A 144,179-nucleotide genomic window follows, 5' to 3' on the forward strand; every position below is an offset into this window, starting at 1 on the left:
CTATTTTCGTTCTATCGAAATCAACAGTAACAAGTGTTGAATCATACATATTAAATACATGTTCAATCCGACGTATACTGTTGAGCTTATACTTTTCAGAGAACACGGAGACTATGATTCCTTGAAAAGCGAACAGAATTAACTTCCTTGTCCCAGCGGAGAGACGATATGTGAGATCTGTGTTGAATGTTTTGTTCAAATAAAGAGTAAGTAGTGTGTCCTTTAGATTATTTGTTTGAATAGTACATGCATTTTTAGTTATGGTTAAATACTAAAAGGCTTGTGTAAGCTATTTGTATTATAAATTAACATATATATATATATATATATATATAAATATATATATATATATATATATATATATATATATATATATATATATATATATATATATATATATATATATATATATATATATATATATATTGATTCATATGATCTAACCCATTGGCATAATACCATATATATTTTTTCTTTGTCAAAATTAATTTAGTACGAGATAGCTATAAAGGCTCGATCTTCAACAGCACCAAAAGTAGGTGTGGGATGCGAAACAATCTTTTAAAAACTTTATTTTCGTCCCAGCTTGGAATGCGGGTACCGATGCGCTGTTATCTCTGAAAACACCAACGTGTATTTTACTTAACCCGCAAAAAGACGTCAGCGCCGTTGGGCAAAAGAAGACTTACACAGATCGTAACTCTTTTGACCGTTTAAAATATACACGTGAAACTTAGTACACTTTGCAAGAGACAATGCGCACACATTACTAAATGTTTTGGCCCTTTTCTTCTTAAAAAAGAAAGAAAGTTGCGTTTGTTGTTTAATTCCTCAATATACTTTTCTGAACAAGTATTTGTATGTTGTTTTTGGATGCTAAAATTTAAGGCTCTTATCTGAAGAAAAAAGTTCTAAGCGTGAGACAATCCTGATATGTAAAGTTGATTTTCTTTGATATCATCAGTAGTAGCAGTTCATCTAGCTTAAGTATTCAAATTACACTTTACCCATTATCTTTCTGAACTCAATATATGAAATTCTGTGTTTTGCTAGGTAAACACAAATGTGACATTTCAATGGACGGACGTCTTAACGTTCCTACGTTCAGATGCTGATTCTGCCACCATAATCTAATTAAACATATCGTATTACTCTAATGTTTATGCTATGGTTTTGGAACAAATTGACGGCAGGTTGTAGAAACAATAGGAATTTGTTACTCATGACAGGCACTTTTTCTAAGACGTACATAACTTTAAGAAAAATGATTTCCATACACCTACCATACATTCAAATATTAAACACAGTAAAACTGAGACGGGAGGATTCTGCTATGAGTTGTGCATATTAAAGTGTGTTTCTGTGGCAGAAACATGTTATAATTTCTTCAACACAGAACATTTTTTATAAAGCGCATGTAAAAGTTTTTGAATGTACGTCCTAGCATTTTGTCGTCCATTTTAAACCACTCTCTCTGTTACTTGAAAAAGGGGTTAAACCGTTATGCGACAGTGGAGGACATTACAGGCAAGAAGATGCCAGCGATGAAATTATTTGAAATGTCCATTCGCTTCCTACGTGACCATCTAGTTAATGCACTTAAGAAGCAAGTGGATGGAATCAAGGAATTCGACATTTTGTACGTGATCACAGTTCCTGCAATTTGGAATGACGGTGCAAAACAGTTCATGCGAGAAGCGGCTGTAAAGGTAAGCTTGATTCTTTTGTTTCGCGCATTTGTTTTAGTTATATGTGTGACAGTTAAATTTGTTGTCAATTGACATTATGCAGTATTTAGGCCCCGAGAAGGCAGTAGACCCAACGGTAAAACAAACTGACATTCGCGCCCCTGTAGTACGGGGCGTTGGTCGAAATCCCTGCTTCAGGCAGCAACGATTTTGTGAAGAAAACAAAACAGCAAAATATGTCATTGTATGTGGTGGTCACAGCGAGTCTATCGGAACCACCCTATAGACATGATCCTTGGTTGGTATAACATTCATTAGAGCATTGCTGATTCTTTTTAATGAACTTCAGGCTGGTCTGGACAGTGAACGAATCAAGCTTGCACTTGAACCAGAGGCGGCTTCAGCAGATCAACACGAGCCTCGAGACAGATCTGAGCAAGACTGGCAGTCAGTACATGGTCGTAGACCTTGGAGGTAAGCATGCCCATAATATCTAGGGCTTAATACTGTTCTTTTTACATTTTCTGATTTTGTTTTATGCTGTTCTGGTATAATTGTCTGTCTCGAAACAGAATTGGGACACATATTACATTATAATCTAAATATGTCTTTTGATTTGTCAACAATGATAGCGCTCTTAAAATACGCTTTCTAAATTCAGGCTAAACAGCAGACTTTTTCTGTTCATGAAAAGAACGTTGATGGCACTTTCAAAGAAATACACAAAGCAAGCGGTGGACCATGGGGTGGTACCTGTGTTGATCACAATTTCATCAGCTGGTTGACCAAAGTATTCGGAGAGACTACGATGTCAAGGTTCAGAGAGGAAGAAATGGAAGACTACTTTGGTTTGTTGCGTGAGTTTGAGACGAAAAAGCGCATGATTACCCCATATTCTAAAGGACGTGTGACATTTCGCCTGCCAATAGCAATTAGAACCATTCACGACACGGCAGAGCACCAATCTATCGATCAAAAGCTTGAGCGGATGAAAATTACTAATGGTATTGCTTTTCAAGGAGACAAATTGAGAGTTTCAGCAGATACAGTTCGGTCTTGGTTTTCGGATTCCATCGATCAAACAACACATCATATGATTTCAATTCTGTCTGATGCAATAATGAAGAAGGTTTTTACTATTTTGTTGGTAGGAGGCTAAGGGGATTGCAAGCTTGTACATGATTCAGTTACCAAGAAGATAAGAAACAAGAATATCATCATACCCCAAGAGGCTGGACTAGCGGTCTTAAAAGGAGCTGTCCGCTTTGGACACATGCCAGGTCTCGTTACATCTAGAATAGTTAAATTCACATATGGCTTCGCAGCCAAGGTCAATTTTGATAAGAACATACACCCCATTCAAAAAAAGATAACAGGCAGTTATGGTGAAGAAAAGGTTGCCGATGCGTTTTGCAAAGTTGTCTGTGTGGACACAGAGGTGCATATTGGAATACCGATCAAAGTCCCTATGAAATTTTACCTTAGCGCACGCGCTGGAGTGTTTTGAGAATTTATACATCGCCAATGCCAAAACCCGTATTCGTTACTGATGACAAATGCAAAATGTTAGGAGAAGTTGCATTAGGAAATGCTGAAGTTAATTCAAAAGACGAAAATGAAATTGAAATCAATTTCCTATTCGGCGAGACGGAATTGAAAGTCAGAGTGAAAATGCTGAACGATTGCTCCGAAATAAAGAAAGTTATTGATTGTTTGGCTGCATAATTAGCAAAACAACCGAGCGACAAAGTAAAAGGCAACATTGTTATGATCGGGACGTATGTCGCATTCAGAACAATCTTTAAATTGCTGTGTGGAATAGTAACATATTATTGAAAAGTTCATGAAAAAAACATATCTGGGTGGCATATTCGGTGGCATTCTCCGCGAAGAGAAGAATCCGCTTATATCGAGAGAGACAAAACTGAGACGATGTCCATTTCAACTAAGCATATTGAAGGCGATAAACGGACAACAACAATAACAGCAACTACATCAGCAAGATATAAGTCATAGTTACGTCCACGTACGGTGCGGCCTTAAACCGTCAACTTAGGTTTTGTAACGGAACGATCTCAAAAGCGACGGAATATAAGCAAAATAAGGGACAAATCAATAAGCATTTCGACAAAGGTATATCATAACGTACGCATAAAGATTATCTTGTAGCTCAACTGAAAAAGAAAGTACATATAATTAACCTATCACATATTATCACATGATATCCGAAAAATATTGACTTTACTTGTAATTAATTCATTTGATTGTATTTGCTCTTAAATGTAAGTTTTAATCTTTCGGAATAAAATACACTCAGGCAATTTAAAATAATTATTAAACATCACTGGGGTCAATAAAAACACCATTTTGGCCAAAATCAGTCTGTCGTGGACGATCCTATTGAGTTAAGTATCTTTGATGAGGCATTTTGTTTTCAAGAATTACTGTGCATAATATTTTATCAACACCAGCCTCGAAACCAACCTGAGCATGACTATGGTCGTTGAGGTAAGCATGCAATATATATACATGGCGAAGTCTTTATGTAATTTTAGTTGTTCTTTGAAGCTTTTGAATGTCATCAACACCCCAAGTAGGACAAGTCTTGTGAAATCGCAAATTTGCCAAAATACTTGTTTCATCGTAGAAAAAGACTAAAACTTTATTGTTATTTACACCAGTCTGCAAATACACCGCATTTCACAATCGAGCTGGAATGAACAGCCCTGAGTTAGTCTATTATGATACGAGAAGGATATGAGTATGTAGTTTTAGGAAGGATATCAATATGTTATTAAGAAGAAAATCGACGATACATTGAAAGAAATATACAAAAGCAACGGTGGCCCATGTGGTGCATGTGTTGACAAAGCTTTTACCAGCTGATTCACTAAAACATTTGGGGGTCAACAATGTATAGATGTAGAGAGGAACAAATGTAAAACAACTATTGTCTTCTTCGTGAGTTTGAGAAAAGCGGCCGAACTCTTACACAAACAAAAGATGGACTTGTATCATTTCATCTTTAACACTACACAGAGTTCACGATGAGACTGACAGCTTAATACTGATCGATCGAAAGTTTTGCCCAGAATGAAAAAAATCAGGTGATATTTCTTTGCAAAATGATAAAATGAGATAATCATGTGCGATTTTAAGGTATTTGTTTATGGAATTTATTGAGATAACAACACAGCATATGCTCAAACTGTCAATGATGAATACTTCTATCATTTTGTCGGAAGGACGTTTTGGTGTATGTAGACTTGTACATAATAAAATATACAAAGAAATAAAAAAAATAACCACAGGAATACAACATACCACAAGAAGAAGTCTAGTGGTGCCTAAAGGCGCAGTCAGATTTTGTCTCATCCCCGGGCACTTTACATCCAGAAAAGTAATATTTCGAAAGTAAAACGATCAAAGATGGTTGTTAGATTAGCCCTGCCCATGTCATGGTTTACTGAGTAATTTGAATAATGAAAACAGTAACCGAAAAATTATATTCTTATAGAAAACGGATAAAACTGCTCGTTCATTACGCTGCATTTAAGGGTCTTGCCTGGTGCAACATATTTTTTATTTACACTAAGTGATTATATAACATAAATTTTATTGTATTTTAATAGTTATGCATGATCCATTGATTATGTAAATGTCATGGAATATTTTCCCTAATAAAATGCTTTCATATTGTTACTCATATTTTCATATTATTACAAAACTTTCAAACACACGAAGAAAGGTTTATGATGTAACTATAAGAGTGCCCCTTTAAACAAAAGATGGTTTAATCAGTTTGTTAACCTACTTTAGATTGATATATAAGAGTAAAAATTAAATTATTTATAATAACGTCAATGCATGCGTGGTTAACGATAAGGCGTTATACTAGGTCAATATCATTTGGACTTACAAACTGTGACATTAGTGGCACAAGATTGAAGAGCATTATGAAAATATTGGCGATTGTTTTGTTCGTATTTGTCGTTCAGGTTTTCCGGACAGAGGCGGTACATCCAAGTATGATCTTGTTTATAAACGTTGTAGTATTTATAGAAACAACCTCACTTTTCCGTTCTAGTAAAATCATTTATCAAAAATCAAATATCAGACCATCCTGGCTCAAGGTGTTTTGAAATATATTTGTTTTAAATCATGACTGAATTAGCCATATTATGTTCAGCAAGAACGATATATGTGGGTTCAATACCGTCAGTACGTTTGCACTGCGTTAATTTTACATTAATGAATTAAAATTGATTTCATACAAGCCTAAAGACACTATGAGTTTCCACAACAAACACAATTTACACATTATAAATCATTATTCTTATTACCGTTCCTGTTGTAGACTGTACGCTCACCGTGGTGCCTGGACCGTGCTTGGCGTACTTCCCACGGTACTACTACAACATGTTCACCGATCTGTGTCAGAAGTTCATCTACGGTGGTTGCCAAGGCAACGCAAACAACTTCCACACCTTGGAAGAGTGCGAGCACTTATGTAGTGTACAGATTTAATGCAATAAACGTATTATGATGAACGTAACATTTCTTACATTAAACATTAGTGTCATGAATTGATATTTGCATTAGAAATATCGCGAAAACCTACTTGTACGTGTACTTCTACTTCAACTCTTCGTAAAGATTTCAGTTAATTTTCGAAAATCTTTTGCTAAAGTCTCTAAGTGTATATCTTTTGGGCCGAAAAGTTACAAACTGGCATTCGTATAAGAGAGGTTGCGACTACCTGAACGTGCACCTCTCTATATAGGCTTCAGTTCATTAAAAAAGGCTTGCGAAGATATCTTTGTGCGTCACTTATGGCGCTGTTTTGTAGGTTAAAACTGAGATGTCTTTATTTGCATATTATTATCATTCGTAAGAGACTTCTCCAACACTTTGAAGTTGCCAATATCAAGGTCACACGTAAAACAAAGGTTTGAGAGTCCCGACATGAAATGTTATAGCAACAAGTGTGAGAGCGTGAATATTTGGAAAGGAAGATAAATGGTAAATCAGTTAGTGGAATATTTAGATTTAATCCGGTTAAAAAAGTATAATTCGGAATCAATCGAGTCATTTTGTCTTTTTTTCTAATGCGGATCATGTATAGGTAGGCATAAATCAAACAATACGTGACACATTCGTATGCAATTTATCATATGCATAGGTCGGGTCAGCAACTACTTAATATATATGTTAAGTATTACCCATGACGCATTGGTAAAATATTGTACTTCCGACGTTAACAATGTCGAATGTGGGGCTCTCTGATTTAGTCGTAAACAGCAGTACAAATCTTTATGCCAACAACTACTATAATAAGCTCAGTAGCAATAAGTTTAAACATAATCCGCTTTAATGGCACTGGGTAAACGCCAAAGACATAGAACATGAAAACAACAAATCACATGCAAGAAACATGGAAAAACAGCAAATAACTGCACAAACAGCACAGTGCATACATATTATAAAAAAACTAGGTATGTTCATCAAGGATTGTTAGGTACCGCCTTGGAACGGTCAGTAAAATGTTAATTTACTGGGGGTTAAACCAGTTTAAGGTGAAACCTCACTCTTATCCAAACAATCCTGAATAATATAAGATCGATAAGAAAAACGACATAGGCCGTAATGAGCGATTAAAGGATAACTATTTGAAAGTTAAGTTTCTGTTGATCAACATAAAGCAGTAAGTTTACAATCGCTTAAAAACTGCAGAAATGTTCCAACCTTTCGAGTAAATGACACCCACAAGGTGGACTAGAAGATATGGGCCGTTTGATGGATAATAATACTTGTATTCCGATTAGCCTCCCACCTGCATTATAGCTGCACGATATAAGATACGGGTATGGAACTATAGGCTCGTACATGATGAAAGATAATGATATATATAAAAGGCGGTGTTAAGCTAATGCCATTTATAGGTTAAACCCATTTGACATGTAAAATTTGTCAACAGAATGACGAGGAAAGTGTTATATGAAGAAGTAATGCATGTGGAAATATATAGACATCTACGCTAATTCCTCCACATGGTAGTCGTGACCTTCGAAAACGTGTATTGCCCCACGTATCTGGTCCGTTAGAAACGTGATCAAACACGTACATAACATTTTTGTTGTTTCCTTTTTTGGTAGATTCTGTGAAACGTTCCGAAGGGCAAATGATAACAAATAGTCCGTGACGATTTGATGAAACTCATTTCCAAGATCTTGCACATCCACTGGAAGATACTTTGCCTCTTCTTCCTCAAAGTGTCCCGCTTGTGTTGTAGCCAATGCTGTCTCGTAGTTCGTTTTGTCAGTTTCAGTTGACATGTTTCGTGCACCAGGGTGCAAGGAAGCGGGCCTCGTCATTTATGTGGTATGGGACGATAAACGGCGCGCTCTCCTTGATGGCGGCGTGGAAGAGGCTTTCCAAGAGTGTTGGCATCACGCGGATGAAGAGGGAGTGTGTTCCTGCGCTCTGACCAAAACATTTGAGCTACAAGTGAAAAAAATAATCTCACGTTCAGAAAGTAAGAAAAACATAAGTAAAACTATTCTTTGCAAAATACTTTGCAGAACGTGTTCGTCAATAAGTTTAACACACCACAAAAGCAATGCCATTCTGAACCGAAGAGACAGTTAAAGAGTTTCGTTTGTAATCGCGCGATTCTTGCGGGCGCAATTAAATCCTACTATTTGAGTAGCCGGTTAAATTAAAATCAAAGTTAACTGTATGGATACTTAATGAGAAAACGAGCCCATCTCTTCAGTAAAAAGCTCCACGTCATACCTTAAAGAATACGCCAAATTTCTGACGGTGGCAGTCGGTGCTTCTTTGATGTGGAAACTCAATTGGCAGCTATGTTGCACTTGATTCGAAATTCACTTGATAGTGTTTCGAGGAGCAAAAGTCACGGTCATCCAATGTTTTAAAACCTTGAAAGTTTATTTGCAAATAGTACGCGTTATATATATATATTGTACAATCTACTTAACTAAGAAAGCAATTGATTTTATTGTCTATGATGATGATTGTGTCTAACGATTTTGTCTAACGGGATTTAAGGCGGCTTCAATCCAGTGTCAATTAAGCAACACGAGTATCAAGTCAGACCTTGGCAAGACTGGCATTTCGTACATGATGGTAGACCTTGTAGGCAAGCTTTTCTTTGACAACTTTATTAGCCTTGCTTTCGCATATCGTAAATACGTATGCTTTTTAAATATCATTTTATATTTATATATCCGTTGTTGTGATTTTTACACCGTCGTTTGTCCTTTTGAAAATTGAACTATTCATATATTGAGGTTTGCTTTGTTGGAATTTTGACTCGACATAATGCGATGTACGAGTGTGACGTAACGAGCGAAATGTATTGATACTTACATAACGTAGCTTCATGTGTGTTGATATTGTATGTAAAACTGTAAATAAAGGAAACGAAACTACATGACGTGTTTAACCGTGATCACCCCAAACATGCTCTATTTACTATAAATCGCGTGTGTGCATCTTCGTTTTGTCCATGCCGACAGCGGACATTTCTGTTCATGAGAAAATACTGATGCAACTCTTAAAGAAGTACCCTTAACAAGCATTGGTTATTTTGGTAGATGGAGGTGCGGGCTCGCATTCGGTTGAAGCATTGATTGTGTGTTGATTGTGGTAGTCTTAGCTTTGATGAGTGGAAGATCTATAATATCCATAACGTTGCGAGTCAAAGTGAGGCATGATGTTACTGAATATGATATGTTCCAACACCTTTTAGGAGAATTAGATATGGGTCTGTAGTTGGATGGTGAGGAACGATTTCCCTTTCTAAAGACAGGTGAGACAAGGGCAGTTTTACTTTATAGTAGGATCTTATCTTGGTCCAGAGAACTAGTTTTGCTAGGCTTTGATACAACTATTTTGAGGCAAAATTTTGAAGTCAAGTGGGTATTTTGTCCGGGTCTGTAGCCTTGTGTAGTCTGAGGTTTGACAGAAGCTACTGAACGCCGCCCTTAATTGTGACATGTATAGGGTTTAGATTTGATATGCGGGTTGTTGTTTTTTGGTGGAAGAGTAGGACGTTGACCATGTATTTTTTGGTGAAGAAAAATGTGAACAATTCATTCGGAAGTTCAGCTTTTAGTTTACCATCGCTGTAAACCAACCCATCCGTCTTAAGTGAAGACACAGCAATGTTGTCTTTTTTCTAAGATTTGATACAGTTCCAGAATACTTTTGGGTTCTGGTTGTCTGGCTGGGGCATGTCTGATGTGGGCATCGTGGACGGACCTGCATAGGCACTGGGCGTTCCTTTTAATGTTATTATATTTGGACCAGTTAGATGGGGAATTAGCATTCTGATCACGCCGGAACCATCGTCGTGTTAGTCTGGTGTTTCGCCCTATATCCCGATCAATCCATGGCTGATTTTGGGGGCTTTGGCGATGTGGGAAATCACCTGTTATGCTCTATTTGGCATCAGTCCTTGAATAAAGACCAGATGTAGTTAATGTCTAAGGAGTGGTTGATTTTTTCTAGTATGGTATCTTTTTTTTTAATCCCCACATGTGCAGGGCCTCGCCGGTTTAAGACGTATGGCATACATGTTGATGTCAAAAGGTCGCTTATTTCTGGGGTGGAGGTAAATATCAAGTATAATGTCGCATCTAGTTGGGAAGTGAACAATTGGTGTGAGGCTTAGTTCAGGTTCTAGAAGACGAAATTGTTCATTTATCGCCTTTCTATATTGATGTCCATTGGTAGAAGATATTGACCAATCGATATCTGGCAGATTGAAATCACACTCAATCCAGATAGTAGCGTTGTTAAATGTGTTGTTAATGTGTAAGATGGCTTGGAATAGAGGCACACAACAAAGGTCAGACTCCACGCACTTCAACCAGCCCAACTTCGTTCATATCCGTATAATGACATCAATCTCGCAATTCCTTCCATTTTTGTACGGTCGAAAGGTTCATTGCAGCATCCTCTTTTCTGTTGACTTTAAAATATAGTTTGACACAGAGGTAACTGCTCTCCCTTATATTTCAGTATCATCTTTAATATCTTTTCAATAAACATGTCAGTCTCTCTACATTATAATATACATTCCAGAGACTTGTATAAAACAAAACCCTAAAATTCAATGAGATAACTACTGGTCAATGTACGGTATATTTTGTTTTTGTATGTGAAACAGTGAACTATATCTATGCACTTAAACTAATTGTTAGGCTTTTTTTATAACTAAATCAGTTCAAAATCAGGTTGTTGATTTTTGTTTTCTTTTGTTTTGTATTTTCAATTTAAGCCACAAACTGTTCCACAACATGCACGCCTTTTTTACAATGTACCGGACGAAAGTATAAATTTTTAGGCTATTAATTTATAACTTAATCTGTTCAAAATGTTCTTGTTGTGTTTTGTTGATTTTTTTTTATTTTCAATTTCAGCTAAATACTGTTCCACAACAAGCACGCATTTTTTCACAATGTACCGGACGAAAGTATGAATTGCTGTGCATGTTCGAGGCGTATCCCTTCAGAATATGATCAAGACTTCTTCTAACGATGGAATATAACCTAAGCATTTCATCATCTCTTAAATATTCTTGTTATGAGACAACATGATAGTTGCTACTATATCACATTGTCAACCGCCCCTCTTCTGACGCAAAGTTGGACAAAAACTATGTAAAAGTGGTTGCATAAGAATAAATATGTTATAAATAGTCGGACTTGCCGCTCATACTCAAGCGTTTAATCTTCGTTTAGCTTAACTGATATGAAGGAACAAGAGAGGTTTATGTTCCCTTTTCAATATGTTGTGATGTTACCCTGACGTTATTTGTAAACAACATTTAGATATGACTTTTGAACAGTTTTTGGTTTGATTTATCCTTTTTGTATTGTATTTGTTATTCAAGCTTTAGCACAATAAATATGGTAAATATGTATTCATGCAGAATCGGTATAAAAGAATATATCGGCTTAAGCGTGTAGAGGTGATTTAACCGTTTCAAAGAATATTTAAAACCTAAGACAACCGTATCACCCGTGGGGTATTTTCAGAAAGAAAGGAAGCTAAAAGGGCGAAGAAATGTACCTTCACCAGTGGGTGAGGTATAAATAGGAAAGAATGTAAAGGAATTAGTTAAAGCATATCAATCCTGTTCCACACTGATGATATTTGTAATATAAACGTACTACAGGAATGTATTTAGACTAACGTGGATACATTTTAATGACAAATAGCTATCAAATTCAAGGAAGTTTTAAATCAAAAATCTTAGTTTGCAAAATTTATTATACATGTGTATAAGGAAAACTGTAACTGTACTCCCTAATCATCGCTTTCGTTCAAGTATAAATATTACCTCGCCAATTAATGTAGAATAAATCTTTATTTCTGATTTATGTGGTTTAACACAGGTTAATTTTAATAACCGTACGTTTGGCTATTTATCAATCTCTTAATGAAATGACACACTCGTCATCACATTATTTAATCTAGGCAAATATACTGGAATGCATTTCTTACTAGAACATTGCATTGTTTTAAAACTTAAAGAGTTTTCTTTAAATTACTAAAACGAAAAAAGGCCTGGTGGTCACGATACATTTTTACCTAAATATATTAACAAATAACTCTAGTAGATTGAAGTATTATAACACTGTGAATAGTTGCAAACCTTATACGTAAGAACTCATAGTATTATGAAAGGTCCTGGCTTCATGTCAAACGTGCATGGTTGATCTAAATACTATTTATTCACTTCATTCTACCGAATCTTATAATAATGGTCTAGATAGAATATCCTTATACGACAATTATTTCCTGATTAAGTGGGATTCGCAGAAACGTGCCTGCAGACATCAGATTTGAGCTTGCACGCTGTGTTTTAGCAGAAATATGGTCGCTGAAATTGGACGTGTCATCAAATTTTGCATCCACAAACATCACAGGTCAGTTTCAATTGGCCGCTTACGTGGCCTTTCAAGTCCGATGGAAGAGCAAATGATTTCCCACAAACTGCATACACGTGTGCTTTAGACACGCTGTGGTTGCTGCACCTGTAAAAAAGGTCATGTCACAATTTAGCGAGATATGCTCGCAATGTGCAACTTGAATAGAACTCAAAACAAAAATATGCATAACTGCCAAACGATGAGTCTCTGAGCCTGTAACACGTTCCTCTCTAGCATCTATAAATTAACTATTCAAAAGTACGGAAATGAAATCATCCACTGAAACACGGACCACCTTCTGTTTTGTGAAACGCCATCACCCCCCCCCCCCCCACACACACACACACACACACACCCAAAAACGCCGAACATAGCTAGAAAAAGGCAAATCTTATCCCCTACACGAGAGGAGTCATAATAATAATATTTCAGTATATTTCTATGTTTATTTTTATTACTCTGCGAAAAAATGTCTTAAATCTTACCCGTGTCTTGTTAAATGAGTGCGAGAAGTAAAACACCTCCCACTACAGCGATATTGAGTTCGGCCAAAATGCCTCCTTTCATTGTCTCCAAGTTTCTTTTGTGAATTTCAGTCTCCATGTTCTGAAATTAAATAAATATCACATAATAATAAACTTATCCAATCAGCTTATATCGTCAATCTCTTACTTCGAAGTCATTCGAAAGTGCAATCAAACTGTACTATGCAGAAAATATGAAAAAAATGTAGTTATTTTGCAATTATGTTACTATACTGTATGTCACGTATACTACGTGCGAAAATGTAATTGACTATCCAAAGGAATGCCATGTGTAACGCACATCGCATCAAATTACAAGCCTTTTGACAAATAGCTTTTAAATTCAAGGAAGTTTAAAATCAAAAATATGTTATAAAAACTGTAACTGTACTCCCCACGTGACTCGAAGTGAATGAATAAAGTTTCATCGCTTTCGTTTGAGTAGAAATATTAGCTCGCCATTGCGTGTAGAATAAACTCTTTTTTCTGATTTATGCAATATATTTTAAGGACGATCTTGTAATGTATGGACTTAGGGATTTTTGATGAAAGGGTAAGTCAATTAACATTTTCCGTTTTGCTGTTAAATGTTAATTGATAGAAACTGTGTGAAAGGTTATTGGAACATCTTTTGGATTATTTTTAGTGAAAAAAATCATAATAAAATATTAAGAAAGGACAGAGAACTTACATAGGAGACAATATGCCGTTTTTTAAAAAAAGGTTTGTTTAAAAAAATATATCTGATTTATTACTTCAATAGAAATATTTTACCCTTAGCAGGACACATGTGCGTTTGTTGTTACGTTACAATCATTGTTTACTAAGAATGAATTTTATATCAACATCAATACTGTACCTACCTATCAATACTTAACGTGATAGTGCATTGGCTAGCCATACAAGGCCAACATGTATAAAACAATGGGATATGCTTAAGTCACAATAAAATAGACATGAAAATAGGAAATGCTATTCATTTTTTAAACAATCCATGAAAAAGGAATAAATATTATAACGTAAATAACGTAATCAAATGTACGTTATTAAAAAAGGTTGACCAACACATGGTTATCACAAAACATGCTTCTTAAGTGGTTAAATCTTAATTTAAGACATTTGATAGGTATTAAATGCATTCAAAATTGGAACATGTGCAAAGAATACTCAATAATGTGGTTGTTGTGCGCGATTCGTTGATATGAATTCACTTCCTTGTTCCATCAGGGCGGTTTTGCTTGAGATTTTGGAGGATTTACTTTATTATTTAAAGTACATTTTTAGAAAATTAGATACGTTAAATTTAATTATTGTAATTCAAATGAATACTGTTGTTTTCCTGTCCTTTCAGTAGTCGTTTACACGCCAATATACAATGATATTGTGGAATATCTAATCTATTCACGTGCATTCCTTCTGTATCATTGTTAAAAAGGCACGTTTAATTATCGTTCACATTCCAGAAACCAATGGCGTCTGAAGACACTTTCGGAAGTCATTTGCTTATGGCAGCATTTGACTTTGGTACGAGTTGTAGTGGCTACGCTTTCTCTTTCCGCAATGATCCGACAAAAATTCAAACAAACCAAGCATGGACTCCTGGTTCCGAAGGACTATTGTCACTCAAAACACCAACAAGTGGCTTACTTAACCCGCAAAAAGAGTTTGTTGCATTTGGGTTTGAGGCTGAAAACAAATATCTAAGCCTCATTGAACAAGGGAAGCACAAACCTTGGATGCTGTTTAGTAGATTCAAGATGCTTCTTCATAACAATGATGTAGGTTTTAAGGTCATCTTCTTTTAGAACTGACTTGTAGTATTGTTGTACCTTAAGTGTCTTCGACGGCAGCGTCTTCAGGATAAAACATTTGCCTTGGCAAAAACTTATATTTACATCGTTCAAAATAGTCACGTGAAACTTGATAAAAGTGTTGCAAGAGACAATACATACATCACTGGTGTAAAGAAACGTTATGTCCGTTGTATACTTTAAAAAACAAACGAATAAAGACCGCATGCAATGCTTTTGTTTACGTAATACAAACAACTTACTAAAAGGTATTTGTTTCAATAAGTAATCCATAGATATAGACGTAACTTCACTTATTGCAGCCTATTTTTATAACGTCGTTTTGACAATTTTTGTTTGCTTTCTGCAATCGTCATTGGTTTAAAATTATATTAATCTGAAAGGAACTACATTGTACATTTCCATATCACCTGCTTTAATTTTCTTTTGTAAGATGCTAAAATTTAAGGCTCTTGTCTAGTGACATTACTGCTTAACATGGGTAAAGTTTATTTTCTGTAACAAAATATACATTTCGCGAACTATATTTTCTATGAATACCCTCAGATGTGGCAATATATTTATCTGATTAAATCAATGTATATTAAATTAAAGAACTTAATTAATTAAATGATATGTTCGCGTCAAACAGAAATGTGACATTTCAGTTGAATGGCGAGTTTACGCTCTTGGGTGATTTCCGCCTCCGAACATATTAATGTAGCATGTATTCTCATTCCATTGATGTCAGCCCGTTTATTTTACGTTTTTTTAAACGAATCAACGTCAGATTGCAATAAAAATCCACATTTGTAAATAAGAACAGAAGTAAAAATGTTACACGTGCCATGCATTTTTTGTTAGACGACCATAGCTTTGAGGAGAAATAGTTGCGTACATTTACCATGACTTCAAATATGGACCACATATTTGAATTGAGATGGATTTCTTTAATACAGTTGTGTGCATCTTAAAGTACATTCGTATAGAAGTTATTTGTTATATATACTTAAGCACAGAAAACGTTTATCAAACATGTCACATCGGTATCTGACGTTATATCATAGCATGCCTACCATTCTTATCAAATACTCTGTTTAATGTCATCTAGGGATTAAACCGAAACGCGATTCTGGAGGACATAACAGGGAAAAGAATGCCAGCGATGAAAATATTTGAAATGTCTTTTCGATACCTACGTGACCATCTAGTTGACGTTCTTAGGGCGCAAGTGAACGAAATCCATGAGTCAGACATTTTGTACGTGATTACAGTTCCGGCTATTTGGAATGAGGCTGCGAAACAGTTTATGAGAGAAGCGGCTGTTATGGTAAGCTTCTCTTATACTAAATCATAAGTTAATGTATTTGATTCTATCACTGGTAAATTGCTGGTAAAATCTGGCAGTTAAACGTGGTAACATTAAGAGTTGGTGACTAAATATATAATCAGTTACTGTTATTCACATAACATTTTTTCCGCACCGGATGGGGGTATATCAAGGAATTTAGACATGTATGTATCGTTATGTTTGCCCCTGGAACAGGGATGTTTCATTTTAATTCATGGAATCGGGGAGGGTTCAGCCCGTATTAAGCTGTTTCAGCGAGTGTGTCGGGGATCAATTATTGATTACAGATTTAATGTTTATTTTCTTTATCAAATTTAGGCTGGTCTGGACAATGATCGGATCATACTTGCACTTGAGCCAGAGACAGCCTCAATCTGGTGCCAACATATCGACACAAGTCTCAAGACAGACCTGAGCAGGACTGGCAGTCAGTACATGGTCTTAGAACTTGGAGGTAAGCATGTCCGTGACATCCATGGCGAAAAACTGTTTCGTCTGCAGCTTCTTCAGTATTCTTCCTTGGTGCTCTTCTGGTTTAGACGTCCGCCTCATGACCAAATAGTGACACTCTGTGACCTCTCATATTAGTACTTGTTCCTTTTAAGACACAAAACTGAACATTTTTTTAAAGTTTGCATCAGTTTTGAAGTATATCAGCGCGGTTCACGTTTGACCTTAATTGCATTGCAATATGATATATAAAATGATTATAAAAGCATAACTTTTTTCCGAATAAAGGGGGAACAGCGGACATATCTGTCCATGAAAGAAACACAAACGGCACATTGAAAGATATATACAAAGCCAGCGGTGGACCATGGGGTGGTACCTGTGTTGACCGCAATTTCATCAGCTGGTTGACCATTTTTTTCGGGGAAACCACGTTGTCCAGATTTAGAGAGGAAGACATGGAGGATTATTTCGGACTTCTACGTGAATTTGAGACGAAAAAGCGCACAATTACCCCAGACACGGATGGATTTGTGACATTTCGCTTGCCTATAGCCTAAAGAAACATTCACGAAAAGACTGAAAAACAGAAAATCGAACAAACACTTGAACAGATGAAACTTACAGATGAAGTCGTTTTTCAAAAAGACAAACAAAGAGTTTCGGCCAAAATTGTAAAGTCTTGGTTTTCGGAATCTATCGAGAAAATAACACATCATTTGATCAAACTTCTTTCCGAGAGAAAAATGAAGAATGTTTCTTCCATTCTGCTGGTTGGGGGCTATGGCGATTGCAAGCTTGTTCACGATTTTGTAAAAAGGAAAATAAGAAACAAAGATATCATCATTCCACAAGAAGCTGGGTTAGCGGTGCTCAAAGGTGCAGTCAGATTTGGACATTTACCCTGGCTCGTTACATCTAGAATAGTGCAATCCACATATGGTTTCCTTTCAACAGCAGACTTTGATGCAAACATTCATCTCATTCAGAGAAAGATTATTGGTAGTTATGGAGAAGAAAAAGTCAAAAACGGGTTTTGTAAAGTTGTCGGTGTAGACACCGAGGTTAGCATTGGAAAACCGGTCAAGGCTCCCGGAAAGTGCTTTCTTTCGTTAGATGGTGATACTACTTTGAGAATTTACACATCCTCAGAGGCAAATCCCGTTTTTGTAACTGAAGTCAACTGCAAACAAGTAGGAGAACTTTCATTGGGATATGCAAAGGGAAATTCCAAAGGTGAAAACGAAATAGAAGTTAGCTTTCTCTTCGGTGAAACAGAAATAGAAGTGAAGGTGAAGATGCTGAAAGATGGCTCGGAAATAAAGAAGATCATTGATTGTTTAGCAGATAAGGGATGCAAACAAGTTGACCCAGGTTGTCGATAATCGAACAATGCATTTTATGTAAGAGTTAACCAAAAAAACTTTTCTGTTTGTTTATTAGAAAATTGACCGATTTTTAATTTTAACTGTTTTAACAATATAAGCGCACTAAATGTATAAAAGGCTTGTTATTTGCTGTGATTTAAGTTCCACGTGCCGTTTAAATATTCCATTACATTTTTGCACGTATTATACAAGACATACCGTAAAGTAACGTATAACCGCTTAAACACTCTGCATGTTGTCAACTTTCAGAATAGCAAAGTGTGATTGTACTTTTGAAGACTAGTTTTACGTAGATATACGCCCAGAGGAAATGAAAGATAAGATGAAAATCAACCTGTAAAATCAGTTTTATGACGCAGTGATATATTATCGAACGATATAAAGATAGAAACACAAAAAGTAAAGGCATTCCTAAAAAACTACAATAAATGCCATTCCGATTTGGTTCGGCTTTATTAAAACAATTTTAAAAGCACAGTTCCAGTTTTTATCGTACAAGTTATAGTTAAAGGAAGAGGATATAATTCAGTCTTCCGGGCAACCAGAGATCCGGAGGCCGGGGCTTGATCACCTGTCAAAGATATATATATTGTTACAATACACTGTCACCAGAACAAATAAGTACCATATATGCCATATAAGAACATGTTATTTTTATATTGATTGTGACTTAAATCATTTGGCTGCATGATTAACGTTACCACATATCGACAAACGGCATTATAGAATGCAATCTTATACATGCATATAGAGGGCAACACCTGGTGCAGCAAGGTCTTGGCCAGATACTTGGCACGGGTTTTTCATAACGGCCCGATACACAATTGAGGAACATTATGAGCACAAGGGCAAATTAATAGCATGGTGTGTCTCTATTTTAAAAACGTACTGATTAATCAAATTGACCTGGGTGTTACCCGGTTTTTACCAAGAAGGAGTTGTTTTCGTTTCATGAAATGTTTGCAAGTTAGCCGGAAAGCCGGAACAGTTCAATTGAAACCACGGCCGATAGAGATAAGGATACACATATAGTGTCACATAACCCGTTAGTAGTTTACATAAGTGGCGATGATAATACAGATGTTATACTTGACAATCAGATAAAATGCATGGAGCATGGTAAAGCATAGCAAATTAAAGCAATAATGACAATAAATTAGTTCATTAATATTGAATACATGCAATGTATGATTCTGGTAAAAAAAAAACTCTAAACTTTGAAAAAAAAAATATCTAAATAAAATGGGAATTTCGTTACAATAGAACGGCAGTCTTCTATTCAATACTCAAAATTAGGGAAACAAAACATGTATAAATTTCCTTTATGAAAGTAAGAAAACGACGTTTGTTTAGATCAAACGGCAAAACACAATAGCTTTTGCTGTTTTTCTTCCTTTCTCAATTACGGATCACCCGTTTATTGTTTCTCTCCATCTATGAATTAATATCCGTATTAAATGAAATGCAGAAATGTTCTAAGAAGCTACATAGAAGATTAAATTATCATAGCCAGTATCACTATGGGGGAACGGACGCCGGATATAGTTAACACAGTGATAAATCGATAAGCGTTTGATTTTGACACATGGAGAGTTTTCCATCATTTTTTTTGTATTTTATGGTTATACGAACATTTATATATCAAAATCGAAAAGTTTCGAATAACTTGATCTTGTGCAATATACGACTATGATGGAAATGTGTCTCCTCCTTTTGTATAATAGCCTAATTCTCGCCGAAAGATGCATGATCGCTCACAAATGTTCATTTATTTGGTACGATTTCTAACATAAATCAACAAATTAAAAATAAGAATAAAAACTGAATCGAGCGATTTCATTGTTAATACATTATCTAGTTATGTGTAAGATATAAATACAATATGTTTTGTTGTTACGGAGATATTCATACTTTTTGGTAAATATTCGTAACTCCTGCTTAGTTTCCGACTCGAATTTGGCGCTTGGTTTAAATGAAATATCGTTGGAATGCAGTGGTTGAAAATAAAGCTGTAGTCAAGTGATTCTGGACTTGTTTTTGCTGTCTTGTTTCTTGTTGAAATAGCTTGGGCAAATTTTGTTAAATGTTTGTTGTTAATTTATACATTTCACTTTTAAACGGCTCAAGTGTCATGAAGTCTTTGCAAAGAAGCTGTAATGGATATATAAGGTTGATGTTCACCAGAGAAGTCTCGCGTAGGTGATTGCTGACATTCTTCGTTAGCATCTTCCACATCTACTAATTTTCTTGCCAACAAGTGTCATGAAGTCTTTGCAAAGAAGCTTTAATGGATATATAATGTTGATGTTCACCAGAGAAGTCTCGCGTGGGTGATTGATGACATTCTTCGTTAGCATCTTCCACATCTACTAACTTTCTTGTCAACATCTAAACTTATTCATGGCCAATATTGCCATTTCCTCAGCAACATCATCGTTCTCTCCTTCCCGGGATGGCCAACATCGTCGTGCATTCCCTTTAACACTTTCTTCCTATATATCTCTAACAAAAAAAGGTGCCCCCTTTCTCTTCTCATTGTCTGGTACAAAAACCCTACCTTCATGACAAGGATTTTGAAATGTCTTTTCGTAGGTTTATTTTGTCTTCCATCAGTGTATCGTGGTACAAATTGTTCTATAACTGCACCAACGCCACTTATCTCTCTCACTGTCTCCTTCGTACCTTGCCTTACCCCTTCTGCGCCAAAATCTGTCCAAGAACCTCGATTTCTTATGTGGTGTTCATATTCGTACATTCACTCATTATCCTTAATGCATCTTTAAAAATATATAGGGTTGTACAACCTGCAAATCCACTTTACGCTTTTGCCATCTAATTTGACAATAGTCTCTCCGTGTCGTTTTCTGATCTGAAAAGGGTTAAACACTTATCAAATGCCTTCTGTAGTCATTACCAGCAAAACTAATGCTCTTGACGAATAAGAGGCTAACGAATCAGAATCTGAAAACAGTACTCTCCCAATTTCTTTCTTCGTTCAAAACTCAAAATCGCAAAAGTCGTGTTGACAAAAAACGCAACAATGATGGGTATGTACATTGCCGCGAAATCTCGTACGGACGTACGAACTTAAATACATCCATACATGTTTTTCGCTCAAAGCAATATAGTTTGTTCTACAAACAGACGAATTTAAGGAGTATTCGTTGAAGAATAAACATATCAGAATATTGCAAGCCAGGACGCCTCTACATTTAATAGAAAACTCAGTAATCATTGCACATTTTACCCTTGGAAATAAATGGAATAGAGTAAAATCATCTAAAATGTCAGGTATATGTATGATCTGGTGAACCACGTCATTTAAAGTACCAAAAATAACGGAAGTCATGTTCGCAATATCACGGTGACAGTGGGTAACAGAAATATCATCGGGATATAATTGACTTTCTACTGCAATATTTATGCAATAAGCTACAGAAACATGCTCAGTAGCAAAAAGTTTAAACATAAACCCGGTTTAGTGGCAAAAGGCAAACGCCAGAGACATAGAACACAAAATCACAAACAAGAAACATAGAACAGCACAAAACTCTGCAAACAGCTTAGTGCATAAATACTATATATATGTATAAAACGCAAAAGGTAAATCTTATCAAAGTATGCATTAACTTGAGGAAACTTATCAATAAAACAAATAATAATAAAATACGAAAAGGTAAACCCCAAGTACTTCTATGATTAGAGATCTTAAATAGTTGCTGCAAGGTAACTCGCAAAGTCATCCTGATTTGAACCAAAAGTAGGCGGTTTTAAAATTCGTACCATATTCAATGACAAACGCGATGTGAGTTTTGGGCTTCTAGTAGTAATATTCTGTTATAAAGCCAGTTATGCGCGTGTCAACAAAAATGTGCATATACATCTCTCACAATGTCAAGATGTTTTGGAACTAGTTACGACGTATCTTTGATTTTGTCAGAGAGATTATAGCACAATTTTAAACTCTAGACTACTCTCATTATTCAGATTTGCTTTCAACGGATCTCGCAACACAGCCATCGTTATACAACTGCTTACTACCAATGCCGTATGCTCACCCTTGTTTTCATCGTCAACAATTTCGCTGCGACAAAAGTACGGGAATAAGCGTATGGGTAACAGTGTTGTAAGTTGTTAATAAGGTCGCATAAAACATGGTTTATATGTGACAAAGGCTCTAAACGTATCTCATTGGACGATATTGCTCAAAACTATAAACTAATACACACTCTCTTTAACTGTATCGTACGGAAGTCCATACGATCTAGCGCATTTCCGTAGTAACGTCAAATAGATATCGGAGGAGTTTTTGACATGCATTCACGCGACAAGTCTGGGGTAATGTCGTAGCAATGTGACAGGAGTATCATCCTTATTTTAAAATGTAGTATTCAACGAATATTCAATCATCATAAGACGGGGGAGAATATGACTTGAAAGGTCCCCATGTCCATTACAACCTGATATACTAATACTATAGTGGGATCTTAAGAGGCGACCCCAACAAACAAAAATTCAACTATACACTAAAGGCACAAGGGTCAAAGACCAACATACATTATATGAGACACAGATACTCTCGGACCGTTTTAACACACTTGGGTTAATTATTACGCAACGACCAGGCTCCGTAATGGAATATGTATTTGGGATATATATAGGTATTCTAAAGAGTGTGACCTTCATTGGTGATTGATTATATTTTACTCAAACAAAATATAATACGGTATTGTTTTAAAATAGGTTTTAACTTTAACATTATTGCATTATATTACATAATATCCAATTAGAAATTTAATGTGCTAATTAGAAACATTTACTTTTCATACACTAAATAAAAGCAACTTAAAGTCAGGTTTCTCCCCTCAGTTTCATTTGCTGCCATTTTTGTAGTCTGTATCCTTTTTTCTTGCTTCCACTTCTATATGACCATATTTTAATAAGATTTTGCAATATTCGGACGATTTGCCATATCAAATGTTTTCTACATAAATGTTATTCAGTTTGACCATTTAGGTTAAATAATTGCATTAAGTAATCAATGTTAGTTTGTTTAAAAACAAAGTTTTATTTCATTTGATTTAAAAGGAATCAGTCTAGTGTCTCAGAATTGGCCCATTCTACTAAGAGCTGTGATTTGAAAGATTTAATCCAATGATTAGGGGCCATTGTTGAAGAACATGTATGTGTATTTTTAATATTACCATAGAAATTAATCTGTTGTTAGAACGGTCGACTATCAAATCTGTAATAATTACTAATATAACTCAGTTACGTATATGTGTTTTAGACTGGACCGAGCTATCGGTTCATTGCCGAATGACTTTTAGTATGAATATTCATAATGCTATATTTGACAATAGCTTTGCGCATAAAAATAAAGTTCCTTGGAATAAAGAACACAAGAACATATTTTATGAGAATTTGCATAATTTCCAGTTATTTATGGAAATAAATACTCTTTTTTTGTCTGGTAATATGTCTCTTGATGAATGTATAAAACTTTTTCAGATACAGATTACAATATATATCGTTCAAGTGCCTTGGTAAAACATATGTCAAAAAGGCTCCAAATTCCCGATACAAATCTCCTTGGTTTGATGAAGATTGTAAAAAGGCAAAGATTTGTTTAAAGCCAAGCAATTATTGTCTTAAAGAAACAGTGGAATATATAAGATGTCATTTCTTACCGCACGGCGTAATTTTGCAGAAGCTAAAAGAACATATAAAGTGTTGTTTTATAGCCAGGAAAGGATAAAGTTTTCTCAAATGAGTAAAGGTTCTCCACGCAAATTTTGGAAATATATTAAGAAAGTAAGAAGTTCTTCAAGCAGCAATACTTCTGTGGTTGCTGAAGATTTTTAAAACGATTTTTATATATCAAATTGTACCAAAGGGCAAAATAATAGGAATGCTCACAATAATGTTGGAAATGATACTTAGAATATTGACCAACTCGACTGCGCTATTACAATTGAGGAGATTACTTAAACTATAACACTGATGTCCCGCTACAAGTCATGTGACTCTTTTAATAATATAGCGGACGTTTTTATATATAGGAATGACTGTTGTTCACAATATTTTTGTACTATCTTTAAACATATATATGACCATTGTGTAAACCCTATAATATTATCTTGGTCGAAGGGAGCTATTGTCCCTGCATTCAAGAAGGGAATTAATCTGACTCTGTTAATAACAGAGATATTACATTAGTTATTGTTACTTCTAAAATATTTTCTTTAATTTTGAGAAATATAATTAGTAGGTATGAACTGAAGAATAAGTTTAGTGATTGCCAGTTTGGTTTTCGTGATAATCATTCTACGGCTGCAATTTTTTTTCGAGTCGGTCTTAAACAAGGAGAACCACTTTCTTCTGTTTAATTAATATTGTTTATAAATGATAGCTTGAAAAAATAAATTTTCAAACATTTACTACTAAGGATTTAGAACTTTTAGCAATGTATATGATTTTATTTCCTGATAATATTCTATTATTTACCAGCGAGTTTACAAGCCCCGATGGATATCATTTACCATTATTCTGTTAAATTCGGAGTATAAATAAAACTAAGATTTGTGTTTATGAATAATGGAAGCAAAATGTACAACGACGATTCTTAAATTATATCGGTGTAAACGTATACAGACATTATGTCACATGCTAAATGCTCAAGCTCTAAAGGCCTACCAAAGTATCTTGTCTTTGATTGACAAAGTTCACCTTGATTTTAAAACTAAATTGTGTTTATTTGACTCTATGTTCGTTCCAGTTTCATTTTTCGGTATGGGGAGAAGTTGGTAAGCTACATATTAGATTTCTGAAATACATTTTAGATATTAAGCAGCAAACCGCTATCGTTGCTGTATATGGTGAGCTTGGAATATTACTTTTATCCAGTTTATGCAAATAAAGTTTTGTAAAATTTTGGTTAAAAATATGAAGAATGCAAAATCACCAATTAATATGGTATATAAAGACTTTAATGTTAATTATTATTTTATATATATATACAATCCCCTGCTGGAGGACGGATCCTGTGGCAATTTAAGTACTGCTTTGCTGGGGGTTTGAATGAGTAAACGTGTTCATCCAAAGCGGTTAGATATATGGTTTGGTAGGTGGACTTGTAGTTTCAGGTGTCATTTTAAACCAGTCGTTATATTAGAAGTAATTCCCATGTCATGACTCTACTAATTAAGGAAACTATATAGTTTATACAAATAAACATTTCTAATATTGGGTGGATCTCATTATTTGCCAAGTTATGATATGATCAAATCTGATTAGCTTTTCTGTTGTTGGATTTCTGTGTTTCACACCACGATAGAGGTTGGTCGGGATAAATACCTCTTGTAAAAGTATATCTGAAACCCTTTTAATTTCACAGAATTTAGTCACAAACTTCGCTAGTAGATGCTTAATAGACAATGAGCTAAACTTATTGCAAACGGAAGATGAAACACTTGTGTAGTTTGAAAGGCTTTATCAAACCGTTGAAACCACTCCTGCTTAAAGCCACTAAGAGATACTGAGAGCTTCTGAGAAATACTAAGAAGACATCATTAAACATTCGAAAGGAAGTTGCTCAATGTAATTGCGGTTTTATAGAATATATGTACATGAGATTGTAGCTGTCTTGATAAAGGAATTATCATATAGATGTACAAATGAAATATTATGGTATATTGAATTTAAAGCATCTGGTTTTATAAGGGTCAATACTAGCCCGCGAAATTGTATATAATGTTAAGATTTCTTGTGTATATGTAATGTGAAAGGCATCAGTTCTAGTGAGTACAAGACCAAGCCAGCTTTTGTTTTGATTTAGGGCCACATTTGCGGATGCTTTAACCGAGTTTTACAAAATCAGTGAAGGGGTGTAAAGTAAGCGTGTCCCATACAACACCTACTTCCTTTAGTTTATACCAGAACCAGCCGGTAAACGGGTTGTGCGTCGATTTTTGCGATTCCCTTTAACGCTTTCACTAGTTTCTTTCATAAATGCTGACCTGAATTTTGTTTTTGGTTACCGTGTCCCCTAAAAATCGATCACACAATTGACACTTTTCATAATCTATTACCAGTATCCAGCCCCGTTCACCGGACCATACAAAATATCAGAAAGGCATTCATTTAATAATAAAAGCATTACTACTGTTTTCAAATAAACAAAGCACGATCTCAGTGGCATTTTGCACATAACAAACAGTCAATTTGTAACTCCTCAACAGCGGCTGAGCTAGAAAGTTTCATTTCATCAAAGACTTTTGTCAAGCTGTTACCGCGGGATTTTTGCCAGCGCAATTTAAGGCAACTATGTAATTGGCCGTTGAAGTAAACTAAAATTAAACTGAATATGTTTGGATATTTAGCGAAATAATGAGCCAGGCTCGTCGGTATTATGTACGTCGTGATACGTAAAATAGTACGCCAAATCGCTGACGGCGACATTCAGTGCTTTTTTGTCATGTGAATACGATTGATAGGCCATGTTTTATTTTTGTCGAAAATCACTTGATTGTACAGGGAGAAGCAAAAGTCACGATATTTAAATGCTTTCAACACCTTAAAATGCTAAGTTCATTTGACAACAGTAGCAAAATAAAGCAATATATATATAGAAATTTTTATTTTTATTTTATTGAAGTTAATCTTTTTCACAAAATTCGCAGAAGCAAAGTAGACATTACATTGACTTTAAAATGTAGTTTGTTTATATGTTTCATTTAACAAATTAATGTATGCCCTAATACGTTATACATTTCAAAGGATTACTTCAAACAATGACAGATACATCAAAATGAGCAATTCGTACGGTTCGGTATACGGCCCGGAATTAAATAAAAGCTTTACCATAGCCTGAATAGGATGGGGGTTTTCTAAATCAAGTGGTTGTGACGTGTGGATACTTTGAAAGAGCTTTCCGCTAAGAGGTCTTTAATTTACTGTCACATACATTGATTGTTTTTGTTCGACATAAAAAGTAGTTTAATTCAACCGATAGAATACATGTTCAATATGAAGAATGTGTTTTGTCAGTGCACACTTTAACTGCGCTTCTCTCCGAGCTGAAATTACTTCCTAGTCCAAGCGGAAAACATTTGCTCAATTAAAAGGTAAGCATTGAGCGTTTTTGTTGAAGTTATTTAAGTTTCTACAGTAAATTAATGTTCATATTTACATTTATAAATCTATTACAATGGAAAATGTGATAAAGAGTTATGATTTAAATGAGAAATATCAATTTAAGTTCACGGTCATGAAATTAATGAAACAATTTAATATGTACTAGTCCAAGTTGAATGCAGATTACTTGTTTGAATGGCATGTGCATTGTTCGTTAATTGAGAAGGACGATGGTGAAAATGTTCTTAAGTGTAGTTTGCGGAATATTGAAGGACTTACATTAGTAAAACATTGGACCATGGATTTTTTTTAATTTACTGTGCGAACATGACTTTATTTGCTTTCGCGAAACAAGGACACATAGTTAGCCAGGTATTGATTTTTAGGGGCTATACTGTTTTCCCTACATTCATACAGAAAATACCAGTATCGTAAAGAGAAACGCTCCAGAGGCGGGATAATAGTATATGCTAAAACCAGTATGAGAAAAGGCGTTAAAATTGTTAAGAAAACGATATAGATTGTCCTGTATGATGAAATATTTCTTTAAAACATACTATGATATTTATATGGGCGTTTATAGCGCCAGAATCGTCACCTATATACAACATTTTTAATGTTGACATTTTTCTTCAAATCAAAGAAGACATCACTTATTTAAGTCATATTGGTAAAACATTTTTGCAGAATGATTTCATTAATACTAATCATACAATTTCTATTGATGACATAACCCTGGTTGATTCTTCTACGCATCGAATTTCACAGGATTTCACATTCAACCGCTATTGTGGTGATTGACTTGATCTTTGTAAAGCTACACATACAATATAATGATACACAAAGGAATCTTCCCGTCCTCATTTAGCATCTGCATGTTCTATCCGGCGCCCATGTGGAATCCATCCAAAGCAAAATAATCTTAAGTAAAGATAATCGGCCGTAGTAAACCAGCGTAATGACAATTGTTCGAATGGTTTGCATGTTCGACATGTAGTAGCGATTTTTTAAGGTTCACGTGTTGTTGAATAATTCCTGATTCAATGGAGCTATTAGAAAGGAACATCATACCCATACATAGTATTACAGAGTATAACAATGGTTGACTGAATACGTGTTGTTGTTTTATACAGAAGTGTTTCCACTCCTAAAAAGGTAGAAACGTGCGGTATTATGAGATTTATTGTAGAGCGTCTACATACATGGCTAACAGGAACTAGGTTATCGGAAACACTCGTTTAAACTAGAAGTTTCGACCTTGATGGTAGTGAGCCAGTTTTCTTATGGATTGCAACTAAACGTTCTTATAAAATATAAAAATATAAATTTTAATAAACTAATTGTAAATAATAAAACATAAAATAACTCTTTTATACTACTAAGCTAATTGGTCAACACTTTAGTACGACATGGAATCACGTTTTTGTTAGGTAGATATCAACGCAAGGAAAGAAAACAAATCAGAACATATTACATAAAAACAATCATATCCGAAAACAATGTGTATACTTTTTAAGCGTTTGAATCTTTGTGTTAACCCTGAAAAGATGTCTGCCTTATTTTCTGGAAACCCCGTTCGTGGGGAAATAATATTCTTCAACTTTTAAACAATCGGAGATCTTAATAGCTCATTTCCGATACTCCTTTATTTTAGTTGACTTATTTTACGATGACTTATTGGCTTTCTTATATGACAATTGCATCTTAATTTTATTCGAATTATTTCTGTGAAATTCAGGTCGGTTTGAGACGGCATAAAGGCCAAAAACTCGTCATAAAAGTGGGCAAAGCTAAGTAATTATTTTGTACAATGATCTCATAGGTTTTTAGAAAATATTTTGATTTTAAAGAATGATCAGAGCATAGGTGACTCTTAATAAAAGGTAGTTAAGATATGTTTTTACGATCATGTCAAACAAAGAAAACAATTGAGGAAATAACATACGAATGACGTTGTCGAAGAGCAGAAACTGTTGTGGGTTTTTTTTCTTTTGTTGAGTCACTTATTTTAACATAATGCACACACGCATAGTAGTTTTATCTAAAGAAATAAAATTAATCTAAATGAATTGTTTTATTGTGTTTTAGGAATTTTTTTTTATAACGAGGCAACAGCCATTCTCGTCACCGAATTCTTCTTGGATTTACACGTTGGATATTACTGTTTTGAAGTAAATGAACATGTCAATGCTAGAGGACATTGTATTACTTCAATAAGGATGTGTGTACTGGGGTACACTCGAATCTATTTCGTGTTAGGCTTAACTTATGACAGAAAGTATGTGCTTATGGCAACGGTATCAAAAATGATAAGTTGGGTAGGTCAGTGTTAAGAGTCGTAAAGTTGGTGTGTTTTTTTCTGAAATAAAAAAAAACACTCTCTGATCGGGGTGGGGAGATGCTATGTAGGGTTGGATTGCCTTAAACATAGTCATTATTTTTTTTGGCTTTAGACTCATAGTTTGAAGGGTATTTAAGGTAAATAAATGCTCATTGTTCTTGCAAGTATGGTATGGGGTGTTAGGGTTGTTTATCTTTACTGTGTGCAAAATTTGCGGTTTCGTCAGAACTTTTTATATGATTGAATGTGAATCTGTCCGGCAATTCCATTGGATGGTGCATGGACATGAACGCTTAACGTAAAAGTGCTTTCATTTGAAAAAAGGAAAGTGAGTGTAAGTAAAACCTTTGAAGGCCTTTGCTTTATATCTCGATATGTATTAAAAGAAATACTACAATTGATCTTTTTTTCATGTCTTCGCTGACTTCCCTTTAAAAAGTTATCTTCGTAATTTTCTCGAAAGTCGTTTTCTGTGGAGATATCGTATCAAAAGAAAGTAATTATATAATTGCTACTTGGGTACGTTCTTTTTAAAATGAACGTTAGTATCAGGATGAAAATAGTTGGTATCATATACATCTTAAGGTTTAAATTTAAGGTATTTGCTTTCAAAATCATGATTGTTGTTTAATATTCATTCACTTAGTTTTATAAAAATCATATTGGGTTTTGAATCTTGTGCTTTTGTTTCGATAATTGATTACGTTACTTGAGGTAACAAATCGCAAACATTAGAACATTAGCCATTTGTCCAACCGTTTTCCAATGCAACATTTATTTCTCAAATTTAAATATGACGGAGAGATTCTTCATCGGCACCGGATATAACCATGACACAGTAGAAAAACCGCAAATGCAAAATATTAACATTAATGCTCCACGTTGCATCGTCACCAAATATCCGCTTTGTAATCCGGTCGATGGGAAAATGACCGTGGGAATTCCATGTTCTTCTTTCTATTGTTTCAATGCTATATGGATTTTTAGTGTTGGGGGTTTTAATCTTTTTTTTAATCATGAACCTCAATTCTTGAGGTGGGATCAAATAAGGACAATAGTGTAGCGGATATGAGTGCAAATATTGACATTTTGAAGAAAATTCAAATGATGAAATTTCCAAGGAAGGAAATGGTCTCGAGACGTCTTAACGAATATCTTAACGACCTTTCTTTGAAATAAACCTTGAGCATATTTTGACAATGTACAGTTTTATATGAACGAATGGTACTACCAAGAAAGCAAGCGATAAAATATTGTTTTTAAAAAAGCTTTGTCTCAGAACAATATATCATCAGCTGATGAGAATATAGTAACAGCTTTTATGTATGAAGAATAATAAATATCGATGTAGAAAATACAAAAATGATTTGATTAAGGAACGGTTCAAAACAAACTGAATGGTTCGAAGATAGCGTCTCAAGTCACTCGCGGATGTTTGCAAAAGCCATAGTCATGATGTGCCGATCTAGTCACTGTCTTCGTGGAAGAGGACTACAAATGTTCTCTGTATTTTTCTGTTGTATAGTTTACCTTCCCTTGCCCAAACGCTTTCTTTTTCGAATGACTTAGCACCAACCTGTTAAGCTTTGATAAACTCTCATTAATAAAAATAGTTGTTTCTTTGAGTTCCTTTTTCTCCGCTTCAATATGATATTACTGTCCATTTTGATTATGTATCCCACAATAATTGGCCTAGGTTCAATCACCGTTTTTGAAGTTTCCTCTGACGTTTTTCACATTTTAACCTGAACAGTCCTGTATCCATGCTATAAATATATTTCTTCTTCTCCCCTACCGGTCATTTTCATCGATTAACGCTGTTTGTGTTAAATAGTTCGCTTCGGATCAACAAACACATATTTTTTGTCTGCTTGCTTTTCCGCTCTTTCTTCTTGCTCCTTTATCTTATTCTTCAGCACATATCTCAAATATTATTATTTTAAGCTTGTCGAGTTTGATGTCAAACGCCTTTGTCTTCTCCTCTTTTAATCGTTTAACAATTTCAGGAACAACCATTTTGAAGTGTTCAACTTCAGGGTTTTTCATTTTGTTTAATTTCGTATTTATTTCTTTTCATAACGTTTTTTGGATTGATACATATTGCTGTCCAAAGATTCTATAAAAGCGATATCGTCTTCCGATTCTTGTTGGGGCTTGATTCTTTTTCACTGTAGGTGTGTTTTTGTGACATCCTAGTAACCTTTAGTCCCCTTTTTCTTCTTTTGTTTGTTTACGCAGCTCTTTCTTTACTCGCATCAAGTTCTCAAATGCTACTAACATTGCTTTCACTTTCATGTTTGCGTTTATAAACATTTTCCATTCGTAGCGCTTTTTGTGCAGTGTATTTTAGAAATGAGTCAGCGTGGGGTGTAGTTCAACGAACAAGCCAACAAGCCACTCATGGTTGCCAATAGAGAATTATTGTTTTAATTCATGATTCTAATTTCATCCGATGAATGATGATAGCTTTGTTTTTACTCGCAATTTATGTCCTTTCTTTACATTTTAGTTTACATTCTTATGCATTAAACATATTTTATTCTACAAATTTCACGAGTTCCCGATGGTAAACATTACCACACATTATTCATAGTTATGCGATTCTTATTGATGTCCAGTATATAGTTCAAATCATCTATTTGACTAACATTTCTATCGAAATCAATGTAATCCATGTTGGTTCCTACACACCCAATATAAACAGGTGGTATTTCTCTTCATTCATATACTAAAGCGATTAGAACTTCCTCAATGTTTCAAAGAAAGCACAAACAAATCGTATCATAGTAATGGTTGCATAATGATTTATTAAAACTTAAAATTAGAGTTAAAACTTTTATACCCTTCGATATCTTTTCACTTATCTTTCATGACTCCTGCCCACCCATCTCCATGTTACCGTATTGGCCCTTAGTATACACGGACCCCTCCACGTTCAGCTTATTGTACTCATTGCCGTCCTGTCTGGCTGTCAGCATTTTGCGTTATACGTTTCCCCTTGTGGAATAACGTCCATGGTATACTGGTCGTGCATGAATAGCCCAGTTATCTTGGTGTCCAGATGTTTAAAAAACGATTTAACCATCTCTTTAAAGTTTGTATCGTTAAATACCACAAATATACTTCTGATGCAATTAGGAAAAAAAAATCAAAAAGGTTTTGTCCCTGTTAAAGTCAATGCATATTAAGGTCAAAATATGCAAAACACTCGGATTCGTAGTCAGTTTTCTGTGACAGTAACAGTGGCTTGCTTAAAAGGGAAATGACTTCCCCGATTTTACCCTCTCTCTTCCTCAATGATATTGAAATTTATTTACAAGTAGGTATAAATGCAGGTTTGACAATTGATGTAATCGAAGTATATTTACTGCTTACTACTGCTGTTTGACTACTGCTGTTTGCAGATGAAACAGCTATTTTGTCTGAGACAAGGGAAGGCTAAGTAGAACCATTAATTACTTATCCTACAAGTACATCTTACAAGCGAACGTGGATTTTCTCCATTTTAACACAATTGTACTCTGATCCTTATCTATAGTCGTAGAAAATATTGACAATAATATATGCCACTCTGACAGTTAATATTGTTTCATTTCATTGATAGAGACAATGACGACGTCCAAGCCCGGTTGGAATGTGCCTATTTATTTATACTTGCGACACAATGGCAATTCTGACATGCCATTCTGACTAGAAATCTTGTTTTATTTCAGTGACATTGGCGATGTCCAAATCCGGGCGCAATCATCTACTGGTAGCGGCTTTTGACTTTGGCACAACATATAGCGGATATGCATACTCCTTCAATAACGATCCGAGGAAAATACAGACAAACCAAGGTTGGAATGCCGGCACAGAGAAGCTCATTTCACTGAAAACCCCGACATGCGTTCTTTTGAATCCACAAAAGGAATTTGCTGCCTTTGGTTATGATGCAGAGAACAAGTATGCAAACCTAGCTGAAGACAACAAGCACAAAGAATGGATGTTTTTCAGGAGATTCAAAATGCTACTTCATAACAACAAGGTATTACAATCCATTTTAATTATAAACATCCAAAACATGATAAAGGACTAGTTTCAATCGCATGTTTATTCACCTCTATCCAGATGCATCAGCCTCATAGCATATAAAGATATATACTACCAGAAATACTTTATCTACGCAGTATCAAACAGTTAAATACAGTATATACAAATTGATATGTTCCGGATGTTGTAAGTCTGAACATGAAGCTGCTTTATATCAGATGCCCTTGCCAAATGTATACATCTACGTAGAAACTCCCTTTGGGTAGCAAGCACCAAATACACCCATGCAAAGCTTTTTGGCAAGCATCATGAAATCTCGCTGTTCTAATGTTACGAGAAAACAAGGAAATCTTTCAACTTGACCAGATGAAATGTTTTATTTTTTGTTTTTCGATCGTATTGTGATAATTATTAACATGTTTAAAAGTACAAGAACTGTTTAGTTTTTATATAATTACGATTAATAGGGATTGAACCGGTCTGCTAGTGTCGAGGATATTCAAGGAAAGAAGATGCCAGCGATGACTATTTTCTCCATGTCATTACGTTATCTGAGAGACCACCTTGTTGAAGCTCTAACAAGACAAGTTGACGGTATAAAGGAAACAGATATTCTGTACGTGCTAACTGTTCCAGCAATCTGGAGCGATGCTGCTAAACAGTTTATGCGCGAGGCCGCTATTCAAGTAGGTGTTAGCATTTATAAGTTTACTAATAAGTTTGGCACAGTAGCGCTATGATAGAGGTTTATTTAAGTATCATTCATGCACAACTGTCTATATATATTTAAACATATAATAACGTTATAAAATAGTTTATGTCCATTTGCTTATGTTTAAAGAAAACTGCTCATATTTATTTACATTAAAAATTACATAACAGTTCTCCATTTATTGTTGAAGTAATGTGACACCAACTGTTTATACATTCAAATTGTATAACTTAACAGAGACCTCATTTGATTGTCAGTGTGTGACTGTCTGCAGAATATAGCATTGAAAACACATTGCATATTGTCTAACGTTACAGGCGGGGTTTGATGCAGATCGGATAATGCTTGCCCTGGAGCCTGAGGCGGCTTCAATCTGGTGTCAACATATCAATACGAGTATCAAGTCAGACCTCAGCAAGACTGGTAGTCAACGCATGGTGGTAGACCTTGGAGGCAAGATTTTCAGTTTAATTTCAAGTAATATAGAATGTATAGACAAACAATTAAGACGATTATTTGGGATTGGAAATGTTGCAAGTTAAATTGCAATTTGTAAATTCTTATGAGTTTGTAAATCCCGTATGTTTTACTGATATTTAGTTGCATTTAAGTGACTTGACTTTGGCGTCGTTTGTCCTATAATATTAAACTATTTATATTTTAAGATGTGTTTAACTAGAATTCACATGTGTGTATTTCATTTTTCCCAGGTGGAACAGCAGACATCTCTGTCCATGAGCGGAATAGTGATGGCACGCTAAAGGAAATACATCGAGCAAGCGGTGGGCCTTGGGGAGGGACTTCCGTAGATCAGAACTACATCAAATGGCTTACTAAACTTTTCGGAAGGGAAGTAATGTGGAGGTTTCAAAACGAAGAAATGGCTGATTACTTTGATATTCTTCGCGAGTTTGAAACGAAGAAACGTACCATCACATCAGAAACAAAAGGTCCCGTTTATTTTCGAGTTTCCGCCGCTTTAAGGGAAATTCATGACGAAGTGGGTGAAAAGAGTGTTAACGAAATGCTTGCAGAGATGAAGATAAAAGATGACGTGTCATATCGAAGAGACAAACTTCGTGTTTCCGCATACATTGTTAGATCGTGGTTTTCGGAATCGATTGACGAGACAGTGCAGCATGTTCTTTACCTTTTGTCAGAAGCAAGTATGAAAAAACAAACCACGATTATAATAGTCGGTGGCTATGGTGAGTGTAAACTAGTTTCCGACGAAATGAAAAATGCCATCACTAGCAAGAAGATCATAGTTCCGGACGAATGTGGACTAGCGGTTCTGAAAGGAGCTGTTCAGTTTGGTCATCAGCCCAAGCTTATAACATTTAGAGTAGCAAAATATACATATGGGTTCAAGGTAAAAAGAGTGTCTGAAACGGATGGTTGTAAGAACATTATCGATAACGTTTTCCGAAAAGTTGTGGAAATTAACGAGGTAGTTAAAATTGATAGGCGTATACCCGCACCTGGTCAACAATTTCTGAGTATGGATGAACAATCAGAAATAAGTATATTTATATCTTCCGATCCAAACCCTGCCTTCGTTACGGATGAAAGTTGTTCGCTGATAGGAAATTTACATCTGGGACAAGCGAAAAGTCAACGGAGGGCAGATAACGAAGTTAGCGTAGAGTTTTTGTTTGGTGAAACTGAATTAGAAGTGATAGTAAGAACGCTTAGCGACAATTGTGAAAAGAAATGTGTTGTTGACTGCTTGTAACTTTTGAATTATTCATTGTAGAGACATATTGAATATGTATACCATTGGTTGTCGAGGACGTCGATAGCAATTCTTTTTTTCCAAATAAACCTGTTATTTTGATCTTTAATACATTTATTTTTATTATAATTGGGCTCGAAATCACCCTCGCCACGTTCAAAGACGTCTTTTTTATCCCAGATACCTATACGGGTGAGAGGATAATATAAACAGATAAACCCTAACTTTTAATACGAAGCGTATTTGCTACAATTAAGTTTTTAAAAAATCAGAGTGGTAACCCCGACCTTTAAGAAAGCTTAAGTGACACCAAAATAAATTTACGGAACTGTTGAACAATAGAAAGTGATTGTCCTCGATCCTACTGCTATCTATCTGCTATTTTCTCTACCCTTTTTTCTTTATTTCTATATGAGTTTTTGTAGTTTGTTATTTGAGGAGTTCTGTGTTGTTGTTCCATGCTTTTGGTTTGTTTTGCTATAATGCGTTATTGACGTTGGCTCTGTGTCCATGAACGGGGCTTATGTTTAAACGTTCGGCTACTGGATTTGTTTCTATAGTTTTTTACATGCATATGTGTCATTAGGTGTCAACCGCAACGATTTTTGATTACTAGTATTTCGTTTTATTCTTCCAATCAGTTTCCGTTCAAATCAGGTAAAAATCATCATTTTAAAATGTTGAATAAAAGTGACACACTTATTCAAGATTAATACATACACATGTATAACAAACATACATTTTGAGTGATACACCTTCAACTACTTACTGAATAATGCATTTCTGGAAAATATTAATTACTGATAACAAGATTGTAACAGTGTTTCAATAGCTGGAAACGCAAAAATATTAAATGATTGGTGATTGCTAAAAGATTTACTCCGATATACTATAGAAATACCATGTTTTTTGCACATTTCTTTCAAATAAAACTCGGTATCATCCAAACGAACCGTTGTTATCGACATTTATTCATCCCTTTGGTATATCAGAACAAATGTATTAATTCTTGTAAATCTTATTTGGGAGTTAGAGTGGATCTTCAAGAATAAAACTGTGAATATTTTGTTTTACCTTAATATGACCAAAGTTTTAGCATTGAATCTCCGTAGCCAGTCTGACATAGGGATGTGTCGGGGGTTTACTTAAATATAGTTTTAATGATAATTCCAAACTGATATATTGTATTTTCTTTTAAAAATGAACATTTCAACTGTAACAAGGGATTTCAAAGAATTAAAAAATTGGCTGAACAGATTTCGGCATTGAATTACTAGAAAACTGTTTACACTACACACAATATATGCCATATAAATTCTATTATCATCGCATTCAAAACATAAATAATATGTTTTCTGATACAATATTTGATTTATTACTTTCTGACTTTGGTGAATAATTCACTAAACAATACAAGTAGGGCAGTACATCTGGGAACTTGTCAGTTCGTACCCTGGCCATTTCGTACAGACTCGTGTTCATCAACAGACCAAAACATACCCTCTTGGTCAGTTACATCAGACAACGTCTGCATCCGAATCTTCGTTTGAATGCGCAGACCTTTTATGTCGCAGTATCTTGTCGCGTCTTTTGAAACTTTTTAAACTATTATAACACTTGTGTATCGCAGCGAAATCCTTTAGCGCTAATGAGGAGGAGTGAGTGAAACATTCAGCTTTATACCTGCCCGATGGTAACGATGTTGTCAGACTTTTCTGAAGTTTGTCTCGGCGTTTTATTTCTAGATGGTACCCCGTCCTAAGTTTCTTGTTGCCCTTTTTACCGATAAAATCATCACTGGACACTTTGCCCTTTCGTTTTGTGCTGGCTTCGTTCATGCTCTGTAATTCCAAGTAAATCCAAGTCCTTTTAGGTTTCGACTGACGGACAAGCATGCTTTTGGCGATAGCTGTCGTCTGTTCAGATCGGAGAACCAAAGGCATATACGTTTTGGAGAGAATCTCATGTCTTTTTGATACGCACTGATTTTCAATTTCCTCTTCGTCTTATTTTTTCGCGTTTTGTATAGACAAAACATATTTTCCCCACATATGTACGACTTAACTACTTATCATCCAAACACTCACTGAGGTTGAAAAGTTCATAAAACTTTATTTTATAGTAGCATCATTAACCGCGCGGGTTGGTACTAAGTCTATTCTTCAAATAAAACAAAAAAGTTTCCCGAACCTGAAATGTTTGCTCACAGAATATACATGTGTATGAATAATACGCGCAGGTATACCATACTCGTAAATGTTGCAACAGATTCCTCTGAGGCAAGAAAAAGAAGCTACATTTGACGCACGAATATAGACGAATTTCGTTCTCGCTTCGTTCCATTATACATGCAGATATGTCAACGGTATGTCGGCGGTCGCTGACTTTAATTCAACTCAAGTGTATGTGTTAAAGGGATAAACACAATGCAACCCTTACGTTTTTCAAAGGCTTGAAAAAACACTATTAGAAACTCATCAAAGCCTTCTCGCCACTCCTCCCTGCCTCCTGTGTCCTCGTCAATCCCTCCTTTCTCCTGTTATATTGATGCCGTGGAAGAAGACTGAAAAAGAACAAGAACCTATAAGTGCGAAAATTCCAAAGCGATTTCTTATCAAGATTGAAAATCCCAGAAACAGTCAGTTTTTAGATTACTTATAATTTATATAATTTTTAATTTATTATATACTTATTATTTTGTGAATCCGCATACACTCAGGCGAAGACTTTGAAATAAGTTTATTTTTTCTTAAACATTTTGTTTCGTTTCATTAACTGTAAACTTAAGTACACTATTATATTAATAAAGGCAAAATATTTAATTATCAAAAATTAACAGATATCATAATAAGGTCAAATCAAGTTAGATGTCTTACGCGGTGTCACAGATTTTCTGTGCTCGAAAAGGGATATCACTCAGTAGAAAATTGTCAATCCGCATCAAACGCCAATGTAATTGTTGACTGCTACTCTAGTCAACTACCTTTCGCGATCGCTAATTTAGGTTTAAAAACTGTTATTGTTAAATGATAGAAGAATACAAAAGGCTTGATGCGATTTAAATAAATTCGATATTGCTTGCGTGAAAAGGATAAGATGAAAAATCGGTAACACATCGCAAGATGTTGTAGTAAATGACGGTTAAAGCGAGTGACCTACAAGTGGCTTAAACTTCGGATAAATCTATTTTTGTGCGCCAAAAGGATTAATTAAGTTTTAAAAAGAACTTACTAACGTTACATACTTTAAAATACAATGAGTGGCTGAAGGTTTTATTCGATTGACGTCAATTTAACATTGCTTGTCTCAAAATAAAGCAAATATTTTTGGATAATTAAGTAAACATTTTGGCAATAAATATTCAGTATACTGGTTGAGAAGCAGTTTCCGACAGTTTTTATACGTTTTTATTGAATTATTTATACGTGTTTGAATACCTACTAAAATTGTTCACATTTTAGATAACTTCAGCTGAAGCTGCTATTGTCGATATATTTTTCAGATGTGTGACGTCACATTTAGTGTATCTAATAGGGGCGCAAAGAGGGTACTTACACTGTTCTGATTATCTTGTGATGAGAAGCAGTTTCCGACAAATATAATGCGGGGCAGATTTAAGGTGCCTATTGTATGCTTTTATTATCCGTTTATTAAATATACTAAATATAAGACTGTAAAAAGAGAAATATTATTCAATTCTTCAGCATTTACGAAAAATTTAAATCTAAAAATTTACGACTGTCAATTCATACTCGAAATCAGGCAGCAACTGAATATCAATGATATTTTAATTCATTTTTGATAGAAACTTGTTTTTGTATACATTTAAGTGAATGTGGGTGCGAAACAAGCATGACACCAGTGTTCACAAATATGTACACAATGATCATCGTTTGTATAAGTCAATTAAGGAAAACCTTGAAGCTATTCATAGATATGCAAATTAGGTTCACACGCATGCGCAATACGCTGCGCGTGCCGATCCCCCACGTGCAAGTTTGTGCACAAAATGAAAAATAAACATTAAACATTAAATAATAATAAAAGTTACTTCCGTGTCTCGGTAAGAATTTCAACTTTTGATTGCCTAGTTACCATATAGTTGAATTGCAGTACCTTCTTTATGAAGATCTAAAGAAAGTACGCGAAAAAGCGATTTGTCGGAAACTGCATTCCGTCGGAAACTGCTTCTCAACCAGTATAAGTGAAATCCGGAGACATTAATTCTGGTAGGAAAAATGTAAGATGATAGTGTCAAACTTTTCCATAATGAAGTTGGAAGCTCTCAAGCTGAAGTGGAGTATTTTCTAGGGGTGTTAAGCGATCCTGATGCTAATATTCGGACATGTTTGAGCTATTCAGCTTATCATTCCTTGTTTCCGCGTTTGACTACTTAAGATGTGAAAGGCTCACGCACGAGGAATTACATCACCAACAATTTGATTACAATAACTTTTTCAGCGCTTAACAAATTAGAGTATGACTCGAGGAGAATGGGCGATTATGTGATGACATTTTCAAAATTACGTCGGAAACATCATAATGGAAAGTCAGCGGTTGCTACAAAACGGACTTGTACTCCTAATAAATATACAAAACAAAAAATAACTTTCAAGTTGATCTACAGTATAAAACAATTGGACATTTTAAACGATAATTATAATATCATTTTCATATATGTGTCTTTGTATGTGTTAATATATATTATATGTTTTTTACTAAATAAAATATTATTTTAAACCTAAACTTTTGTTTATCTAAACGAAATCGGAGTATAGTTCTCTGTCAGAACGTTTTAGGCTTTGTTCTAATCTAAATAACAGTTAATATACACCCCAAGGCGGTAGACAGGACCCAATTAAGGGTTGACCGACATGCATGTTTGACGGTACAATTATAATTATACTGAGCCAATAATTAACCGAGTTCATAAGCTATATCATCCAAGATAAGCTACTCTATTACTCATTAATCGAAATCGGATTATGCAGTTGTCTCCCCGGGCGTAACACTCGTAATAAATTGGGGCTTGTGACCAACTGAGCACGTATAACAATATCGATCCAGACCCCCTTCCCCCCTCTAGAGTTAAGGTCGAGGTTAAGGACTCAAATAAGGGTTTGCTCGCCTACGACACACGTGTCCCTTGGTGGTGATTTGCTTAAAAAAATCATTCCTGGCTTTTCTCCCCTGGCTTTCCCCCCTCCTCCATTCCACCACTACTACTGTATCAAGTGTACGGTGATCCACCGTGATTATCATAAGATTTGGATATCGCACTAGCTACCTCACAGATATATCGCCTTTCTTTTACAACTTCTTTGTTAGGATGGGCATTTAGAAGGGTTTTATGCTCAACGTATACTCCAACGAAGTCCCTTTTATTTCCCCCGAAACAGTCATGCTATGTGTTACCAGGGATCGGGGCAACCCCTGGTACCATTTACAAATATACATAACATATATAACCAATCAGTTTTTCAATAAAGGAAGTGTTTAAAAGAAATATAGCAGATATACACATATCTTTAAGCAGAAATACATCAATGCAGTAGCGCAAATAATATGGTGTAGTGTAGCCTCATTTACGAGTTACTTCCCTTATCTTCAGAATTTCTACTTCCGGTTAATTTACATACGTATAATTTGTTTATTTGACAACACTTGACCGACAGTATAATCATTTAAGTGTGTGTTCTTTTGATTAATACAGTTGGCTGGGTTTTAATTTTGTCATAGATATTATCGGAATTTACTTCCTTGATCCTGCAGGCATAAAGGTCAGTGTAGTGTTTTATCATATCTAAATATAGTCGCCGATATTAGTAAACTGGGATTATGCTTCATGTTCTTAAATATTTTAGTGATCCCTGTTATCATGAAATATAAAACGTCGAACAATAACTGATTTTACCAATGTTTGTTTTATCTGAATATTTCCATTACTCAAAACAAACACATGAAACGTTTAATTTAGATAAACTTATTTTTAAACTTCTTAAAATTGTATGCGTTTCAGTGACCAAAGTCTTAAAATTCCTTAACGAGAGATGAAGCCAAAGAGAAAAAAAGACTTGAACATCCCGAGCTAACTTGACTGCTCCTCTATATGTTGCCAGTTGCATAAAAGTCAGCTCATCAAAAAGTTATGGCCTCTCAAGTGTCCAAGTGTTTTCTTACAAAATAGTAAGGTTATCTTAAGTATTAACTAACACAAACGTTTCGGTATCTTTCGTACCTTTATTCACTCAATCCATTCATAGTTCACGAAGAATAATCATTCTATCTGTAAAGACCTGGAAGGAATAAGAGTGACAAAAAGTCAAGTAAACCTATGATCCACTTTACTATGAATCTTATATCGATAGTTACATTAAGATGACGCCATATGTACATCTTCATCACAACTAAAATACCCCAAAGCTTACCAAAAACCTTTTAGTAAATTGCTTTTTTATGGTAATTTCAAAACCGAAGCAATATTGAGCTTTCCGCTATAAATGGAAATGACTGTTTCATTGCATTTAAAACAAGACACGTACACCGGTTTAAAATCCCAGTAAATTCCCGAGTGTTAAGTCTGCCCTTTCCAATTTGTAAATTTAAAGTTCGTCACTTATTCATTATATTTATTTGAATACATTGGAAAGGGTTTTCTTCGTTTTTGTTTATGCATGAATTCTGATTTCAGAACTTTAACCAGTAGACAGGGCTTTACCAGTGAAGTAACTAGCGTGCCTGTAGATTACAAACGACTTCATTAAATTGATTAAAATCCCGCCCCATAGGACAGTGATAGATAGTTCGCTTTAAATACAGATGGCCATGGGTTCAGTCCCTGGCCGCGTCATATCGAAAGACGTTAGCATATATGTTCACAGTCAAGAAGTACTGGGTACATGGTGTACTCAGTACTAGTAAAACCCAGGAAAGTTGTATCCGTTATATTCTCATAGAGATTAAGATAGATTTGCAAACCGGGACCTCCTTGTATCTCACTATATTTCTTCAATTATTCTTAGATATATGTATTTGATTGGGAATTGCAGTAACTTCCATCTCATGTCACTTATGACATTCAAAACACAAGTTGTAATGACGTCATGGCGGGGACAAACTATAACGAAGCCTTTGAGCACGGACATACCTTCATAAATTTTAAGTAACAAACAATAACAACCTAAAAACCAATCCCGTTTTAAGATACTGGTCGTTTATCATTGACTAGTCATACATTTATCTACAGTTTAACCTTAAACATGCTTGGGTGACCCATTTTAAGATTAAACACTTCTTCATAGATAGATATTCATTCCAAATGATCTCATATACCGAGTGCGGATACAGGTCATGTTAGAGGGTTGCACTTGGGGGTGTATGTTAAAGACGTGTTCCCGCTCCACCAGGTACGGTCAAAATTGCTGAAGACCGGATATGGGTTTTGGGTATACTATTTAAGAAAATTGTGATTACATATAGTCTGAAATGATGCATTCTGGTGTAATTTATGCATATTTCTTGTTTCACATAGAATGTTCGATAAGACAATTATAGAGAATCCGCTTGTGTAAAATGTACCAATCAATATATGTGAATGTTTGTTTAAGCCTTGTTATTGTACTTCGTAAGCAAAACACTTCAATTTTAATTAACTCCACACATTTTAAAATGACAGGTAATGGCATCCGCACAAACTTCCGGAGATTGGATGCTGGTGGCCGCATTTGACTTTGGCACGACATATAGTGGCTACGCCTTCTCTCTTCGCGATAAGCCGACGATGATCCAAACTAACCAAGCGTGGAATGCTGGTTCCGAAGCACTTGTATCACTGAAAACACCAACATGTGTTTTACTTAACCCGCAAAAAGAGTTCGTTGCATTTGGGGTTGAGGCTGAAGATAAATACCTGAGTCTTGTTGAACAGGGGCAGCACAAACCGTGGATGCTGTTCAGAAGATTCAAGATGATGCTTCATAACAATGATGTAAGTTTTAGCTGGTATGTTTTACAAACAAATACGAGGTTTTGTGATAACGATAGTGTCGTCGATGTCGGCAACTTCGGAAAATCACACCAGCCTTGGCCATAGCTCAAAAGGTTCCAAATATTTGTGGCAACATATAATTCACACATACCTGGTGTTAAAAAACGTAGAGTGATGGCCGTTTTAACGTTTATCGAGCATAAACATCCACATTCGATGCTCTTGTTTATGAAATTGCTTAAAGGTATTTCAATTGTTTTGTATCACGTTGTCCATCGCTAAAGACGTAACGTCGGATATTGGTACCTACTGCTCATCTACGAGTTATTTCTTTGCTTTTTGCAATCGACATTGGTACAGAAACTACGACGGAGAAGTGACAAAACTATTGATAGGTAGAACCAGTATGCAAATATATGTCAGGAATAAAAAATTATATATTCATTTTCTGTTTTATTCTTCGTTTTATTTCCTTTCATTCGATGTTAAATATAAGGTATGTTTTAAATCCGACCATGTGGCATCGCCTCTTAAACTATATACTATATTATATTGTTTTTCAAACGTTTAAATAATTATTTAATGCATTCAGACACTTATTAATCACGAAGTATATCTGATAAAATCTTAATGATCATAGATAAATACGTGTATAAAAATATATTCTGAAAACCATTTATAGTGTAGGTAGGCGTACATGACGTTCATTCAAATGCGCAATGTGATATTTCTTGCTGGCACATGATTTTGCTTCTTATTTCAATGCTTTCGACTAAAACGGCCCCAGTTTATTTTCATCTAAATGGGATTATATTGTATATGTCCAAAATATCCTTTTCTGTACTTTTGATTCATATTATTTGTGAGATGCTAACATTTAAGATCCACTATTACTCCCACATTAGATTTACAACAATTAGTACAATTGTTTTGATAGACCAAAACTGATAAATACATGTCGAGAACAATGGTTCTTATGAAGGATACCCGGTTGAATTTGAAAGAAAGGTGCAGAAAACATGGTATTTCTACCTAATGAGATTATAGAAGATCACAGTAAATATTTTAGCATTCACTAATCATTTAATATGTTTGCGTTTTCAGCTATTAAAAACACAGTTACAATCTTGTTATCAGTATTAAATATGTTCCATAAATGCATTATTCAGTAAGTAGTTAAAGGTTTATCACTCACAATCTATGTTTGTTATACATATGTATGTATTGATGTTGAATTAGAGTGTCACTTTAAAGGCTCTTGTCATAGGAAAATAGAGCGACATAGAGTGACATTTCTGCTAGAAGTAGGCAAAAATGATTTTCAGAAACAACGTATACATTTTGAAAGCATTATTTTCTATGAACCCTATCAGTTATAAAAGTATATAAACAGAAATGCGACATTTCACTAACAGGGCGACTTTATGTTAAGGTACTGATTTTCGAAACCATTATTAAACTTAAACATATATTCTTACTCTATTGATGTCAGCGAGGTTAAGCAATGGTTTGGAACAAAATAACGTTAAACTACAGACGTAATACATCCTTATTCACAATGGAGGATGTAAAAATGTAACATGTGACTTGCGAGGTAAAAAGCTTCTTAAACATATCTTGCATTCAAAATGCACACTTTGAATTGCGATGAGTTTTTCTACACTGTGATGTGCAACTTTTAGTAGGTTCCTATCAAAGTTACGAGTAACACGTATTTCAACACTGAAATGTCAGGGCTTTTTCACCTTCTTTGCTAGGGGCCGAAATTAGGCTACTTCACAATTGGGAAAAATGGTATATTTTCCCAATTTTCAGATATTTGTTTTCACAATTCCCAGATATTTTTCCCAAAAGGGAAGATCTTATTTAAAAAATTTACAATAAAAAATTATTCTGTTTGAGCAAATTATTCTTTTTCAGCTAGAAGTAGACTCACATGTAAGATATGAGCCTGTTTTTTGCAACATGAGTTCCAAGTATCATATGATACCTTGACCCGTGTTTAAAAGGTGTTTTCAATCCTCATAATTTATGTGGAATTTCCCATTTTAGAGACGTTTACACATGTAAATTTCACAATTTGCAGAATTTCACGCGTTTAAATTTCCCAAATTGAAAAGGCTAGGCCTCTTCACAATTTTGGGTGAAAAAGCCCTGAATGTTTATGAAACGTTTTATATCAGTATTTGGCGTAATGCCATTGCATTTCTATTACCCATATTAAATCACTTCTCTCTTTTGTTTTATAACGGGATTAAACCGAAACGCAACAGTGGATGACATCACAGGCAAGAAGATGCCCGCAATGACAATATTCGAAATGTCCATTCGCTACCTACGTGACCATCTAGTTGACGCATTGAAGAAGCAAGTGGACGGAATCCACGAATCAGACATTTTATACGTGCTTACTGTTCCCTCTATTTGGAACGATGCTGCAAGACAGTTCATGCATGAAGCGGCTGTAATGGTAAGCTTCTATTATACTTAATCAATAGTTTTTATACTAGATTGTAATCTCGGAAACTTGTTATTAAAATTTGGTGATTCTACGTCGGAACGGTAATCATTTACTGCTATACATATATATATATATATATATATATATATATATATATATATATATATATATATAAAAGATGTACAAAGGGGACATTAAGGTTACTTAGACATACATGTACTTCTTATGTTTGCCGCTGGAGCAGGGGCGTTTTACCGAATACCAAAAAGTCGGGGATGTTTCAGGCAATACAAATATTTCCAAATAAGAAAACGCTAAATATGTATCACGAGTGGCGACACCCTGGAATCGTCTTGTTTTTAGAGCGACTTATTATCCGTAAAGCACCGCTGTTCTAGCGGTGCCCGAAGCTCAGCGTAAAATTTGCTTGGTGGCGCGGAACCTAGATTATGACTGTTTCATTTATTCTGTTTATAATATTCAGGCTGGTCTAGCCAGTGATCGAATCAAGCTTGCACTTGAGCCAGAGGCGGCCTCAGTCTGGTGCCAACATATCAGCAGTAGCTTCAATGCAGACATTAGCAAGCCTGGCACTCAGTACATGGTTGTAGACCTTGGAGGTAAGCATGTCCATGATATTGAGTGGTGATTTCTGTTTCGTCTGCAGTTTATGTTATTAATAAATGTTTTACTAGTATAAATTTTCGCCATATAATTTACTAGTGACATTCTTGTGACCATCAACGTCAGACCTTGCTTCTTTCTAGAGAAAGAACATATTTTTCGTAATTTGCATCAGCATATAGTTTTTTAGCGCTGTTCAAATACTAGCTTTTGTACAAGAAAAAAGTGCAGCAAGTTGAAATATAACATTACTGTACGAGAATTTCTAGTTTATTATTTCGAATTTTAGGAGGAACAGCAGACATATCTGTTCATGAAAAGAAATTCGATACAACTTTGAGAGAAATACATAAAGCCAGTGGTGGACCATGGGGAGGTACCTGCGTTGACCAGAATTTTATCAATTGGTTGACCAACATATTCGGGGAGAGCACGATGTCCAGATTCAGGGAGGAAGAAATGGAGGGTTACTTTGAACTTTTGCGTGAATTTGAGACGAAAAAGCGCACAATAACCCCAGACACGGACGGACCTGTGACATTTCGCATCCCTATAGTCTTAAGAAGTATCCATGATGAGACTATCAAACGAAATCTTGAACAGATGAAACTTACAGACGAAGTAGCTTTGCAAGGAGACAAGCTAAGAGTTGCAGCCAATATTGTAAGATCTTGGTTTTCTGAGTCTATCGAGAACACAACACAGCATATGATCAACCTTCTTTCCGAGAGTAAACTGATAAATGTTTCTACCATTTTGTTGGTTGGAGGCTACGGGGAATGCAAGCTTGTACAAGATTCAGTTACCAAGAAGATAAGAAACAAGAATATCATCATACCCCAAGAAGCTGGACTAGTGGTGTTAAAAGGCGCGGTCAGATTCGGACATCTATCTCGGTTGATTACGTCTAGAGTAATTAAACACAGACATGGTTGTGTCTCTGAAGATGCAAACATACTCACTGGCTATGAAAACGAATCAGTGCTTGATGGTGTTTTTAAGAGTTGTGCGTGAAGGCCTTGATTGGACTTCCAATGTTATCATTGTAGATAAACCAACGGAAAAATACTAATAATATATTTTTAAACTGGACTGAATCACATTAAAATGTCTTTTTAAACAGAATTTAGGTAGTTATGTTTACCATTTAAAAACAAAACAATGGCACTGAGTCTGAGAAGTTACTTCCGAATTTGTGTTATCTGCCCTTGAAAATCAATTTTGAAATTGGACTCATCTGGGATATTGTATGAAATGTGATATTGTATACTACAGAGTTGTTGTTAAAAACAGCGAAAAACTGAGTTTTGCAACAAAACTATCAAATTCGAGATCATTATTATTCTTATTAATTATATATTGTGTATTGTTTTCTAAAACATGTGTATTTTAACATGTGTGTACTGTTTATCGGATCTTTATTCAAAGGATGGCCGGTCAGGATAAAGGCACCATCCGTTTGGATCTGCCTATTGTGCATAGGTGAGTAACTTGAAATGAAATCAATACAAGTTCAAAATTTGAAATTCTTACAGAAACGTATGAACTCAAAAATACCACTCGAACAAGAAAATATGCAGCCGGGTCACAAAAGTATGCCTTCACGGTACTTTAAAGCATGTTGTATGTGACAACAGATTTTACTACTTTACCTTATGTGATGATTTAACAAACATTATTTTTTTCTGATATGTTGCATATAATTATTCATTAAACAGTCGGAACCCGTTGGCTCGTTATCCCAGGGACCGGCCAAAATACTTCGAGCTTCGAGAATATCGAGCCAAGCGGGAATGCTTACATACCGTAAAGTTGATCGGTCCTTGACATCAAGTTCGAGCCTACGAGGATATCGAGTCATGCGATATCGAACCAACGGGTTTCGACCGTAATAATCATGTATGATCCATATGTCCATAATGTAAATGACATGTATAATTGAGACATTATGAAATGCTTTCGTGTTGTAATTCATATCCATAGTATTTAAAATGGCGATTGAGTTTTAATTACAAGAGAAGTATCAATTAAACAGCTTTAGTATGTAGCCCTAGGTGTCTCTTTAAACAAAAGATGTTGTCCGGCTAGCGCACTCGCTTCTCAACAAGGCGACACGGGTTCGTTTTCCGGCCTGGGCGCATGTGAGTTTGGTTTGTGGTCACCAAGCCGGACAAGTGGGTTTTATCCGGGTACGCCGGTTTCGCCCACATCATAAGACCACACACTTGCGCAACATCGTGCCAACGAGAGTGACTTAGTATAAGCTATCATAGCTTTCTTCACAATCGTTGCAAAATATATAAAGTTTAAACTAATAGGTGTTGTAATCTTGATTCGTAACCTACATATGAACTTTATTGCTAATGACAAAATATCATTATTGTATAGTGACTTGAACGCGTGATTATGGTTAAGGCTTTTAAGGGTCAATTTCAGCCGGACTTGCAAATAGTATTACTTAAATAGTAACAAGAGCATGATAAAAATCTTTGTGGTTATTTTGTTCGTATTTCTTCAGGTTGTGCTGACAGATGCAGTACATCACAGTATGGTCTGGTTTATAAATATTTTAATTTAGATTAATTATTTTTCGAGGTTCTTTTTTATCTCAATTAAATATGTAGTTATCTTGTTTTCGGAAAGGACGATTTAAAAAAAATCCATCAGCTCGTCCCTATTACGTTATTTTTGCATTCAAGCATTGCATTTGGTTTCTTACAACAAGACATCCTGCGTACCGAAAATGTTAGAGAATGTACACTCACCAAAATACAAGGGCCTAGCTGTACGGCATTGCTAAAACATATTCAGAGACGTGTTAGATAAGTTCATCTATGGTGGGCCGCGGGACCTCCATATACTTCCACACTTTTGAAGATAATGTCAGCGTGCACATGGTGTAAAGGTTTAATGCATTAATTACGTTATTATGATAAATTACAAAGAAACAGTTACTTTTTATACATCAAACAATAGCGACATGGACAGTCATTCGCATTAGAAAAGTTGTAAAAACGCACTAGTCCATGAACGTGTAGAAGCAAATTTCCGTAAAGGTTTTAGTACGTTTGCAGATCACTTTTTGTGTCTACTATTAGACTGACTGAAGTTCGAACGAAACGTGTGATTTTTGGTGATTTTAACGATTTAATAACACTGTGTCCTTCTGGGCCTATAAAGTTCTTTCGTACAAGGCTACTTCAAAAATATTATGGTAAAAATATCAACACAGACCTTCCAACTTTTTTTCCGGTGTACACAAACCTTGATGGCGTAGAATGTATAGAGCATTTCAAGTCTACACGTCCAGGTGCAAAACTAAGTGATAATTTATGCAACGCTACTTGTACGCGTACTATGAAGTAAATTTTCGTGTTACTTCATCAACGTATCTATGGCGCGTTAAAATGTAGAATCAAATTTGTGATAGTCCTACAATCGTGTAAATTATTTATAAAGAAAGGCAATAACTTCAAAATCGAAAGATTTAGAAAGAAACTCCGGTATCGGAATCACAAGAGTCGCTACCCGCAACTTGGCCATGCTTTCTTACGTGTGATATGCCTGATGATTTCACGTATGCATAAGTAGGACAAATTTCAATGAAAGTTTTGCATATGAATAGAACCTTAATTTACGTAAATTTACGTAAAGTTTAACCCAGAATTCTTTGCTAAAGTAGGTTATTTCCAACGTTAATAAGGTCAGTATCTGGACTCTAAAACCACTTTAGCCTAGAACAACGGTTCGAGGGGTATCAACTTCCAAGTTCAGATGAATTCAAATTTTCCGAGTAAATACCGACCGCCAGGTGGAATATAACACTTGTATAAGGAAGATACCGGGCGCAAGATGAAAAAGAACGTGTGTCTTGAATAGCCTGGCAGTTGCAATATAGATGCGCGATATAAGACTGATCTACGTCCTACGGGTATGGACCCATACGCTCGTGCAAGCTAAACGATAATAGCCTCTAAACATATTTGACAAAGAACACGTGTCTACTAATTCGCGTTTTATGCAGAAGCCGGAGCGTCAACCGATACATGTGAAAATAGAGACGGTAACGTACAAGCACAATTTGTGTTTTACAACATATCTTTGTTTGTCTTTTTGTATGTTAAGTGTGAAGGTTGACACATATTAAAACTTCTTCCGACTTACCTGAGATATAAGAGACACGGTCAAAAGGTACGGTGACGATTAATTGTACGTTACCAACAGTTTACCAGAAACCATACTGTTGCTTTCGAATCTTCAGAGTTTGGTGTCTTGAAATTAATCTCATATTTTGAGCTAAAGGGAAACCATCTTAGTAAAGACCGTGGGCTAAAATTCGGGTTCATAAAGGGAGCAAAATTGTTCCAGTATAATACCATCCGGCGTGAGCGGGTCACTTCATGCATTCATAGTTGCTTTAACAAGGCGGTTCTTTAAAATATACGCAGATTCTTACACCTGATACACGTTACCTTCACAAAACGTGTCCTTGTACCAACCATCTGTTCCGTAAGAAGCGTGATCGAATACGTCATGTGCTATTGTTTCCATTCTTTAAAAGATTTTGCGAAACGTTCAGCGTAGCACAAATAATCTGTGACCACTTGTCTTAGCTCGTCTCTAAGATCTTGCACATTATATGGAGGATTTTCGGTCTCTACTTCCTCGAAGTGATCCGGGCGTATTGCGACATGCTCTTTTTTGTCAGTGTAAGTGTACATGCTTCTTACACGAATAGTCGTCTTTATCCAGTAATGGTTATGAACAGTAACGGAAGCTTACGCAATGTACATGGTCGTACCGCCTTCATCGGCACATTCTCTCCGTCAGAAACCGGACAAATCGACTTGAAATACTCGTACAATTTCTCACCATTTATCCTGCAAACGTCTTCCCCTCGACACTTTAATGTTTCACGGACACTGATTGCCATAAGGCGGACCTCGTCATGGTGCGGAAGGGGAGCGTTTTCCACGACCGCTACATGAAAGTGTCTGTCCGAGGGCTGTGACATCACGTAGATGAACAAGGACTGTGCTTCCGCGGTCAATCCAAACAGTCTGACATAAAATAATAATATATGACGGATTTGTATTTAATACATAGAAGTGCATTTATATTTTGCTGATTGATGTCATTTCCATGTTTCGCTTTTTCGCGATGAAGGTGAAAATGCGCCTAGAGGCGGTTCGAAAATACTTAAGATGGGTTCTCTTCCAAAGGCACCTATGCTGGTTTGTATCCACTTGAGTTCGGTCCGGTTTTATTAAAAACAATATCCCACATTTTATATTCATATCGTTGATAAATTTAAACGCAATGTCACCAAAATGTGTAAGTACCTTATATGCCGTCTAAGAACATGTTATTTATTATATTTAAAGGAACTTAAATCATTTGGCTGCATGATTAAGGAGACCAATATCTTCCTTATATGGTGACATAAAGCCTAGAGATAGAGGTTGTTTGTCTACATTGTCGGCTTATACCTGTAGTTAAAGGTTATCAGGTAGCGGAGCCGTGCCATTGCGTAATAATTGGACCGAGTTTCTCAAGAGCACGAGGGACAATAAATGACACACCGTTTCTATTTTAAACGTAATGACTAACCAAATAAACCTAATCATGATCACAGGTGTCCGTTACGTAGCTTGATCGCTAAAATATGGCCCCTCAGTCCTTTGATATTGTTTAAAAATTACCAAAAACAATTTAAATTGATAAAATGACATTTCAATAAATTTTTAAGAGTATAACTTTAAAATATCATTATATATAAATATATTTAATGGACAAGGTTCCCGTGTCCAGAAATCCCCAAAACGAACAGTTGCCCTAAACAATGTCAAATATTTCCTAAAATAATTGACAAAATGCTATAATTTATACACTGCTGGAAAGGTAAAAGCTGCAAGAAAAATGTAACTTTATGCCAGTTCTTGATACAATTCTAACATAATCAGACGGAATGCGCAGTATCTAGTTCAAACGAACAAAAATATTATCAAACTGTACTCTATTTATATCTACAGCGATTGAACATTGCAGATAAGGTAGGTAAATAAATATCAATACCTTACGAAACCAAATGAATGCGAGATTGTGGAAAAGGAATCGATTGGCAAATATTTACTTGCTTTATAAATCCTTTTTATATCTTTCGTAAATCAATTCAATACGTTTTTATTCTTCTTCCACTTAGGTATAATTATGCTCTTCTACCCGCGTCTATATGACTGTATTATAACCTGACCCTGGCACGTCCACCAGAGTGCTTTATAGTTAAATTTCGATGTCAGAGAGGAAAATATATATATATCTATATATATATATATATATATATATATATATATATATATATATATATATATATATATCACCGGCTGAAAGTATATATATTCCAGTGTAGTAAATGTTCAAGCCGAAAAGCCTTGTGATCCGCGATTATTGAAATATGGATGGTTCAACAAGGCCGAATTTTGTATTACCCTCTGTAGGGCCATCCCGCCGGTTTGCTTTGAGGCTCCATGTGCGGTTGACGTACTATTTCTTCAGCCCAAGGAGTCCCGTGCCCTCTTTGCTACGTTCTTAGGTAGAAGCCCACAGGACCGCTTTTATATGCACCCCCTGGGTCCGCATTATTTTTGCTCGTTTATGTTTCCTTTTACAAAAAAATGATATGTATATGTATATTTAAATATGAAATTCACTCAAAGTTGTGTAAATAGGGAAATCTCCTGTGTTATACTAATTCGCGGACTACGGTTTCTGAAAGGACTAAAATAAAGGTTGCATCATACACATTCTGTTATATTCCAATCATCAGCGGAATTGGTCAATGGTGTTGCAAAGGAGTGCATTCTTGTGCGGAATTGGTCCACATATGGTGTTGCAAAGATGTGCATCTTCAGCAAAGTTGGTCTGACTATGCTGATGCAAATGTGTGCCTTCATAAGAGGAATTGGTTCGACTACTTTGGTGATGCAAAGATGTGCATTTATCAGAAATATTTGTCCGACTATGGTGTTGTAAAAGAGTCCATTCATCTGCGGAACTGGTCCGACTATGGTGTTGCAAAGGTGTGCATTTATCAGCGGAACTGGTCCAACTATGGTGTTGCAAAGGTGTGCATTTATCAGCGGAACTGGTCCGACTATTGTGTTGCAAAGGTGTGCATTTATCAGCGGAATTGGTCCAACTATGGTGTTGCAAAGGTGTGCATTTATCAGCGGAACTGGTCCGACTATGGTGTTGCAAAGGTGTGCATTTATCAGCGGAACTGGTCCGACAATGGTGATGCAAAGGTGTGCATTTATCAGCGGAATTGGTCCAACTATGGTGTTGCAAAGGTGTGCATTTATCAGCGGAATTGGTCCAACTATTGTGTTTCCTTGATTAGGACCACGAAAATTGTTAAATGGTCTTCTTCATGTGAATATTGATCAATGAACATTTCGTAAATGATTGATAGAGAATAACATTTCCTTTACATTCAAAGTATGGGCTTATAGATCATTGCATAATATTTTAGATAAATAGAATGTAAGGCGAAACACAATCATGTTGGCGAAATGAATACCGATGCAGTCACTGTTTGTAATACGAAACCATATCCAAAATGTATTAATAATCTTAACGTTAACAGATGGTTCCTTTTGACAAAAGAGTACACAAGCCTTTTTGTATTAATGTACTTTCTCTTCTTGCTCCTTGATTTCTTAAGAGAGTCAATTCATTTTAATTGCAACCATAACAAATCACTCTTTCACCCAAACCTACGAGGATAAGCCATCACCACCACGTACTGATCTATCGAAGCGAGCGGCTGGTCGGCAAAATAATACGGAACTCAAAATTCCTTACACGGGAGAGATCGAAACGAAAGGGGTAGAAGCCAGTAGATCAAATAAGTACGAAAACAAAACTTTTATTTCATTTTTGACGATGTGGCTGTTCTGTGGTCTTGTGATACGACCCTTGACTACCGCGGGACGTTCCGAGGGTTCCGTGTGATGAAGCTTTACGCTGGTGCACGTTTAAGAACCAGGGTATTTCTAACCAGGGTAAAAGTGTGTCCTTGCACTATGTCCAACAACCAAACATAAAATATTTTTTTACCGGGGCCGACGCCCATGGATAGTTCCATGGCGTCGTTACAAATAGTACACCCTCTACAACGATCTCCAGAAAATGCACCTATAGCCTCACATCCGTAAATTGCCAAGTACAAGAACACTAACATTTTAACAAGATTTAACGTCCTGTTATGCTTTATTTGCACTAAATTTAATGATATTTTATGTGGAGTAGGTTGTCAGGTTTTAGAAAAGATAAGACCATTGCACATGAGCGAGTACGAAATACCTGTCAAACAAAACATGTCACGTCTACCTTGGGTGAAGACACTTAGAGCATACGTCCTTATTAGCGCTGGATTGTGTTTAAGCTATTCACATTTACTTGGGTTTTATGCTTCATTTTATTTGATTATAATTTAGGTTTGCCTTATTGAAACTAAAATTGACAAATACATATATCATTGAAAACGTAGTGTATTAAACGTATATCATTAAAAGTAGTTTAAGTAACAATTATTGAACAAGGGTTAATGAAGTTATACAAGAGCACTTCAGCGCAAATTTATAGTTTCAATACCAAAAGTAGTGGGTGGAGTAAATGTTTCGTTCCATGTTGCAAAGGACAACGCTTAATAAATATCGTGCGTAAATGAAAACAGTGTTGTTTTAATCCGCATGGTAGTCCAGTTAAGTATTTCGACTGACGAGGTTCTCTGATAGTTCCTTTAACCTTAATGCTAAGTATGATGTATTGTGACCCCATACAATTTTGGCATCATTTAAAAGGTTTACTTACTAATTACTTACTAATAACATGTAAAACAAAAACCAAAAGACCATACTTCATTAAAGTGTTTATAGGTGGTCTTAATTTCAACTAAAATCTGACGTAAATGGCATGTTTTGTAATCTTTGAGGGTAAAAAAGTAAAAAAAATAAAAAATATGTGTGGTAAAGCAAAACATATGGGGGGGGGGGGGTTAACACACACACCCTAATTAAATGATACCTGGGTCACCAGGTATCTAAAATTCACATATTGATGGGTCAGATACCTTAAGCTAAGCCTTCTTGTTACCGTTCCAAAAAAAGTGTTAATGTTTTGGCTTAACAAAGCAAAAACCTATCTATTATGGTGCAATATTCAATTAGGACATACGATTATTTATTATCCGTATATAAATTTGGCACATGCGCAGCTGTGAAGGGCGACTTCAAGAAAATAGACAGGAATTTACTTCCTTCTTTCGTCAGAGAAGTTTTCTGTGAGCTCTGGGAAGGATATTTGGTTATTTAAATTATCAGGTACCTAGTCACTTTTAATACTAGATTGATTTTCAAAGCAAATTAAAGTCGTTTTTCATTCTTCTCGTCTGTCTATTTAACAAACCTAGATACGATAATAATTTAGAATATCTTATCTTCTTAGTGTGCCTTCTGTATCGTGCCTTGAAATAAAAATCGAAACAACCTGTTAAAAGGGGAGTTTGTTCTAATAACAGTTAAAGGGGAGTTTGTTCTAATTACAGACACAAATGGCGTCTGCTGACACTTTCGGAAGTCATTTGCTTGTAGCCGCATTTGACTTTGGCACGACTTATAGTGGCTACGCTTTCTCTTTCCGCAACGATCCGACAAAGATTCAAACCAACCAAGCGTGGAATGCTGGTTCTGAAGCACTATTGTCACTGAAAACACCAACATGTGTTTTACTTAACCCGCAAAAAGAGTTTGTTGCATTTGGGTTTGAGGCTGAAAATAAATACCTAGGTCTTGTTGAACAAGGGAAGCACAAACCTTGGATGCTCTTTAGAAGATTCAAGATGCTGCTTCATAACAATGATGTCAGTTTTTCGCTCGTTTGTTTTTCTTAGACGTTTTGCGATAGCCATTGTCCTCGTCATGGACAAACATTGACCTTGGTCTTATCTTAAGAAACATGTTCAATATTTTCACACGAAACTTATACATTGACAATATGTAAATAAATTATACATATATAAATGCGAATAACTCTGGCTTTAATAATACTGTGGTTTGTCCCCTTTCGACTGAAAAAGCAACAACATTATGTTTCCCTGTTTTCTTTTAAAGGCCAAATTATCTTCTCTTATTTTAAAAGGGTTTAAACCGGAACGCGACGGTGAAGGACATAACAGGCAAGAAGATGCCCGCTATGACAATATTTGAAATGTCCATTCGCTACCTTAGAGATCATCTTGTAGCAGAGCTTAAGAAGCAAGTGGGTGGAATCTCAGAATCAGACGTGTTGTACGTGATTACCGTTCCTGCCATCTGGACCGATGCTGCAAAACAGTTCATGCGAGAAGTGGCTGTCAATGTAAACTTTCACAATATATTAAAGAATGACTGCGTTGTTCGTTGTGCTTATAAACTGGTAGTCCTATATTGAAAACTTAATAGGTTGAAATTAAATTACTAATCAATTGCTGTATGCACCTGTTTTTACTTATGCGGTAGAGGGTATCTAGACAGACGCAGCCTAATCTATTTCTCGTAAGATACTTTCAGGGAATATCTTAGGGTCACCCGATAGTGTACAGTCAAATTTTGGGGGGCTGTTTTGGCCTAAACTTTGACCAGACCAAAACATCTTGAAATATGTTAAGCAAAATAGGTTAAAGTTTAGTCAATGAGTGTTGGGCCAGAGAATTAATTTCTGTAAAGTTGATTCTTTCTTTATTAAATTCAGGCTGGTATTGACAGTGATCGAATCAAGCTTGCACTTGAGCCCGAGGCGGCCTCAATTTGGTGTCAACAGATCAACACAAGCCTCAAGACAGACCTCAGCAAGACCGGCAGTCAGTACATGGTCGTAGACCTTGGAGGTTAGCATGCCCATGATATCCAGGGCTGAGTACTGCTCTCTTTTCATTTTCTGATTTTGTTTTATGCTGAACTGGAATTGATGTCCACCCCATTACAAATTTGGGACACATTCTTGTTTCTTCCCTGGTGAAGACTAAGACTTCTTTGCAATCTTAAACAGTCTATTGAGTTGTCAGCAAAAAGAGTGCTCTTCCAAATCGAACTTAAACATATATGCTTTCGAATTGTAGGAGGAACAGCGGACATTTCTGTTCATGAAAAGAATATTGATGGCACTTTAAAAGAAATACACAAAGCAAGCGGTGGACCATGGGGTGGTACCTGTGTTGACCACAATTTCATCAGCTGGTTGACCAAAATATTCGGGAAGACCACGATGACCAGATTCAAAGAGGAACAAATGGAAGACTATTTTGGGCTTCTTCGTGAGTTTGAGACGAAAAAGCGCACAGTTACCCCCGACACGGACGGACTTGTGACATTTCGTCTGCCTTTCGGCTTACGGACAATTCATGTTGAAGTTGAAAAACAGAACATTGAAAAAAAGCTTGAACGAATGAAAAATGCTGATGGTGTTGCTTTGCAAGGAGACAAACTGAGAATTTCGGCCAAAATTGTTAGGTCTTGGTTTTCAGAATCAATCGAGAAAACAACACAGCACATGATTGTCCTTCTCTCTGAGAGAAAAATGAAGGAAGTTTCTACCATTCAGTTGGTGGGAGGCTATGGTGAATGCAAGCTTGTACACGATTCAATAAACAAGAATATAAAAGACAAAAACATATTTATTCCACAAGAAGCTGGACTAGCGGTGTTAAAAGGAGCCGTGTGGTTTGGACAGATGACTGGACTAGTTACATCCAGAATAGTAAAATACACATATGGGTTTGCATGTGATGTCGAGTTTGATGACAAAATACACCCCGTGGAGAAAAAGATAGTTAACTGCTTCGGGGAAGAAAAAGCTCAAGACGCTTTTTTAAGAGTTGTCTGTGTAGACACCGAGGTAAATATCGGAAAACCGATTAAGGCTCCTGGGACACATATTATGAGTTTAGATGAAGATGTTAATTTGAAAGTGTATACATCCTCAGAGGCAAAGCCAGTGTTTGTGACTGATGCTAAATGCAAACTGTTGGGGAAAATGTCGCTTGGAAAAGGAAGATCAAAAGAAGAAAATGAAATAGAAATTTATTTTCTCTTCGGCGAAACGGAGTTGGAAGTAAGAGTTAAAATGGTGAAAGATGGCTCCGAAATAAAGAAGGTCATTGATTGTTTAGCTGTCTAAGATGCAATGAAAAGAAAAAAACATGTTAAAGCCAGAACAATTGTAAAATCCCTGCACAGTTCAATATTAATTTCGAAAATAATTTCAATGGTGACTTTTTTCTGAAACATTATTTGTTACTGCTTTCTCGTGTTTAATATTTCTATGACAATATACTTATGTTCATTGGTTGATTAAAACTTTAACTACAGAATGCCAGCTATCGAAAATGATCAATGACTTCAGAGCTCGGCGTCCTGATATACATTTCAGTTGGGTTTTTTTGCGGATTTAGGGTAGCCATCCTAGTAGCGGAAACCACTGACCCACATCCTTGTTTATAGGGTGATAAAACATGCTCCAGTATAGTACAAGAAATTGTAAAAACTTAATGTTTCAGTGATAACTTTAACGCAGCTGTTTTGTAAAACATGCGCAAGCTCTACCTGATGACTTACGTGGCCTACATGTTTGAAAAAATGGTGCACGAAAATAAATAGTCTCTTTGCTTCTCTCTGAGAAATGGCACGTTCGATGGCAGATATTCGGCCTTTCTCAAAACTACTCAAACCATGGCTAGCGGAAGTCTCAATTGTGTTATTTAGACGGGTTTTTTTTAATTCTTATCCCGTTTCTTTTAACTGGACAAACGTCATACGGGAATTCAGTTGACGTTTTTAATATTATATACAGTTTGTCCTTGCATAAAACATCACGTTTCTACATGTAAAATATACACATTGAGCTTTAGTCCACTTAATCCCAGAGACAATGCGCATATTTACAGCAAAGTCTATTACACTGACTTTAATAATTGTCAAAGAGTGCGCCCTTGACCAACAGAAAACAGACGAATAATGCCATCCTTTTCCAGTGCTATTGTTTATGTCAAACTACAACTTTATTTTTATCTCATCAATCATCGATGTAGCCTTTCATAAAAGGTTTAAACCGTAACGCGGCAGTTGAGGATATAGCGGCAAGATTATACCATCGATGACAATATTTGATGTGTCCATTCGATACGATATCTAAGAGATCATCTTGTAGGGTGGAATCCAAGACGTTAAGTCCGTGATTACCGTTCCTGTCATACTGAACTAAGCAGCAAAACGGCGCATAAGAGAAGCGGCTAGTAATTATTGCTAAACGTATTTGATTGATATTGATGGTATTTTTAAATCTAGTAGTTCTACGCCGTAACATCAATATGTGGAATTTGAATTTACAAAGTTGTAATATAAATGTAGTCGGTCAATAGCTATTCATAGCTTATGTTTTCTCTGCTATGTCATACCGACTGAAAATGAAATTTTATTTTATTTTATTTAATTTGATAATCCTTCGGACTGAGGTACACACAGAGAAATACTGGTATAGTTTCCCTAGAGGTATTTTGGTCTCAGTCAGTCGGGGACAATCCTATTGCGTAAAATCCCATTGGTGGGGGAAAACTGTAATCAGTGCATTCCTGTTGACAATATTTTATCAAAATTAGGCTGTAGAGAAGGAGTAGAAAATCATCGGACCAGCCTTGCACTTAAGCCAGACATATGTTTTCCTGCATGGTCATATTGCCTTACGTATTTGAAATTAACTAATTAAAAATTTCACTCTCTCTCTCTCTTTCTCTCTCTCTCTCTGTCTCTCTCTCTCTCTCTCTCTCTCTCTCTCTCTCTTTGTAATAGTGGAAAGTTTACATTTAAACGAACGATGTGCGTATTGAAATATATGTAATAAAGCCGAAACAGTTTTCTTTTAAAAAAATGTTATAATCATGTTTATTAACCTACTTAATATTTGTGATAGTAAAGTCAAAATAAAATTCATAATGTCGTCAATGAACGCATAGTTGTAGATAAGACGTTGAAGGTTAATTTCATTCGGACTTACACACTTCGTCGTCAGTGGCAAATGTAAGAAGAGCATGATGAAAGTATTGGCGGTATTTTTGTTCGTATATGTCGTCCATGTTTTGCGGACAGAGGCAGTACACCCAGGTATGATCTTGTATACAGACTTTTTGCATTCATTGAATCAACTTAACTTTTTCCATTAAAGTTAACATATTTTGTCTACATTACGGTTCATATATAAGGAATAACAGGCTTAGTGTGTTGCGAACTAAATTTGGTTCAAATCACAACTAAATTAACTATTTCGTTTTCAGCAAGAACGATGTATGTTTGTTCAATACCGTCAATAAGATCGTAGTGTGTTTAATTAACATCCATAACTTTAAATGTATTGTATGGACACTATATATACATGTACATGACTTTCGACAACGAACATAACGTGCACATAATAAACAGAGTGTGTATACCACGTGATAAATTGCGTCATAAATGTTACGTCTGAAGATAATGTTTTGCTTCGTATGAAGAGTTTAAAGCTGCACTCTCACAGATATACCGTTTTTACAACTTTTTTAATTTTTGTCTTGGAAAGAGCAAATTTTTGCGTAACTATCTGCAAACCAACGATAAAAGATTGCTGACAAAAGATCAGATCGCGGTTTTTCATATTTCCGTTCGAAAATAATGTTTTATGGCTTAAACCGTTACTCACGGGTTTAGAAAAATGCATCAAAAATCATTTTTGAAACTTAAATATTAAAATCTGCAATCCATTTTTTGCAGCAGTCTTATATAACTAGTTTCCATGGATTTTCGCAAAAACAAATGGCTCGTTCCAACACAAAATATAAAAAAGTTGTCAAAACGTTCAATCTGTGAGGGTGCAGCTTTAAACACATATAACTTAATTTACTATTTCTTCACCATTTAAACGAGATATAGCGCAGTCTACCTCGCTTACAGAGCCCAGCATGCTATATTTTACCAGAGTTCGATTGAGAGTTTAGTTTCTTAAAACACTTCGACAAACATTTTCGTAAAACCGCTGCCTGATGCAGCACTGTCAAACCAGGTCTGTCGAAATGTTTGAGGAAGCTTATCACCTAATCAAACTCCAGTAATAGAACGAAGGCGGGGCTCTTCAAGAGACATGGACTGCACTTTGTTGCATTTAAAATGGTGTAGAAATAAAAAGTATGACGTAATATATCACGTGTTATACATACACTGATAAATCACTATGCTTAGTACCTTTCCTGTTGTAGACTGTACTGTTACCGTAATGCCTGGACCATGTGAGGCGTACTTCGAGCGGTACTACTACAACATATTCACCGGCCTGTGTGATAAGTTTGTCTACGGTGGTTGCCAGGGAAACGCCAACAACTTCCACACCATGCAAGAGTGCCAGCATAAATGTGGTGTACAGATTTAATGCAATAAACGGGGTATTATGAACGTTTGCAAGAGAACAGCTAGATTTCTTACACGTATAACAAAGCTTGCGAAAACGTTTTCCTTATGGTCAATTCTCGTGGTCAATACAAGTCAATAATACCATGTCAGTATGCATACCAGAATAGTGAATTGATTTTTTTTATAGAAGCCTACTTAAATCTAGCTGAAAAGAACTGGACGTTTTGGCGTTTACGTTGTTCACATACTTTGATGACGTAGCACGTAAAAATAAGTTGCAAACTACACGTCCGATTGCATGAAGTGTTTCCCAACTTGTCTTTGCTTTTTTATGGACATGTAGATTTTCGGGTTTAAAAGTTCAACAGATTTATGACATCATGATATCTAAAACATATTTCAATCCCGTGACTTTAATCACATTCTACAGTTCATATCCTACTGTGTCCCAGAAATCGCACTGTTGTTTGCGAAACTGGGTAATACATTCAGGGGTTGGTGTCTTAAAATGCATAATAGTTTTTGAACCCGGACTGTAGGGAAACCATCTTAAAAGGGGTGACCTAGGACCAACACTCGGGTTCATAGAGTGAGCAAAGTTGCTCCAGTATAATACCATCAGTTGCGAAAGGGTCCCTTCGTCAGGGGTTCCTTTAACCCAGCTGTTTTGAAAGATGTACGCGAGCTCTTCCGCATGACACACGTGGCCTTCACAAAACGTGTCCTTGCCCCACCCACCAGTTCCGTTAGTGGCGTGATCGAACACGTACAGAAATGTGCTGCTGTTTCCTCCTTTTAAAATGTTTTCGGAAACGTTCCGAGTGGCGCACGTGAACAAATAGTCCGTGACCACTTCACATAGCTCGTCTCTTAGATCTGGCACATCCGATGGAGGATACTCGGTCTCTACTTCCTCAAAGTGACTCGGGTGAATTGCGGCCAATGCTGCTTCGTATTCTGTTCTTTTCAGATTAAGTTTCCATGCTCCATACACGAATAGCCTTCCTTCTTCCGTAACGGTTCCGAGCATTAACGGAAGTTTACGGAATTTACCGAGTCGAGCCGCCGCCATCGGTTGCATTGGCACATCAACTCCATCAACGACCGGACCAATCGGCTCAAAATACTCATCCAGCTTCCCACCTGTGATTTTAAAAGTCACATCCTGTTGTGCGTCGTTGATTTCCTCAACCGTCTTGTTGAGGAGACACTGAAAGTCTCCCTCCCGACACTTTAGTAATTCGCGAAACTTGGTGGCCAGGAGGCGGGCCTCGTCCTTGGTGCGGTAGGGAACGGCGAACGGTGCGCTCTCCACGATGGCGGCCCGGAAGAGGCTGTTTGAGGGTGGTGACATCACGTGGATGAAAACGGACTGTGCCCCTGCGCTCTGGCCAAACAATGTGACCTACAAGTTCAATATACGGGTATTTGTATTAATTACGTCGAGATGTGTTCCCGATTTACGATCGTTCATGGCCAAACAGTTCGAATAATAGTTATGATCATGGCGCCTGTAGATGTAAGCAAAGGTATTTGCATTTCTTTTTATTTCAGCAATGCTACATTGCTGAATAGTTTTACGCGTATTGTTTTGATGAAACGCCAGCACTATGAAAACAATATATAAAAAAACGGTGTGTCTTAAATTAAATAACAACGACTTCAGAATCAAACGTCTGGTATTTACTTTAAACGGGTCTCCCCCAAATGCGTCTATGTTGGTTTGTATCCACTGAAGGGCCAGTCGTTGATCCAGGATGCCGTAGTTTCCGGTCGCTCCACCTGGGCCGTCACCCGTGTACAGGAAACCAAGTAAACCTTGCGATTGAAAAAAAAACAATCAAAGCGCTGAAAGCGCTGAAAGACTGTATGCGGGCAAGTATTTGAGTGCTGTGAATTTTATTTGAACTATTGGAATGGTTGAATGGCTCAGGAAAGCATTGTGAGTATTGCATGGACAAATATTACTGTCAGTAGTAAAAATGACAGGCAGGTTTCCTCTGGATTCTTTGAATGAATCATTAGGACGCTTTTGATGTGTTCATGAAATGAAGAAATCCGGTATCACATTTTAATTTGCGAAAATGGTGAATATTAACGACGGATTGAACCTGCATCGATTGCGGCTGGAACAAAATCAGTTAGTAAACTTACTTTCAAACATGCGATCTAAACGGGCCTTACACAAATGGCTGCGAGGGTTACATTCTCATGGCTACTCATTTAGAACACCAGCACTGATTTCTACTAAACAAAATGAAAATAACTCGATTGTTATTCATACTAGCTTATTGCTGTTTTCACAATCGAGTTAAATTCAATATGTATGAACCCAAACGGGCCTCACCGATCCTGTACTCGATGTCGACAACAATCACGTGACCGTCCATAGCCAGCTTGCCGCCGTCGTACATCGGGAGGGATGCCGATCCCCATTTAAACGCGCCACCGTGTAAAAACGCCATAACAGGGTAACCGGAAGTGACGTTAGCATCCAGCGGCGTCCAGACGTTCAGATAGAGACAGTCTTCCGACGTCTGTGACTATTTAATGATAGATCTGAGACTACTAAATGACGTTATATTCAATGTTTAGCATGTTCAAGTGTAACGATGATATAAGTAAAGACAAACTGGCAATGTACAGTAACTAATTCTTTAGACTTGGTCTGGCTGATTATTTGAATTATTAAATACAACTATACAATGAACTTACAAATAGGTGAAATTAAATATCATTCAACATTGATTCGTTTTTTTTTTATTAAATGTATCAGATGAATCTTTAAAATATATGAAGAAAAAAATAATATTGCAACATAACGTTAGTCATAAAATCCTCACAATATCTGGGCAGCTGGCATTTGGAAGGAACTTGTAACAGTATTTTTGGGGACATGCGGGTTGGCGGGCCGTGGCGTTTAGTGTTCCGGGTGACCAAGGATCCGGCGGTTGAGGCTTTGACCACCTGACAGAGGCATATCAATTTAAATGCAATGTCACCAAATGTGTTAAAAGCTGCACTCTCACAGATTTACCATTTCTACAACTTTTTTGGTCTTGGTAAGAGCAAATTTTAATAAATAAATATCTGCAAACCAATGATACAAGATTGCTGACAAAAATCAGAGCATAGATTTTCATATTTCCGTTCGAACATTAATGTTTTATGGCTTACACCGTTACGAAATGCAACATCATTTTTTTAACTAAAATATCAATCTGCGATCTAATTTTTTGTCAGCAGTCTTATTTGACTAGTTTCGATGGATTGTCACAAAAATTGGCTTGTTCCAAGTCAAAAACATTTTTTTTTTCAAATCTGCGAGAATGCAGCTTTAAGCACCCTTTATCCTTTCTAAGAACATGCTATTTGTATAGTGAAACTAGCTGTGAAACTAGCTTAAATACACTGTAATTTTGCTCCATGGCTAACGAAACTAAATTTATTCTTTGCATATCGACATAAATGCATCCTAAAGTTAAAGGTTTTTTAAAAAATAAAAACTTTTACGAGTACATATTTATATTGATACATTCCTCAGTATTATCGTATGGTCATATGCAGTTCTAGGTAATATCACATAATTTGCAGAGTCAATGGGGTGGAGCCGTAATGATTCAAGTATACTAATTCTTACCTCATACTTCCAACAGGTGGCTTGGCAAAGGGTATTCCTAAGAACTCCCGGGCAATGTCCGTCACCTGCCCACGGACGTTTCCGGTCGCTGTCCGGATCACAGGGCCGGATGTAAGCGCGCCGACTACCGCACAAAGCGGAAACATGCAACTTATTAGGATGCACGAGCTAAGACGCGCATTAGCATGCATTTTAGGCTTGAAGAGTAAGACATCCATATATATTATATTTAATTCATCACATCACATGCACGTTTTGTTAGCGCTCATTGTTTTTGACCCGGGTAAACTGTAAGATGTAAGTGTGTACTTTGTGAAAATCACAGGTAACTTGTTATCAAAAGTTTATATGATAACTGAGTCTCGTATTATTAGGTCGTTTTATAACAATGTGAATAGCTGCAATGTATTCGTTTGATTTGAATACGGTATACACAACTTCTGTAGTCATACACTTGTCGAACATTTGGTAAGGAAAGACTTGTTCACTTTTTGATATTATAGTTGCAGGGACGGGTCCAGGATTTGACGTTAGCAGTGCCGTAGCTACACCGAGGCACACCGAGGCAACTGCCTCAGTGTTTTTTGGTCATATAACAATTTCTATAGCTCTAAAAATAACTATTTTCGACTTACTTCATTTGCCTCAATGTAAACAAACCCTCGACCAAAGATACTCCTGAATGCAGGAAATCGCTTCTTACAAAATAGAAATTCCGAAGGGGTGGGGTATGCCCCCGGACCGTCATGCCTCGGTGTTTTTTAAGTCTGGCTTCGGCACTGGTTAGAGAGGTGTAACTTAGGAGCGTAACCTTTTGGCTTGCCCCCCCCCCCCCCTTCCTCAGAACTGAAATATTTTTGGTTGGAAGTGTTGGCAGGGGGGTGGGGGTACTCCGCTGAATTTTTTAACAATTTCTAATAAAAAAATGATGCAATTGGGGCGTATTTATTAATTTTTTCTCCTATATTAAAATAAAACGTGAGTGACTTGTACCTACGCTGTATCGCAAGCTTTGTATTTGCATTAAATTTACTACATCTGGAACATTGATTAAAACAGAACACTGAACAGTAGTACCCTGTTATCGCCGGGTGCACATGTACACGGGTATTTCAATATGGTGTGCAATGCACCCTGTAGTCAATTGTAACCACGCCCCCACCCCAACCCCAGGTCCGGGGAATACCGGGAATAGCGGGGGAAATGGGCAGTTTTTTTTATCTTCCAGGTGGCCCCGCATAGCCGAGTGAATGCGGTGGTTTTGTTTTCGCGCCGAAAATAGTGGAAATGGGCCGTGACTTTTTACCGGGAAATATCCGTTCTTTTAACGGAATTTGTCCGCGTTTTAGCCAAGCTTTTCCCGGAGTTTAACGAGATCAAAAGGTATGCTTTTAATATGTACATTATAATAGGCCTTACCACTAGGATGTCCCCGGGCAGCGGGGGCATTTGTCGGGGATTTTACCAGCAGTTTGTCTCCGCAGGGCGAGGATTTTACATGGGATTGGCTTGACCGAAAGTCAAAGTCCCCGCTAATCCCGGGACCTGGGGGCCGTTGTTACAAATGACTGGTGCATAAGCTTATTTATGCTCCGATAAGATTGTTAATAATTTTCGGTTTGGGGCGCAAAGAGCACAGACAGAATGTAACCCTGGTTATAGCTGCCCTGGTTCTTTAACGTGCACCAATGTATAGCACTGTCACACGTATTTTGATATATATTAGAAGAACTTCTTTTACATCGATATAAGCTTATTGATCCTTATTTTTTATCGGAAGCTTAAGAAAACATTTCCCTGATTGGGTTCAGCCTCGTAACCTCCTGTGTGAGATTTCACCAATGCTTTGTTGAAGTTACGAATACACTTCAGCACAAAATAGCAAATACTTAGTTTCTGTAATTTTGTTTAATTGATCATACCCGTTAACTCATGTTTTATATTTTTACAAGGAAAATATTTCCCCGGTGAGGTTCAAACTCATAGCCCTTGGTGTGTGATACGTTGAAGAAATATTTACGCGTATGAACATGATAGTAACATGAACAACTGTATTGAAGTTTTTTTGGTCTGTTTTAATTATGCTTCTTGACTCATTTTTGTAAACTTACGCTTGACGCCCGAAACCGTGCGACCCATTGCTTACACCATGTAAAAGGGGAGAAGGACTTCTTTATTATGGAAATTTTACGTTCAAATGTACGTATTATTAGTTTCGGAAATAGTATACATGTTGTTTGTGATTAAAACCCAATTGGCAATTGGTGGTCCATAGATATGTAAGAAAACACTCTTGCGCACAATGGTCATAAATTGGCTCAGTTAGCTGACCTAAAGTAGTCTCTTAATGATTAAGAAGGACTCGTCCCCTTCGCTCACTCCGCCCATTCTAATTTATTAAGAATTTACTTCATGTAATCTTAATATTAAATAGAGACCTTCTGTACCCTGTGCGTAGGAATAAAAAGAGAGAGAAAAGAATGGTAGCAATATTTCAGGTTACCCTTTGATTTATTTTATGCGTTTATTTCTCTCCAAACAACAGTTAACATCACACAAATCATACAATGGAATGCATGTTAAAGAAGTCTAAACTGTAAACCAACACCGCTCAAATATGGCACAAATATTATAAATGCAGATCTATATAATCAAACAACGCCGGTAAACGCAACATGGTTAACTATGGCAAATACCCGACCCCCCGACATGGCTGTGTCGGTAACTAAGCTTTGTCGTTGGAACTTTCGTCCGGTAACGAGCACGTGCTTGACACTTCAGGTTTCATGGCGCCATCTTTCTCGCCGTCGAAAGAGCCCTTACTTCCGGTCTCCTCGTCGCTCTGCTGACCGACGGACGTCGGTGTTTCCTCACTTGTTCCGCTACGGGATTCCAGCCCCGCATCTTCGTCGCCGGGTGCACGCCCCTCCATTTCCTGTAAAAAGAGCCAGTAAATTACAACAACTCTTTATTTTTATTCAAACATGTATCTGACAGCTTAATTCGGTTATCTAATGTTATCTTCAATGCGGGATGTTTAGTTTATATAACTATACTTAATCTTACTCCTGATACAGACACCCTCAACCATATTAACGCAACATTTAACAAGTAGGGGTGGTTTTCTCCCATGTCTGAAAAGAAAGTAGAACTCGATCAATATAAAATAGGGATGGCAACCAGTAGTTAAATTGGTACTCGAGTACTCGGACAATCTTCCGATCGAGTACTAGGGTACTCGATTACTCGGATAACTTGAATTTGTTTTCGGGAAAGACAAGTTCGTATGTATATATTTACATACCATCCGGTGCTGGTCCATATGGTCATCTAGGCGCCCCCTGTCGGTAAATAGCAGACCGCACGTGGAGCACGGGTACACCTTATCTCCACTGTGGGACTTCATATGCTCCATTTTCTGGCTTTTCTCTGAAATAATAAGAAAAAATATAAACGTCAGCTTTAATTCTTTACCGTAAGGTTGGTGCGAGGTAGTAGTTTAGGTGTATCTCTGTCAACTCAGACAGCGTGGGATCGGGCCCGCCAGGGACTTGTTCCCTTAGCCTCCAGAAAGTGACACGAGGGCCATTCTTCATACACGAAAGAAATTCCATGGGTAGATACCGTAACAAATCGATGACAGCTTAAAACTAGAAAAGTCAGCTTAAAGCTAGTAATGTCAGATTATTCGCATCAGTAACTCTGTTTACTACAAAGCTACGCTAGTAATGTCTAGCTAAACCTAGCTAAACTAGTAATGTCAGCTTATAGCTAGTAATGTCAACTTAGACCTTGTAGTGTCAGCTTATAGATAAGCTAGTAATGTCAGCTTATAGCAAAGCTTGTAATGTCAGCTTATAACTAGTTATGTCAGCTTATAGCCAGTAATGTTGGTTTTTAGCTAAGCTAGTTATGACAGCGTATAGCTAGCTATGTCAGAATATACCTAAGCTAGTAATGTCAGCTTATAGTTAAGCTAGTAATGTCAGCTTTCAGCTCGTAATGTCAGCTTATCGCTAAGCTAGCTATGTCAGCTTATAGCTAGCTATGTTAGCTTATAGCTAGCTATGTCAGCTTATAGCTATATTATTGAATGGGTCGACTGCTTGAAGTGCCGATCAAAGTCAAACCAATGATAATACAAAAGTTGATGTAAAAGGAGCAAGGCTTTGTAGTAAACAGAGTTACTGATGCGAATTTGCACACACTATTACGTCTACAAACCCTGTTACCAAGTGGCATCATGATTGAGTGATAAATACTCAAGTTATTGTTATTGTCTGTTTCTTAATTAAAAGGCGATAATACATCTGTGAGTTAATGACGCGATTTACCAAGATATCAAAAGTGACTGAGACAGAATACCCACAGACATTGCACATTCCAGTTTCATTATGAATGTATACTAAATACTTAATGTTGTTACAATCTGCACAAGACATAACATAACTATTGTTTAACGTAAAAAGGGACATAACAAATGCCATTTACCCTTCGAGCGAGGTTGCCCATAACACTGTCAACACTTGTCATCAATACGTCGAGTACTTAAGTTATTGTCCGTGTAACACATAAACTTACTATTTCTAACGTAAAGTGGTCATAACTCTGGGGTAACTCGTGCTAAATACCTCACGCTTTGCCTAACGAGCATGACCGAGAAATTATGCCCACAAAAACTAATAAAGTTGCTGTCTGAATAAGGTTTTGCTGACGCCGCCGCAACCGACGACTAAAGTCATACCTAATCATATGCCTTTTCAGGCGACATAATGAGTATACTGTAAACAAGGTGTTCATCATAATAAAATTAGAGAAGAAATACTGGTTGACGCGGATCAAGCACTTGGGTTAAGCACAGAACTGAACCGCTAGACGAATGTGTCGTTGTTGCTTTCTACTCCAATTTATGTAAACACAGTACGCAAAATATTTGAAAGTAAAAAATGACAGAAGCCGTCTTTTATTTTATGATTTTATATAAAATGTTTATTACAACTAATTTACTGTATACGAAATAGTTTAGTCTCAATGGCCTACTTACTGGTGAATCGATCGTGGCAGATGGGACACTCGTGTGGGACGCCGGGACACTTGGAGGCCACGTGCGCTGAGAGGCCCGCCGATGTAGAGAACGTCCGGCCACACTTAGAGCACGAGAAACGCTCACCTGCAGGGGACATTGACACTTGCATGATATTAAGTGAAACTATGAAAACGTTAAAAATGGGTAGAAAATATTATATCTTATTAAGTTCTTATATTGTTTGAATTTTAAAGAAATAAAGAGATGCACTTAAACATGATATGAATAGAGTAAAATCTTGATTTAAAAGGATTCTTATATTAATAATTAGTTAATCTGATATGTCCGCACTGGCACCGGATTTTCAAAAAAAAATTATAATTCCAAACTAAAAATTACAATACCAATATATATATATATATATATATATATATATATATATATATATATATATATATATATATATATATATATATATATATATATACAAAGTGCATATATAAAAAACAACACATTTTTGGTAAAATATTGTAATTCATAGTTAGAAATTATTATTATATATATATATATACAAAGTGCATATATAAAAAACAACACATTTTTGGTAAAATATTGTAATTCATAGTTAGAAATTTTAAAAATCCGGTGCTAGTGTATGCTCCATCTGAATCGAATGATGTAGGAATGTACCTTTCCTATGTGTGTTCATATGTGAGAGTAGGTTATGTTCCGATGAGCACTCCTTGCCGCAGTCATGACACACGTGCAGTTGTCGCCCCCGATCGCTGCAACCCTCACCCTTTCCGTGATGCTTCAAAAAGTGCGTCTGCAGCTGCCCGACCGACCGGAAACACTCCGAGCAAGTCGGACACACGTACGCCTTGCGGTCTGCGCCCGCGTGCGCCGCCTTGTAGTGGTCCGCGAGATCATAGATGGACGCGTACGTACGGTCACATTTTGAACAGCGTAGGTCGGCGTCCACTGACTGATTGCGGTGGGGTAGAGACGCGAACACCGAATCATAGGAAGTCGAGTTCGACATGTCTTCAAGTGTTTGTACTCTGAGCGGATGAATCGTTAATTGCGGACTCAGCTCATTTTTCACATTTGCCGTTAGTTCAGCCTTGCGGTGAATAAACTGATGGTTCTCCAGCTCCGCACTGAAAAAGAACTTCTGGCTACACTGGAAGCAAGCGTACTTCCGGCCAGCTACTCCGTGCTCTAAGGCGTGGCCCTGTATATCATGCGCACTCTTGAACATTCTAGAACATTCCGTACAGCGGTACTCGGAGTCCTTAAACGAGTGCTCAATCAGGTGACACTGAAGCTTGGCGGGCGAATCGAGCACGACAAAACAAAGGAAACACTCGTGCACGTTGCCCTCGGTCATCATGTGAGTAGCCACGTGCATCTGTATTTCTTGCTCGCTACTGAAGGAGTCTTGACACTTTATGCACTGGTATGACTTCCGGTGCGTGGCCATGTGGACGTCCAAGGCGGTAGGTGACCCAAACTTAGCTCCGCACTGTTTACAGACGTTTTCACCCGCACTTCCGTTATAACAAGCCTTGCAGACGTAATACGTTCGTCCCGAACTGTTCAACTTCGAGATAAGACTATCACCCGAGTCGAAACTATTTAAGCAGACACAGCACGTGTGAAATGGCGCCTTCGTCTGGAAATGGTGTTTCCCGTGCATCTGTAGTTCCAACATGGACGCCAGCGTCTGCCGGCAGACGATACATTGCATGACCGCCCCTTGGAAACCGTGCTCTTGCGAATGGAGATAAAATTGCTCTTCGTTTTTGATTGGTATCTTACAGGCGACACAAATATTGCCTTGTTGGATTTTACAATGGGTTAACTTGTGCTCGGCTAGAACACCGGTAGAGGTGAAAACTTCATCACAAATGTTACACTTCTGCGACCCTGTGTTCAGATGGATTTTACTATGCTTTTCAAGGTCGGCTTTGCATTTGAACGTCTGACTGCAGAACGGACATGCCAGACAAAGTTTCTCCCCAAACGAGGACACCAGCTTCTCAGAAAAAGAATTTTCCACCCCTGACGACTCGGGAGAACCACTTAGCGAGACGCCCAGTGATGAAGTCAGCGCGTTCTGGAGTAGTGACGTATGGTTCTCCGAACCAGACGACTCCCCGGTTTGCATGAAAATGTCACCGTAGACGCTTGTTACTAAAGCGTCTCCGCTACTATGATTAGACTGGTGCGGACTGAGGCTCGGGCTGTGCTTACTTCCGCTCACTAGTTTTAATCCATGGTCTTGTAATTTATGGGTCTGAAATGAAGACAAAAATGCCATGCTTGTCTTGTAAACCCTCAAACAATTCGCGCTATGCCCCTGAGCTTTTGAAACGGTTTCGATTTCTATTGATATTTTGTTTTACATGGAATTGTGATACGCTCAATTTTTTTTATATTATTTGATATTGTATAAGATTAACGATTTCAAACAAGAAATATCGTTTATAATGTATTCATGCATGTTGTTTTCCAAGGCGGAGTATGTAAAATGTATAAAAAATATAAATATTGTTTTTGAAAGTGAGATACTTCAGATGACGGTGTATCGCATTGACTGATTAAAACCTCGACAAGTTAAGTTACCTGCAGACCGGAAAGCTGGCTGAACTTCATGTCACAGATGTTACATCGGAACAGGTCTTCGGGGCTCTTCCAGACAAGGGACCCGGCGCTACCAACGCTCCCCGCGCTGGATGGGGTCCCAGGACCGGCAGGACAAAGAGGGCCACTTCCGTCCCCTAGGAAGCTGATACCAGCCATTTTGTGGAAGTAATGACCGTCGTCGCCAAGGAGAGTGGCACTTCCGGCGACAAGCGTCCCTGACGTCTTCTTGCCACTCGCAGGGGAGAGGCTCGCGTTGAAGAGCAAAGAGGCCGCTCGTGTCTCCTGATGACTAATATCGTCAGACTTCTCTACCTAATAAGCGTGTCAAAACGGGTGCGTAATATTATAATGTTTGCAATAATGATGAAAATGGGAATCTACATCTGATGTATGTGATTCGTGAGACAGATTAATGCTTTTCATAGTATCTTGAGGATAGAAAACGAATCTAAAAGCACTATTCCATAGGTGGTAATGTTAACATGACAACTTTCACGCAATCGTTCTTTGAACAATGAGAATAAAATATATATCAATTATTTTAGAGTCCTAATTTTATAGGCTGTAATCAACAAAATAAGTTCATTCTAATAAAAAGAATAGCAAAAATCACCTTAATTTTCGCCGCGCCGTCAAGCATTTTCCCATTCGGGGAATCCACACTTCCGGTGCCTGAGTGCACGTGCTGCAGGTGCTTGTCGAGAAGGAACTCCACGAGGAATGTGTCGTCACACATTGGGCACTTGAAGGGCTTGTTGTGGGTCGCCAGGTGGCACTGCAGCTCCATCTCGCCCGAAAATGACTCCTTGCAGAACAGACACCTAAACGAATCGATGATAGCTTTAGCACACCGAATTTGTATGTATACGCTTATAATACGCAAAAATGCACCATCTTAAGTGACACTCTTATTAAAAAAAATCATTCAATTCTATAACAAACATAAATTCTGAGTGATAAACCATTAACTACTTACTAAATAATGCATTTGTGGGGCATATTAATTACTGGTAACAAGGCATATTTAAACAATTGCATTAATAATTGTGGTATATCTTATTTGGGAGAAAGGAGTGCATCTTTAAGACTGTAACTAGCCAAATTTTCTTTTGGGTGGCCTCTCTCCCAATGCCACATTTAGAGCCTATTTTTGTTTCGGTATTTTGGGGAGGGGCGCAAGTACAAGGTTGCGCACTCCAAGTGCACGCCTCGACTGCCTTATCCTGCATCTAGCCCAGAAGAAAGTCTTCCATTCAGCCTTCGCAATTTATTAAGTGCACATACATTGAAAAGCAAACATAAACATTCTTTTCGAAAATGAGTTTGCTCAGTAAAGAAAATGAAGTCATATATTCAGATTATTATAAGCATGTTTCGGAATCAGTTATCATTAAACAAAACAAGAACAGAACTATAATTGCATTTCCTTCGTCTGTTATTTGGCATAAGTAATAGTAAAAGACACCCACACTCCAAAATATTGAGATAATACACGAGTGCTTTATCTAGTTATAAAATGGTTAATTAGATTGCTATACATTAGATTCATACTTTATATTTCTGAATCATATGTTTAAGAGTGTTTTCTTCGTTTTCGTCTTCATCAAAATGGAAACATGTAAAATGGGCGTTACCGTTCTATAACTATACCGTGCGGATAAATTACAACGCTATTCATTTATACCGCACGCAATTTATTGAACGTTGTCCCTGACAACATGGTATTCTCAATGTATAATCTCAGTATTTCGGATTGTTGATGCCGTAACCATGATATGTAATAATCGAGACTCAAATAGAGTAATTCAATTCAGTTCAATCCGTCCGGGGGTTTACCGCGGATAGCCGGGGAAATGGGCCGTATTTTTACATTTCAGGTGGCCCCGGCGTGCCGGATGAATGCAGTGATTTTGTCTTGGCTTTAAATATAGCGGCGAATGGGCCTTACCTAGGGTCCCTGGGGTGCAGGGGCAATTGGTGGGGGTTTTACCATCTATTCGTCCCCGATTGGCGGGGATTTTAGCGGGGGTTGGCTGGACCGAAAGTCAAAGTCCCCGCTATTCTTCGGACCTGGGGGGGTCGTGGTTACAATCGACTGGGGCATTACTCTTTTATACTCGATGGCTCAAATAATATAATAGAAAATCCTAACTACGCATTATGCTATCACCATCCGAAGACAATAAACGTTACCTGTACGGCTTGGCGAGGTGCAGATGTTTGACGCGCAAGTGGAGATGCCAGTCCGCCTCCGAGCGGAAGATAACGTCACATGCCATGCACCGGTATAGTTTACATTCGTCACTGTGCTTGATGGCGAAGTGAACCTTAAATGAAAACATGTTGCGAGATACTCTGAACTGAGATTGTTTTGGCGAATGAACACTTTCTGAAATTAAAAAGAAAGTTTGCCAAAATTCTTTCTTTATATGATAATAAAATGAGATTTGTTTGTTTGGAACCTAAGGAAGTAGAAAGCACTTTTCACACCCACACGGATTGTGCATGCATGATACATATGCGCCATTGCCCTTGAACATTGCGTATATGTCAATGTAATTGGGCAAGTTTAAATAAGTGGCATTGTCCCATTAGCTGTTAATAGACCTTGAAACCCCTTACACGTAAAACTATTGAACAAGTGGTGGGGTGGGATTGGCTAGTGAACATAAGTGACCTTGACCTCTTACATGCATAAAACTTTCCTGGGTTGAACCAGTACAAAATACCGAGCGCTAGGCAAGGGAGTAACTGGACCATATTTTAACGACTTTCGGTTTGATGCGGCCGAGGTTTGAACCCCGAGAAGATGCTCTACCATTGAGCCATCAGGTGGTTAAATTTATAATATTAAATAACCTTGACCTTTTATTTATATGATAACATAGTTAGAGGGGATCTGTTCATGCGTCGGACTTGTACATGTGTTGGGTGTGGCTTCTGCACAAAATCGACGTTGGATTTTGGACACAGAATTAAGCCTCTAGTGAATTTACAATGGCCTTGACCTCTCACCTGAATGTTGACCTTGGAGTCGTACACCTCCTCACAGAGCGCGCACTTGTACATGTGGTGGGCGTGGATATCAAGTAGGTGTTTCTGGAGCTCGTCCGGCTTGGAGAACGCCTTGTCGCAGCTCTTGCACCGGAACTCAGCCCTCAGCGACAGGAAGTGGAGCGACAGGTGCAGCTCAAGCTGCTCCTCTGTGAGGAACGTCTGTGTGTAAAACAATGAAAACATTATTAGTAGATTTTCTCATTGCTTACATCTGCATGAATAATACATTCCGCATAAGCTTAATATACGCTTGATATATAGTCAGGACACGGGAAAGGTTTAGGATTTATACCATATGTATTTTAATAATAAAAAACCCATAAATACTGGACCTGACCTCCCGCATAATTCATGAGAATAAAAAAAACGAAATTGAACAAGTAGCTTAGTACACCCGCCTCTCCCCTTAAATCGTCCAAATTTACTTTTTAATGCTTTATCGGAGTAAAATACGCTCCGAATGCTTCTTTCCAGGAAAAAAGTTGTTTAACCCCCCTCCAACAGTCTTAACCATTTAAATTTCAATTCCGAGGGAAGACCGAATGTCAAAAGGTTGTGCCCGTAAGTGACCCCCCCCCACCCCACCCCCCGCTTACGTCAATTCCTGGGACCTAATTATTTCATTTCAATAAAACACACTTCCTAACAATTTCTGTCATATATTTATTTGTAACGTTCAAGTACTCTTCACAGAATGCATGAATACCACCAAAGATAGTACTTCACAGAATGCATGAATACCACCAAAGATAGTACTTCACTGAATGCATGAATACCACAAAAGATAGTAATTCACAGAATGCATGAATACCGCCAAAGATAGTACTTCACAAAACGCATGAATACCACCAAAGATAGTACTTCACAGAATGCATGAATACCGCCAAAGATAGTACTTCACAGAATGCATGAATACCGCCAAAGATCTTACCTTCTGACATTGTCTGCAGCTAAACTGCCCTAGTGCAGAGTCTAAGTGCAGCTGAATGTGTTTCTGGAATGCGGCAGGGTCCGTAAATCTTGCCGTGCATTGTTCACACTTGATTGTCTCCCCTGATCCACTAGAAGACGGTCGTGCGGGTGGTGATGACATGTGCCTCCCCTCGAATGGTCCGCCATGGTGGATCGTACCGGAAGGGGTCGACGTCTTCAATGGGGACCTAAGATGACGCAGTATCTGCGACGGCTCGGGGACATTGATTATAGTGTGGACGTCGGAATACGTCGGCGGCGGGGATTCTTTTGATATTGGAATAACCGATGGTGGACGTGGCGATCTCGCCGGCGGCGTTAACTTTGGAGTTTTCACTGCATTTGTCCTATCTTCAAACTCATGCTTACTGAGCTCGGCATGGGAGGATTTCACGTGCTCGTTCAGGGCAGACGCGCTAACAAAAATCAACGTACAGAAGGTGCACGTGTAAACGGTTTCTGTGGGTTTCTGTTTGTAGTGCACGCGTTTCTTGTGTTCCTGGAGCGACTCAATACTCGGGTATTCTTTGCCACATCTACTGCACGGGTATTTGATGCCCATACTCGGTTGGTTCTGGTGAATAGCGCGCATATGCTCGTGCAAACTGTACAAGTTCTTGTACGGCGCATTACAATAATTACAAGTGTACACTTCCGTCGGTTTTACCGAGTGGACACTCTGCATGTGTAATTCAAGCCCTTCCAAAGAATCGAAGTCATCCCTAAAGCAGTATGGGCATATTAAAATGTCATTAGGCCCCATGCCGTTTGTCTTGGAAAGTATGCTTGCACCAAAGTCTATGCCGTGATAATCGGGCGTCGTCAACATAGAGTCTCTGTTTTGCTCGGATACCGGGCTATCATGAACTTTCATGTGCACTGTAAGCTCATCGAGTGTCAAAAAACATTTGAAACAAAGTGGACACTTATTTTGCTCTGTGCCGGAAGCAGAATGCGCATGCTCTGTGTGCAACGCCAGCGCTGTCGGACCGACGCAGATAGCGGAACAATGTTGGCAGTGAAACGTCCGCCGTCCGCCGTAACTTGGACACGTATGGGTTTCCCTGTCCTTGTCTGTAAAGAGAACGTCCCCGCACTCCGGGCAGTAACTTCCGGTTAGGAAGTCGCGGGTATACACGGGTTTAGGCTTGTGGGCGTTCTGGTGCGACATTAGAGCGGCCATGGTCGGATACTCAAGGTCGCAGATCTGGCATGGATAGACCTCGGGCGCCTCGTGCGTCTTCATATGCGCCTTCAGGGCTTCCGGTCTGAAGAAAATGAAAATGACATATAAGTGCATTATTGTAACACCCGTGTTGTAATGTTTGTTTTAATATCTTCTACCCGGGCCACGTTAAACATCAAAGAGTGCATGCCTCAATGCAGCCTTACTGTACTACTAAATAATATAAGAGGTCAGACCATAGTTGTGTATTTCCCGGGTGAGACCTCAGTATTAACATGTCCGTCCTCTAGTAGCAAAGGTTTTTAAATGAGTTGTGTAGATTTTGTTAAGGTATTCGTCTGGGAAAATACATTTTAGTACGCAATTCATATAACTCTTCAAACATTCATGCAAACGTCAACCTCATCACTAATGTCAACTTAATAACAATAGACGCAAAGCACGCGTCAGCATTCGCTCTTCAAATTTTATTGACAGCGTTTATCGAAAACCAATGCCTCTGTTTGCAAAACTATTATTCAATTACGCATTAAACACATTAGTTTGAAATTGATAGGCAAGAATATGCGCACACTGTGCATGTGAAAACATCTCCATAAACGACTAAAATGTCAAATTCATATCAGAATCCGTCCCATGGCTCCCTCTAGCCATTAACTAATGCTCGAGAAAACGGAAATGGCTCCCGGGGGACCGACGGCCGGCGGAACTCAGCCAGGGAGCGCCAGACGCTAGTCCCTTGGAGGCCAGGCGCTCCTATCGTATTCCGTCTCATTCAGACGCTTACATGCTGTAAATCGGAATGAGATGTCCGTCTATGTTTGTTATGATTCTGTGCCATGAAGCGTGTGCATTGAAACATTATATGACGTGAAGATCTACATCTTCAGTTTCATTTCTAAACGGTCAAGCCGACAACTCCAGACCGACAAAATTTAACGAAAAGAGTTTTATGTTTCTTTGTTTCCGAAAACGTCTGAAATGCGTCAAATAACGTTTAAAACACTACTTACGTTTTTAAAACCTTAATGTTGCAGATTTAATTAGAAATATAAACAAAATGGAATTAAGTTTTACATTTGCTAAAATAAATTGAATCAGTTGTACACTTCACTTCGTTCTTTTAGTAAGATAATGCGTGAAATCAGATTTGAGTTGAACTGGCTTGATTTTTTTTGCAGCAGGTTTATGTTTAATTCGTATTGTATTTGAGATAAATTGGAATATCAGAACAAAATCAATCGCCAACTTGACAGACACCTTTTAGTCTGATGGTTTTATTTCTCAAAGCTCTTCGGCGCGCTTGACGAACGTCACTGAACGGACGACAAGCGCCATCTAGCGGTCTAGTCGGCAGACGCACGCCATTTAAGCGTGGTCTTTATAAGAACGAGAATGACCCCCTTGATGATATGGTATACGAAAACCCTCAATAAAACACAGCTTCCGAGATTTTCTCAGCCTGATCAGTCAAAAGCTTGATTTCCCTGTACGTGCTAAATATGGTTGAAGATATCAATTTTGTAATGATTACATACGGACGATAGCATTACATTTCAAATTGTTCAAGGACCACAAATCTTTTGAGCCAATTACGAGGAAACATTATAATTCCCGATACGGTCGCGCAAACTCGTCAGCAATGGTTCCCTTTCTTAACAAGATGAAATATACGTCCATTAAAAACCTTCGTCACGTTTCCGATGTAATAATTTCATTTGAAAGCTGAATGTGTTTCCATAATCAGTTGATGCAGAAGAACCACAAGGGTGACATTAAAATCTTCCTGTCCTCGCGGGAAATCAAAGAAATAGTATTTTCAAGAAACATCCGAATTCTCCTACGTATCCGGATACTCCAGCACTGGAATTTATGACGAGTGTAATATTCGGTTCCGGCCCTAGGGAACCATTATAATTTCTCTCCTGGAATACGAAACACGACGTCTCAAGCCTTCACTTTCATGTGCTATCTCTTTCTTATTAAACAATAAACAACGGAATTATACGACCAGGTACGTTTAACCACCAGGAGAACAACAAAAGTTATATGAGTAGATCAATTTGAAATTAAATAATGTATGAGATAAACGTTCAAGCACGCACTTGTATATTGAAAACGAAATAAAACATATGCCTGATCTGTCCCCGCGGTAACTAAAGTTACGATATATTGTACTGCCATACACTGCAATGCATAGTTCGTGCTAATATTTGAAAGGGGGGTGGGGGTTGGGGCACATAAAATCTTGAATTGTTTACATGAAAAAGATTTAAAAGATAGATGTGTGTTGCGTGCATGGACCATTTGTATTTCAGTTGCAGATAAACATGAAGAAACGGACGTTGAATTGTTAGATTTAGTGAACACAAACCATGAAATATGGCCCTACGCTTTTTAGTATTTCCAGTGCAAATCGAGCCTTAATATAAAGATGTTGTTCACAACAAACACAGATGCAATGAGACTCTATGATACTAAACATTATTTAACAACCATTTAAAACAACAGAGATGTTTATAGCAGGAATGATGTTTTCTACTTTGTACTCATGTTACTGATTTGGTTTTCAGTGTTTATCTAACAATCCAACAAATGGCTGTTTGGCAATTCGATCAACTACAAACGGGCCGTATGCGCCTTGAATTACAAAATCATCTTTTAACTTCAACTTTACTTTAAACGAAATGGTATGTCTATGTCTCCCACGACCTATGTCACGGATGCGAAACAGTGGCTCCAGCTCTTTTAGGAGCTGTGTATAAAAAGGAGCCAATGACACTTCCGAGCTAGAGCAAAAGAACGGATATATGTTCTACTTTCGTTTGTAAACATTGATGTGTTTGATGGGAGAATAAGTTTTATAACTCCATAAACAATATGTTTACAAAATAACCCAAATACGTGTGAAGATTAAACATATTTATAAGGCACTGCATTCCCCAATTTCTCAAATAAGCCCTCATAATTGTGATATTAGATAAAATAACGAGTCATACTTACGTTTTACGATGATATCCGTTCTTTTCCTCTAGCTCGGAAGTGTCATTGGCTCCTTTTTATACACAGCTCCTAAAAGAGCTGGAGCCACTGTTTCGCATCCGTGTATGTGTTGCGGCACATATAAGATTCGGCGTAGCGCATAGAAGAGATAGGTTGGCATATGTCACCGTGAACACTAAAAACCGTATTACAAGTAGTTCATGTTCTGATATGATACGGTGTTGGCATTTTTGTGGTGTCCAATGACAGTCGAGGATTTTTCAAATCTTCTGTTCATCAATTCTACGTAGATCGATTCTTGCGATTTTACCAAAAGATAGATTTTGACGAATTCATAAAAAAATAGATTTATAGAGTATATTTCAGTCAGTCCAATTTTGACGATCTACAGATTACAGAGAGAGTTAAATCGGTTATAGACTCTGGCATATACATGGTCAACGCTCGATCATCGACTCAACCAGCAAGTTTGGTTTTTGTCTTTCCTCTTGTAATTTGCGTTCGGTTAATTTTTCCGCCTTTTTTCTCCTTTAAGTTCATTTATACATTCGGAATTATTCAGTTGTTATCGCTTATAAATATAAAATCACAACAAAAACACTTAATAACTTCAAACAAACACATAATGTAAGCCTAGTTAACAAATACGAATGACTGTGACTCAGGTTACATTGCCAGAAAACCAGAACTGTGAGTGTGTGTATGAAGGACATTTGTTCTGCCAGAGGCCATTTGGGAACATACTTGGTAAAAAAGAAATCACAGCGGGTGCAGGAGAACGTCTTCCCGCTGTTATGGAATTTCACGTGCCTGTCACGTGCTCGCTTGCTCTTGAAAACGCGCGCACACCGGGTACAGCTATGAGGGAGCTCATCTTTATGAACCTGAAATGAAACGTATAGCTCTTATATAGAAATAAGCAGTTACGGACCAAGCAGAATACATAGATGGTCGTGATTATTATCTGACCATCACAGCCACGTGAGGAAATCATGTATTTAAAATAGAAGAACAAGTTTACAGATTAAAGCGTTATCAGTTCATTGTACTGTATGAGGAAAAGGTCCTACCAAACCATTACATCTATACCATTACAAGGTCGCGAATACATGTTGCAACTTGGTCATATGTATAGATAGTAAGTGTGCGGGATTAATTTTTCACATAAAACATGTGTTTGCACAACATCGTAGTGTATGAACCCTCACCCTTTCGTGCACGTGTAACAGGGCCTGGGAGGCGAACGCCTTTTCACACCACTGGCAGCCCACCGGGTACGCCTCGCTCACTCCTGTACCGTGCGGCACCTGTAATATATACAATGTCCCCGCTTATATTTAGCACATATACGTCCGATACCCGGACTCGTGTACATGTGTATACAAGAAAGGGCGTGAGGGGTGAACGTCCTTTCACACTATTTACAGCCCACCGTGATCGCCTCGCCCACTCCTGTACCGTGCGACGCGGCATCCATGCTGTAAACATACTTTTACAGAGTGCATTTATCATTGTATTGCCTCAATGTCAAACCTGCACATAAAACCACAGATACTTGGATGCATGATGCATTCATACCTTAACCCTGAAAATAAAACAACAAAAAACACATATTTTATTACCGTAAAGGAATTTCAACTTTGATATTATCAGCTTATATTGTCACAAAATCATGATTTATTGTTGTATTACGTCACGTCACGTGATAAACACACGATAAAATGTTGTTTGTTATTTGTTTTATTTTCAAGGTCAGGGTTGGCAATATCAAGAACAGGCCACTTGCAATATGGAGTAAGCCAGGGGCCTTCGTCATAATCCAGGTATCTCATCGTGAAACAAGAAATTTGGCAATCTATGGACACAATAATAGTTATGTTCCAGTCAATTGTAACCATGCCCCCACCGAGGTACGGGGAATAGCGGGGACTTTGACTTATGGTCCAGCCAAGCCCGGGTAAGACCCGCGACCTGCGGAGACGAATTACTGGTAAAATCCCCGCTAAATGCGCCCCACCCCATGGACCCTAGGTTAGCCCCAATCCCCGCTGTTTTTGGCGCGAACACAAAACCACCGCATTCACCCTGCACTGCAGGGCCACCTGGAAAGTAGAAACACGGCCCATTTTCCCGACTATCCCCGGTATACCTCTTGACCTGGGGGTGCGTGGTTGCAATTGACTTGTGCATTAAAGGAACAATAATCGAGACGCGACTAATTATTATAATACCTTTTTGTGATTCTACAACATCCAGTTGCCAATGTTAATCAATGCCTGTAATTTGTTCATAGAGAACTAATATTAGAACAGCCTTCTTCGGATACCATTTTGGTTCGCACTTTCGAGCACGAAATTATCATTGCATTGTTTGTATTAAATTATTTGACAATGGTTTCCAACCTGTTCGGGATCCATATCAGGAAGTGGGGAATCTGAAGGACCGGAAGTGGATCCCAGGGAGTCAATGGACGACGGGGTGTCGCTCCGCACCAGTCCGCCACCCTGGCCATTCGCTGCACCTGAAAAGAAAGAACATCTTATCTAACTTTGGATATTTCTTGGCACGTGAAATGATGGATACTGTACTTCATTTTGGAGAGATGGTGTGCGTGTATGTGGGTGATGTGGGAAGCACGTCCTTATTTCCTTAAAATCAGAGTTATATTACTATTTTGCAGAAGAGAAAAAAAGATGATGCAAAGACTTAGTTGCCCTCCACGTTGTGCTCAGTGGAACAAAACAAATCTGGAAAAAGAACGAGCTTTACCATAAATCAGCATTAAAAACACTCCAAATATGATTTATGGTCGGACCAAATAACAGTAATTTAGAAAACGAAGAAACTAAAGACCTTGTCATTTTATATGAGCAGCGCGCACTCTAGGGGGCGCTAAACTACAGGAGCGCCTTCGGGGAAATTATATTTCCCCCCAGAGGGATAGTACTAATGACGCAATTTTGATGTTTCAAATCCGATATGGGTTTTCCAATTGGAAACTTTGCAGTTATCAATTTGAATTTCAAATACATCCTATTGATAAGCGAAGTTCAAGGAAATTCAATAAATTACATAAGGGACCACTGCGCAACTGATTTGAATAAAATAGCGAAAAAAAGTGGAATATGTAAAATTCTAAAATTCGTTTTCCATGATGAAATTTTCTTTGAACTATAATCAAGTATGTTGCCTGAAATAAAATCGAGGGGCGAAAGTGAAATGTTTCTATCTGCCTCTTTATTAGATGTCACATAAAACCTTTTAGCCCCCCCCCCCCCCCCTTCGAAATACACGCTAGCATAGTGTCACGTTCGGGGACCGTGCAAACTGACTGTTTTATATTGGCATGGTTTTTTGTGTGTATAATTCAGTAATTAAGAAAATGTTAAAAATACATATTGATTCGTTCATAATATAAGGTATTAGAGGTATTTCAATGTTTTACTGCTATGTGAACTTTGGCGTTTTATTTGGAATTCGTTTATGCAGTTCTAACGGTGAAACAAGTACTGTCATTATATATTTTAAAAGCCTCAAGTGCGCTCTTGAAAAAAGACACACTTAAATCACTAGTAAGCGTCGGAAGGTTTAACAAATACATGAAACATAACACTGAATAAATATGAATTATATGAAACATAACACTGAATAAATACAAATTACTTTGGCTCAGTTGGCAAGGATTTCAGCTTAGTTGAAATAGAGTAATTCATTTTCTTTCATGAACAAACACCAAATAGTAAATAATATATACTCAATTGAACTAAAGTTTGTAAAATCGACGCCATTTTTAATAGCGTTACCAAAGCTTTTCGGAAAAAAGAGCATTTTTAATAATTATAGAGATTAGATTTGATTTGAGACTCTTTCATCCATGCACGAGCGCCTTTAACCCTCATATTCTTTCAGTACGTTTTTTTTTCTATAATTTCGCACAAAATCATATTCAGGCTCGGTTCGTGTGAGCGCTGCACTAATTCCCGACAATTCCTGTTTACTACCGCGGTCTCTTGGAAGGCAGGAAGTTGAGCTCCCAGAGGGCTGCGGAAGTCAGGGTGACGGAGCACTCAGGAGACCGCCGCCTCCGGAACGAATCCCAAAGTTAATTTATCGCGGTAAATCAGCCAAAAAAGTCGTTGTTCTGCGACTACCTCGCTGGTTGTGGCAAATGACCTACCATGGGACTTCTGGCAGCTAGGCGCATGATCGAGGGGCTATCACATTTCTCATGACGCTGATCTATATGCGGCGTCTACGTCTGTTTACGAACATCCTGTTGCGGCAACTGATTGGAGCGATTAATTGGACAAGTAATTAGTAAAATGACGCTGACGATAATAAAATGTATGTACTAATAAATAAGGGCGATGTTTTGTAATATGTAACATCATAATTTATCAAACTGTTTCCCTTAGAGAAATCAGGAGTGTAAGCGGAGAGTTCCTTATTTTTGTTTGAAAAATCATTGAACAATTAGCTATCAATAATGAATTTAGATATCACAGTTGTTTTAACACATGCACATGCATTCTGTTTGAAGTCCTGTCCGCTATAAATGAAACTATTTCAGTATTACATGTTTTTCGATTTATTTTTTTGGGTTTTGTAGAGAAAAAATTCGACTGCCTATGATATCATATTCCTCAACTAAACTTTCCAGTTACTTTTCTGTTATGATTTACATGTGGGTTTTATAATATTGAACCAGTCACCGCAATGGAGTCGTTAGGATTTTTTCCTTATTAATGGCATCCCCTACAGAGCTATTTATCACAAAGCCGGGTCCCAATTAAGCCTTCCGGTGGCCCCCGCAGGGATCCTTGAATCAGCGGCTGGTCGTTGGCGGCCGATCGATGGCGGCTCCCCCGGGGGTCGATGGTAAAGGTCAGGTGGAGGCATTGCGCTTGCTAGCTGCAAGCGTCCACATATTCAGATGTGTGTTACGGGTCCCAGAGGACGACTGCCGTGCGTGTGCGGGTCTGTGGGGAAATAATGGTCGGGGAAAATGATTGTTCTCCCTCTCTCTCTCTCTCCATATATGGGGAAAGAAGAGACGGCAGCATTATCTTAGATGGGGAAATGCAAGTTGGACGTTTTTGCTATGTTTTTTTTTTAAATATTTCAACAGCTCACGACATGCAAATACAATGATCAACATAGCCTAGGGGGTAAAAAGTACGAAAACAGTTTAAACATAACACGTAGTTGCATAATCAATGATAGATTAGGAAATTGAAAATCAAGAGGCAGACATTTGAGGACGAATTTCGATCACTTTTTGTAAGATAATTATCTTACTTATCATTGCTTTGTGCATGTTTTCTATAAAAATTATGAAAAAATAAAATCGGGGAAACTTAAAATAATGTCTGTCCTCCGTGATGAAAACCGCCTTGCAAAAACACTTCCTTGCTTTCGGAACTCCTCGGCCATTTTTTCAAAAACAACCTCGGATGTATATGGACGGTTTACATACTTAAAAAGTGGTACGTTTAAGTCCGCTGCAAATAGATCGCGTAGTAATCTTATTTAGTAGTTAAAATTTATGACTTAACTCTTGGGAATCGTAATTATGTTTGCAATAATACACTTCACTGGCAATCAATTTAAACTGAGAGCAATGAATACAACTCTTAAACACTACATTTAATTAATGCTTTTATTCAAAAAAATACGGACTACTTCAACAGATATACCGGCATACATCCGAGGTTGTTTTTGAAAAAATGGCCGAGGAGCTCCGAATGCCTTCCTTGTTGACTAAAGAGGGAAAAGCAAAACGGTGTACATCGTTCCACCCAACTCATATACATTCGGATCTCCTCGGTCATTTTTTTATCGAAAAACAGCCTCGGATGTATGCCGGTATATCAATAGAAGTAGTTAGTAAAACTATATTATTATTCAGATGTAGTGTTTTAGCTTGTATTTGTAGATCTAAGTTTAAATTAATTGCCAGTGATCGAAGTGAATTATTGAAAACATGATTAAGATTCCCAAGAGTGAAGTCATCAAGTATAACAGCTAAATTGAAATTGAAATTACAACGCGATATACTTGCAGCTTAGATAAAGTGTGCCGATTTTTGACATTGTAAACTGTCCATATACATCCGAGGTTGTTTTGGATAAAAATGGCCGAGGAATTCCGCATGACTCGTATACACATACGCCCAGGGGCTACGAATACTAACATTTTATAGTCTGAATTAAGACTCCTGTAGCAAAACTGCAAATCTTCATTAAATTGTAACTTTCTTTCTAGTTGAGAATTGATGATAAAATTTACAGAATTTTATAAGTATTTGAAATTGTACAAGTATTAACATTTATTTAGGTAAAATAAATGGAATACAGATGACACTATGGAATTTAATAAAAAGTGATTTCCTTAGTCTGTGTCTACATTGTGGCTGTTCATAAACATGGCACCAGGTCTGACGCAAGTTCCAACAATCACGTACATGTAAACACATAAATCCAGGAGCAAGTGGATATATGACCAGTCTGCTATATAGCGGCGGTCCCAATGGAGCAGCACCATTTCCGCTTTCACCGGCGCTCCATTAACCAGCCTCCCCCGTGGGAGATATACATGTCACAACTATTGTAATACCCAGGATCCTGCAAACCGCTTTTAGATATTAAGCCGCTTTATCCGGCATCTAGTTTCAATGTTGTATATGCATGTACCTAACAATGCGAGTGATTAACTGTTGCTGTTGTTTAATTTCACTATACTTTGCATTTTAAGATGTCGCCACTAGCGGTAGTTTGCGGACGTTTCGCAGAGGCACTGAACGCCCGGGCCAGCACTTCATATTCACTCTTCTTTTAAGTCTTAGATATGCCGAGAAACACCTCATCTTAAACAAAAGAGAATCACGGGGAGCATACCCGAACATAATCTATTATGACGGGCTTGCACATCTAATCTGGTCTGGCTTCGCCTCTTGTTGCCCATTTTCCCGCTGATCCGTCGTCATATGTATGTGTATTATCGGCAGTTCCTTGTATATACTAATATCAGAAAGTAAAAACTGCTGAATGCATTCTAGAACGTAGCATCATGCCCGGTCTGGTTCCTCCCTGCTTGTGCTGGTGTCTATGTTCAGAGCACAATAGAATGTGACAGGTATGGTCACCCCTCACCCTACACACATGCATACACACACACACCCGGCACACACCCACACCCGGTTGGTAGTTGGTCTGCCAACGCAAATCGGCTGCAACGTGGCTTGATCCGACCGAATTGTGTGGTGTTAAAAATGTGGATGCCAGTGAGGTGTCAAAGCCGAAAAGACCGTGGTGAAAAGCCGATTTAAAAGTAGTGTAAAACGATAAATGGCATCAAAAAGTTAACACAACCGATATGAGAGAAAAAGAGGGGCCAGCCCCGGTTAAATGGCGACCGGCCAGACTCTGTGCACATCACATTGGTTTCAGCACCGCTGCAACTAATGGTCTGAAGGCAGACTCCGAGCCTCAGAAACGAATTTCATCGTTCGCGGCTAAGACAGAATGGATCATGATTGTTCAATCCGCTTGGGTGATAGGCAGACACATACATTATATCGGTATCACTAAACCACTCATGGTGTCTTTGTTGTATTGTTGAGGAGATAGAGTAGAGCAGAAGAGCAGAAGAGAGTGTGATGACGTACAGCCTAGCTCTTCCCCATGGGTCTGACGTGCACGTGTAAAGCACCGTCATGCACGCGAGACAGCCTTCCGTCGGGATTTCCGGAAGAACTGTGCAATGTCACATCATATTACAATCATTAGGGTAGTACGATCAGCACAGAGTTGCACGGTGCAATTTCCAACTCCTGAACAAAATGCACCAAAAATATACCTCAACAGTATGTTCGCTCAATGATCAGTCAGACCGGGAAAAGGGCCAGTGGGATTTGAAACAAGACTGATGGTCCATACAGACAGCAATTTGACAGGTCTGCAGAAACATGCATGTAGTACTATTGTATATTCAGTAAAAGGGGTGAGAAACGGTGTTTTATGTTTATACTCAAAACATTGCAGATTTACCCGGGAGCATATGCCTTCATGGTTGTTATTTCCAAATGCATACAAAGCCACGTATATGCCCCGACAGTTATGGTTTGTAATGGATCAGTAATTTGAAGCGGGGGTAGTCACTAGCGGATCCAGTAAACCAAATAAATTTCAGTTCTGAGGGACGGGTGCAAGTCAAAAGCTTACGCCTCGAAGATATGCCCCCATTAACGTCAATCTTGGACCCGCCCCTGGTTGTCGGGGAGAGGAGGTGTGAAGGACCATTTTGGTGCCTTTACAACATCATACTTGCTGTACCCGAAATCACATTTCATGTGCAAATATGTGGCATAAAGCAGGGGTCTTGTATCGTTCATCTGTCTTGGAATAGCTGTGGTTTGCGGCCGCCAATGTGCAGGTTTGGCGGCATTTGGGGTACAAAATTACTACTTTGAAGAATATCCCACCCCGTTTGGCTTCAAAATTTTGTTTAAGTCACACTTGGGGATGTGACGGGGTCAAGCCATAATGCAGCCATTATAGGGTGCGGGCAGACCTTTATGAACTGAACAACAACAACAACAACAACCGCCAATCATGTAATGAACAGGTGTTTTGCAAAGGGGTGAAAGGTGGTTGGTGCTAGACTAGTGACGGAACAAGCATTTTCACTGATAATAAAATTAGACACTTCACCAATGTTGTGATTTTACGCCACTAAAAGGGACCAAGGGGCATTTGAATAACAATGACTAAAATGCCCTGTCGGCAAATTAGTGGACGCAATACGGAAAGGTACCACTGAGTTTATGACAAAATCCCCCGTACCCCCCCCCCCCCTCCCCGATTACAACCCCCCCCCACCCCCATGTTGAAATGTGTTGTTTAATGTAACGTAATGAAGTATTGTACAACTTATCCACATTTTCTATGTGATAAATAACCGTTGGAAATTGAAAAAGATGACTATCTCATAGGGAGATTCTGTCCACCTGTGCAAAACATGGTGGGGGAGGGGTGTCTATTTTGTGCGTGGGGAGTTTGTCCGTCTCCCGGAACCGTACTATATACAGTACTTACAAGGCTCACACTGCGAGTTCTTGTGGTCCATGAAGCGGGAGAGATGACTGAAGGTGGCGCCACATGTCTCACATCGGAACTTCTCAGCCGTCTCTGTCTCCTCCGTCTCTTTACTTCCGGTCGCCTCTGTGACGTCATCGGGTCCGCTCGACTCGGAGAGCTTCGGTTTCTTGTTCACTGTTCAAACAAAATGCTTTAAATCAGCAAAATAGGGCTATATCTGACGGATCACAGCATGCTCACATTTTCTGCGAGCTGTTTGTAAACAGAAATACAATTTATGTTGACAGCAGTGTTTTCAAATTTGATAAATTATCTACACGATTTAAAGGGACTCGTTCGCAAATATTATATCGGTGTCATAAGTTTTAAAGGCCTAGATTAAGGAATATTTGGACTGATAATCCCTTGCTGTGCATCTCCTGCTAATTGCACTGGTGTCACAATAGGGACCAATTTCCTGTTTATTTGTTTATTGGCTCAAAGCCATTTAGGTTCCATTTCTATAATAAAACTTCCAAAACTGCAAAGCAGGATACTCAGGCCTGTAAGTGTTTTACATACTTTTATGAACAAACCGCAACTGACAGATTTACGTTTGATCAGGATTTGGGGAATCCAGGCCTCAAGCCATTAAAGGCCTAGTTTAATAAATGTTTGGCAGGATAATTCCCTGCTGTGCATCCTTTTTTATTGAATTAATGTAATAGCAGGGGTCAATTTCCTGTGTATGTCTTTATTGGCTCAGGGCCATTTAGAGTTGACACTTTTAGAGTAGCTAAACTCACTGTCTCACTAAAACATAACCAATTATTGTTTATACAATCTGGGATAGGATTTTGTATTATTGGTCCCAGATACAATATGCATAGCCAATGTATTTATTAATTTGACCGATGGGAAATGCATTATAAACAAAAAGTGTAATACGTGTGTTAACTGTTATATAACTGATATTTTTCAATCCACTTTATATCCATGGTCAACGTTGTAATATGAAATTGTGAAGCGTCATGGTTAAATCATATTAAAGGGCTATTTTAACATTGACCATATTCTTCTTCTAAAGCATTATAATATTAGTTTTACTATTATTTGAGAAAGAAAACCAAATAACTATAAGACATTATCATTCGTTCATTTCTATAATAAAATCACCAGAACTGCGCAGCCGGACGTTCAGATCTGAGATCTGATAGACAGACAGCAATACAGATTAAGATCAATGCAAAAAAGTATGTACTACACATGGACTGGGGGGACTGTCACTTATAGAAGGCTTAAAATAGGCTGATCGGCAAAATAAAGTACTTTCAAACAAAAGAGCTCTTATTCAAACCTCTGACGACTCCATATCATTGTTACAAGCATATTGTTCACATTTCAAATGAAATTGCTTTGTTCGATGTCGGACACTTTAAAAAGGTGAACTAGTCCCTTTAAGCTATATCAAAAAATAACGTAAAGAACGAAAACCAAAAACAAACTTAAACTGGTTTCATATTATTTTACGTATTAATAATGAAAACACCTACCTGGCTGCTGGTCTTCCAAGGCCACGGCGCCTCCGCCCGCCTCCTCCTCCTCATCTTCCCCTTTAATATACAAAAGGTTCGAGACATTAAATATTAATTGGTCTACAACATGATTTCGCTTATTCTAACGTCTATGCCAAGAAGCGTTCAATTCTTACAGCGTGTCAAATTCAAGACTGTTTTTTATCAATTCATTATGTTGGGAATACTCTCATGAGTCATATCTTTTAGTGTGTATGCTTTCATGATTGGGTTGATTATTTGGTAAAAAACACAGCCCCCGCCCCCACCCCATCTTCTTTATAGGTACTCTTGATAGACGCTAAAACATGTTGTTGTTTTTTTTTAATTTGAATGCATTATGGTGAGTTACTTATTTCACTTAAATGATTAACATTATTCATAATTAAGAAATATAACACACCACTGAGGGTCATATGACATTATAAGGACCGGCCAGTAAGCCACCGAAATATGGGCCGAGGCGTTAGCCGAGGTTCATTCACCTTCAGGGGCTGACTGGACGGTCCTTATAATGCTATATGTTATATTTCTTAATTATGAATAATGTTAATCATTTAAGTGAAATAAGTAAATCATCATAATGCATTCAAATTAAAAAAATAACATGTTTTAGCGTCTATCAAGAGTATACCGAACAGTTTTCATTACCATTCAATATTTTTAAAGCGATTTAAATGTGTTTTATTGAACAAAGCTAATAATGTTTACTTGTGACAAGTTTTCGCAGTTGTGAAAATAGCAGGCCGCACTTACTAATTAAACGACGTCAGCGGTCAATATTACGTTTTTGGCGAGGTCCGGACCGGGCAAAAAAATAATATGGACCGTTGACGTCATTAAACTGGATTTTCATCAAAATACAGTGATAAACGGACCGACCGATTTAATATATACAAGGAAAGGACAAATTCATGTGAGGTATAATATAACGTCTTATGTCATTTCTTAACTTAAGTCATTTTCCGAAAGTAAGTATCTCACTAGTCATTAGATATAATGCACCAGTCAATTGTAACAATGGCCCACAGGGCCCGGGGAATACCGGGGATAGCCGGGGAAATGGGCCGTGTTTTTACCTTTCAGGTGGCCCCGCAGTGCCGGGTGAATGCAGTGGTTTTGTCTTCGCTTTAAATATCGCGGGGAATTGGCCTTACCTAGGGTCCCTGGGGTGCGGGGGCATTTGGCGGGGATTTTACCATCTGTGCTTCCCCGCAGGACGGGGATTTTAGCCGGGGTTGGCTGGACCAAAAGTAAAAGTCCCCGCTATTCCCCGGACCTGGGGGGGGGGGGGGCGTGGTTTCAATTGACTGGTGCTTTAAAAATGACAAAGGACGTTATATGAATACGTTTTTGTGCTTTTTAACTGTGTATTTTTGGCCACGTAGCCATAATTTTTCGGTTTTGTCAAAGTCAAATGAGTACAACAGAATGATGCAATAAAATAAAAATAAAAAAGCATCAAGCTTTATTGTGCCCCTTAAAGGCTGCACTCTCACAGATTAAACGTTTTGACAACTTTTTTTATTTTTTTGTCTTGGAACGAGCCAATTTTTGCAAAAATCCATGGAAACCAGTAATAATATACTGCTGACAAAAAATTGGATCGGAGATTTTTATATTTAAGTTAAAAAAATGATGTTTTATAAAATTTTCTTAAACCGTTAGTAACGGTTTAAGCCATAAAACATTAATTTTCGAACGGAAATATAAAAATCTCCGATCTGATTTTTTGTCAGCAATCTTATATCATTGGTTTGCAGATATTTACGCAAAAATTTGCCCTTTCCAAGACAAAAAACAAAAAAGTTATAAAAATGGTAAATCTGTGAGGGTGCAGCTTTAAGACCTCTTAAACTTGCAAATATACGTTTCTAATGGCTTCGAGAACGATTTTAGCTCTATTGAAGTCAACGATTTTACTCGCTTTTAAGAACACACTCGAAACAGCAACTGGCAGATATCTTTTTGAACAGAGAAAAAAACCTTCAAATTTAAGCGCTTTTCGATGTTATGGAGGGTATTAGAATAAATACATTCAATAGAGCTCCATTTTTAACTTGTGATGGTGGTTAATCACTGTCTTTTACGTTTTACCTAAAATTTATCTTTTCATTCATTTTTTGTTATGTCAGAGCCTACAAACCTAAATGTGTCCCTTTAATATTAACACATAAATAGGGACAACTTTTAAACCAATTAAACGTAACTCTTCCATTGTAGAATAATGTGAAATAAAATGCTTTTAAACCCAGTGAGAGATATTTGTAAAAAAAATCATCGCACGACTAAAACCAATTTCTTCGTCATATAAATGTCTATAAAGCTTTAAGTGTCACACTATAAAATCTGTCGCCATAGTAACGACCCCGTGGGATCGTTATGAAGTGTTCCCTGGGGAGTGTGTCAACATGGCCATAACAGTGTCACATCCATGCGGCGGGGACGCTTGCATGGTTTGGGTCGGTTATCGGAGCATCTCCGTAATATTTTACGACAATAGAATAACCGTTGGGACGGGGAAAGAGGGCCATGGGTTTTACAACTAATGTTATTTCGTAACTGAAAAAAAACTCTTTTAATATTATAAACATGTTCGAGCTTATTAAGCATTTTTCAGAGCTTACAGCATTCTCGTTCACCAGAGTGATGATACTATGCGTACCACACTGCGTTAGTTTTTTCATTATTAAACCTCTGATGAATGAGAATGTCTTACAGAAGATCACAGCTGAACCTTCCAAAGTTTCGGGAATAACAATATTGGTAGGCGGTACGCAAAATATTTTTATTGGCGGACTATGAAGTTTATATTACTCGTTGGTAGGCAGTATTTTTTTGGTAAGCGAAAGGGGATGAGTTGTCATCTTCTATACCGTAACACGCAAATATAATTACATTTCCCTCTTTATGATACCATTCTGCATTACTTTTAATATTCGCGGTAGATATTAACTGCATAAAACACAACTTAGTTTTATTTCGTGGCGATGCGTTTAGTGTCATAAATGTCGCCGAACAATACCTCATAGAGAACAATAGCCATATACTTGAATGTAACTTAAATCAATTATTTAAATAAAATAGATTGTCGGAAAGCATAATTCCACCACCAGGGGAGAAAAGTAAACCATTTCACCCACATTCATCCTATAGAACAGGTTTAACAAACAGAAATTCAGCTATTTCCCCCGGGGACCCCGCTGTTCACTGCGACCCTGTTTAGAACGCGCGCGATCCCCCGGCGCACGGGTAATGGGCTCTCCATGGAAACGCTGCATGGGCGCTGATTATGTCGCTCCCCAGGGGGTGCACTGATAAAGCTCTGAGCTGCAGGTGTATATGGCCCGGTGTGAGAGGATTTACGGATCTGTCGGGAGTTTCAATGGAATGTTTCGTGATTATTGAAACAAGTATGGGTTATAGCAAACTTTACAGTTTTCAGATTTCAAGCGTTCAATAGATTCATTTGATTGATGTTTTATAAATAAGACGAAATATACTTCATGTATACTGACTTCAGATCTTTTGTTAACCTATGAAGGGTAGACACAGGTGAAAAGATTAAACTTCACTGATTATAAAGTTTGAATGGCGAGCTATAAACAGCATTGTATAGTGGTTCTATTTTGGGCGTCTGTCATATGGTCAGCCGTAATAAATATCACTCTACGGCCTGTTTATGCTGATTGACCAAACATGATGTGTTTGACACCGTGATAAACATCCTTTTTTCAGATAAAGGTAATATTAATGATACCGTTTAACTTGCATAAACACACCATGGATTTTTAAAACTTTTTTCCTGTTACGCAAAACTTTCCCATCGCAATAAGCCTTTCTATAAAATGACTAATGAAAATCTTTGCGTGACGTTTTAATCGCAAGCATGGACCACAACTTCATCTTGTGCCAAGTTAAAAACCAATCCCAAAAATGTTTCAATAGAACGCTCTGCACATGTAACTGTTACGCGGCTACATAACTGTTAAAGAGCACGTTGCACGAGAAAATGTTCTCACCAGGGTTACGTTACACTAAAACCACAAGCATGGATCAGGAAGTAGTATTAGCTATATGCTATTCGTTGAAGAAATGTCAAATAAAACTGTAGAAGGAAGGTCATGATGATCAGCCTGTATAGCCAACCACATAAAACATACATGTAAAATACCAATATCGTGTTATAACTCACGTTTAATCAGCCGTGGTCGTGCCTGCTTCCTTCGCGACATATTTCACTCCTTTCTTAGATATCAATTAAGAATATTCCATTCACATCAATTTCACTTTTTCAATCAAATTAGTATCAAAATTATTGCTTCAAAACGCGTTTGAAATATCTGTCACTGTGTAACTGTCATAGCATACTGACTTTATCATGTTCAATCTTTAAATGTCCAAAAGCGCGGGAATCGACCGTCACGCGCGGCAGTCAGTAGTCGTATGGTGCGTTCCCTGGTCTCGTCTGCTAGGGCGCTCCTGCGTATCTGCGCTATTCTATCTAGTTTCGAGATCCACACACAGCACGGGGTCCCTTGTGTGTCAGAACATGAATATTGAATAGTCGAGAAAATCTAGTCGTCCCCCAGGGTGCCCCCGCTGGGACTGGCGCTTTTATCCCGTCCCCTCTCAATCAAGAGAAAGCAATTTGCAATTGTATGCTTCTGAAAATTGTAGTGAAGAAGTATTTTCCTAATTCCCAGCGGGTTAATTATGTCCACAACGCCATTGAAATTTCAGATGTAGTCTGCGGGGGAACGCATGAGAATGTTCACAAAACGCTTCGCTTGTTATAAAACTTGACTCTCTCTAGAGGTTTGCCCTGCTGTGCTCAAATCGATATCGTCGGTCAAATCCCAGCGGGGCTCGAACTTTAAATAATCACGTCACGTGATCAAACCCCAGGGGGCATTGAACGCACCGAGGCTGTTCGAATAATCGAAACCGTGTGTCATGGAAAGCAGACTTCCTATTAAAGTTATGTCCGTTGCTGGATGTCATATACTTTATATTTACTACTGGGAATAAACTCTGAATATATAAATTACAATCTAGATATTTGCTAGAAGTAGATGCATGCTATTTTGATTAGTATAAATTATTCATGGTAAAACGACATTATGAAATGTAATTCAGGCCAAAAAAAAATAAACATTTGTTTCACCTAACATCTCCAAATAAGGTGTCGGTACGTAGGCATGAAAAAAATCTTTCTTTTTAAGAACCCGGATTTATGCACCAAACCGACCTAAATCAGGTTTTATCGCTATTGCAGATTTGTTAAAGTATAAATGGTCACATTTTATCATGTTCACTCGAAAAAGACCATTTTTAGGAAATTACGAAAAAAGATCCACACTGTGGCAAAATTGTAGGGTCGGGAGGGAAAACTAGGGTCGAGCGTGTTCGTGGAAACAACTTTTTTCCTGCTCAATGGTGTGACTTCTTTATCTTTTTTTATGATAAATGCTTGTTAAATAAATTTATGTTATATATACCTTATGTTACTTATATTACACTTTAAATATGGTGACCTATAGACCCAACGGGTCGGGTGCAGATGTTTGTATATATGTTGTTACTACTCTGTTTGAATTGCTCATGTCGCAATAATAAACAATTAACTTACTAGTTTAAGCCTTCTTTCAGTGACCCCCCCCCCCCCCCCACCCCCACCCCCACCCCCAAATCGGTGTACAGTACACATCCGATCTGAGTATCCTGCTTCGTACACAGGAACTTGACCCCTTCTGTGACACCAGTGCAATTAGCAGAAAATGCACAGCAGGGGATTATCATGCCAAACATTCCTTTAACATGGCCTTTTCATTCTTTTGGTTTTTGCATTTTGTGTGACATTGCCAACTTGATAGTTTATCTGGCTTAGGGCGATCTCTATCGATATCTCTTGTCCGTGCAATAGTGACGTTAACATAGGTTAGTTTAGCAATTATAAATCTTCAACGGACGCATTAAAATTAAGGCAGATAAGAAATACAGAATTTATGAGGTCCATAAAGTTGACCCGTCTTTGTATAATAAAACTCGATTGAAAAATTTAGATTGAGGCGATTTTATGATTAGCCATACTTGAGTACAGCTGTTTTACAGAGGAAGCGTTTGTTGATAAAGTACGAAAATTTCAATTCATTTCGGAGTATACTTACTAGTATTACATATTACAATCCGAGTTTGAAGTCAACAAATGATCATTTATAAAGATATTAAATTGAGGCCGTTTCACGCCCTTTTCATATAAACAGTTTGTAATTTAAACTCATAGAAGTGCGCAAAAATGGGTGTGAAATTTGGAAAAAGGGACAGATTAACTAAAGTCTGCTGTTCTATCATTAAGTAATGCACTAGTCAATTGTACCCCCCCCCCCTCCCCAGGTCCGGGGGTAAACCGGGGAAAGCGGGGGAAATGGGCTGTGTTTTTACCTTCCAGGTGGCCCCGCAGGGCCGAGTGAGTGCGGTGGTTTTGTTTTGGCCTAACCTAAGATGTTCCCGGGGTGCGGGCCCGGGGTGCGGGGGTACTTAGCGGGAATTGTTCAAGCAGTTTGCCTCGCAGGACGGGGATTTTATCTGGGATTGGCTGGACCGTAAGTCAAAGTCCTCGTAATCCCCGGACCTTGGTGGGGGTGTGGTTACAATTGACGGGTAGATAATTGGTCTGATACTACAAACTTAAAATGTTGAGACGAATGCCCGGTCAGCACAATCGGTAGAGCTTTGGACTCTGAATCGGACAACCCGGATTCGATGCCCGGGCGGACTAGGTCACTGATTGGTTATGAAATCTTATTCCAGTCACTTTTCCACAAATGCGAAAATTAAACACTCACATATAATGCACCAGTCAATTGTAACCACGCCCCCACCCCGGTCCGGGGGTATACCGGGGTAGCCGGGGAAATGGGCCGTGTTTTTACCTTTCAGGTGGCCCCGCCGTGCCGGGTGAATGCGGTGGTTTTGTCTTCATGCAAAATATAGCCGGGAATGGGCCGTACCTAGGGTCCCTGGAGTGCGGGGGCATTTGGCGGGGATTTAACCATCTGTTCGTCCCCGCAGGGCGGGGATTTTAGCCGGGGTTGGCTGGACCGAAAGTCAAAGTCCCCGCTATTCCCCGGACCTGGGGGCCGTGGTTACAATTGACTGGTGCATAACTACATATATTACTTACCTAAAGCATTTTTTTATATTCATTACTTTTACAAAAGATACAAACGTCCATTTTTTCTGCAAATGCATGAAATTCGGCACATAACGACATGATCTGATTCTACCATGACTGAGAATTTCAAACGATCTTTATGGGATCATTAATTATTGGATATATATTTTTTTACAAAACCAATGAGCAAGTCTGGAAAGTTTAAAAGATGTTCGGCGCATCTGGGAGTAAGATTGGTCCCAGGGCGCATTAATTACATTATGGATACATTTTTTACCAAACAAAATGAAATTAAAAAATATTTCTTTTAATTCCATTAACGATCGATGATGAATTATGTAAATGAGTATTCTCACGCATCAACAGTTATAAAGACGAAGTCAGCTTGTGTTATAAGGGAGGTAGTCCTGGCAATACCAACCTTGTGCTGACAACGATAGATACAATTTTCTTTACCAAATCAAAGATGGCTGCGCCCATGCGACGTGCGTCATTATCGTAAATAATAAGCAAATTTTGGCGTCAAAACTTGACTTCATGCATAAAATGACACAAATATTCGAACCATTTGATAAAATATATATTTAATTATGGGCAAGTCAAAGAAAAAGAAGTTTAGTGGTCAGAAACCGCGACCGACCGGTTTGCCAAGCGTGAGGGAAGCTGAGGCCGAGGTGGAACTGCAGGGAACGTCAGACACGACGCCTGCGTCGCTCCAGGCCGTCATTGAGAAGGTAAATACCAATCCACTTCTACTTCGTTAGGCCAAAGACATACTAGCTTCACAGGCCACTAAAGCGGTATATTATAAGCATTTCAAATGGTATTTCACTCATTCTCAAACTTTCGGCCAATACGGATGGCAGGAATTCTGAAATTCTGATCTTAACACTCACGGTAATTATCATCCTTAAAAGAAAGTACAATATCTCTAGGTACGTTTTCCTTATATGGGCACGCTCGATAGGTTATATTTTTTTGTATCATGTGTAGTATTAACCATATGTAATAGCTAGTGTATTTTACGTTACTTTTCATTTCAATGTATATCAAGACTCGTATAATAAACAGATACATAAAAACATGAGTTTATATCAACGTTTATTAACAGGTCAACACTAACTATTTGAACAACAAAGCAGTCTGAATTCATATAACCGTCATTAAAACTGTCAATGATTTTCTAATTAAATGGATGAATTGTATGTAATGATATTTTAACACAGAATAATTTTCGTTTTTATTAGTATTTGTACTTAAATAATATAGCATCATGTTATCAGTAAATTTTACAGCATTCTATTGTAATTAACCCTTTAGCGCATGTATACGAGATAGGCCGACATAGCTCATTACCAGATGTATACGCATTTGGCCGACCGTATCCATTACTGGATGTAAACGCATGGCCCGCATATTTCAATAGGGTCATTTCAATATTTCAATTTTGCATCTTTCTTTTTGTAAACAATATCCCGGATGTTTATAAAATTAAAGTTTAACCTTTTGTGTATTGATTTTCCCTTGAAAATATCGTCTGCTAAATTGAGAAGGTGTTTATACTCCCAATCGCAGGTGTGATATCCCATTGTGACGTAATTAGACCACGAGCTAAGTACTGTATGGAATTTCCCCCAAATTCATTGATGCGTAAATCATTAAATATATTACGTCAGTTCATTTTACCATTGAAATCAATTGAGATTATATTTACTTAAAGGTAATATTTTGTTTACAAACAAAAGAAACAATTAGTAAATGAGAAAATGATGGGTAAATTTTCTGTGAAGCTTATATAATGTCCATCATAGTTTTGGCTGTAAAATAGGTCATGTGCAAGCGTTTTGTTTGATCTAGATCTTTTTATTCATACCGGAAAATCATTTATCGGCTTTCTTTTTTTGTAAACAATTTTATGAGGGGGTAATACAGTTAAACAGACACCTTGGACTGGATCTCTCAGCTGGATGACACCGGATATTCCTGACATATTTCTGTGTACTAATACACAAGAACATAAATTGTCCGCTTTTTAATCCAGATGGGTCTTTTTTATGATAGGGGTAATAAAAATTAGATCGATCCCAGCATTTTATTACCCTTTGATTTAATGCAATTATGACATTTCAAAGAAATGTTACAAATCCATCTTGAAAATACATTCACAGCTGAAATAAAATAATTTAATATTTCATCATTGACACCATTTATTAGATAATTTAATTATCTATAAAAAATGAATTCACATAAAAAAGATTTGGACACAATTATTTGGAGTAACATTGATTTTAAGGTCATACTGCTGTATTCATTTTCTCATTTTCAAATATCCAGAAAAGTACCTATGCAGATAAGGACTGCTTATCAGTAAGATGGCTATTGACTGGGAGGTGTAATCTGGCCACTTGTCTATGTGCTAAAGGGTTAATCATGCTAACCTTAGTACAAAAGTATAACTTATATCTACGGATAAAAATCAATAGATATATGCTTTTGACAGGCACCATCAGTGTCTTGTAAAATACATCCAATTGTAAACTGAAGAAGGAATTCACCATAAATGCTTTTTGTCACACTTGTACATTAAAAATAAAACATAAACTTGAAACAATTGTCATATACTCATCTCTTACTCAGAGATATGATAGTTTTATATACTTTATACATCTGTCATGTAAAATACGTACATAATAACATCATTGCAAATCTAACTTGAAAATAACAAATTGGAGAACAAAAATGTTTTTACAACGTCGCTTAAGCATAACATGGCTCTTGCAGATGTCTGATGATTATAAAGGTAAAACAATTACTAAAATACGCTCTATTCGCAGGCTTAATAATTGTCACGTAAAAGACAACTGTTTGTTCTTCAATGCATCGTCTACCCTTGCAACGTCGTTACTACTGAGTTTGAAGAATCGGTTTCCCCTGCCGGTAGACATCGGCTCTTCAACTCTACACAGTATATCAGAGGGTTCTACCCATATTTCATCATGCCTTTTAGGCCATTTCAAACAATCCTTCACTTTAGACCCCTTCTCCAAGAATGACACTTCAAATAACCCCTCGTCAATATCAGTGACCTTGCCAACATATGCCTCGTTGTCATACATTGCAGCTATGAACTCTCCTGTTCTAATGTCATCAACATTAATGCCTATCTCTGTGTTTTCTGATGTAATTGTCTCCTTATCTTGTTCCCCGTCCTGTTGGTTTCCACCGTCTGATGCTGTTTTTGTCTTGCTAACTGTGTTGTCTGTATTCTCAGCTCTTTCATCAGTCTTTTCTTTTCTCTTCTCTCCTTTCGACCTCCAGGACAGACTTTGTTCAGACAATACTTTTGCCAACCACAGCTATTACCTTCTGTCCATACGAATCCCTTATAAGTAAAGCATTCGCTACAAACACAGGTTGTATCTCTTACCATAATCTCATTTTCATTTACTCCAACTACAGCATGTAGCTTCAGTGTGCCCTTTACAGGATTCAACAGCTTTTGTGGTATCTCATTCTTTTTGGTACATTCATCATATTCTTTCCGTTCTACAAATTCATACACAATTTTGCTGTCTATCTTTGAACCCCACTCATAAAAGTCCTTTCCACAGGTGATATTCACTTTTCCAGTCTTAATTGCAGTATCTGCAGACCTCGTTACAGCACCCCCAATTCCATCACATGCACCCTTTCCATGACCTGCCTCAAAAAAATGCCAACTCGCCTGAATGCCGTACATGTTAGGGTGCTGAGCGACTACATCAAACATAGATTTATTACGATACTGGGACGTTGGTGAGTCTGTCCAGTAATGTATAAATTTCACATTTGGGCATGTTGCTTTCACCTGCGGTTTGATCTTTTCAATTATCATCTGAACCATTGATGAGTTGTGGTTGAGTACTTCTGACACTAATACCATACTTTTGTGACCCACGGTGCCATTTTCATTGAAATACATAACCACTGGAGAAAGTGTGTGTACTGCTTTATCGAGTGGGTAAGTCTCTTATTCTTGCTTCTGTGATGATTTGGTGGCCAGTTCATGTCATTGAGCATAGATGTTAGGCTGTCTCGATATGAGTGGTTTCTAGTGACAAAGGGTGTTTTCTTGCATTGGACTTTATCAAGTAATCTAATATCATGTTTAAAGTGTAGGTCCCAGACTGCAGCGGAGTATTCAAGATGTTGTCTAACTAGGAAGTTGAATGCTTCTCTTTCTCTGTCTTATGTCTCCTCAGTAGGTTGAGTATTTTATTTATTTATTTTTCTGTAATTTTGGCTATATGTACTGGTTGAGTTTGTAAATCCGAACAGTTTATAAATACCGAACACCTGTTAAATCACGCGTTTGTTTACCTCGATCAATAATTCGATGATATAGATTGATACAGACACTTGCCTTAGCAAAGGATGCGAATTTTCGTCAAGTTTAGGAGAGTATTTTTCTTATAAATCCCTGTCAAAATGTTGAACCAAACATTATTTATGCTAACTTTGAAGTTACTTGAACCAAAACTCGCAAAGATATTGTTAAAAAACTGTCAAAACTGTTCGGATTTACAAACTCAACCAGTATGTACAACTCTCTGCAGTGGTGTATTACTGATGGAATACTACGTAACATTAAACAACATATTTTCTTTTTCTGGTAACGTTGAGAAGGTGGCGCTTTAGGGGTTGAATTTCATTTACCATGTGTTTGACCAGTGAACAAGTGAATCTAAATCTTGTTAGAGTTGTATCTAATACTTCAACATTGGATCAGAGATTTTGTAAATAAAATAAACTTAAGTTACTTTGGGTGTGAACTTTGCACACGTCTGTTTTGTTTGTCTATGAAGATGCACCTGGGAAATACTCCTTATTTTCTTATTACTTGTCAATTTTTTTTTTCCAAATGGTTAACTTGTATGGAATAAACAAAAGTTACATACCGAAGATCAAAATGATGTCTAAAGTGACCTACATGGCCTCCTGCAGACTAATGAAGTAACATCAGAATATTTATATACTGTATTCATCAAATAGTAGAGCTTCCACAGGTATCTGAAAATATTTATATATATATATAGGTATTTTTGTCCTGTATATGCCATTAATAAATTAAAAAATAGCACTGAATCTCCAAACTTGAATGGATGAGTTTTGGCTTCCACAGTGACAATGGCATTAATTATGTGAATGTGTGTAAAACCTGCAAAATTGATTAAGTGTACAAGACGGTCTTGACTTATAAATTGAGAAGGCATCTTGACATGTTAACAAACTTCATCCACTTAAGAATTGGATGACATGGTGGGAAAGAAGTTTAAAAATGTTCAACTCAGCCATCACAAAGTTACACTACCACTCATGCTTATGATGACTGAGTTGTTGAAAGTTAAATCTAGTCATTTTTAGAAAATGTTAAAACATAAAGAGAACTGTTGGTGTTTTAGATCATGTGAAATGTGAAGGCCTTATATCTAAAACACTTTCAAATAAGAAATAAAATCAAGACTTGTGAAGGACAATACTTGTTTATGATGTACATACCAGTACAAGTTTACAGAATCAAGATGCTATATATAGTTTAAGAGAAATCATTCGTTATCTTTGAAACAAGACTGAAAAAAATGACCTGACGTGAGCTGTCCAAAAATTTGAGCCGTTGCAGATCTATAAGAAAGTGAACACTTTGCTGGTCGGCTATTATTTGATCATTGCTTGTTCAATTTCTATCTTTCTTACAGCTACAAAGTCCAAATGAGGACAACAGAGAGTCTGCATGTACCAGTATAGCCAGCTTTGTGTCCCACCCGGGCACGGCACAGGCACTTCTCAAGTTAAATGTGGTGAAAATCCTTGCACCCCTCGTCCTTGATGGCAGCTGGGACATCAGGCACAGAGCTCTTGGGGCTCTCAGGTTAGTTCTAACCCTTTGCATGCTGGATAAATTGTCGTCTGCTCAAAAATGTTGTCTGGTTTATTCTAAATTTCTTTCAATTTACTTAAAACTTTGGGGATATATTGACTGAGTGGCAAACAGCTTGGAACCTGACCAGGCGCCGAGTTACTCGGCGTCTGGTCTGGTTCCAAGCTGTTTGCAAAGCCTTTAAAATCGCCATCAGCAGCTTAAGGGCTAAGGAATTTTACAGATGCATACTGTAAATCATTGAGTATAGGACTCACTTTTCCCCCAGAATTCTTTAAATAAAATGTCTGCGTCTTATATACAGTATAAGGCTTTTGGTGTTTGGGGTCCATTTCAAGTTAAAATTTGTTTGTTTACATTTCATTTCAAAGGGACACTACTCACATTGATTGATGGTTTCAGTTACGGTATTTTCCAATTCTTAAAAGTCAGTTCAACCGAAACTTATTAAAAACCTTGAACAATTGTTTATAAATTATTCAATTGAATTATTTTACTTAGTTTTATGAGCATCAACCATCAAACAGTCTTTGGCAGGTACTCATTTGAACAGATTTTTTAAAAATCTAATCTCAAAATTATTTCAATTGCAATAATTTTTCTATTTCATTTTGGCAAAACACAGCATTTTCTGCCACATTTTGATATATATATCTTCTTATTTGTACTTTTGTTGATGTCATATCACTGTAAAAAGTATTTCATTCACAATTCAGATGTCTGACCCCATAAAACAGGAATGTGTACTTGATAAGCACCCTTACACCCTAACTTAGCAATCCACATTGCATTTTATTTTGGTAAAACTAATTAAAGTAATTATATTACATGATTTTGTATGTTTGTTGGAAACTTGTGTATTTCCGGTATGATTTGAACTGTCTGAATATCATCTTTACAAACTATTCCATTATGAGCAACAGGCTTTTATGGTTTTTCTTATGTTTTTTCTAAAATTTCATAAAAACTATCTCTACTTGCATTGACCATAATTTTATATTTCATTAAAATGTTGAGACAAATGGTTCGCCCGGTAAGCAAAATCGGTAGAGCGTTGGACTCTGAATTGGACAACCCAGATTCGATGCCTGGGCGGACCAGGTCACTGATTGGTTATGAAATCTTATCCCAGTCAGTCTGGTTTTCCACAAATGCGAAAATTAAACACTCATATATAACTACATATATTATTTACGTAAAGCATTTTTAGCTCGATTATTCAAAGAATATGGAGAGCTATACTACTCACCCAAGCGTCGGCGTCGGCGTCACACCTTGGTTAAGGTTTTGCATGCAAGCACACATAGATTAATATCTCAGCAACTACTTGAGGTATTGCACTGAGACTTTATACAATGGTACTCAACTATCCAACATACTTAATTAACCAAGTTAGATAACCCTTAGTTGCATTTAATGCAAATAATAGGCCTTTATTATTCCACTTAGAAATTCTGGTTAAGGTTTTGTGTGCAAGCACACATAGGTTAATATCTCACCAACTACTTGAGGTATTGCATTGAGACTTGATACACTGGTACTCAACCACCCAACCTACAAAATTAACCAAGTTAGATAACTCTTTTTTGCATTTAATGCAAATAATTGCGCTTTATTATTCGACTTAGAAATTCTGGTTATGGTTTTGGGTGCAAGCACACATACTGTAGGTTAATATCTCAGCAACTACTTGAGGTATTGCATTGAGACTTAATACAATGGTACTCAACCATCCAACCTACTTAATTAACCAAGTTAGATAACTCTAGTTTGCATTAAATTTAAATGATGGCCCTTTTTATTCGACATAGAAATTCTGGTTAAGGTTTTTCATGTAACCACTTTTAAGTCAATACCTCAGCGAATACATCATGTATGGCATTGAAACTTTACACACAGGCTCCCAAACATTTAACCTTCTTCTTTAATCAAGTAAGATAACTCTATCTTTCATATTATATAAGTTTTGCCCCTTTATTATGAGACTTAGAAATTCTGGTTATGGTCTTGCATGTTAGCATACATAGGATAATATCTCAGCAACTACTTCATGTATTGCATTGAGACTTTATACAATGGTATAAACCATCCAATGTAATTGAATAACCAAGTTAGATAACTGCATTTTGCAAATAATGGCCCTTTATTATTAGACTTAAAAATTCTGGTTAAAATTTTCCAACTTTTCAATCCTTACACTGAAAAGCGGCAGAATAGTCGAGCGCCCTGTCTCTGTGACAGCTCTTGTTATACCCCCACAAACGAAGTTTGAGGGGGTATATAGGAGTGAGCTTGTCGGTCGGTCGGTCTGTCAGTCTGTCGGTTTTCATGGTTTCCGGACGATAACTCATGAAAGGCTAGACAGATTTGAAAATTTTTTGGTACACAGGTGTAACATCAGAAGATACAGGTCAAGTTCGATATTGGGGCTGGTTGGGCCAAAGTCAAGGTCACTGTTACTAAAAATAGAAAAACGGTTTACGGACGATAACTCATGAAAGGCTTGACAGATTTGAAAAAATTTTGGTTCACAGGTGTAACATCAGAAGATACAGGTCAAGTTCGATATTGGGGCTGGTTGGGCCAAGGTCAAGGTCACTGTTACTAAAAATAGAAAAACGGTTTACGGACGATAACTCATGAAAGGCTTGACAGATTTGAACAATTTTTGGTACACAGGTGTAACATCAGAAGATACAGGTCAAGTTCGATATTGGGGCTGGTGGGGCCAAGGTCAAGGTCACTGTTACTAAAAATAGAAAAACGGTTTCCGGACGATAACTCATGAAAGGCTAGACAGATTTGAACAATTTTTGGTACACAGGTGTAACATCAGAAGATACAGGTCAAGTTCAATATTGGGGCTGGTGGGGCCAAGGTCAAGGTCACTGTTACTAAAAATAGAAAAACAGTTTCCGGACGATAACTCATGAAAGGCTAGACAGATTTGAACACTTTTTGGTACACAGGTGTAACTACAGAAGGTACAGTTTGGTACACAGGTGTAACATCAGAAGATATAGGTCAAGTTCGATATTGGGGCTGGTGGGGCCAAGGTCAAGGTCACTGTTACTAAAAATAGAAAAACGGTTTCCGGACGATAACTCATGAAAGGCTAGACAGATTTGAACAATTTTTGGTACACAGGTGTAACATCAGAAGATACAGGTCAAGTTCGATATTGGGGCTGGTGGGGCCAAAGTCAAGGTCACTGTTACTTAAAATAGAAAAACGGTTTCCAGACGATAAATCATGAAAGGCTTGACAGATTTGAACAATTTTTGGTACACAGGTGTAACATCAGAAGATGCAGGGCAAGTTCGATATGGGGCTGGTGGGGCCAAGGTCAAGGTCACTGTTACTAAAAATAGAAAAACGGTTTACGGACGATAACTCCTGAAAGGCTAGACAGAGTGGAACAATTTTTGGTACACAGGTGTAACATCAGAAGATACAGGTCAAATTCGATATTGGGGCTGGTGTGGCCAAAGTCAAGGTCACTGTTACTAAAAACAGAAAAACGGTTTCCGGACGATAACTCATGAAAGGCTAGTTTTTCTTGTCAGCAGTGTAACTTCTAAATTACCCAACAGATTTAAAAAAAAAAATACATGCATGATAAAAGAAGATGCAGTCTGCAGTAACCTTGGAGTTATGGCCTCTTTTCAAAGGAATGGTTTGCCATTCCTGTGTCCAGGCGGCATTTGGGGGTATTCGTCACTCCTGTGACAGCTCTAGTTTATATTCATTACTTTTACAAAAGATACAAACATCCATTTTTTCTGCAAATGCATGAAATGCGGCACATAACGACGTGATCTGTCTTCTACCACGATTGAGAATTTCAAACGATCTTTATGTCATTATTTTCATTAAAACTATCTCTACTTGCATTGACCATAATTTTATACTTCATTTGTATTCCACTGAGATTATGTTGGCAGGAACCTGAGTGTTGATGGAGGGGAGGAGGTGTGTCGGGAGATGATTGACAAGGATGTCCTCACACCGGTCCTGGCCCTTGTAAAACAGGTAAGGCCAGGTGAGAGTGGTCTAGTGGTATAGGTGTCCGCCTCTCACCCAAGAGATTGTGGGTTGGACACCCATCAGGGTGAGAGTGGTCTATTGGTATAGGTGTCCGCCTCTCACCCAAGAGATTGTGGGTTCAATCCCCATCAGGGTGAGAGTGGTCTAGTGGTATAGGTGTCCGCCTCTCACCCAAGAGATTGTGGGTTCAATCCCCATCAGGGTGAGAGTGGTCTAGTGGTATAGGTGTCCACCTCTCACCCAAGAGATTGTGGGTTCAATCCCCATCAGGGTGAGAGTGGTCTAGTGGTATAGGTGTCCACGTCTCACTCAAGAGATTGTGGGTTCAATCCCCATCAGGGTGAGAGTGGTCTAGTGGTATAGGTGTCCACCTCTCGCCCAAGAGATTGTGGGTTCAATCCCCATCAGGGTGAGAGTGGTCTAGTGGTATAGGTGTCCACGTCTCACCCAAGAGATTGTGGGTTCAATCCCCATCAGGGTGAGAGTGGTCTAGTGGTATAGGTGTCCACGTCTCACTCAAGAGATTGTGGGTTCAATCCCCATCAGGGTGAGAGTGGTCTAGTGGTATAGGTGTCCACGTCTCACTCAAGAGATTGTGGGTTCAATCCCCATCAGGGTGAGAGTGGTCTAGTGGTATAGGTGTCCACGTCTCACTCAAGAGATTGTGGGTTCAATCCCCATCAGGGTGAGAGTGGTCTAGTGGTATAGGTGTCCACGTCTCACTCAAGAGATTGTGGGTTCAATCCCCATCAGGGTGAGAGTGGTCTAGTGGTATAGGTGTCCACGTCTCACTCAAGAGATTGTGGGTTCAATCCCCATCAGGGTGAGAGTGGTCTAGTGGTATAGGTGTCCACGTCTCACCCAAGAGATTGTGGGTTCAATCCCCATCAGGGTGAGAGTGGTCTAGTGGTATAGGTGTCCACGTCTCACTCAAGAGATTGTGGGTTCAATCCCCATCAGGGTGAGAGTGGTCTAGTGGTATAGGTGTCCACGTCTCACTCAAGAGATTGTGGGTTCAATCCCCATCAGGGTGAGAGTGGTCTAGTGGTATAGGTGTCCACCTCTCACCCAAGAGATTGTGGGTTCAATCCCCATCAGGGTGAGAGTGGTCTAGTGGTATAGGTGTCCACCTCTCACCAAAGAGATTGTGGGTTCAATCCCCATCAGGGTGAGAGTGGTCTAGTGGTATAGGTGTCCACCTCTCACCCAAGAGATTGTGGGTTCAATCCCCATCAGGGTGAGAGTGGTCTAGTGGTATAGGTGTCCACGTCTCACCCAAGAGATTATAGGTTCAATCCCCATCAGGGTGAGAGTGGTCTAGTGGTATAGGTGTCCACGTCTCACCCAAGAGATTGTGGGTTCAATCCCCATCAGGGTGAGAGTGGTCTAGTGGAATAGGTGTCCACGTCTCACCCAAGAAATTGTGGGTTCAATCCCCATCAGGGTGAGAGTGGTATGGTGGTATAGGTGTCCACGTCTCACCCAAGAGATTGTGGGTTCAATCCCCATCAGGGTGAGAGTGGTCTAGTGGTATAGTTGTCCACGTCTCACCCAAGAGATTGTGGGTTCAATCCCCATCAGGGTGAGAGTGGTCTAGTGGTATAGGTGTCCGCGTCTCACCCAAGAGATTGTGGGTTCAATTCCCATCAGGGTGAGAGTGGTCTAGTGGTATAGGTGTCCACGTCTCACCCAAGAGATTGTGGGTTCAATCCCCATCAGGGTGAGAGTGGTCTAGTGGTATAGGTGTCCACGTCTCACCCAAGAGATTGTGGGTTCAATCCCCATCAGGGTGAGAGTGGTATGGTGGTATAGGTGTCCACGTCTCACCCAAGAGATTGTGGGTTCAATCCCCATCAGGGTGAGAGTGGTCTAGTGGTGTAGGTGCCCACCTCTAACCAAAGAGGTTGTGGGCTCAATCCCCATCAGGGTGAGAGTGGTCTAGTGGTGTAGGTGCCCACCTCTAACCAAAGAGGTTGTGGGCTCAATCCCCATCAGGGTGAGAGTGGTCTAGTGGTGTAGGTGCCCACCTCTAACCAAAGAGGTTGTGGGCTCAATCCCCATCAGGGTGAGAGTGGTCTAGTGGTGTAGGTGTCCACCTCTAGCCAAAGAGGTTGTGGGTTCAATCCCCATCAGGGTGAGAGTGGTCTAGAGGTATAGGTGCCCACCTCTAACCAAAGAGGTTGTGGGCTCAATCATATTTTCTGATGGGCTCTCAAAATGGACACCAGTACTGGTTTCATCTCAGGAAACGGACTTAAGAGTGATTCTATAGGCTATCAGCTTTGGTCACAATAGATCTAAAAGAAATGAGTACTGGATATAACTAATTAAACAGCTTGGCCTAGTCCAATTACCATTGAAATTAGACTTATAGACCAACAAGCCTGAAATCTAACACTAGTGATTGATATAAAAAACAAACATTAAATTTGAATTTGAGCCAGTCCTGATGGCAATATACCAGTACTGTGTAGGGCTTGTGGGCTTGTGATATTTCGACAACTGGTCCAAACTGTCAGCTTTTGATATATTTTTCATGCCGTGTTAAATTAAAACAAAGCCTCATTTTTTTTTTGAAATTCTGCAAAATGCTGTGGCTTTCCCCCTTTCTCTAAATATAATGTGATTGTATTTCAATCATCCAAACATAGCATACATGTCATGTGTTTCAGACAATGCATGTACATTATTCAGTACAGCATTCATAAAACAAAGACTATATTCCACAGTTCCCAGTTGCTGGCCAGTTTACTGAGAAGTATACGGAGAGAATGTTCGGGATGGTGTGTGAGGCCTACAGCCATGCATTCTACCTACTGCTCTACCTCTGGTTTGCTAACAATTTTTACCTTATACCTCATTCCTATTATATATTATACAATATATAATAAACTTACGCAGGCAACAATTTTCACTGTTACCCACTAGCGCACTGTAACCCACTGACATCATAGTAAGATGTGATATGGGGTTTACCTTCTACCAGTCCACATGCCGTTTAGGAGCTTTGTTAACATTTGGTATCAGACGAAAAAATTTGGCACTGTAATATTAGTAAAATTCTTAACCCATATTTAAAGAAAGAAAGAAGTATACAGTTGTTGCATGGGCAATTGTAAAACAGTCAAAACTGTTGTTCCAAGGTGGAGGGGATGACTTCTGAACAGTTGTCCTGAGACCAATAGTTCATACTGTTTACCGGTCAACAGTTCAAAACATTGTAATGTTAATTACTGTTCGTTAAACAGTCAAAAATAATGAATTACATTTATATAGGGCATGAGGTAATAAGAAGTTTTGTTCAGTATATTAAATAAAATATATATTGCTTTCCTTGAGGGACTGTTGACCGAGACTTCAGCATTATGGATTAATATACAATCTCTTTCTTTTGTTTAAACCGCTTAAGTCATTTATAACAGGATCAAACTTGGCACACAATTTACCTTCCTGTTTTTTTTTCAGACTTTTCAAATACATGAATTTTAAAATAATCTCCACAAACTATTTCTGTTTTGTAAAATAAAGTTTAAGCAATCAATTATGGCTGAATGAAATATCAAAATCATCATTTAAGTTGATATTTGTATAAGATGTCAAGAATTAGTTCTACAAGCATTTAAAGTACACATTTGCAGAATTGAGAAGTAAGCATGAATGCTTTTTTTAAGTCCCTCTTCTGCTTGTACTTATTGTAGTGAGGGGAGCAGTGTGGCGGTATCACAAGTCAGCCGAGACAAGCTGGAGCCTGTTGTTTGTACGATCCTGGACTCTGAGCACACAACGATGGAGCTGAAAGTGGCTGTAGGTGGGTAGAATAAAACAATTGGGCTAGATGGCAATGTATTACGATTTCTAATCCAAACATTTCATTCATGATAGCAGTAATTCATACAAGCAGTGTTTCTGTAAGGCTTTCCAGGGAATTTGCTCAGAAAACCAGGGAATTTTGTCCTCAACAAGGGAGATTTTAATTGATCATCATTAATTGCTCCGGCGAAGACATTATTCAATTGCATCTTCTTCTTGTAAAAGCATTTTATTCCATTTGTTGCCACATTGTACACAAGATATTTAGCTCCCCATTCAAAAGAATGAAATTGCAATTAAACTATCTGCAATAGTCTCAATGCTGGCTAAAAACAGGTCCCTTGTACCATAGTTTTGGTATCCGTATTGTTGTGCAAAAACTAACCTCAGCCATAACTCAAAAAGATGATGAGAGTGGTCTAGTGGTATAGCTGTCCGCCTCTCACCCAATCAGGGTACTTTCTCATAATCTATCAAAAAAGGGCACCAGCTGTGGTTTCTACCAAGGGAACAGACTTGAATGTTTTTCTATAAGCTGTCAGCTTTCATCACAATTCAGCTAAAAGAAATTAGTATGAACTCAAAATATATCTCTCTAACCTTTAGAAAATCATATATAACTTGGTACTCATAATCTAGGTCCATAACTCTTTCTTAAGTGATTGTTTATCAACCGTTCAAAATGTATGAGCATTGACGTCTGCTTCTGACACTCTATTTTTGTTGTAATCAATGGTTTCAGGAGAGTTTCTGCACACTGTGACGGAGGACAACAGTGACATGCGTACCCCAGACCTGAGTTCATGTGTTCTCCGTGTGATGTCACATCCTGTCGATACATCACTGCACTTATTTCTCAGGGTTCTTGCTTCTGGTAAATGAGTTACTTATCAATTTACACCAATTAAGTTTTATGGTTGGCATGATTCTATGGGAAAATGTGGTCTTGAACTGTACTGGAAACTTGAGTTTTTGTTGGTAACCCACTTGTAAGGCTTTGTGACCACAAACCAAAGACACATGCATCCAATCAGGGAGTCAAACCGGGAGTGTACATACCTCTGCATTAACTGAACAATCCAATATTTATCAAAAATTTGTGTCAAGTTTACATTGGTGTTGAAATATGCATATATTTTTATTTTTGATAACTGGCCTTTCTTTAGTCCCTTATAACAGAATTAAGCTTAGCTCACAATTCTTATTTTGATATAATTTATGGGATATTTATATTCTTTGGACTTATTTGTATAATGACTACAATACACTCATTTTGGTTAAGTAAAATCAAGATTAAGTACAAAATTTGGCTTTATAATGAAATAAGTCACTTAAGCTTGTTATGCTGACGAACTTTCGAGAAATTGGGGTCTGGTATTTAAAACATGGACATAGTGTGGAAGATTTTAATTTTGATTTCAATCAAATTTGATTGTATGTAACACATTTTCTTGAGTTGAAAAATATTTTTTCTTAAAAACAATTAAGTTGAGGTGACATCCACAGTATATACTCTGTATCTCCCTGCAGGCATTCTCGTAAACTTGGAGGGATCCCAGCTGACCAGTGCAAGGGCTGATCTGGTTGTTCCCATAGTAACCAATGTTGCAGAGGTGCTGGCTGTTGATGTGGCGGCCATGTTGGTTCCAGATGGAACAGTCCAATCTGAGGCTGACGAAAAGCAGGAAGAGTCCACTTCAGACAATGAGGTATAGCAGCTGTTTTTACAAAGTTACATAAGATGATGTAAAACATTAAAACATATACTTTCATGCTACGATTGAGTGCTTTAACATTGTTTCTTCATAGTCGAATGTTTCTTCATAGTCGAATAGTTCAATTGATTACATTTAAGGAATGAATTGCCTGATTGATGTCATTGTAGGGGTTAAAGTATCCATGGAGTTGCCCGGACTCCACACACTTTAACAAGCCCAACTGCTTTTATATCCCATCAATCACACAATTCATTACTTATATCTACACCAAACATTCATTATTTCTTTTCAGAATTGTTAATAAAATACTTAATTTCATTTTGGAAAACCTTACAGTAAATCTTTCTCACCAATGCCAATAGAATGACCAAACCAATTTACACAATTTAGTGCAAAAATAGTCCAAAGTAAAATCATGTAAAATTAAAATGATAATAATAACAAATCATAAATGACAGCATGTTGATATAAAACAATTGGTGGACTACTTACACAAAACAAACATCCGAAGATGTTGCGTTCATTGGAAAATATTGGCAAATGCCGAAAGGTCGTTCTGACATTGAAGGAATGGAAGTTAAGGTGTAGATGTTGTAGTTTGACTTCCTTTGACAGACAACCTCCCACAAGTGATCAGGCGGAGCAAGGCTCCCATTCAAGTCACATTATCTACGTTTTAGGTATTTTAAGTATTGGTTGTTGAGATTGAAGTATCAATATGTGTGAAGTGTTCTTCTTCTATATACAGGCCGGTAACAAGCTGAAGAAGAAAGGGGAGGATGTGGAGAATATATTGAAGGCCCAGAAAACAGCCCTTGAAATAGCCACTAATCTCTGCTGCTCTGATGGTGAGCGTCCTTTTGTTAGATACAATAAATTTTATTTGTTACGTCCATAACGGTTTGGTTAGGGTTACATCCTTATCAAAAACAGGTAGGGTAGATAGGCTTTTTTTTATTATTAGGCTTTATATAGGAATGATTTTGTTATCATTGGAGAATGGTGTTAAAGAAATCTTCTGTATAAAGCTTTTAAGGTTTTAAACTACATATTTAAACACTGACTTCTTTGTCGTGTCAAGTCTCATCCTATCATGTACTTGAAAAAGAAATACTTGAAAAAGAAATACTGTTGAATATTCCCCCAAAACCATTGCACGTACACTTTCGAAAGTTCTTAAGTATCTTGGTCAGCATGGACTGTTGTGCAATTGCCATTTCTATAACACTTCACTTGCTCTTCACTTGCTCTAGCATGAATTATGGCCCTTGACTAAGCAAAAAAATGGTCTGAGAAATACCATTCCTGTGTCCAGGCACCATTGGGGGGTATTTCTTACTTCTTTGATAGCTCCAGCTACAAGCCTTGTTTGGCTTTTTTTGTTGTTTCAGATGATGAATGGGAGGAGTTAAACAGCAGTGAGTCGAGTAATGACGAAGCTATGGATGTGACTGGGGAAGACGCAGGGGCAGAGGGAATGGTACGTTTTTTAGGTTTCATTGCTCTTCATGCTTTTAATGTACCTCTGAATAGGCCCAACCCTTAGTAGGCGGAGCTATATATTCTCTGGCCACTGGCCGCTGTACATACAATAAGGTTTTTAGATGTATAGAGACCATGACAGTGTTGCTTTTCCCTCTTGCTGTAAAAGATATTGCAATACGTTACAAACATAATAATGCTATAATCTTGATCTTGGTGAAATTACAGGCTTCAATATCAGTAAAATACTTTAAAGTTACAGATTATCAATCTCAATTGTAACTCATTCTAACATGGAAAACCCATGTGTGATTCAAATTGTATATGTTTTACTCTTTTAAAAAGCGCAATTCTCATAGTTCATGTTGATACAAATATTTGATCAATATTTTATAGAAAAATAATTATATAGATAAAAATGTACTGGAATCCAATGTAATATTGAGTTGTTATTTAAGTACATTTTGTGTTCTAGAAATACATTTCTTTAGAATATTAAGCAATGATGTTTGTCAACAAAATGCAGAAGAAATTCTGATTTTAAAAAGAATTAAACATCGATAATTTGGAATAATGTCATGCTGTAATGTTGCAAACATGAGATGAGATTTACATTTCTGTATTTTTGTGATATAGGGGTCTGGTCTTGTCTTTAATGATTATTTCATTGAGATGGATTCCTTCTCATGTTCTTGCTATGTAAAAGTACCCTCGACTTAAATGATTTTCAGCCTCTCTTGTAGTAATAACTTTTCCTCCCTATTTTTTTCATTGGTCATTAAGTAAACAAAAGTACAATTTTTTGTTCTACCCGGCCCTCAAAACCTGGGTCTGCGAAGCCAAACGAAGTATTTTTTAATTGAGGCCTGATGAGTAAATTTGCTTATCATATTGTGAAATATTTAAACTGTTTAACTCCTGGAAAAAGGTAATACATAATAGCACGTGTTACTTAAAAGTTGCTTATCTTGATTATAATGATTGTTGATTTCTTTCAGGATCAGCTCTGTGTGTCAACAGAAATACACTCAGCTTACCTGAAGTGTGATATAGTCTCAAAGGTAATGTTTAAGTGTTTCAACAGAAACGATATACTGGTAGACTATTTATACTGTGATGTTTGAAAACTATTTATGTTAAGCCATTTTTCCCATGTTAATAAAACAATATTTGAATAGACAATAATTATAGATCTTCGACAATGTTAGATTTCGAATTCGCATATGCATCTCTTTTTAAGCCCTTAGTTTTTTTCTTCTTTGGGGGGGGGGGGGGGGGGGGTCATATATTTGCCCTTGTCCATCCACCTGTCTGTCTTCATTCTGTCCCTCCATAAAATACTTTTTTACATGTAACTGCATAGTTTTCCTAGTTTCATGAATCTTCATAGGAATATTGTCATGGGAACATGAGTTGCTTGTTTTGTTCTAATATATTAAAGATGCTCTATTACTCCCAAATAGATTTAACACATTCATTGCAATTGTTTTTATATACCAAAATGGATGAACAAATGTCGAAATCAATGATGTTTATGAAGGAAACCAAGTTCATTTTAAAAGAAATGTGCAGAAAACACGGTATTGCTACCTTATGGGACCATAGTAGATTGCAGTAAATCTTTTAGCATTCACCAACCATTTAATATTTTTGCGTTTTCAGCTATTAAATACACGGTTATAATATTGTTAATAGTAGTTAATATTTTCCATAAATGCATTATTTAGTTAGTAGTCAATGGTTTATCACTCAAACTTTACATTTGTTTTAAAATGTGTATGTATTGATTTTGAATGAGAGTGTCACTTTAATGAATAAATTTGAATTTCTTGTAACATAGGTGATGAAGTTAGCTCAACCAGTTGCACAGGAGGACTCACAGCATATTGATGCACTGTCAAACAACAAACAGATTCTCAACAGGTAACTATCGGGATTAATCTCTTATCAAGCTGTATGTGTGCATGAAACTGCTGGGAATTATAGCTTCTGTAGTTAACCCAGCTGCACTCTCACAGATTTACCATTTTTACAACTTTTTTTTATTTTTTGTCTTGGAAAGAGCAAATTGTTGCATAGATATCTGCAAACAAATGATATAAGATTGCAGACAAAAAATCAGATCGTCGATTTTCATATTTCCGTTCAAAAATTAATGTTTTATGGCTTAAACTATTATTAAGGGTTTAAGAAAAATGCATAAAACATCAATTTTTGAACTTATATATAAAAATCTGCGATCTAATTTTTTGTCAGCAGTCTTATACGACTGGTTTCTATGGATATTCACAAAAATTGGCTCGTTCCAAGACAAAAAAATTAAAAAAGTTGTCTTAATGTTCAATCTGTGAGAATGCAGCTTTAAACAAACATGTATATCAAGGCCCATAACTCTGGCAATAATAAATGTTGAAAAAACAGCAGATGAGAGTTGTTATCAGTTTATTAAATATACATGGTCAATTAATTTTGCTGCACGATCTCATTACAGAATGAATGGATTAGCATCAGTTTATTATTAATATACATGTACAAATAGTTTTGCTTTGCATTATCACTACTGAGAACATGGATAAGTTATCTTCAAGAGTACATGAACATGAAATAATTCATGCTACAACATTACACTGTTTCAGATTCAAAGTGACCCAGACTCATGCACTTCTCTGTCTTAACAATCTAGTCAGTAGTATGGACCCTGAGGCCCTGGGAGGAGCAGACAGATTGTATACCCTGTGGCAGGGCCTTCAGCAAATGGCCACATCTAAGTCATGTAAGTATTCTGGGGACCCGGGAAGTGCAAACAGACTGTATACTATGCGACAGGGCCTCAAAGATCATGCAAATATATGGAAGCCAGTTAGGGGGCAGGCAATCTGACTTTATACCCTGTGACAGATGGCCAAATCTCAGTCATGTAAGTATATTTAAGCCCAACTCAAGTAAACTCAAGTATACTGAGGCCCTGGGGGCAGACAAACTGTATACCTTTTGACAGGGCCAAATTTCAGTGATGTAAATTATTTGAGACACTGGGATGGGAATACATACTGTATTCTTTGACAGGGTCACATCAAAGTCATGTAAGATGTTAGTTCACTGAGGCCCTAGCAGCGGCAGACAGACTGTATACACTGAGGGACAGCCTTCAATAGACAGCCAAATGTCAGTCATGAAAATATACTAGGGATGCAAACGAATGGGAAAATTGATATTCGAATATTCGGTTATTCTTTCGATCGAATATTCGAATATTCGATTAACAAAATTAATATTTAAGAAATGTAGTTAACTACTATTATTATTCTCTACATTTATAGCCGGGGCTTTTGCCATAGCCGGTACACGCGACGGACCCTGATAAATCCAACAAAAAGCAAAATATTTTGAACAAATAAAAAGCCAAATTAATTTCAATTCCACAGCATTCATATTTGCAAAAAAAAACATGATCGTAAATTCCCGGTCGAATGTCGTGATCACCAACGGAGGGTCTTTCCGTAGGACGAGAGCCTCGTTCTGGGATTGATCTCTACTTAATATATCTATGTAAATCCAAACCTAATCGGGGATTAGTTCAGTAATAAAACGAAAATGACCCTGAATTTTGACTCATTAATTGTACAACATTATCCTAAAACGCTATACTATACAGTTACATTTCATCGCACGAGCGACATTTTGAAACATGGAAGATAGTTTAGAGCACATAACTAGCACATGTCATTCATATTATTACGCGATTTGAGCTATATTGCACAACTTAATTGGCAGCCATGACACCACTTTGGTTGCTGTTTCCGTATATCTTTTATTGGCATGGTCATTAAAATTTACCGAAAATAATTGTTTGATGTCACTTGTCTAATAGCCATTTTTCGTAAATTTACGGGTACTGTTTATATAGTCGCCGACGATATGTCCCTTATTAACATGTGACACGTGTATAGTGTCATAGCGTTCACGCCCCTGGCATAAGGGATCAGTCGTTGTAAAAAGACAAGTGAATAAATACAACAACACAGTTGTAGGCAAAAGGTTTATTTGTTATCAAACAAAAAAAACATCGAATATTCGAATACCGATTTTGACATTCGAATATCAAACGTTCGATCGAATATTCGAATATTCGAATATTCGTTTGCATCCCTAAAATATACTGAGGCCTTAGGAAGAGCACACATGCTATACTCCCTGTGGGACAGCCTTTAACAGACGGCCAAATGTCAGTCATGAAAATATACTGAGGCCCTTGGAGGGGCAGACAGACTGTGTACCCTGTGGGACAGCCTTCAACAGACGGCCAAATGTCAGTCATGAAAATATACTGAGGCCCTTGGAGGGGCAGACAGACTGTGTACCCTGTGGGACAGCCTTCAACAGACAGCCAGATGTCAGTCATGAAAATATACAGAGGCCCTTGGAGGGGCAGACAGACTGTGTACCCTGTGGGACAGCCTTTAACAGACGGCCAAATGTCAGTCATGAAAATATACTGAGGCCCTTGGAGGGGCAGACAGACTGTGTACCTTGTGGGACAGCCTTCAACAGACGGCCAAATGTCAGTGATGAAAATATACTGAGGCCCTTGGAGGGGCAGACAGACTGTGTACCCTGTGGGACAGCCTTTAACAGACAGCCAAATGTCAGTCATGAAAATATACTGAGGCCCTTGGAGGGGCAGACAGACTGTGTACCCTGTGGGACAGCCTTCAACAGACGGCCAAATGTCAGTGATGAAAATATACTGAGGCCCTTGGTGGGGCAGACAGACTGTGTACCCTGTGGGACAGCCTTCAACAGACAGCCAGATGTCAGTTATGAAAATATACAGAGGCCCTAGGAGTGGCAGACAGACGGTGTACCCTGTGGGACAGCCTTCAACAGACGGCCAAATGTCAGTCATGAAAATATACTGAGGCCCTTGGAGGGGCAGACAGACTGTGTACCCTGTGGGACAGCCTTCAACAGACGGCCAAATGTCAGTCATGAAAATATACTGAGGCCCTAGGAGGGGCAGACAGACTGTGTACGCTGTTGGACAGCCTTCAACAGACAGCCAAATGTCAGTCATGAAAATATACTGAGGCCCTAGGAGGGGCAGACAGACTGTGTACCCTGTGGGACAGCCTTCAACAGACAGCCAGATGTCAGTTATGAAAATATACTGAGACCCTAGCAGGGGCAGACAGACTGTATACACTGAGGGAAAGCCTTCAATAGAGGGCCAAATCTCAGTCATGAAAATATACTGAGGCCCTAGGAGGGGCACACAGACTGTATACCCTCTGGGACAGCCTTCAGAGGACGGCCAAATATCAGTCATAAAAATATACTGAGGCCCTAGGAGGGGCATACATGCTCTACTCCCTTGTGGGACAGCCTTCAACAGACAGCCAAATGTCAGTCATAAAAATATACCAAGGCCCTAGGAGGGGCACACATGCTATACTCCCTGTGGGACAGCCTTCAACAGACGGCCAAATGTCAGTCATAAAAATATACTGAGGCCCTAGGAGGGCAGACAGACTGTATACACTGAGGGACAGCCTTCAACAGACGCCCAAATGTCAGTCATAAAAATATACAGAGGCCCTAGGAGGGGCAGACAGACTGTGTACGCTGTTGGACAGCCTTCAACAGACAGCCAAATGTCAGTCATGAAAATATACTGAGGCCCTAGGAGGGGCAGACAGACTGTGTACCCTGTGGGACAGCCTTCAACAGACAGCCAGATGTCAGTTATGAAAATATACTGAGACCCTAGCAGGGGCAGACAGACTGTATACACTGAGGGAAAGCCTTCAATAGAGGGCCAAATCTCAGTCATGAAAATATACTGAGGCCCTAGGAGGGGCACACAGACTGTATACCCTCTGGGACAGCCTTCAGAGGACGGCCAAATATCAGTCATAAAAATATACTGAGGCCCTAGGAGGGGCATACATGCTCTACTCCCTTGTGGGACAGCCTTCAACAGACAGCCAAATGTCAGTCATAAAAATATACCGAGGCCCTAGGAGGGGCACACATGCTATACTCCCTGTGGGACAGCCTTCAACAGACGGCCAAATGTCAGTCATAAAAATATACTGAGGCCCTAGGAGGGCAGACAGACTGTATACACTGAGGGACAGCCTTCAACAGACGCCCAAATGTCAGTCATAAAAATATACAGAGGCCCTAGGAGGGGCAGACAGACTGTATACCCTGTGGGACAGCCTTCAACAGACAGCCAAATGTCAGTCATGAAAATATACAGAGGCCCTAGGAGGGGCAGACAGACTGTAGGCCAAATGAATGGCTCAAATGGCAATAGGGCAAGTTCAGATTTTGAAAAATAAATGAATTTTAAGTAGGAGTAGAAGCTGGTGAGTTACTTTACTATTTGAGATGGTTCAACCTTATTGTGAACCCTGCAGTTCATTTATGCTTAGGCCAAAAACAGTTTGAACATGCACATTCACAACTGTTTCTTAGTATTCATGTATTATTTCATTGAGAATTCTCATTAAATGCCAGATTGCTACATTTTCATGTGGGTGCACACGTAAAGACTCTTTGTAGCATATCCAGGCAATATCTGGCCTGTTCTCCAGCTCAAGACACTGGCCTAAAACATTAGCCACAGTCTCAGTGTGGCCGTATGAACACCGTGGGTCAGATGTATAATCCCAGAGGTTCTGTAGTGCTCTCACTTTCCTGGCTGGCTGGTTTAGTTGTCTATATGTAAGGTACTGCATGTAGTATAAGAAAGGGACTGAGTCGATGCTCGCCATTTCAATTAATTTTCTACATCCGTACGGTCCTTGAATTGCGCCATCTGTGATGTATTTTTTGAACATCTCGTACACAAGGTGTTTTGGGACACAGTACATTTCCATGTGAGAAAATTTCACACAACATGCCGTTAACTTTTGCATCATATAACTATAAGAATGTTCAAGTGCTTTGATCATATACTCATTATTTGGTTTTATTGTCTTCTTGTTTTGGCAATTGCATAGAGGCCAAACTTCCGGTACTAGCAGACCCTCACAGAAGGTCAAGCAGTTTGCTGCTGCCTCGTACTGCCCACTGCAGAACAACATAGAGGCAAACATGAGTCTATTTGAGAGAAGATCAGAATCAACTGATACATTGTAGAGCTCCAGAACCTGAAGAGGTACAGGAATTCCTCCTTGAATGCATGTTGATGCAATGATAGAAGCACATGTTCCTGATATAAATGATATCAGAAAACCAGCGACTTCTTTCTCAGTTTGAGAGCCTTCTTGATGTATTGTCAGTGTAAGATAGTTTTTGAAGTCCAGCAATTGTTTGAGGCAGTTTTCAAGGCTTGATGTGTTTATAATAACAAGAATTTCTTTGTAAATTCCACAGATGTCTGTAAAAATATTGTAAAGAAGGTTTCCTGCAATGTGTTGCAAATTTTGACTCCGTTTGGAAAAAGAGCACTCATTTCTTTGTCTTGGAGTTTGATGGTCAATTAATCTTTCACCAAGTGAATCAAGTTCCACCCATTCAATGCATTTAAGATTGTGGTTGATAATCTCAGAAATTATGTTGGAACAGTGTTCCAATTGCCATTTGTTAAACTTTCCAACAAATAGGTTTACACCCGCTATGGTGTAATGTGGACAATAGCCAATCTTCATCCATCCTAGTAGAGTGGTCAGGCAGTAAGTGGCACATTGTATTATTTTGTCCTCCCTCCATACATTTGGAGGATAGCTCTCTATTGTGAACATCATAGCTGTCTTGAGGTGAAATGTGCTCAGGTTATCACCGACAATGGGTTTCAATATGGACTTCCGTATCATTTTCAGTAGAACATATGTTTTGATTTGTACTCGAGAAAAGTCAAACATAAGTAATCTCTCCACAAGAGAAGTGGACATTCTCCATTCAAGAGTACGATGATCACTGTCCGGATAGCCTTAAGGTACTAGAAAAGCTGGACAGAGCTTGGCAGCTGCTAATGTCTCCGGTCTTGGCCAGTGTCCTGAGCGTGGCCTGCGATATATATACATACAATCTGCTGGTGGCTTCTTGCAAATGTACGCACAAACCAAGTCAACGCATTCATCAATAGTCAATGCAGGACCGTGGCGTGTTATATCGTCACATAATGCCCCCAAACCAGCATCATTTTCAGTGTTTCTCACCAGAACTCTTCCTTCATTGTCAACAAAATCATCTTCCTGTATTTTTTCTCTCTTAGGTATCGGGCAATCATGTCTGAGTCTTTGCAAATAGCAGTGCTGGGGCGGCATGCTTTCATTTCGTAACAATAGAAGATTACCTTTACCAAATTCCCAGTCAGAATAATCCAGGATTACTTTATAAATAGCTTTCTGAAGAAGCATGTCAATATCAGACCTCATCCCCAGTGTGGTTGTCCCCTCGCTTTGGCTTCCCACGTGGTGAACTATGACTTGTGAGTTCATCAGTTTGGACCGGAATGTTTTGACAGTCTCTTTTAGCAGCCATGTTTTTCTACGACGTGACACTATTTGTTTAGTGACCCCAATATCATCCAGCACTTTTGAAACCCGCAGTGACATCAATGTTTGGTCTATCTTGTCAGGCTCCATTCCTGAAAAAAAAAATTCATTGTTATGATTTAAACTATATTTTGACATAGAACACTAGCGTTGTAAAAAAAGGGATAATCAATTATGAAATCTTAATTTACAACTATAATTGTTCATTGAATTGGAAATATATGATAATGTATTTCCATACAAAATATTATTATGATATTATCATTTATGTTAATTTTAACAACTTGAATGACATAATAATGACTATATAAATTCAACAAATAGAAAACAAACAAAATACACATCAAATGCATGATGTTATGTCTCAATGATATTTTATGGCTTTTTTTGTAAAATAATAAAGTTTGATGAAAACCGATTGAGGATAAACATGATCAGTTATTGCCTTTTGACTATAATTTAATTATATTTACTGTACATAACTATAAAACACTCACTATATCAATGATTTCACTTTCATCATAAGTTTTAAATACACTTTGTCAAAGTGGGACATTGAGTGTATTTTTTATAAATTAATATATTATACAGCCTAGGTAAAAGTAAGGATTTTAACTAAAACAAATTGTAATAGAAACTTAAGGTTAAAGTCACCTGAATGTTTTTTCTAAGATTCCTTTACTTTTCCTGCATTCTAAGTGTTGTCAAAAAGCACAAGCGTTTCACCAACACTGCAGAACAAAGAGCAAATATTTATGATAATTTCTCATCCATGTGTGGGATCCCATGTAATATTCACACATAGTGAACACATCCAGCTGTTGTGAGATTCACTGCCTTCTAAATCAACATTGGAAATGAAGTCCAATAGCTGCTGTTATTTCGCTAGCTCCTGTCATTGTGAAATTTTACTCCACTTCAAAACATATATGCTTATATTTTTATAAATGAAATTAAGCTTTACATATTATATTGTTATAACCACTTGTACTGTTAATGGGGTTTTGTACCTTGAAGTGTTTTTTATACAAATCTAGATGTTGCAGCTTCACTGGCTTTTTAGTCAGTTACAATTGAGGTGAAAATCAATCTGCTGTAAAAAGCTTGCCAAATGTAGGTTCAGGTTTTGATCTTATACATCTTCCTTGATATATGTTAAAATAAATTATGAACATTTCAATTAATTCTTATGAGCGTTCCATATGTTGTATGTTAAAAATTACATATACATAAATTATACATTACACAGATTGTATCTACCTATATAGTGAATTGAAATACAAGCCCAAGTTGAAGTCCTCTTTTTAAGTTTTCGTTAGTGTATTTGCATCAGCCTTTGAGCACAAAACCCCAACATCTCCCAACATTTCAGAGCTGAATCTGGTTATATTTAGTATTTATGAAAATTAATCATTTAGTTTTGGGATCCCATGTGGCATACAAACACAAATCCAGATGTTGCTGCTTTTTAGTCAGTATTGAGGTGAAAATCAATCTGCTGTAAAAAGCTTGCCAAATATAGGTTCAGGTTTTGATCTTATATTAGAAAGCAGTAGATCTAATCTGTCTCACCTTCATCTTCAGGTTAAATAAGATGTTTAAAAACTGAACAATTTTTGAGCTGTAAATTGTGATTTTGTACCTACAGACACAGGTTTTACATATGAGTTGATCATTATTTACACACAAAAAATGTTTTTTTCAATGTGTAAACTTAATTTCTTTCAAATCCTTTTCATTATCTTGAAGTTTTATGACAATTATTTCACTATTATTATACCTCACTTCTATGGAACATATAGTAAAAATGCCAGGGCAATATTTCACTACTTTTATAGAACATATAGTAAAAATGCCAGGGCAATATTTCACTATTATTATACCTCACTTCTATAGAACATATAGTAAAAATGCCAGGGCAATATTTCACTACTTTTATAGAACATATAGTAAAAATGCCAGGGCAATATTTCACTATTATTATACCTCACTTCTATAGAACATATAGTAAAAACGCCAGGGCAATATTTCACTATTATTATACCTCACTTCTATGGAACATATAGTAAAAATGCCAGGGCAATATTTCACTATTATTATACCTCACTTCTATGGAACATATAGTAAAAACGCCAGGGCAATATTTCACTATTATACCTCACTTCTATGGAACATATAGTAAAAATGCCATGGCAATATTTCACTATTATTATACCTCACTTCTATGGAACATATAGTAAAAATGCCAGGGCAATATTTCACTATTATTATACCTCACTTCTATGGAACATATAGTAAAAATGCCAGGGCAATATTTCACTATTATTATACCTCACTTCTATGGAACATATAGTAAAAATGCCAGGGCAATATTTCACTATTATTATACCTCACTTCTATAAAACATATAGTTAAAATGCCAGGGCAATATTTTAGACTATCACCCTGCACTATCACTCCCTGCCGCACTGTCAATTAAATTTTGTTGAATTTCTCTTGTTTTACATGTGAAATTTAATCGAATACTTTCAGTCAATATTTATATAAGTTTCAGTAGAAACCTCTGATTTTGTCCGGCTTATTTCTGCTGCATTTTTAAAAATTTCTTTTTTTTTGTTCCATGATTGTTCTGTGTTAGTATAAAAACTAAAATTATAAGCTAGTTTGAATATTGATACATTAATTATGGGTGTAATTTCAATAATGTATATGCATTATGACCTCATGTTGTTGTTGTTAAATTCAATATGCAGAATGTGCCATGCTTGGTTTTACTTGTTAACATGTATCTTAATAGATTTTAGAGATTTTATCATGACAATTTCAGTATTGCTTCCTGAAATGTCTTTTAACTGAAACACCCCATAAAACAATGGAAAGTATGTATATAAAATCAACGATTTAATGCATATCCAAATTTTTCATAAAATTGTGTTTCACTGTCTTTTTTTTTGTTTTATAAAAAAATAAATGTAACAGCAAAATGAAGTATTTTAATGTATACTTGACCAAAACTACAATACATTTACTAAACTTTATCATACAGAATCATAAATGGTTCTACAGGCGTCAACAAGAAGTTTTTGTTGTAGTTGTTGCTGCTGTTGTTGTTGTTGACAGAGTACCATATTTTTACTGGTTATCATTGGTTACCAAAAAGTGCAAGAAGTGGCCACTGCTGCACTTTCATTTTATATTTATTGTTGTATTTTATACATGTTTTATATATTTATATCTATTACCGTTGTTTTGCAGGTCTTGAGCAACAAGAAGTCCTTGAGGCAGTCACGAGTGCTCAGAGGGCCGTTATAGGAAAACTGGCAGATGTTGCACCAGACAGGGTGAGATTGCAAAAACATGTAGCTTGTGTTATGATCTTGGAAGAAAATATAGTAAATGTTTTGTTATGCAGCAGGATTTTCAAATTCACCATGGTTTCAATCCAGATTATTATCCAGTTATGGCTCCTTTTCAGCTTAAACTTTACCAAAAGATACGGAGTCTGAAAAATAACTCCTGAACGTTCGATCAATTAGGTGCTGTGACTCCCCAGATGATTTGAGTGCTATGTCTCTCCCAGACCGACAGTTCATATACAAGGTGTGTGGCAAGAGCCTCTAGCCAGAGGTCCTGCAAAATGGCCTGCATGTTCTCCTAGCCACACATGAACATCTTTATTAAAAGTACCTTTGCAGTTGAGCCATGTGACTGTCCTGGACCCGAAGTTCATGAACGAGAGTATATTGCATCAGTCAGATTCTAAGATGTGGATGAATTACATCATTGTGAACCCCGCCCTACAATAACCACACTGTCCTATTTATCATAATTGTACATTTCTAGTTCAGTACGGTGACTCCTCCAGACCTCCAGTTCATGTACGAGATGTGCAGCAAATGTCAGTGGGCCGAGGTCCGGGTGAACGCACTCCGTGTTATCTCCACCATCGGCATCATCCTCTCCAAGAACACCACACCAAACCCACTACTCAAGGTTGGTGCTGATGTTTTGTTTTGTAAGGTTGACTTTTGTCGTTGTTTTTATGAAAGTTGTAGAGGTATTGTCAAGGTCATGTTTTTTGACAACATTGCCCACAGTCTCTTCAAGTGATATTTGTATTTAAAATCAATACATACATATGTACAACAAACATAAATTTTAAGTGATAAACCTTTAACTACTCACTAAATACTGCATTTATGAAAAACATTTATTACTGATAACAAGATTGTAACCGTGTATTTAATAGCTGAACATTCACAAATATTAAATGACTGGTGGCTCCTAAAAGATTTACAGTGATCAACTATTGTCTCATAAGGTAGAAATATCATGTTTTCTGAACCTTTCTTTTAAATTAAACACAGCTATTTTTTTATATGATTTCCAACTCTAAACATTACAAGGAAGGTATCAACCATTTTACACCAAAATACATTTGTGTCATTGGCTTTATCCTGTTACAAAGGACATTGCATGATTGAAGAAATTGAGGCCGGCCTTGCCCGTTCCTAATTTCCTTCTTTTAGGTTTATACCTGGATGTTGGCCTGTGGCTACTGGAGCTTTCTGTGGGGACAGGGACTTGTGGGTGGTCTGAGAGGCACTGAAGACCATCTTTGATCTGTTTTCATGCATTATTTTTCTACATTGCAGGACGTTGGTTTGTGTCCAGGGGAGCTTCTGTGGGGATGGGCACTTGTGGGTGGTCAGAGAGGCTTTGTAGACCATCTTTGATGTATTTTCATGTGGGTTTTTTCTACATTGCAGGATGTTGGTCTGTGTCTTCTGGAGCGTGTCTGTGGGGACGGGGACCTGTGGGTGGTTGGCGAGGCCCTGGATGCCATCTTTGATGTGTTCTCAGAGGACCATTTGGATCCTATTGTCCGGGAGATTGGCCTTGTCCAGAAACTCAAGACTATAGCACCAGGGATCAAGTCTAAGGTAAGGGGCTTTTCCAAAAAGGATTACTTGAATCAAAGAAAAGGTTAAGTAAGCTAGGATTTTATCAAGGAAAGAAGTCTTGGTTTGTCATAATTGAGGTGTATTCTGCATTGTTGAAATATCATGAACTTTGGCCATGCTTTGGAAAATGTTTAAGATGTTAACATTAAACAATTTCTGTACATGTATGTATCAAAGTTATATAGCAGTGCCTAGAATATCTGTGGATATATGGGTAAGGCGGGCAGGCAGCATTGGTCAAACTAGTGGTTTCGCTAATTAACTTGAATTAAGATTGGGGTATAGTGATAGAATTCGGTGTATGGCAAGCTCATTTGGAGACATACATTGGGCTTGCATTTGTGTCATTGGACTCAAGGTATAGCTCATGTCTGGCTTGTATTCCGATACCTAAAACTTTAAGTGCCCTTATTGAAAATAGACCCCAAGGAAAATGGGTCATATCTTTACCTTTTATCAACTGAGAAAAAAAGACTAGTGCTGTTTTCAGTTTGTGTTTACTTGGTTTATATGAAGGATTACTTTGAAGTGTGTTTTTTTTGTTTGGTTCTTCACTTGTCTGTATTCCAAAAAAATGTTTAGTATTGTGATGGCCTTAGTGTTTATGTTGTCAGCATTTTTGTCATTGGGTTGCAATACTTTAACCTTGGCTGTCCAAGATCAATTGAAATGAAACTTGGTGCACATGTTGTCAGTGACAGTTTGTACCTGAATTGTAAGGCTACAGATAAGCAATGGAGTTTGCTCCACGGCGCTCCGATTTCTCAACAAAAAATACAAGTTTTTCAAGTTTTAAGTATAATAAACCAGAAGGCCGCTGACCCATGAGGCATAAAGTGCAAAATGGTGACAAATACGAATAGTATGTACTTGTACGGTAACATATTAACTAACAAATTTTATAGAAAATTAGATATAGAACATGCATACATTTATAAATCAACTGTTCAAGTAATTTTACTCTTACTTATCCAAGTTTATAAAACATCCTCCCTTTCAATCTAAATGCGAAAATATATGGTGGAAGTTTTTAGTCTTAAACATATTTTCTAAATATGAGTAATCTTATCTCTCCTTTTCAGATTCACCAAAACAGGAAGTCACTTGGTGAGCACTACCCATTGTTGACTATGGCCCGCACCAACCTGGTCGGATTCCTGAAATACAAGGCTTCACACTGAACTACACCCCAGCAGGACAGTTCCGCTTCAATGAATAAATGCACATGAAATAGGTTTAAGTTGAATTGGCAGAGCACTCTTGAGCTTTGGTGCAAAAAAGGTCAACCACTTAATTTGACCAAACATGTCATACACATTTATGTATTTAAACCAAAAATGTCATACAACTTTATTTGGCAAAAAAATGTCAACTATTTGGCCAAAAATGTTAACTAACTTTATTTGGCCAAAGAAGGTCATACAACTTTTTTGGCAAAAAAGGTCATATAACTTTATACAAAAACCTGCAAAACATACTGTACTTGTTGTATGTTAGTTAAAGGCATATTTAGTTAGCCAATGGAAGCAATAACTATGCGTGTGACATTTATTTTCCTAAGTCCATGTGTTCATTTAAGATGCTGATTCGTTATGCATCACCGTTTTGCAAAAGTGCTTCTTGCCTCGAACTGCTGAACTTCTACTTGGTATGCTGTTGCATAGACATTTTCTACACAGCCCCGCAGAGTGAACTGCTGGTGCAAATTACCTCCATTGTTGGGCTTTTGGCAATAAGCAATGTAGCTGGATTCATTTAAATTTGTCATAGTTCTCTTGCCCATGTAATTTTAAATGCTTTTTTTTATGAAACCTTCTTTTTAATGTTTTAAATGATAAACGCCCTTGTATTACTGTTTTATCTGATGGTATGTTTCATTTTTCATAAATGTACTCCTAAATACTAGTTTTGTGATTTGAGGAATTTCATTGCGTTATTTTGTGGCAGATTCTCTTCAGTATGAGTCTGTGTGATATGCTTTAGATTTGTTTTTAGAAGTCCATGAAAAACATTTCTTAAAGGATTTTTCTTTAAATATTCATCCCCACAATATGTTAAAAGGATTGTTGAATACCAGACCTTGGTTATGTCTTGGTGTGTTTTCTTGTTGTGAAAGTGATTGTCCAGGTTTAACATCAGAACATTTGCCTAAATTTAAATGGGCAAATAGGAAGTGATCTGCCTAAGTGCCTTAACAGATATGAAACCAAAAGACAATGTTGATTATGTAGTCTAAGGCATTTTGACACAAAATATATAGGCATTGTTGAAAGACTTTCAAAAAAAATGTAAATGCTTTTATATTAATAATCTGATAAAATGTTCTTCTGTAAAATTTGGTCAACTCCTTATTACCATTACCCCAAAACGTGTCAAAATGGATGTATTATTTTCTCCCAAAAATGTTAATGCTTTTTTATTCATAATCTGATAAGAAGTTCTTTGGTAAAATTTGGTCAACTCTTTATTACCGTCACCCCAAAACATGTTGTAATCATAATAAATGCATGTATTATTTTCTCCCCCCAAAAAATTGTTTCTATAATTCACATTCTTAACATTAGCAAGTTAAACAGAAATAATCGTTATTATTAGTTTTTATGAGGAAAAGAAATACTAGGTATATTTTCCTGTGCTTTTTGTATAGTTTGTTTTGATCCAATGTACATTTTAGATTAGATATTAGATTCATGAAGCTGTTTGTTTACTTTAAGTTTTGTTATCATAATTTGAATAGTTTTACATGTATTACTTTTATGACCTTTAGGTACAGTAGCCTTTTACTCTCATTTATTTTATTATCTGTTTCAGTTTCACATTTTTTCCTGATTGCCTGTTTTTATTAAGACTGTTAAGTATTATAAATTTGATTTTTTAAGACTTACAAAATATTAATATAAGAATTATTATATTCTGGTTCCGAAGATTTTTTTACACAGTATTTGTTATAACTATTATAAGCAACACATTTGAGCTATGTTACAAAAGCCAGTTTGTCAAATATTTACATGTATATAGTGGGCACTAATTTTCCCTACTGTTTTGCAAGGATCCTACTTGGTATCCATTCATTTGGATGAAAATAGTGTGAGAAATGATCATGTGTTCTAAAATGCACCAAAAAGCCAGAATGCAGAAAATGAAGTGTTCCATTTATAAATGTACGGTGAAACATGTTTCTTACCGGGGGTTAAGCTGGTAAGTTACATTTAGAGTTGGGCGAGTTCAACAAACATTTACTGATAACCCTCCAGTTCATGTACATCGAAATAGGTTAAAAGGTTCAATTGTCCTTTATTTTCTTCAAAGAAGCATGTACGGGTGAGCTCTAGTGCCCCAAGTTTTTGTCCTTATAATCCCTGTTTTAAAAACAAAATTTATTTTTTATTGCAAAATTTTGTGATTGGTAACTTGCCTGCCTACACCAATCCTAGCTACACAGTTAAATGTACTTGGACAAGGTCGTATTTGTCCTGATTTGTAAACTGATTTATGTAATAGTAGATTGTTAATGGTTCAGGCATATGTAAGTGTATTTTTGCAGGCACATGCTACTATTAAATCATAAGGACATATCTGGTGTTCTCTTTTAATAAAAGAATAAAACCTACAGGGACATGCCCAGTAGCCGACCCTTAATCAAAACTACAGGGACATGCCCAGTAGCCGACCCTTAATCAAAACTACAGGGACATGCCCAGTAGCCGACACTTATCAAAACTACAGGGACATGCCCTGAAGCCGACCCTTAATCAAAACTACAGGGACTTGCCCAGTAGCCGACCCTTAATCAAAACTACAGGGACATGCCCAGTAGCCGACACTTAATCAAAACTACAGGGAAATGCCCAGAAGCCGACCCTTAAGCAAAACTACAGGGACATGCCCAGTAGCCGACCCTTAATCAAAACTACAGGGACATGCCCAGTAGCCGACACTTAATCAAAACTACAGGGACATGCCCAGTAGCCGACACTTAATCAAAACTACAGGGACATGCCCAGTAGACGACACTTAATCAAAACTACAGGGACATGCCCAGTAGACGACACTTAATCAAAACTACAGGGACATGCCCAGTAGCCGACACTTAATCAAAACTACAGGGAAATGCCCAGAAGCCGACCCTTAATCAAAACTACAGGGACATGCCCTGAAGCCGACCCTTAATCAAAACTACAGGGACATGCCCAGTAGCCGACCCTTAATCAAAACTACAGGGACATGCCCAGTAGCCGACACTTATCAAAACTACAGGGACATGCCCAGAAGCCGACCCTTAATCAAAACTACAGGGAAATGCCCAGAAGCCGACCCTTAATCAAAACTACAGGGACATGCCCAGTAGCCGACACTTAATCAAAACTACAGGGACATGCCCAGTAGCCGACACTTAATCAAAACTACAGGGACATGCCCAGTAGCCAACCCTTAATCAAAACTACAGGGACATGCCCAGTAGACGACACTTAATCAAAACTACATGGACATGCCCAGTAGCCGACACTTAATCAAAACTACAGGGACATGCCCAGTAGCCAACCCTTAATCAAAACTACAGGGACATGCCCAGTAGCCAACCCTTAATCAAAACTACAGGGACATGCCCAGTAGCCGACACTTAATCAAAACTACAGGGAAATGCCCAGAAGCCGACACTTAATCAAAACTACAGGGACATGCCCAGTAGCCGACACTTAATCAAAACTACAGGGTCATGCCCAGTAGCCAACCCTTAATCAAAACTGCAGGGACATGCCCAGTAGACGACACTTAATCAAAACTGCAGGGACATGCCCAGTAGCCGACAGTTAATCAAAACTACAGGGACATGCCCAGTAGCCGACACTTAATCAAAACTACATGGACATGCCCAGTAGCCGACACTTAATCAAAACTACAGGGACATGCCCAGTAGCCGACACTTAATCAAAACTACAGGGACATGCCCAGTAGCCGACACTTAATCAAAACTACATGGACATGCCCAGTAGCCGACACTTAATCAAAACTACAGGGACATGCCCAGTAGCCGACACTTAATCAAAACTACAGGGACATGCCCAGTAGCCGACACTTAATCAAAACTACATGGACATGCCCAGTAGCCGACACTTAATCAAAACTACAGGGACATGCCCAGTAGCCGACACTTAATCAAAACTACAGGGACATGCCCAGTAGCCGACACTTAATCAAAACTACAGGGACATGCCCAGTAGCCGACACTTAATCAAAACTACAGGGACATGCCCAGTAGCCGACACTTAATCAAAACTACAGGGACATGCCCAGTAGCCGACACTTAATCAAAACTACAGGGACATGCCCAGTAGCCAACACTTAATCAAAACTACAGGGACATGCCCAGTAGCCAACCCTTAATCAAAACTACAGGGACATGCCCAGTAGACGACACTTAATCAAAACTACATGGACATGCCCAGTAGCCGACACTTAATCAAAACTACATGGACATGCCCAGTAGCCGACACTTAATCAAAACTACAGGGACTTGCCCAGTAGCCGACACTTAATCAAAACTACATGGACATGCCCAGTAGCCGACACTTAATCAAAACTACATGGACATGCCCAGTAGCCGACACTTAATCAAAACTACATGGACATGCCCAGTAGCCGACACTTAATCAAAACTACATGGACATGCCCAGTAGCCGACACTTAATCAAAACTACAGGGACTTGCCCAGTAGCCGACACTTCAACAGAACTCTTAGAGACAAGTCAATTAGCCAACACACTTAAACTAAACTTCAGGGGCAATCACAGTAGTCAAAACTTAAACTAAACTACAGGGGCAATCACAGTAGTCAAAACTTAAAATAAACTACAGGGGCAATCGCAGTAGTCAACACTTAAACAAAAGTACAGGGACATGCCCAGTAGCCGACACTTAAACAAACCTACAGGAACAAGCCCAGTAGCCGACATTTAAAAGTACAGGGCCAAGCCCAGTAGCCAACACTTCAACAAAACTACAGGGACATGTCCAGTAGCCAACAATTAAACTAAACTACACGGACAAGCTCAGTAGCCAACACTTAAACTAAACTACAGGGACATGCGGAGTAGCAAACACTTAAACCTAACTACAGGGGAAAGCCCAGAAGCCAACACTTAAACAAAACTATAGGGGAAAGCCCAGAAGGCAACAGTTAAACTAAACTACAGGGACAAGCCAGGTAGCCAACACTTAAACTAAACTACACTAACAAAGCCCAGTAGCCAACAGTTAAACTAAACTACACGGACAAGCCCAGTAGCCAACACTTAAACTTAACTACAGGGACATGCCGAGTAGCAAACACTTAAACTAAACTACAGGGAAAGCCCAGAAGCCAACATTTAAACTAAACTACAGGGACAAGCCCAGAAGCCAACAGTTAAACTAAACTACAGGGACAAGCCCAGTAGCCAACACTTGAACTAAACTACAGGGACAAGCCCAGTAGCCAACAGTTAAACAAAACTACAGGGACAAGCCCAGAAGCCAACACTTAAACTAAACTACACTAACAAAGCCCAGTAGCCAACAGTTAAACTAAACTACACTAACAAAGCCCAGTAGCCAACAGTTAAACTAAACTACACGGACAAGCTCAGTAGCCAACACTTAAACTTAACTACAGGGACATGCCGAGTAGCAAACACTTAAACTAAACTACAGGGTAAAGCCCAGAAGCCAACATTTAAACTAAACTACAGGGACAAGCCAGGTAGCCAACACTTAAACTAAACTACACTAACAAAGCCCAGTAGCCAACAGTTAAACTAAACTACACGGACAAGCTCAGTAGCCAACAGTTAAACTAAACTACAGGGACATGCCGAGTAGCAAACACTTAAACTAAACTACAGGGAAAGCCCAGAAGCCAACATTTAAACTAAACTACAGGGACAAGCCCAGAAGCCAACAGTTAAACTAAACTACAGGGACAAGCCCAGTAGCCAACACTTGAACTAAACTACAGGGACAAGCCCAGTAGCCAACAATTAAACAAAACTACAGGGACAAGCCCAGAAGCCAACACTTAAACTAAACTACAGGGAAAGCCCAGTAGCCAACACTTGAACTAAACTACAGGGACAAGCCCAGTAGCCAACAGTTAAACTAAACTTCAGGGACAAGCCCAGTAGCCAACAGTTAAACTAAACTACAGGGACAAGCCCAGAAGCCAACAGTTAAACTAAACTACAGGGACAAGCCCAGTAGCCAACAGTTAAACTAAACTACAGGGACAAGCCCAGTAGCCAACAGTTAAACTAAACTACAGGGACAAGCCCAGTAGCCAACACTTAAACTAAACTACACTAACAAAGCCCAGTAGCCAACAGTTAAACTAAACTACACGGACAAGCTCAGTAGCCAACAGTTAAACTAAACTACAGGGACATGCCGAGTAGCAAACACTTAAACTAAACTACAGGGTAAAGCCCAGAAGCCAACATTTGAACTAAACTACAGGGGAAAGCCCAGTAGCCAACACTTAAACAAAACTACAGGGACATGCGGAGTAGCAAACACTTAAACCTAACTACAGGGGAAAGCCCAGAAGCCAACAGTTAAACTAAACTACAGGGACAAGCCCAGTAGCCAACACTTAAACAAAACTACAGGGACATGCGGAGTAGCAAACACTTAAACCTAACTACAGGGGAAAGCCCAGAAGCCAACAGTTAAACTAAACTACAGGGACAAGCCCAGAAGCCAACACTTAAACTAAACTACAGGGGAAAGCCCATAAGCCAACAGTTGAACTAAACTACAGGGACAAGCCAAGTAGCCAACACTTAAACTAAACTACAGGGACAAGCCCAGAAGCCAACAGTTAAACTAAACTACAGGGACAAGCCCAGTAGCCAACACTTAAACAAAACTACAGGGACATGCGGAGTAGCAAACACTTAAACCTAACTACAGGGGAAAGCCCAGAAGCCAACAGTTAAACTAAACTACAGGGACAAGCCCAGAAGCCAACACTTAAACTAAACTACAGGGGAAAGCCCAGAAGCCAACATTTGAACTAAACTACAGGGGAAAGCCCAGTAGCCAACACTTAAACAAAACTACAGGGACATGCGGAGTAGCAAACACTTAAACCTAACTACAGGGGAAAGCCCAGAAGCCAACAGTTAAACTAAACTACAGGGACAAAGCCCAGTAGCCAACACTTAAACAAAACTACAGGGACATGCGGAGTAGCAAACACTTAAACCTTACTACAGGGGAAAGCCCAGAAGCCAACAGTTAAACTAAACTACAGGGACAAGCCCAGAAGCCAACACTTAAACTAAACTACAGGGGAAAGCCCATAAGCCAACAGTTGAACTAAACTACAGGGGAAAGCCCAGTAGCCAACACTTAAACAAAACTACAGGGACAAGCCAAGTAGCCAACACTTAAACTAAACTACAGGGGAAAGCCCAGTAGCCAACACTTAAACCTAACTACAGGGGAAAGCCCAGTAGCCAACACTTAAACAAAACTACAGGGACAAGCCAAGTAGCCAACACTTAAACTAAACTACAGGGGAAAGCCCAGTAGCCAACACTTAAACTAAACTACAGGGGAAAGCCCAGAAGCCAACAGTTAAACTAAACTACAGGGACAAGCCCAGTAGCCAACACTTAAACAAAACTACAGGGGAAAGCCCAGAAGCCAACAGTTAAACTAAACTACAGGGGAAAACCCAGAAGCCAACAGTTAAACTAAACTACAGGGACAAGCCAAGTAGCCAACACTTAAACTAAACTACAGGGGAAAGCCCAGAAGCCAACAGTTAAACAAAACTACAGGGGAAAACCCAGAAGCCAACAGTTAAACTAAACTACAGGGACAAGCCCAGAAGCCAACACTTGAAACAAAACTACAGGGAGAAGCCCAGAAGCCAACACTTAAACTAAACTACACGGACAAGCCCAGTAGCCAACACTTAAACTAAACTACAGGGACAAGCCCAGTAGCCAACACTTAAACTAAACTACAGGGACAAGCCCAGTAGCTAACATTTAAACTAAACTACAGGGGAAATCCCAGTAGCCAACAGTTAAACTAAACTACACGGACAAGCCCAGAAGCCAACACTTGAAACAAAACTACAGGGAGAAGCCCAGAAGCCAACACTTAAACTAAACTACACGGACAAGCCCAGTAGCCAACACTTAAACTAAACTACAGGGACAAGCCCAGTAGCCAACACTTAAACTAAACTACAGGGACAAGCCTAGTAGCCAACACTTAAACTAAACTACAGGGACAAAGCCCAGTAGCCAACAGTTAAACTAAACTACACGGACAAGCCCAGTAGCCAACACTTAAACTAAACTACAGGGGAAATCCCAGAAGCCAACAGTTAAACTAAACTACACGGACAAAGCCCAGTAGCCAACAGTTAAACTAAACTACACGGACAAGCCCAGTAGCCAACACTTTAAAAACTTAACTATAGGGACAAGCCCAACACTTAAACTAAACTACAGGGGAAAGCCCAGTAGCCAACACTTAAACTAAACTACAGGGGAAAGCCCAGTAGCCAACACTTAAACTAAACTACAGGGGAAAGCCCAGTAGCCAACACTTAAACTTAACTATAGTGACAAGCCCAGTAGCCAACACTTAAACTTAACTATAGTGACAAGCCCAGTAGCCAACACTTCAACTAAACTACACGGACAAGCCCAGTAGCCAACACTTAAACTAAACTACACGGACAAGCCCAGTAGCCAACACTTAAACTAAACTACACGGACAAGCCTAGAAGCCAACACTTAAACTAAACTACACGGACAAGCCTAGAAGCCAACACTTAAACTAAACTACACGGACAAGCCCAGTAGCCAACACTTAAACTAAACTACAGGGGAAAGCCCAATAGCCAACACTTAAACTAAACTACACGGACAAGCCCAGTAGCCAACACTTAAACTAAACTACAGGGGAAAGCCCAGTAGCCAACACTTGAACTAAACTACACGGACAAGCCCAGTAGCCAACACTTAAACTAAACTACAGGGGAAAGCCCAGTAGCCAACACTTAAACTAAACTACAGGGGAAAGCCCAGTAGCCAACATTTAAACTAAACTACAGGGGAAAGCCCAGTAGCCAACACTTAAACGAAACTACAGGGGAAAGCCCAGTAGCCAACACTTAAACTTAACTACAGGGGAAAGCCCAGTAGCCAACACTTAAACTTAACTATAGTGACAAGCCCAGTAATCAACACTTAAACAGAGATCCTAGTTTGAAGGCACAAGACTGTGGTCTACAGACACTGAACGAGGGACATACGTATAAAGTACAGGGGCAGCATACATATGGATAAATATAATCATTGGGGTTAATGTCAGAAGGTACCAAGCGACACTATACAAGGAGGGATTTGGTACGTCCTGGCATTAACTCGACAAACGTATCTATTGATGATCGGTGGAGTTAAGTTGCATATGTAATCATCTGCAGGCCCCAATTTCTCGAAACTTCTTAAGTCCCCTATAACAGGATTAAGCTAAGCTCACTATTTTTTTTCAATATCTTGCATAATATTTATTTCTTCAAGAGTTTTCAAACTTTATATAGAAATCTCTTTATGCTAATCACAATAAACCTTTTGTCATTTATCAAAATTCAATGTAAGTATGTATTTTGGCTTATTAAATTAAGCTACTTAAGCCTATATAGATTAAGAATTTTCCAGAAATTGGGGCCTGAAATCCGCTTGTGCGGAGTGCACACGTTTACCAGAACCGAGCGAACAACTACTTTCGGCGGCCAATTGTTCAGATCTGAACATTGTTTATGTTAACAACGTGGTTAGCGACATCGTTGTTAACACGTCGTTGTTAACTTTTAAGCGTGGAATATTTTATGATGCATATTTAGATATAAACAAATACAGCTGAAACTGTAGTTTCAAAATCTTTTAAGAAATAGCGTATCCATTAAACGCCCAAAGCAGTAACGATTTGAAAGGTAACAACGACGATGTTTACAAGGCTGTTAAGGTATGACGTCACCATTGCGTCATATGTACTTCCGTTGTGTGGAAAATTATCATTAAAAAATAATGTTTTTTTATGACTGATAGACATGTTTTTACATGCTCAATACACTGTAAATCAAAAATATCATTATTCCTGAAACTTTTATACATTGAGTATCTATTATTGCTTGATTTATCATTTAGAATAGAGGTTTAAGCATAAACTGCTGCCCTATAGTCGAAAGGTCATTTTGGAAGGCGGACTGTGCAATTTTTTGAGTTTGTTTTTCAAGTGGAGAGATTTTTCTTAAGAATAACTTGACCCCACCCCCTTTTATTGGCTTAAAAGGTAATTTAAAGCTTGTACTTTAAGAATACATATGTTTATCATAGTCTGCATTCGCTCGAAATGCCTTTAAATGTTGTCTAAAAATAATCATTTAACATTGAATTATAGAAAAAATGACAATGGTGGTGTGTAACCTTAACTTAACCATTGTTCCGAACAATCGGCCCCAGGTCCGCAATAAGCAACATCAGTTACCATGTAATTCCAAGGCTTCATAAAAAAATATTTTAATGATATTGATATTTTTGTTTCTGTATATTATAATCTGTATCGTTTTACCTTTATATATATATATATATACTACTCAAAATGATCATCTAAAGCTACTACTTACATGTACTTGTCATCATAGAGGCATATACCTTGTACAAATGATGGACTGGAGAAACAGGGGACCGTCGACTTAATTCGTTAATTTAAATTATCGTAGTGTCATAGTTTCATCAGTTTGCTACATATTTGAGTGAATCATTAAAATATGAACACACAATTGAGGAAAAAATTCAATGTGTCGACATGTGTCCCGTATATACAAATTTAAGATTATTGAGGTACGCCTCTTTTAAACAGGCCCCGTATACATGGCTTATTTGTCCATTAAAAAGAAACCCTGGCATAATTACAGGAACATTTCCATAAACGAGCCCAAGGGTCATATCTCATGTACAACCAACGTGAGCGTTGAGAACAGTCAGTGTTGAGTTGCATGTCTAGTCAAGCTTGTCTCCGACGAAGTGTTTATGAAATTGAATGGCCTCTTTATGATATGTCGTATTACATGTAGATAGTTTGGAAGTTTACATTGACGTTAGCTCACATGATACTTCTTTTTCTACACTGCGTGCCTTTTTTCTTTTGATAAAGAATAAAAAAGAATATTATACCTCATTTTAGTAGCTAAATATTGAAAACAGCATTATTACATGTGGTCCTTACAAAAAATGAGTACAATATTATTTTGTAGGATCAATCAAGAAAATAGAGTCTGAGTTTATGCTTTAATTGACAGTCCTACTGACTACGTAGGCACAAAAATAGCTGTGTTTAGGGCAACCCGAAAAAATAGCTTTATGACAAAAAAAAATTCAGTAAATAGCTATTTTGCCACTAATACCCCAGTTAAAAAGCGTCATCAATTCGCTTTCATTTTCACCTGTACACAAATTAGGTTTGTTTTTGTTCTGATCATTAAAGTTAAATGAGTTGAACATGATAACGCATGAGTGTAGGTGTCATGTAGCCTATAAAGACACTCGAAATATGCAACAAAATATAACCAAGCCAATGTGGAGATGAAAATCATACTCGAATGTATCCGAATTCAATAAAAATCTGTTCGTGATACATACCTGGTATAAGGTTGATAAACATAATAAGTTATTTATGTTTATTTATAAGTAAGAATAAGTAGTAGTTTGCATATATTAACAGTAAACACACATATAAAAAAGCATATGAAAGGAAAACTCTTATAAACTGGAAATCCTGGCAGTTCTGGTGTTGACCTCATTGGAACTTTATTGCATAATAAGATATATAAGATACAAATTACTACAGGGGCGGTAACTCAGGTATACAATACATAATTAATTCAATGCAGTTTCATCCCTACTGCACTGCTCTAGTGTCATGTTTACATTCATGTGAATTAATTTGAATTTCAATAGAATGAATCATCGCTCAAGCCATTCAGCACCATCATTGCTTTGATATTTCTTGTGAGGAACTCCGGCTGTCGAATAGATCACTCGTTCGACCTTTGTTAAGATTATTTCATTGCATTTCAACCTAACAGTGTCCCGTAATTGTTTGTTGCATGTAAGCCCGTTTGGTACGAACAATCGGATTGTGATACAGATTATTTCGGACATTTTTTCAATAAGTCAATAAGTTCCCCGTTATGTCCTTTTGTTTGTAAGCCTGGTATGAAGCATCATACGAAAACAACGTTACGATACATTAACAGCAACAGATAAAAAATGAGTTCATAATGGTATAGCAAGTAGACGACTCTTATTTCATTCGGTTGTCAGTGGATGCAAGATCAAAGCCACGGTCAAACTTTTCAGAAATCGTTTTCGCGCACAGTTACTTGTATTTTACATAGTGACCCCAAATTAGTATGGGCATTTATCGGTCAAGTTCAATACAACTTTGATGTTTCCAGGTCAAAGGTGAAGCAGTTCTTGAGTAATTGTGGCCTACTACAACTGAAAATAATGTCATCTACTGGCACTGAGTACTGGTCAAGGGAAACATACCACTGAATATGCATGGCAGTAAGTAAATAACTTTATTGAGGAAACCGATTGGGCGTGACTTTGACTTTATTACCTTCTGGCCCCGAAGAAAGTAGGTCAAAGGTCGTG

General features: G+C 37.7%; 8 protein-coding genes across 11 annotated transcripts in view; 5 read left to right on the plus strand and 3 right to left on the minus strand.

Annotated features, from left to right (window-relative positions):
- The first annotated feature begins 1,535 nt into the window (after positions 1-1,535).
- On the plus strand, positions 1,536-6,215 carry LOC128244017 (amyloid-beta precursor protein-like). Its single transcript, XM_052962035.1, has 4 exons — positions 1,536-1,709; positions 2,038-2,162; positions 2,466-2,692; positions 6,046-6,215. The coding sequence occupies exons 1-4, from the start codon at positions 1,536-1,538 to the stop codon at positions 6,213-6,215; spliced, it is 696 nt and encodes a 231-aa protein (XP_052817995.1).
- Positions 6,216-13,625: 7,410 nt separating this feature from the next.
- On the plus strand, positions 13,626-59,852 carry LOC128243084 (heat shock 70 kDa protein 12B-like). Of its 2 annotated transcripts, none has more exons than XM_052960606.1 (5): positions 13,626-13,729; positions 14,640-14,954; positions 57,383-57,601; positions 57,974-58,109; positions 58,341-59,852. In XM_052960606.1, the coding sequence occupies exons 1-5, from the start codon at positions 13,703-13,705 to the stop codon at positions 59,396-59,398; spliced, it is 1,755 nt and encodes a 584-aa protein (XP_052816566.1). In that variant the 5' UTR covers positions 13,626-13,702; the 3' UTR covers positions 59,399-59,852. The 2 variants fall into 2 exon arrangements, with proteins under 2 accessions (XP_052816566.1, XP_052816567.1); XM_052960607.1 differs by lacking the exons at positions 13,626-13,729; positions 14,640-14,954 and adding exons at positions 56,447-56,565; positions 56,790-57,104.
- Positions 27,106-37,027, plus strand: LOC128243085 (heat shock 70 kDa protein 12A-like). 3 transcript variants are annotated; one of them, XM_052960610.1, is made up of 5 exons: positions 27,106-27,280; positions 33,345-33,658; positions 34,131-34,349; positions 34,693-34,828; positions 35,086-37,027. In XM_052960610.1, the coding sequence occupies exons 2-5, from the start codon at positions 33,356-33,358 to the stop codon at positions 36,108-36,110; spliced, it is 1,683 nt and encodes a 560-aa protein (XP_052816570.1). In that variant the 5' UTR covers positions 27,106-27,280; positions 33,345-33,355; the 3' UTR covers positions 36,111-37,027. The 3 variants fall into 3 exon arrangements, with proteins under 3 accessions (XP_052816570.1, XP_052816571.1, XP_052816568.1); XM_052960611.1 differs by lacking the exon at positions 27,106-27,280 and adding an exon at positions 27,509-27,662; XM_052960608.1 differs by lacking the exon at positions 27,106-27,280 and adding an exon at positions 29,047-29,084.
- Positions 41,736-49,140, plus strand: LOC128243089 (heat shock 70 kDa protein 12B-like). Its single transcript, XM_052960615.1, has 5 exons — positions 41,736-41,890; positions 43,786-44,097; positions 46,349-46,567; positions 47,043-47,178; positions 47,472-49,140. Exons 2-5 carry the CDS (start codon positions 43,789-43,791, stop codon positions 48,194-48,196), a joined length of 1,389 nt encoding a protein of 462 aa, XP_052816575.1. The 5' UTR covers positions 41,736-41,890; positions 43,786-43,788; the 3' UTR covers positions 48,197-49,140.
- A 2,783-nt stretch (positions 59,853-62,635) lies between the features above and the next one.
- Positions 62,636-66,568, minus strand: LOC128243086 (cAMP-regulated D2 protein-like). Its single transcript, XM_052960612.1, has 5 exons — positions 66,293-66,568; positions 65,496-65,619; positions 65,000-65,195; positions 64,340-64,470; positions 62,636-64,057 (listed from the first exon to the last, which is right to left on the minus strand). The coding sequence occupies exons 1-5, from the start codon at positions 66,508-66,510 to the stop codon at positions 63,077-63,079; spliced, it is 1,650 nt and encodes a 549-aa protein (XP_052816572.1). The 5' UTR covers positions 66,511-66,568; the 3' UTR covers positions 62,636-63,076.
- A 2,240-nt stretch (positions 66,569-68,808) lies between these two features.
- On the minus strand, positions 68,809-97,344 carry LOC128243075 (zinc finger protein 423-like). Its single transcript, XM_052960582.1, has 15 exons — positions 97,032-97,344; positions 92,816-92,875; positions 91,281-91,457; positions 84,588-84,706; positions 83,394-83,492; positions 82,930-83,069; positions 77,956-79,264; positions 76,983-77,183; positions 76,161-76,294; positions 74,581-74,788; positions 73,947-74,279; positions 72,009-73,617; positions 71,337-71,462; positions 69,597-69,721; positions 68,809-69,227 (listed from the first exon to the last, which is right to left on the minus strand). The coding sequence occupies exons 1-15, from the start codon at positions 97,069-97,071 to the stop codon at positions 69,018-69,020; spliced, it is 4,890 nt and encodes a 1,629-aa protein (XP_052816542.1). The 5' UTR covers positions 97,072-97,344; the 3' UTR covers positions 68,809-69,017.
- Positions 97,345-100,484: 3,140 nt separating this feature from the next.
- On the plus strand, positions 100,485-134,033 carry LOC128243080 (HEAT repeat-containing protein 3-like). Its single transcript, XM_052960592.1, has 16 exons — positions 100,485-100,747; positions 105,749-105,921; positions 109,875-109,962; positions 112,707-112,807; positions 113,676-113,785; positions 114,530-114,661; positions 115,318-115,496; positions 116,254-116,353; positions 116,897-116,985; positions 117,986-118,048; positions 118,828-118,910; positions 119,624-119,760; positions 128,750-128,835; positions 129,338-129,487; positions 130,264-130,437; positions 131,541-134,033. Exons 1-16 carry the CDS (start codon positions 100,604-100,606, stop codon positions 131,637-131,639), a joined length of 1,908 nt encoding a protein of 635 aa, XP_052816552.1. The 5' UTR covers positions 100,485-100,603; the 3' UTR covers positions 131,640-134,033.
- A 9,150-nt stretch (positions 134,034-143,183) lies between these two features.
- The window catches only part of LOC128243081 (carboxylesterase 1C-like), an 8,249-nt gene continuing 7,253 nt past the window's right edge, over positions 143,184-144,179 (minus strand). The window contains exon 2 of the mRNA XM_052960593.1: positions 143,184-144,179. This exon is cut by the window's right edge and continues 1,454 nt beyond it. The gene's annotated coding sequence lies outside the window, so the exon portion shown is untranslated.

The sequence above is a fragment of the Mya arenaria genome, chromosome 8 (assembly GCF_026914265.1).
Source record: "Mya arenaria isolate MELC-2E11 chromosome 8, ASM2691426v1".
Classification (NCBI taxonomy): Eukaryota; Metazoa; Mollusca; class Bivalvia; order Myida; family Myidae; genus Mya; species Mya arenaria.

What these genes read in the sequence shown, in the direction of transcription:
- LOC128244017 (XM_052962035.1), top strand. Translation starts at nt 1,536, where the DNA reads ATGCCAGCGATGAAATTATTTGAAATGTCCATTCGCTTCCTACGTGAC. An exon ending in TGCGAGAAGCGGCTGTAAAG is followed by an intron (nt 1,710 to 2,037) that starts GTAAGCTTGATT and finishes AATGAACTTCAG; the next exon opens with GCTGGTCTGGACAGTGAACG. An exon ending in CATGGTCGTAGACCTTGGAG is followed by an intron (nt 2,163 to 2,465) that starts GTAAGCATGCCC and finishes CAATTTCATCAG; the next exon opens with CTGGTTGACCAAAGTATTCG.
- LOC128243084 (XM_052960606.1), top strand. Translation starts at nt 13,703, where the DNA reads ATGGACTTAGGGATTTTTGATGAAAGG. An exon ending in TAGGGATTTTTGATGAAAGG is followed by an intron (nt 13,730 to 14,639) that starts GTAAGTCAATTA and finishes TTCACATTCCAG; the next exon opens with AAACCAATGGCGTCTGAAGA. An exon ending in CATGGTCGTAGACCTTGGAG is followed by an intron (nt 58,110 to 58,340) that starts GTTAGCATGCCC and finishes TTCGAATTGTAG; the next exon opens with GAGGAACAGCGGACATTTCT.
- LOC128243085 (XM_052960608.1), top strand. An exon ending in TGCTACTTCATAACAACAAG is followed by an intron (nt 33,659 to 34,130) that starts GTATTACAATCC and finishes TACGATTAATAG; the next exon opens with GGATTGAACCGGTCTGCTAG. An exon ending in TGCGCGAGGCCGCTATTCAA is followed by an intron (nt 34,350 to 34,692) that starts GTAGGTGTTAGC and finishes CTAACGTTACAG; the next exon opens with GCGGGGTTTGATGCAGATCG.
- LOC128243089 (XM_052960615.1), top strand. Translation starts at nt 43,789, where the DNA reads ATGGCATCCGCACAAACTTCCGGAGATTGGATGCTGGTGGCCGCATTT. An exon ending in TGATGCTTCATAACAATGAT is followed by an intron (nt 44,098 to 46,348) that starts GTAAGTTTTAGC and finishes TGTTTTATAACG; the next exon opens with GGATTAAACCGAAACGCAAC. An exon ending in CATGGTTGTAGACCTTGGAG is followed by an intron (nt 47,179 to 47,471) that starts GTAAGCATGTCC and finishes TTCGAATTTTAG; the next exon opens with GAGGAACAGCAGACATATCT.
- LOC128243086 (XM_052960612.1), bottom strand. Translation starts at nt 66,510, where the DNA reads ATGGATGTCTTACTCTTCAAGCCTAAAATGCATGCTAATGCGCGTCTT. An exon ending in ATGCCAGCTGCCCAGATATT is followed by an intron (nt 65,196 to 65,495) that starts GTGAGGATTTTA and finishes ATCATTAAATAG; the next exon opens with TCACAGACGTCGGAAGACTG. An exon ending in TTGGGGGAGACCCGTTTAAA is followed by an intron (nt 64,058 to 64,339) that starts GTAAATACCAGA and finishes TTGAACTTGTAG; the next exon opens with GTCACATTGTTTGGCCAGAG.
- LOC128243075 (XM_052960582.1), bottom strand. Translation starts at nt 97,071, where the DNA reads ATGTCGCGAAGGAAGCAGGCACGACCACGGCTGATTAAAC. An exon ending in TGTTACACGTGCACGAAAGG is followed by an intron (nt 83,070 to 83,393) that starts GTGAGGGTTCAT and finishes GTTTCATTTCAG; the next exon opens with GTTCATAAAGATGAGCTCCC. An exon ending in ATATGGACCAGCACCGGATG is followed by an intron (nt 69,228 to 69,596) that starts GTATGTAAATAT and finishes CTCTTTTTACAG; the next exon opens with GAAATGGAGGGGCGTGCACC.
- LOC128243080 (XM_052960592.1), top strand. Translation starts at nt 100,604, where the DNA reads ATGGGCAAGTCAAAGAAAAAGAAGTTTAGTGGTCAGAAACCGCGACCG. An exon ending in AGTCCACTTCAGACAATGAG is followed by an intron (nt 115,497 to 116,253) that starts GTATAGCAGCTG and finishes TTCTATATACAG; the next exon opens with GCCGGTAACAAGCTGAAGAA. An exon ending in ACGCAGGGGCAGAGGGAATG is followed by an intron (nt 116,986 to 117,985) that starts GTACGTTTTTTA and finishes GATTTCTTTCAG; the next exon opens with GATCAGCTCTGTGTGTCAAC.